The sequence below is a fragment of the Mobula hypostoma genome, chromosome 2 (genome assembly GCF_963921235.1).
Source record: "Mobula hypostoma chromosome 2, sMobHyp1.1, whole genome shotgun sequence".
Lineage (NCBI taxonomy): Eukaryota > Metazoa > Chordata > Chondrichthyes > Myliobatiformes > Myliobatidae > Mobula > Mobula hypostoma.
This window is the reverse complement of record NC_086098.1, coordinates 37480767-37624945: the sequence shown is the minus strand read 5'-3', so window position 1 is coordinate 37624945 and position 144179 is coordinate 37480767. Positions and strand designations below refer to the sequence as shown.

General features: G+C 42.3%; 1 protein-coding gene, 1 long non-coding RNA gene and 1 other non-coding gene across 5 annotated transcripts in view; 2 read left to right on the top strand and 1 right to left on the bottom strand.

Moving 5' to 3' along the window:
• msraa (methionine sulfoxide reductase Aa) overlaps positions 1-5703 on the top strand; it is a 358153-nt gene extending 352450 nt beyond the window's left edge. Inside the window, exon 5 of one of the 3 annotated variants that reach the window (XM_063035622.1) lies at positions 3267-5703. In XM_063035622.1, coding sequence (XP_062891692.1) covers positions 3267-3425 — 159 coding nt within the window. In that variant the 3' untranslated portion in view covers positions 3426-5703. The remainder of the gene's footprint in view (positions 1-3266) is intronic. The other 2 variants (XM_063035623.1, XM_063035614.1) reach the window with 2 other exon arrangements.
• A 57343-nt stretch (positions 5704-63046) lies between these two features.
• On the top strand, positions 63047-125446 carry LOC134358561 (uncharacterized). The gene is made up of 4 exons (XR_010020897.1): positions 63047-63174; positions 63302-63400; positions 86580-86706; positions 125137-125446. It is a non-coding gene; the product is annotated as an uncharacterized LOC134358561 (long non-coding RNA).
• LOC134343165 (U7 small nuclear RNA) lies at positions 122738-122799 on the bottom strand. Its single transcript, XR_010017205.1, has one exon. It is a non-coding gene; the product is annotated as a U7 small nuclear RNA (small nuclear RNA).
• Positions 125447-144179: the final 18733 nt, after the last annotated feature.

Sequence of the window (144179 nt, the reverse complement as noted above, 5' to 3'; positions counted from 1 at the left end):
GTCATCTAAATTAATTACAAGTATAAAACACAAATTAATTGATTGCATACCTATTCACCCCCTTTAAGTATTTAGTAGATGCAGTTACAGACTTGAGTCTGTGTGGATAGGTCTGGATCAGCTTTGCACGTATGGACACTGCAATTTTTCCCTATTCTGCTTTACAATACTGCTCAAACTCTGTCAGATTGCATGGGGATCGTGAGTAAACAGACCTTTTCAAGTCCAGCCACAAATTCTCAATTGGATTGAGGTCTGGACTCTGATTTGGCCACTCTAGGACATTAACTTTGTTATTTTCAAGCCATTCCTGTGTAAGTTTGCCTTTATGCTTGGGGTCATTGCCATAGAAACATAGAAAACCTACAGCACAATACAGCCCCTTCGGCCCACAAAGCTGTGCCGAACATGTCTTTACCTTAGAACTACCTAGGCTTACCCATAGCTCTCCAATTTTCTAAGCTCCATGTATCCATCCAGGAGTCTCTTAAAAGACCCTATCGTTTCCGCCTCCACCACCGCTGCCGGCAGCCCATTCCATGCACTCACCACACTGTGTAAAAAAAAAAACTTACCCCTGACATCTCCTCCGTACCTACTTCCAGGCACCTTAAAACTGTGCCCTCTCATGCTAGCCATTTCAGCCCTGGGAAAAAGCCTCTGACCATCCACACGATCAATTCCTCTCATCATCTTGTACACCTCTATCAGGTCACCTCTCATCCTCCGTCACTCCAAGGAGAAAAGGCCAAGTTCACTCAACCTATTCATAAGGCATGCTTCCCAATCCAGGCAACATCCTTGTAAATCTCCTCTGCACCCTTTCTGTGGTTTCCACGTCCTTCCTGTGGTGAGGCAACCAGAATTGAGCACAGTATTCCAAGTGGGGTCTGACCAAGGTCCTATATAGCTGCAACATTACCTCCTGGCTCTTAAACTCAATCCCACGGTTGATAAAGGCCAATGCACTGTATGCCTTCTTAACCACAGAGTCAACCTGCATAGCAGCTTTGAGTGGCCTGTGGTCTCAGACCCCAAAATCCCTCTGATCCTCCACACTGCCAAGCGTCTTACCATTGGTACTATATTCTGCCATCATATTTGACCTACCAAAATGAACACCTCACACTGATCTGGGTTGAACTCCATCTGCCACTTCTCAACCCAGTTTTACATCCTATCAATGTGCCACTGTAACCACTGACAGCCCTCCACACTGTCCACAACACCCCCAACCTTTGTGTCATCAGCAAATTTACTAACCCATCCCTCCACTTCCTCATCCAGGTCATTTATAAAAATCACGAAGAGTAGGGGTCCCAGAACAGATCCCTGAGGCACCCCACTGGTGACCGACCTCCATGCAGAATATGACCCATCTACAACCACTCTTTGCCTTCTGTGGGCAAGCCAGTTCTGGATCCACAAAGCAAGGTCCCCTTGCATCCCATGCCTCCTTACTTTCTCAATAAGCCTTGCATGGGGTTACCTTATCAAATGCCTTGCTAAAATCCATATACACTACATCTACTGTTTTACCTTCATCAATGTGTTTAGCCACATCCTCAAAAAATTCAATCAGGCTCGTAAGGCATGACCTGCCTTTGTCCAAGCTATGCTGGCTATTCCTAATCATATTATGCCTCTCCAAAATGTTTATAAATCCTGCCTCTCAGGATCTTCTTGTCAATTTACCAACCACTGAAGTAAGATTCACTGGTTTATAATTTCCTGGGCTATCTCTACTCCCTTTCTTGAATAAGGGAACAACATCTGCAACCCTCCAATCCTCCGGAACCTCTTCCGTCCTCATTGATGCAAAGATCATCGCCAGAGACTCATTAATCTCCTCCCTTGCTTTCCACATTAGCCTGGGGTGCATCTCATCCGGTCCCGGCGACTTATCCAACTTGATGCTTTCCAAAAGCTCCAGCACATCCTCTTCCACATGCTCAAGCTTTTCAGTCTGCTATAAGTTGTTCCTGCAATACAAGGTCCTACTGGAAAACAAATCTTCTCCCAAGTCACAGTTCTCATGCAGACTACATCAGGTATTCCTCCAGGATTTCTCTGTATTTCCCCACAACATGGTGCAGTCACCACCATGCTTCACATGGGAATGGGAATTGGGATGATTGGGAAGTTTTTAAAATCCAACCAAAGACAACTAAAAAATCTATAAGAAGGGAAAAGATTAAATATGAGGGCAAAATAGCCAATAATATAAAGCAGGATATTGGAAGATTTTTCAGTTATATAAAGAATAAAAGAGAGGTAAAAGAGTTGGTGGGTTTTTGATGATGTGCAGTGTTTGGCTTATACCTAACATAGCGTTCAATCTAATGGCCAAAAAGCTCATTTTTGATTTCATTAGTCCATAGAACCATCTCCCAACTGACCCTCCCAGAGTCTCCTATATGCCTTCTGGCAAACTCTAGTCGAGCTTTCAAGAGTTTTTTTTCCCCTAACAGTGGCTTTCTCTTTGCTACTATCCCATAAAGCTGCAGTAGGTGAAGCACCTGGGCAACTGTTGTTGTGTATGCAGTCTCTCCCATCTCAGCCACTGAAGCTTGTAACTCCTCTAGAGTTGTCATATGTCTCTTAGTGGCCTCCCTCCCTTGTCCCCTTCTTGCACGGTCACTCAGTTTGAGGACGGCCTGTTCTCGGTAGATTTACAGCTGTGCCATATTCTTTCCATTTCTTGATGATTGAATATTCCTTGGAGTATAGATAAGTCAATGACTTGGAAATTTTCTTGTATCTATCTCCTGACTTGTGCTTTTCAATAACCTTTTAGCGAGTTGCTTGAAGTGGTTTTTGTCTTCATGAGGCCAGCAGTTGGAACTTCCAGATACAGGTATATTTTTACTACAATCAATTAAAACACCTCGACTGCACACAGGTCTTCAGAAACAGATCTCCTTTTAACTAATTATGTGACTTCTAAAAGCTTTTGGTTGCACCAGTGGTGATTTGGTGTGTCATATTAAAGGGGGTGAATACTTATGCAATTATTTTGTGTTTTAAATTTGTAATTAATTCAGATCACTTTGTAGAGATCTGTTTTCACTTTGATCAACAGAAAAACTCTGTCATTTTCAAAAAAGCCAAATTAAATCCACTGTGATTCAATGTTGTAAGACAATAAAATATGAAAACTTGCAAGGGGGGGTGAATACTTTTTACAGACAATGTCTACTGTAGTTAGCATATGTGATAATTTCTATGTGAATCTAACAAGCCCTGACTGTTGCATGTCATTGCAGGAGTTAAATAAAAAAGGATATGCCGAAATCACAACTGAGATCCGGGACGGTCAGACTTTCTACTTGGCTGAAGAATACCACCAGCAGTACCTGAAGAAGAATCCAGGTGGATATTGTGGCCTCCGTGGCACTGGGGTATCGTGTCCAGTGGGAATTTAGACCATAATAAAATGGAGCAGAATTGGGCCAGTCTGCTCCACCATTTCATCATAGCAGATTCATTTATCACTCAACCCCATTCTCCTGCCTTCGCCCCATAACGTTTCATGCCCTGATTTATCAAGAATCTAATCAACCTTCACCTTAAATACACCCAATGACTTGGCCTTCACAACTGCCTATGGCAAGAAATTTCAGCTATTTTGGGGTTCACTGCCCTCTGTTGAAATAAATTTCTTATTATCTCAGTCTAAGTGGACGCCCCTCCATTTTGATGTTGTGCTCTCGTCCAGAACTTCCCCACTACAGGAACCATCCTCTCCACATCCACTCTATCAAAATTCAATAGGTTTCAATGAAATACCCCCTCATTCTTCTAAATTCCAGTGAGTACAAGCCCCAAGCCATCAAAATCTCCTCACATGATAAGCCTTTAAGTCCCATAATCATTTTCATGAAACTTCTCTGAACCCTCTCCAATGTCAGCACATTCTTTCTTAGATAAGGGGCCCAAAACTCTCTCAGTACCCAAGTGAGGCCTCACCAGTGCCTTATAATACCTCAGCATTACATCCTTGTTTTCGTATTCTAGTCCTGTCTAAATGAATGCTAACATTTCAGTTGTCTTCCTCACCACTGATTCAATCTGCAAGTTAACCTTTAGGGATTCCTGCACGAAGACTCCCAAGTGCCTTTGCACATTGGATTTTTGAATTTAATCCCCATTTAGAAAATAGTCTACATTTTTATTTCTTCTACCAAGGTGCATGACCACACACTTCCCAACACTGTATTGCATCAACCACTTCTTTTCCCATCTTCCTAATTTGGCTAAGTCCTGTAGCCTCTCTGCATCCTCAAAACAACCTGCCCCTCCACCTATCTTCGTATTGTCCACAAGCCTGGCCACAAAGGCATCAATTCCGTCTGCCAAATCGTTGACATACAGTGTAAAAAGAGGCAGTCCCAATACTGGCCACCATGGAACACCCCTAGTCACCAGCAGCCAGTCAGAAAAGGCTCACTTTTTGCCTTCTGCCAATCAGCCAATGCTCAATCCTTGCTATCATCTTTCCTGTAATACTATGGAAGCTTATTTTGCTAAGCAGCTTATGTACGGCATCTTGTCAAAGGCCTTCTGAAAATCCAAGTACACAACATTCACCCATTCTCCTTTGTCTCTCCTGCTTGTTATTTCCTCAGACTTCATCTTAGAGGCAAGATGAAGTCCCAAAATAAACACCATACTTTACTGCAGATTACCTATTTCCTAGATATTTGCTTTCAAAAGGGAGGGGATGTGAAAATGCTGATCAAGACAAATCTGCTGCCGGCTATACATTTGTTTCCCAAACTAGCTGAAATGATGAACATGTACCACACTATGTGGAAATTTATAACTAGTAGTTCCTGTTACGTACCCCGTAACTGGGTTGCCAAACCAGCAGAAATGGATCACTCAGTTGGAGTCTGGAGTACTAGAACTAAGAAAGTTTTATTAAAGAAACAAGCAACACAGTAATCGAAAGGATAATAAATGCAACAGTTCAGTGATGATAAACACACATGTGCACAGCATTAAGATAACAGCATCAATCAAGCTCTATCGTTGTCTAGGGGTAAATGACCAATTTCAAAATGACTCAAAGTTCAGTCCAGTTCAGTTCGCAGTAATCGTTGCCATGGCGATGGACAAGGTGGGGGAAGAGAGACATAGAATGGGAACAACTGATCATTCAGAACGGCTTCACTCACAGACCAGCGGGATGGCTCGCAAACAGCATTTGGGTGGGTCCTTGGTGATGTCACCTGAGGTCACCGACTGTGACCCCTCCTCCAGATGCGGTCGATCCTCTGCAGTGAACCCGGCACCCAGGCAAGGGCAGACACACACCGGGTTCCCGCTGATCGTACCTTTCCACCCTTGTCGTTGTCTGGCATTTCTCACCCACTCGTGAGAGGCGCACCGCTTCCAGGGTCTTGTTACCTCGGGTGGCGTGTGTGTCTGTCTTAGCGAACCTGTCCCTTTTTATCCCCCTGCTGGGGCATCGCCTGTCCATCACTTCAAACAGTTCAGGGTTCAAAGGGGGGAGCCGCTCCAGACAGCTCTCTCTCCCACATCCCTTCATTACACATCTCCAGACGCTGCTCCATTGTTCCTTATCTCTCCTTCCCCTGAGGGCAGGTGGCAGACCAACTGCTGATGCCACTGATGCTAGCCCAGGCCAGCAAACATCTTAATTTTATGTGTATTCTCGTAACACTTCCCCCCTTTAAGGATTTTTACCGGGAGGTAAAAATTACAAACATGACTACATTATCTGATACATACACAATATACATCTTTAACAGTTATTTAGCTAATACAGAGAATTTGAAGCTGTCAACACCTTGACAGACAGTCATCACATTTTCTGTTCCTTTTACACGTGTTATTAATAATCCCTTAGACCAGGCTCCAACTCAGCAAACTTCATAGTGGCCAAAAACACTGATGAATTGCGACCAATGTAACCTCTCATTTGGTTTTGTCCCGGACCACAATAACAAGGGTCGTCCCATTCCGACTCAATTTTCTCTCGCAAGGGCTTAGTAGGAGGGGGACGGGTATTGACCGCAGAGTTATTGCAAAACTTCCTGCAGTACCCCACCATCTCCAAGAGCCTTCTGAGGGCCCTCTTGTCTGTCGGGGTTGGGAGGTCAGCGATAGCCTGCACTGCAGCTTGCTTCACTGCCAGCTGCCCCTGTGTCACCACAATTCCCAGGTAGGTGACCCTCGTGTGGCCAAATTCATTTTTTTCAAGGTTCACTATCAAACTGGCTTCAGACAGCGTATTAAATTGCCAATACACACCTCTGTGTTCATCAGCCCTTTAGTCACTGAATTACTCAAAAAATATGGGTGTTGTTTACTTGGCTGCCCTATTGTAACCACAATCGCCCAACGTCCCAGTTCTTTGCATTTCCTCGGGACAATCAAACACATGGGTGCGAGTCGTTTAATTACTCCTTCGGGGATTAAGGGAGAGACCTTATCAGTAGACCTGGCCAAAACAATAGCCTTCTCCCATCTGACCGATCCCATCCTAATCTTTTCAAAGTGGTTTTTTCCTCTTAGCAGGGGGCCCCTAGCTTCATTGATTTCCACGCTAACACCGACTAGGTTTGTTAGCATATCAAAAGCCGGTGACCGTCTCAGTTCGCGTCGGTCATGATCAATAACATTTTTCCCCCTGGGCAGCCGGTAACTCTCTTTCATGATTCCACCAACTGTTTCCTCCAGCACCGCAAAATGTCCACCGGGGGGTACCTCGTGGGCCATTTTAAAAACCTCATCCCCATAACTCTTTTGCACCACCCCCCACTCCTCATCTGCGGATACTGTACTTGATTTCCCTTTCTTCCTTAGCACTTCCTCATCCGCACAATAGCTTGTCAAGGCTGTGTCAGAGAGAGCGGTCTCGGCAAAAACCATCAGCCCCTCGTCTCGCTCCTGCGTCTGCACAAATTCTTTCCTGGCTACTGCTACGTCCGTCCCAGCTCCCTCACTACCTCTTATCTCACTACACCCTGTCTCATACAAGGTTGGCAGAAATGTTTCAGCCAAATTCACCATCGCGGGCGGGGCCTCCATGCTGGCAGGCTGACCCGTCAATCTCACGACTGGGAACACGATTCCTCCGGCGATGTCATTACCGAGCAAGACTTCCACGTCTTTCATCGGTAATTCGGACCTCACCCCAATCGTGACTAGTCCAGAGACCAGGTTGCTCTGTAAGTGTATCTGGTGCAAAGGGACTGACTCTGTCCCTTCCCCAACACCTTTGACCTCTACCTCCCCAGTCTGGGTCTCTGAGCTAAACTCTAATACACTCTTCAATATCAATGACTGACACGCTCCTGTGTCTCTCCAGATCCGCACTGGAACTGGTTTTAACCTCTTTTTCACTGACACCAGTCCGGCCGAGATAAACCTCTCGCGCCCTTCCTGGACTTTTTCAGACCTGTCCTTCCCTAGCGGTTCGCTTAACAGCTCAATACAGCCATTCAAAATTTCCGCTTTTCCTTTCCCCGTCTCCTTCCTTGGGGCAAAGCACCTGGACGCAAAGTGTCCGACTTTCCCACAATTATAACAGACGACCCCAGGAGACTTCCTACCAGACTGCTCCCGGTCTACCTTATCCTTTTCACTAGTCCCCGGCTTACTTTCTGACTTTTCCGGCGGACTCTCCCCGCCGTCCTGACTACCCTTCTGGTAGCCTTTACTCGGGGCAACCTTCATTTTATGCGTCAACGCATACTCATCCGCTAACTTAGCAGTTGCGGCTAACGTGGCTGCCTCTTTCTCATCGAGGTAGGGTCTCATACCCTCAGGGACACAACCTTTAAACTGCTCAATCAGAATCAGCTGCAGCAGTCTGTCATAATCCCCCTCTACCCCCTTCGAGGCGCACCAACGCTCACAATATGTTTGCATCTCGCGAGCAAACTCCAAATACGTGCGGTCCCACTGCTTCCTCGCATTCCGGAACCTCTGCCGGTATGCCTCCGGGACCAACTCATAAATCCTGAGGATGGCCTCCTTCACCACCTCATACTTCTGGGCATCTTCCGCGGATAAAGCGGAGTAAGCTTGTTGGGCTTTCCCTTTCAGTACACTCTGAAGTAAAACAACCCACTTATCCCTCGGCCAGTCCTGACTTATAGCCACTTTTTCGAAGTGGAGGAAGTACCGATCCACATCGGTATCGTCAAATGGGGGAACCAGCCTAACCTCCTGGGTCGCCCGGAACCCTCCACCTTGGTTCGGCACGAGCCCCTGCTCGGCCCTTATCCTTAACTTTTCCAACTCGAATTCCCTTTCCCTCTGTTTCTCCTCTCTCTCCAACTGTCTGTCCCTCTCTCTCTCTTCTCTCTCCAACTGTCTTTCTCTCTCTTGCCTTTCTACCTCTCTCTCTTTCTCTTCGTGTTCTAACTGCCGTACCCGGAACTCGTGCTCGAGTCTCAGTTTTTCAAGCTGTACCTGTACTGCGTCTCCAGCAGGTTTTTCAACAGACACCTCCCCCAGCTCACCTTGGGGAAACACACCTTTAGATACATAGTGCTCTACAATAGCTCTGTGTATCTCCTCTCTCCTCATTGTCGACTTCACCTTAGAAAGATTCAACCGTTTGGCCACAGCTAACAATTCCGATTTCCTGGCATCCTCTAATGCCTCCAAGGTCGGCGCCTTTATAAATTCCTCAACCTCCATTTCTGCTGTTTGTCTTTTCTTTCTTTCGGGAATTTTAACCCAATCAATTTACTCCGTCCCAAATTTAGCGTTCAAAATCGCGGACGAGAACCCCACTTATGTTACGTACCCCGTAACTGGGTTGCCAAACCAGCAGAAATGGATCACTCAGTTGGAGTCTGGAGTACTAGAACTAAGAAAGTTTTATTAAAGAAACAAGCAACACAGTAATCGAAAGGATAATAAATGCAACAGTTCAGTGATGATAAACACACATGTGCACAGCATTAAGATAACAGCATCAATCAAGCTCTATCGTTGTCTAGGGGTAAATGACCAATTTCAAAATGACTCAAAGTTCAGTCCAGTTCAGTTCGCAGTAATCGTTGCCATGGCGATGGACAAGGTGGGGGAAGAGAGACATAGAATGGGAACAACTGATCATTCAGAACAGCTTCACTCACAGACCAGCGGGATGGCTCGCAAACAGCATTTGGGCGGGTCCTTGGTGATGTCACCTGAGGTCACCGACTGTGACCCCTCCTCCAGATGCGGTCGATCCTCTGCAGTGAACCCGGCACCCAGGCAAGGGCAGACACACACCGGGTTCCCGCTGATCGTACCTTTCCACCCTTGTCGTTGTCTGGCACTTCTCACCCACTCGTGAGAGGCGCACCGCTTCCAGGGTCTTGTTACCTCGGGTGGCGTGTGTGTCTGTCTTAGCGAACCTGTCCCTTTTTATCCCCCTGCTGGGGCATCGCCTGTCCATCACTTCAAACAGTTCAGGGTTCAAAGGGGGGAGCCGCTCCAGACAGCTCTCTCTCCCACATCCCTTCATTACACATCTCCAGACGCTGCTCCATTGTTCCTTATCTCTCCTTCCCCTGAGGGCAGGTGGCAGACCAACTGCTGATGCCACTGATGCTAGCCCAGGCCAGCAAACATCTTAATTTTATGTGTATTCTCGTAACATTCCAAAAAGAATAAGATTTCAGTGAACAGAGTGGTAAGTTACTACTTTCTCGCAGTTATGATACTTCCACCCAAGCATATCTGCAGATCAGTTCATCAGGGCAAGATTCAAAAATATATTTTCATAAAAATGTATGCCCTTTTAGTGTCTCTTTCCCCTCCTCATCATTCCTGGCATTGCTGCAAAATGAACTCTGGTCACTATCAAACAAGGCAAAAAAAAACACAAGCTGTAATGATGAAATTTCTTTCAATGTCCCATCTCAAATAAAATCATAAATATGATTATGAATATGTTAGAAGTATAGTGAAAAGTAATAATTAGGATAAAATGCAATTATTCCAGGTTTTCTGTAATGAGTTTTTGGAATGTGAATTATTGTATATTATTCCTAAGTACAAAGTGACATCTTTATGATAAAAATCTTACAAAAATAAAAACATCAGCAATTAAATGGTATGAAAAATACTGCTCCAAAGATAATTTTAAATACCTTTTTGCACTGACAATGCTTAAATGATTGAAATTCATGCAGCATTTGATCACTAAAATATTTTCTGCACAGACACTTATACTCCCCAGACAGGATGAGTTATACTGTCAGTACCTCTCAAATCAATCCAATCCTTCATTAAAAGATGCCATGAAGCAAAAACAAGAGCAGTACTGGATGCAGGAGTAACAAATGTCATTGTACTATGCGAGTGCCATTAAAGTGCACAAGTGCTTTGAACATTGGGCCTTGGACAGTTTCATGTCAGCATGCTGTTTTGTGCAGCATTATCTTTAATCAATACATGTAACATGCTTACTGCTATGTAGTTTTGTTACCAACGTGAAGCTTTCTTCAACTTTTCTTTCTGATAGCATTGCCAATCATTGTAGACTTCTAACAGGCACAATGAACATTTTTACTACAGAAATACTTTGCATGAGATTATTTGCTGCCAACCCAATCTTTGGGACATTCTTGAAGTTGTCATTCTAAAAGATGCCTGTATCCAGCTATCCCAGGACATCAAACAAATTTGCAGAGAAGCTTCACATTTCCAATTTATGACCAACCTTCAGTCTGGTAACTGCACAGTTCTGACAGCTATGAAAACATAATCACCTTGAAGTTTGAAGAACGTTAACCCTGTCCTTCAAAAAAAAAGAACAAATCACAATCCAACTGTGGGTGTTTTACATTCCTGGCTCAGATGAGTTGCAGTCTCAGTTAATCAAGGTCATGCAGCTTGAATGAGAATGACACATTTTTGGAATACATTTTGTTATCTTGTTCTTGATCACTAGCAAGGCTGCACAGCACAGAAATACAAAATTGTTGAACAGGAGCTTGTGAAATCTGTCCAGATATTTTAACTTTATTCTAATACATTTAATAGTGATAACACTCTTGAAAATGTTTACATACTTTTATTTGACTGTGAATGTTCAGTGTTGAGAACACCACTGGTAACTATAATTGATAACCTTTGCACCCTTGTTAGCAATGGAAAACCTGCCTCAAATGTACACTGGTTTTGTCTTTTGCCATTGGTTATGGAGTACACCAGTTGACAGCAAGCTGGCTACTGTAGTTTTGCGGCCAAAGCCTTGTTTTGCGTTTACCAGGTGAGCAAATAGCAGTCTTACAACAGTTTGCAGTCTCTGACTTCAGGAATGACAACTCCTGCTTTCTTTGCCAAGTCCTCTGAGGATTCCAGAGGTATGGAAAGTGTTTTATCACTGGCCTTTGTTTTAGGGGCCTTGAGCAATGATGTGCAGCTGGACAGACTGGTAAAGGATTTTTGCATTCAGAAAATTCAGTACAAGGCCAATCCTCTCATATGCTTTCGCAAAGGTGTACTTGATAACTTCTGGCACTGCCTCAAAATGGCAGAAAGGCACATAGAAATTATGAAGACCACTTGGTCCCTTGAGGTCACAGTCAATTGGATTGGAACCTCAATTCTACATTTTCAATTCCTTTAGCAAATTTTAACCCCTTGGCAATCAATAAGCTTTTACTTTGTTTTAAGAATATTCAAAGATTCTGCTTCCACCGTCTTAAAGGAGAAGAGTTCCAAAGGCACCAAGGGAAAATTTCCAAGTTATTTCTCTAAATTGGGTTATGTTAATTTCAAAACAATAATTCCCTAGTTCAAGATGCACCTGCAAGATGAAATATCATCTCCAAATCTACTGTGTCAAGATCTCTTACGATCATCTAGCTTTCAACCAAGTACCCTTTCCTCCTCCTTTACTCCAAGAGGCACCAGCTTAGCTTGAACAATAGCACATTAAAGGTACAAATTTGTGTCATCTCGGTACTGTGAGTCGAGAGTGAGTTTGGGGTAATGTGGTTTTAGAGTAGACATACACAAGGGTAACAAAGTTTTGAGTACAACTAAATCTGAGCAGGATTCTATATAAATCTCAGTCTTTTAAAGCCTCTTTGAGGTCAAGAAACACAAAATTAGTTTGCTTCATCCACTGGAAATAATAGATATGGTGCATTCAAGCAAAACAATCCAATTGCTTAATTTAAGGATAATATGTTTCATCTCTTAATGATTCCCTGCGATAACCTGAATATTCAGTACATTGTGATGTTGCTGTCACAATTAAAGCTTTACTAGAGGTGGAAATAGAACATACGTATCAATTTTGCACCAATACACAAAATCAGTTTGGAAAAGAAAAACAGAAAATACTGGAAGGACATAACACACATCAGATAGCATTTTCCAACATTCTGCTTTTGATTTTAGGTATCCACAATAGGTCTGAATAGCAATTCAGTTTTAACATGTACCTTTGCTTATTTCTCCCACTCCATCTTCCTTTATTAAATTATGAATCCGATACTGTAGCTCTGTAAATATTACGATCACTTTGTCGATTCTGACCTCAGAGACATCTTGCCTTTGATCGATCTACCCCTCCCCATTCCTCTCTGCAACTTATTTTCTGCTTTTGATAATTTTGGTAAAGAGGTCTATAACCTGAAATATTAACTCTTTGTTTCTTTTGATGCAGTTTGACATACTGAGTGTTTCCAGCATTAACTGTTTTTATTTCAGAGTTATAGTATTTGTTTTTTTAAAACATTGTTCCTTAATTATTAGTGTAAAAATTAACTTAAAAGTCTCGGGTGTAAGATTGCTCTAATTCTGTTGGAGAAAACTCAGCCGTACAAAATTAAGGGTATTTTAAACAATGTACCTTCTGCATTTATCATGATCATAAATGGCCTTGAACATAGGCTTTTTGAAAACTACGTTTCTGCTTAAAGATACATCTAATTACATTGCAATCTTCCTAACAGACAAATCTGTTTTAAAGTCTCTTTGGTGTTCTCATATTATATATTTCTTACAAGGTAGAAAGAGGCCAATCAACCCATCGTGTCCATACTGGCTCTCAGATGGTTTAGTGCTTGTAACCTATTCTCATTCCAGATGCCCAAAATCTCTAACCCAATTCTTCCACCTTCCACATGCACTAGGGATGATTTGCTGTTTGGAAATTACCTTACCAACTAGTACATCTTGAGGTATGGATTAGGAAATGGAAGCACTCAAAAGATAAGTGGGAACTCCAAACAGACGCCACCAGAGAACTGGGTCATACCTGGGTCCCCGGAATTGTTACGAAGGGACATTATAAATTCATTCATTCTGATGATTCATTCTACTGTAAGCTAGTGATTGTACGCAAGGTGCTGAGGACATAACCTATCACAAACATATTTTTACAGTTTAGATTGAGAAATGAATGTCAAATAAACCATCGACTACTTAGTCCTGCTCAACTTTCTAGAATTTCTATTTGTCTCCTTTGAAGAGGTTCCCAAACACATTTTGCTGAACACTATAAGGGTTTGTGCTTTCTGGGCTCACCAAATAATTTTATAAACAATATTTCACCTAGTACTTCTTTTCTAATGTTATGGTACCTTAGGATATCACCTGGATTGAAAACCAATGGCCTGGTACATAAAAGTGTCCTGAAATGGGGACGTCAGAGAATTCCCATCATACAGTTCTACATATTAGGGCAAGATGCAACAAAAGTCTGTTGCCAGGTCTCTCATGGCATTTAGCAAGTGAATAAAATTTTGTATAAAGTTTAGAAAATCACCCACGTTTTTTTGCTGATTTCTTCATCTTAGAAACCAACTTCTTGCAAGTATGGAAACCTTCATTGCTGAGTTCTGTGTGATTGCAAGGAGTTCCATTTAGTAGTGTGCATTGTTCTGGTCTCTGACAATCATATCGTGTCATAATAGTCCAGTCATTCTTTCTGATACTGTCCCTGAAGTCCCTTTTTATTTGAAGATGTATAATCATTCTAAGCTATATGATAAAAGAATCTCACATTGATTTTAGTATTGTTGCCTATTCCTCTTCATATGAGTGTTGTGGAGGAAGTCATAGTTCTGTGGTCTGTAGAGCAAGCTGAGAACTGCTTTAGAAACAGATCTAAGATAACAAGGTCACGCCACGTAATTCTAAGAAAATGACAATTCCAGGGAGACAAAATGGAACAAAACAACTAAGCAACAAGCAGGAGAAAAGCATGCAGAGGTACCAGTAAAATAGCTACGTATTTTAAAGAGGTAATTGAATTCCAACCATTAATTGGTGGATCCATTTTCTCATTATTGCTTTTCAGACTTCCAATATGGGCAAATAAATGTGAAGGATTTTAATTTGGAAATTGGGAGGATTCTTTCATTTTCAAATTTAGAAGTGCAATATTTTCCTTATGAATCAACTCATCAACTTGTTTATATAAATTTATCTTTTATATCTACCCTTGCTGTTGACACACTTTACTCAATGTTTCCAATCTACGAGTTTCCTTTAAATGTCAAACCTGGGATACGGTGGCCTTGCCAGAAAGAACTTCCAATTAGCAATGAGGAATAGCCATTGATTGACAGAAGAAAGCATCTCTAATTCCCAGTCTCCATGTGGGGAATTTGAAAACTAGGACCTTTTGAGCTCAAAATGGAACTGCTGATCTATGGGCTTCAATATTTACTCACCACAATTCAAAAGGTATGAGGAGATGCATGAAAGGTTACCTGCAGATTTTAACAGAAGAGACTGACCCATGTAGCAGATTACAACTTAAAAACACTTTTCAAAAGATTTTTCAGGGCTCTTTAAGGATCACTGTAATGCCATGATATTTTAGACTTTTTTTAAAGAAGAGTTTAAAAGTGTTTTTCATTCAGTTCTTAAAATGTTACAGTTCTTTATGCTTCAAAATTTTTAGAATGTTTCTGAATGCTCTAGAAGGTTTATAGTCATGACAATTCTGAATGAAACCTGGTTCTTGTTCTAGCATCCTGTTGTACTTATCCAAATTCTGTGTGTAGAGTTGTACTTGACAGCACTGTCTAATATCTCTTTAGTGTCCTTGTAACACAGCAGTGTTGACTGGATAAATCCTTAACACTTTTAAAATTTGTTGTGATAAATGAGCAGCAATCCCTGTTCGAGCTAATAGTGTAGGGCAAGCACTCAGAAGCCCAATTATGGTCTTAAATTAGTGATTGAGGATGGTACAGTAATAGAAGATGATGTCTTTAATTAAACAAGATTAAAAATTTCCTTGGGAAAGGCCATAAGAAAAGCTCTCAGAATATCAAAAAATGTCACAATCACAACAAAAAAGTTCAGGGATGCTGCATTCATTAATCCAAATCCGGGCACCCATAAAGATGAGAAATGGAAATTGCCTAGAAATTCATCCTAGGTCATTAGTCATGGTTTGTGTGCTCTGCCTTAGAAATTCATTCCATTGCCTTCAATAGATTGAAATTCAGAAGCGGAGTATGATCCTCTAACAGGCTATATAGTGTGTTTAACGCCGCTGACTGAGAATGAACTCCTAGCACTACTACCTTTCTACAGAAAGAGTTCTTCCTGATGCCAATGAGTAAAAGTACTGACGACCTATTTTGGTTCCTGGAAGCAAAGCAGATTCTTCTACTTAAAATGTCACCAATTTTTGTAATAATTCAGAGGACAATACTGTTATGTGATAAGCATCCATAAACCTATCCACACCCACAGAATAAACTTGTGAAATTCCCCTATCTATGCTGTTACGAGATATCTCTTCATGACTTGCTCATTTTCTTTGATGAGCAGGAAAGAACAGCTCCAACATGAGGAATTCTGCAGATGCTGGAAATTCAAGCAACACACATAAAAGTTGCTGGTGAACACAGCAGGCCAGGCAGCATCTCTAGGAAGAGTTACAGTCGACATTTCAGGCCGAGACTCTTCTTCAGGACTAACTGAAAGAAGAGCTAGTAAGAGATTCAACTGAAAGAAGAGCTAGTAAGAGAAAGAGCAGCTAATGTTTAATATTTCCCAGGGTAGAAATTAATTAACCACCAATGAAAGAAAAGCCTAAAATAGGTCGATAAAACTATTAAATTGTTTAGCATTGTTTTGTTTGTTACTTACATTGATTTTAAAGTGGAGTTCACCAAAGCAAAATAAAGTTTAAAATGCTAATGTTTTGTGACCAATCCATTTTCAGCTGCATGATATCTGCTGCCAGGTATCCTTCAGCAATAAGTCGAATATTTCTACATGCAAGGATTGAAGGTGCCATTTTTCTATTATATTCCCCAGTTTTTCCTCATTCCTGGAAGATTTGATATGTCATTGAGCAACTGAGTTTTAAAGGAAACTTGAACCGTAACCTGACGGCCCTTCAAGATATTCTGGAGGCAACTTCCTGTTTACAGTTAAAGTGGAAACTCTACCTCAGTTCCTTCCTCGCCATATATTTGGCAGGGCAACATATGAAATTATACAGCTCACCAAAGTCAAATCTGAACTTTCAAGGGTCACTTAAATATTAAAGTAAATGCAATTCCAAATTCAACAAGTCACTGATTTTATAGTTTTATTTTAAAATAGTTTCTTAGAAGTAATCTAGCATTTGTCTCTTCAGTATGTCCTATTGTTACTTAAAATTTCCTTTGAAGTTTAGAATGCTCTTGCTTTCTTGTGTTATTTCGAACCACGAAATATCTTCAAAACAGTTGAACAGTTGGGTCTTTCTTTGACATGGTTCTCTTATCCCAAAGATAGCATCGCACTAGACGCTACACTGTGATAGCGTGTGGCTTTCGGTGTACAATTCCAGCACTGTCTAAGGAGTCTGTATGTTCTCCATGTGACTGTGGGTTTCCTCCAGGTGCTCCAGTTTCATTCCACTGTCCAAAAACAAACCCAATAGCAGGTTAATTAGTCATTGTAAATTATCCTGTACTATGTAGATTGCTGGGTCAGCAGCTCAATGGGCCAGAAGGGCCTGTTGGAACTGTCTCTCTCAATAAACAAATTGATTGGAATTGTGACAAGTTCACCATTTTATAACTGCTGAGCTACTTTTAAAAAAAAAAGGATTCTTCTTCTGTTTTCTTCTCCATTGAACAGTTGAATTAGATGGGCTTGAATAGAGGCACTGAGATTACTAGTGTAGGACAGCCCAAGGATTGAAAAGAGCAGAGAGAATTGAAAACAAGAGAAAATTTGCAGATGCTGGAAATCCAAGCAACACACACAAAATACTGGAGGAACACAGCAGGGCAGGCAGTATCTATGGGAAAGAGTACATTCGATTTTTCAGGTCAAGACTTTTTGGAAAGAATTGAATTAACTATTGTAAATGATGTTTACTTTAAAAACTTGAGCAGCACCGGAGGGTGACCAGGAACGGTAACAGACTCAAAGTTGTCAGGTGGGAGGAAAGTTGGCGGGCTGCTGCTCCTCTGCCGAATTTGTACAATAATAGTCATGTGATTGGTTACATTTGGAATGTCATGGCACACAGGGAATAAAGTGCAAGGAACTCAGTAGACTTCAAGCAATAACAGAAGGGCTCGTAGGTGGTTGTAAGATGCTGCTTTTTAAAAAATATATATTATTTTGAGAATCTTTGTATTAAGAGACTGAGTGTATCCATGAATAATGCATGGCCCCATCAGGCAGAGAGGACAGATACACATATTTTTGCTGTGCTTTCTCTGAAGGAAGGATGTTCAGGCTTTGTGTTATTAACACAGAATCTAAAAGTCACATTATTACCTTAAACTTGTTTAAATAGGAGGCTGTGGGAAGTTGCTCCAGCACATTCACACATACTGTATTCAACCAATGTTATGTTGTTACTATTTATTTCCCCTTGAACGACAATGCATTTTTGTTATTATTAATGTATATTTGCCAGTACCATTATGTTAGCAATTGCTTTCGCTGGCCTTTCCGGAGTTCACAGTGACAGGTGGGAGAGGCCCTTACCAACAGAGATCAGGTTTTCCTCAGGGATGTTACCAATTCAAAATTCAAAGTACATTTGTTATCCCAGTATGTATACTATATACAGCTTGGAGATTTGTCTTCTTGCAGGCAGCCACAAAACAAAGAAACACACACAAAAAAAAGAACAAATCATATAAACAATTTAAAAAAGTAAACAAATAACACACAGAACATGAACTGCAGAGTCCCAGAAAGAGAGGCCACAGCCACGGAGCCAGGCCAGGAGCCCGATGGCTGCAGGCCATAGCTGTGGAGTTAGTTCAGTGCTGAGGCAGGTAAAGCCTCACAGAGCAGTAAACTGAACTGGTTTATCCACTGTCATTAGCCCCGATGCCTTTACCATTTTAATTTAGCTCTGCATTTAAATCAGCAAAACAGTGGTTCATTTTCCAGTCTTGGGTCTGAGCCAATCTGGTCCAATGTTTCAGTCAGGCCTCAAGTCTGCTCCGCGATGGCCACCTACCTTCTGCAGAGTCAAGTTTGCCAAATTCTTCAGTGCAGTGATCGTAGTCTAGTATTAGAATAGTTAGTAGTTTTGTTTGCTGCCCACAAAACGTTGCTGTGTTCATTGTCTGATTATAAATTGACCTTAACATATCCCAGAAAGATTAAATGAACTTTGACAGAAACAAGCTACCTTGAGTTGCCCAGTTCCTCCTACCATTGATTCATGTGCACATTTTCTAATAAAGAAAAACACACTTCACTGGAAAACTTTTCTTCAAATCAATAGAGGTGGCATAGGGTCAGCCAAAAGTCAACCAAATGTGGCAAGAAAGATGGGACAGGGAGGGGAAAGGGAGGCATTTATATCAAATACAAAAGGGTGTTGCAGGTACTAGGGTAGGTAGTGGAAACAGAAGAGAGGAAACTGTGTGGACTACGTTAAGGCTGGGACATTGTGCATTAAACAAAACATTGAAAATGATAGGGAAACACCAGACTGGATTGTGTGAGGAATGTCAGGAAGAGGAGTCAGTAGAACATGTAGTTTTGTGTTGCAGGAAGTATGGGATACAGAGAGAGATGATGAGAATTAAACTAAGGGAGTTGGGGGTGCAGGAATTCACATTAAAAGGGTTACTAGGCATGGGTGACAGAGCACAGGTCCAGGTATTTTTAGCGTTCTTAAGGGGTACAGGGTTTTTTTTTTAATATAGCATATGACGGATAAACAGGAATGGGGTACTAGGATGGTCAAAGATGGGAGGGTAAAGTGTAGGTGTGTGTGTGTGTGTGTGTGTGTGCACACGCGATTGGGTGAAGGGATTTAGAATATATAGTGCACATTCCAGAGCAGAAGGTGGCGGTAATGCACCATTAAGCTGGATGCCAACCGCCGTAAAACAAGATACAGACAGACAGACATAGGGTCAGGAGGTGTTGAATCATTATGCTAAGGAATTGCAAGGATTTAAAAAAAAAATCGTGGTGGGAGTTGTATATAGAGCCCCAAAGCGTAGTAAGGATGTGGTCAACAAATTACAAAGAGAGATAGAAAATGCACGCCAAATGGGCAGTGTTGCAATGGTCATTTGGGGGGTGGGGGTGGGGGGGTGGAAGTTGGACTTTAATATGCAGGTAGATTGGGAAAATCAGATTGTCCTGGAGTCCAGGACAGAATTTCTAGAATGCCTATGAGCTGGCTTTTAAGAGCAGCTCATGATTGAGCCCACTAGGGAATTAGCTATTCTGGATTGGATGTTGTACAATGAAGCAGAATTGATTAGAGAGCTTAAGGTAAAAGAACCTTTAAGGGCAAATGATCATAATATGATTGAATTCACCGTCAAATTTGAGATGGAGAAGCTAAAGTCAGATGTACCAGTGTTACAGTGGAGTAAAGGGAATTACAGAGGCATGGGAGAGGAATTGGCCAGAATTAATAGGAAAAGAACACTGGCAGGAATGATGGCAGCAATGGCTGGAATTTCCGGAAGTAACTCAGAAGGCACAGGAATGCTCTGCCACAGACTGGGGTGGAGGCCAAGTCCATGGGTATATTTAAGGTGAAAGTTGATAGTTTTCTGATTGGACAGAACATCAAAGGAAATGGCAAGAAGGCAGGTGTATGGGCTTGAGTGGGATCCGGGATCAGCCATGATGGAATGGTGGAGCAGACTCGATGGGCGGAGTGGCCTAATTCTGCTCCGATGTCTTATGGTCTTAAGAGATCATGGAGGCATTAGTAATGATCTTTCAAGAATCATTAGATTCTGGAATGGTTCCGGAAGACTGGAAAATTGTAGATGTCACTCCAAGAAGGGAGAGAAGCAGAAGAAAGGAAACTATGGGCCAGTTGGTCAGACCTCAGTGGTTGGGAAGATCTTGGAGTCAATTATTAAGCATGAGGTCTCAGGGTACTTACTTGAAAAAATAATCAGCATGCTTTCCTGACAAATCTGTTGGAATTCTTTAAGGAAATAACAAGCAGGATAGACAAAGGAGAATTGTTTGATGTTGTGTTCTTGGAATTTTGGAAGGCCTTTGGCAAGGTGCCACACAGGAGGCGGCTTAACTGGCTACAAACCCATGGTATTACAGGAAAGATTCTAGCATAGATAAAGCAGTAGCTGATTGGCAGGAAGCAAAGAATGGGAATAAAGGGAACTTTTTCTGACTGGTTGCCGGTGACCAGTGGTGTTCCACAGGGTCTGTGTTGAGACTGATTCTTTGTACGTTATATGTCAATGATTTAGATGATGGAATTTATGGCTTTTTCATAACATTTGCAGACAGTATGATGATAGATGGTGGGCCAGGTGTTCTGAAGAAGCAGGGGGGCTACAGCAGGACTTAGATTAAAAGAATGGGCAAAAAAAAGGCAAATGAAATACAATGTCAGAAATTGTATGGTCATGCACTTTGGAGAAGAAATGAAAGGGATGACTATTTTCTAAATAGAGAGAAAATGCAAAAACTGAGGCTCTAAAGGACTTGGGAGTCCTAAAGGTTAATTTTGCAGGTTGAGTCTGTGGTGAAGGTGGCAAATGCCACTTTAGCATTCATTTCAAGAGGAGTATAAAAGCAAAGATGTAATGCAGAGACTTTTCAAAGCACTGGTGAGGCCTCACTTGGAGTATTGTGAGCAGTTTGGGCCCCTTATCTTAGAAAGAATGTGTTGAAACTGGAGAGAGTTCAAAGGAGATTCGTTAGAATCTAAGAAATAGGAGCAGAAGTAGGCCATCCGGCCCATAGAGCCTGCTCCACCTTTCAATAAGATCATGGCTGATCTGTTTGTAAACTCAGCTCCATCTACCTGCCTTTTCCCCATAACCCTTAATTCCCTTACTAAGTAAAAATCTAACTGTATCTTAAATATATTTAGTAAAGAAGCTTCAACTGCTTCCCTGGGCAGAGAATTTGACAGATTCACCACTCTCTGGGAAAAACAGTTTCGCTTCATCTCCGTCCTAAATCATCTCCCCTGAATCTTGAGGCAATGTCTCCTAGTTCTAGTCTCACCTACCAATGGAAACAACTTTCCTACTTCTATCTTATCTATCCCTTTCAAAATTCTGTATGTTTCTATAAGATCCCCTCTCATTCTTCTGAACTCCAGAGAGTATAGTCCCAGGCGACTCAATCTCTCCTCATAGGTTAATCCCTTCATCCCTGGAATCAACCTGGTGAACCACCTCTACACTGCCTCCAAACCCAGTATATCCTTCCTAAAGTATGGAGACCAGAACTGCACATAGTACTCCAGGTGTGTTCTCACAAGTACCCTGTATAGTTGCAGCATGACCTCCCTGCTCTTGAATTCAATCCCTCTCGCAATGAAAGCCAACATTCCTTTTGCCTTCTTTATAACCTGTTGTACCTGCAAGCCAACTTTTTGTGATTCATGAACAAGCACCCCCAAGTTCCTCTGCACAACAGCATGCTTCAATCTTTCACCACTTAAATAATAATCTGCTTTCTATTATTCCTTCCAAAGTGGATGATGTCATATTTACCACCATTGTATTCCATCTGCCAGACCTTGGCCCAATCACTTAACCTACCTATATCCCTCTGCAGACTCTCCACCTCCTCTGTACAATTTACTTTTCCACTCAGTTTAGTGTCATCAGCAAATGATAATGATTCCAGGATTGAATGGTTTGTCATATGAAGAGCTCATCTGATGGCTCTGGGCCTGTATTTGCTGGAATTATGAAGAATGAGGGGTGACCTCATTAAAACCTATCGAATGGTGAAAGACCTTGATAGTGTAGATGTGGAGAGGGCATGTCCTATGAGTGGAAGAATCTAAGACCAGAGGACACAGTCTTAGAATACAGGGGTGCCCTTTTAGAACAGAGATGCTAAAGAATTTCTTTAGCCAGAGAGTGGTGAATCTGTGGAATTCTTTGCCATAGGCAGCAGTGGATACCAAGTCTTTATGTGTATTTAAGGCAGAGGTTGATTGATTCCTGATTAGTCAGGGCATGACTGGGTATGGGGAGAAGGCAGGAGATTGGGGCTGAGAGCCATGATGAAATGGCAGAGACTCAATGGGCTGAATAGCCCAATTCTGGTCTTATACAGCTTATAGAGTGAGAGTGCCATCCGTCCCAGTCATCTCTCTGTTCCTCGTCATCATCAACTTAGTCCTGGTCATTCTGTGGTTAATGTCTGAAGAACATTACCCTCCCTGACAGCCTTTTTCCAGATCATAATTCTTACTCTTAATTTTCCTTATCCTTTATCTTTCATCTCACTCTCTACTTCCTGATTGAGCTATGCAAACTGGAGTGTGGCCCGAGATCCCGCAGGAGTTTGGGAGGCGTCACCGAGGCTGCAGGGGAGAGTGAATGTTAAGGCCCAGAGGAGGAAATGTAAACCTTCTGTCCCAGTGATCATCGTGGGAAACTTGAGGTCCTTAGGAAATAAGATGGACAAGCTTGGTGTACAGTTTAAGAGCCAGGAGGGAATACTGAGAGTGCAGTGTTTGTGTTTAACTGAGATCTGGCTACACGTGCATTTCCCAGACCTCAGTGGTACCACACCCGGCTTCAAGACTGTCCAAGAAGACAGAGACATTATTATTCTGTACATAATTATTAGTTAAGTCTGCACACCAGTAAGCGTGTTTTTAAATGTTGCTGCTGTAACGAAAGAATTTCCCACTCAGGATTAATAAAACACTATTATTATACATTCCTCATTCTGTGCTTCCTCCTTTTGTTTCTGATTCCTACAGCCAGCTCTAATATGCTGCTCCACCCGCCCCCATACAGTTTTACTGTTTCTGTCCATCCTTCAGGGTTTCAGCTCGTGCTTCTATCCTATCCCATTTAAAGGTTACCTTCACAGGAAGGGGCTGTCCATTATCTTTTGTCCACTTGACTTATCTTCTGACAGAGTAAACCTGCTGAACCATAATACAAGTACATTTAGCCTACCCAGTGTTCTCTTAGTGAGTCCACTATTCTCTGATCCTCCCATATTTCCTTTGCATCAACCCCCCATTATGCTGTGGATTCTAATCCTAAATATGAATTCTTTGTTTCCTTAGCAGGTGGATCCTCAGATGTCTAAGGCAAGTCAACCTTAACGGTATTAACAGTTGGGTAGTGGCAGAGGCCTGCTGTTCACAGCAAGGACCTGTGTGTACAAAGTGCAAAAATACTGCTAAAAGGCAAACCCCTACTTTTATTTACGTGCTGGCTGAGTCCTCTGCTGAAGGGGCACTGCGACACAATCTCAGTCAGGCAGAAAGGCATGCCATGTTGGGACCTCCAAAAAAAACTGCTGCAAATAATGTGAGCATGGCAACTGTTAACAGTGACATCTTCCTTTTATTGTCTTACTAGCAAGGGAGCAGTTAAAGGAAAGCAACAAGCTCTCATTCAATTTGCCTCAGCACTTTATTAGTATTCCCTCCTATTCAGTTTCTCCTTGTTCAGTAACTTTCCACAATCTTTGCCTGGTTACATAGAGGTCAGTTGTGTCATTGCTAATAATAAAATAACATAACTGGACCCAGAATGCAATCACTCTTACAACTCAAACACACTTTATTTTACTGTGTACAATGGGAACAGCGTGGCCCCTGTCACCACCCCGTTCTATAGCCAGGACAGAAAAATGCAGCTTTTTTTCTTTTAAATACAGAATTGGCTTATCCATTGTGGATATTGACCATTCGGTAAATTATTCATGTTTGAATTCCATACTTGCAAGACCAATCATCATTTGCAATAGAGATGTTAAAAATCAATAGAAACTACAACCAGTGACACTTTGAAGTTAGTAATGTAATTGGCCCTTAGTTACGTGTGTTTCACATCCTTCCACTATTCTTATCTCATATGTCTCTGACACACAGTACTGCGTAAAGGAGAGCTATGTTCTTCAAAGATCTTTGCAGAAAGGTCTCACTTCAGAGGCCCCCTCTCATCAAGTTTGATTACACAGTGCTGCAGTCACCTCACCTGCCTTGTCTGTAGTGAGCAGGGTCTCACTTCAATAGTCTCCCTTGTCTATTGCTCACTTGATGTTGTCTTTAACCCTTCCCTACCTTACTACAACTTCCACAGTTGCAGAGAGGCAAAGGCAATGACAAGAAACAGGCTCAACACTAAGTGCACAAGGCTCAGCTCATTCAAGTAGTTCAGGTTCTTGATAGATTTGGTGGTGCTGTTGCATGGGTGTAGTTAATTGTTAGCAAACATATTGTTCATATTTTTTCACATCTGTTCTACGACCAGCTAATGAAGGCAGGTATCTCACATGCTCCCTTAGCCCACCTCAGCTACTGGCACTGCTGTCCTTAGGGATGCTTAGACTTGTGCACCAAGAATTCTCTGTTCCTCATTACTTCCTAGAGAACTACCATTCACTGTGCATCTACTAGCCACCTTACTCCTGCCAAAATGCAATCTCATGTTTTTGGGATTAAAATTCACCTGCCCATCATGCCATCTCGATGTTATCCTGCAGCCAAAGACCACCTTTCTCAGTAGTAAGAACGTCATCAATTTTCATGCCTTCTGTGAATTTATTAAGTTACTCATACCTCCCACATTCACATCTAAATGATTAACTTATGCAAGAAGAATCTGAGCATTAAACCTTGTTGTGCACAAATGATCCCAGGCTTCCAAATGCAAAAAAAAAAAATCCTTGACCCCATCACCTCCCATCACCAAGCCAATGAAACATCAAAACTGCATGTCTTCCCATTTCTGAAATGCAATCAGGTATTGCAGGTCTGGTTTACTGGTAAAGGAAGCCATTGAAATAAAATTAGAGGAAAAGAATTTTAACAAAGCCAAGGTCTCCCTCTAAGTAAGAACTGGAATTCGACTGTAAACAAGGTGGGAGAGAGGAAACCTGATTGGATGAGGACTAACCAATCAGGAGGGATGGACGCAAACATGAGGAAATCTACAGATGCTACAATTTCAAGCAACACATAAAAGTTGCTAGTGAACGCAGCAGGCCAGGAAGAATCTCTAGGAAGAGGTACAGTCGACGTTTCGGGCCGAGACCCTTCATCAGGACTAACTGAAAGAAGAGCTAGTAAGAGATTTGAAAGTGGGAGGGGGAGGGTGAGATCCAAAATGATAGAAGACAGGAGGGGGAGGGATAGAGCCGAGAGCTGGACAGTTGATTGGCAAAAGGGATATGAGAGGATCATGGGACAGGAGGCCCAGGGAGAAAGAAAAGCCGGGGCGGGGGAGAAGCTCAGAGGATGGGCAAGGGGTATAGTGAGAGGGACAGAAGGAGAAAAAGGAGAGAGAGTGTGTATATGAATAAATAAATACCAGATGGGGTACAAGGGGGAGGAAGTTAGAGAAGTCAATGTTCATGCCATCAGGTTGGAGGCTACCCAGATGGAATACAAGGTGCTGTTCCTCCAACCTGAGTGTGGTTTCATCTCGACAGTAGAGGAGGCCATGGATAGACATATCAGAATGGGAATGGGACGTGGAATTAAAATGTGTGGCCACTGGGATGGACTACAGGGGTACAAATACCACTGAACTAGACTAGACATGCCCAGGCATCATCCCTGATGAAAATGGTGGAATTTGTCAGCGAAACATCAGTTATAATTGATATCTGTACCTGGCTGGAAGCCCAAGAAGAGTTTATTCATCATATACTCTGGCAAAGCACTAGATCCTTTTTCACTGTGTCAATTTTCTCAATTGCATACTCTATTTGCAACTATAAATCATAGGATCCCATTGAAAAAGTCAGGCTTTCAAATACACTGTTCTTGGATGAACCACCTACCGTCATCAGCATATTTAATATACCTATTGGTTCAGTGATAGACCACAAGTTGTTTGTTTTTTTTTAAAAAGGTTACTTGCTCAGGTAGATGTATAATTCTGCATTTGCTGCTCTGTTAATGGCATTGCCTCTATTAAAAAATAGATAATCTACCAAATGAATTCTAAATTTGGTTATCAAGTAATTCATGACTACCATCAATGGATTCTGGGACGCATCCAGGCTTAGCTGATAGCAAGCAGTAACACTTAATTTATAGGACTAAGTAATAAAAAAAAGTCCAACCTTCAGGGTAATGATTACAGTTATTAAATTGGACTTTATTAGGCCAATAAACCAGATATGGATACACACCAATGTTAATGATACTGAGAACATCAAGAAGCCACGTTGGATATTTGTTGCCAACTTTGGCTGTTTTCTCGGGTCATCTGCCTGCCCCCAAGAATGACAGGTCTGCAAAGCATGGAGTTGCTTTGTGGTTGAGTGAACATACAACTCTGATTTGCTCTGCTAGTTGTGTTTAACGTGATGATATCTTTTAAAATATGACCTCATCCCAAGATATTCTTATGCTCCCTGATGAACTGGTCTTCCTAATCTATGGGGGGAAAAAAAAAATCAGGAATACAACAGACCATGAAGTTAACTGTAAAAAATACAAGAAACACTCAGCAGAGTAGGCAGCATATGAAACAGAGACAGTTTGAACTGTGAAAGAAAGATTTTTTTTTAAAAAAGGGCAATTTTAAGTTGGAAGAAAGGTGCAGGAAGGTTGAAAAGAACAAAGGAAATAACACAAGAGTTATATCACAATTTGCACATTGTGAACTCAGCCAGAAGAGAACACTGCAGATGGAACCAGATATTAAACTTTTAAATGCCCTTCAGCACACTTCACAACATATGACTCTATACAAAGTCCAAGGTATTGTTCTTTATTGTAAGGTCCATAAGCTATTGGAAACCCCCAGAGATCCTAAATGAGGGAGTCATGGGAGACAGGGGCCATAGTTAACCAGGAACATGGGCAACCACGTACATGAAGCAGTGTTGATGGAGCACCATAAGGAGAGAGATCAGGTGTATGGAGGGGAGCTGAAGGCCAAAGCATGATTTGGGTCAGCTGCCAGCTGCCAGCTGCCAGAGCATGATTGGGATCAGGAGTTGGAAATGGGAAGGTGGCTGTGATTGGGAGATGGAAATGGAGACCAGAGAGTGACTAGGTTTGGGAGCTGGGGAGAGAGGTGAGTGAGAGAGAGTGTGGCTGGATTAAGAGCTGTAGACCAGAACTTTGTTGGAAACATGGACAGCTGTGCATGGAGACAGACTGGATCTACGAGGTGGGAGATTGGAGGGCTAATGTGTAATTTGGAAAGGAACTTCTTCAAATAGTCATGGAGTACCACAGGGCAGAAGCAGGCACTTCGGCCCATCTAGTCCATGCCAAGCTATTATTCTGAATAGTCCTGTCAATCTGCACCCAAACCATAGCCCTCCAGACCCCTCCCATTCATGTACTTATCCAAACTTCTCTTAAATGCTGAAATAGAACCGCCTCCCATTGAAGAAACCAAGAAACTTAGATAATAGATTTACATTGAATACAAACCTGTATTCCTGAAGATTCATTTTCTCAGACATTTACAGGGAAAAAAAAAACAGATTTTAACAAAAAACTATTCATACAGTAAAAATAGGATGACAGTCAACACTGTGCAAGTAAAATAATACTGAAAATGTCATAAAGTCAAAGCAAGTGAGCTTCCCGGTGGCTGAATCAGTTCAGAGGAGTGGTGAATAAAGTTATTCACACCAGTTCACAAATGCGATGTAGGGTAATAACTGTTTCTGAGCCTGGTGGTGAGGGACGCAAGGCTTATATATCTCCTCGCTACAACCATCGAGCAGAAGAGGGCGTAGCCTGGATGATGGAGGTCTCTGATGATGGAGACTGCTTTCCTGTGGCAGCACTCCTTGTAGATGAGCTCCCTGGTGGGAAGGGCCCTTCCAGTGATGGACTGGGCTGGATCCACCACTGTGTGTCACAGGGTGAGACAGGAAAGGTTGTGACTGGAGCAAAGGGTGACCTTGAAAAGGTTTACAGGATCATGATGGGCATAGATAAGATGGGTGGGCACACTCACTTTCTCAGGGTGAGACGTTTAAAAATAGAGTATGTACATAGGTTTAAGGTGAGGGGTGGGAGGGGAAGATTTCAAAGGGATCCAAGGGGCAAGTTTTTTAGACAAAGGGTGCTGGGTAAATGGAGCAAGGTGCCTGAAGCAGCTCTGGAGCACGTACAATTGCAGCACTTAAAGACATTTGGACAACTATATCAATAGGAAAGGTAAAGGGACATAAACCAAACAAGCAAGGAAATAGGACTAGATCAGGGTCTCTTGCAGAATTGTATAATACGACTCTATAGTGTGTTTTGCCAGAAGGTTAATAAAACCCTAAGATATACCATACACAGTACTGATTCACTCATTCCAAAAATACTCAGGTGTTAACGTTATTTAGAAATTACCATGTAGAAACGTACCTCATTCAGAATTACAATATGTTTGGAGGTGGTTCCAATTAACAAAGCTACCAGGTCTATTTAGGAGTTTCTTCCACTCATTAGATAGATAACTGGCTGGTCACACTTTTTCCTTCAGCCCATTATTATTTACCATTTCCTATCTACCAACAAGCATTTCAACTAAAAGTCTGTTGTATGGTTCAAAACAAAGTACAATTATGCAGTCCTACTCTAATCAGAACAGTTGGCAATCTGAAGAGATAAGATCACACTTTTAAAAATCAGAGTGAATCGCTGATCACAGAGGCTGCAGGGAAGCACTGTTTGAATGATATAAATTAAAGAATGTTGCAGCTTCAAGTTTCCACTCGCAAAAATCTAGGCAATTATACTGGTGGTTTATTGAGAGATGTACAATCATCAATGATGTTTTTTTTAAACCCCCAGTTGGAGATGTCAAGCTCAATGTGACATGTTTCTCTTTCAGGCAGATGAAAATGTTTCCTTGCCATTATTTACAAGAACAGCAAAAGAATTATCTGCTGCGTCCTTGCAAATATTTGTCATTCATCAGCACAAAAGCAGATGATCTGATTATTATTACACTGATACTTCTGTAACATTTTCTGCATTTCAGAAGTACTTCAATGTCTATTAAATAGTTTAGATATGTTTTAGGATTGAGAAGGTGTTTTAATCAATGTAAAGCTTTTGTTTCTATGCCGAGAATGCAAATTTATCCAATACTTCCAAGTGGGGAAAAGACAGTAACAGTGCTCTGAAAGGTTATTTCCAATACAATTAATTTGGAGGTCACTAGCAATAGTAAGCCAAGGCAGTCTTGTTCTAATATTTTACAGAGTGTACAAAAATGCAAGAGCTACTGTATTCTTTAAAACTTAAGTTCCTTTCTTTCCTGGTTTTGCCAGGATCTTCAATCTGGAACACCAAATCTGAATTTGTCTTTGGAAAGCATTTATCTTTATACAGATGCTGCCTGACTTGCTGAGCATTTCCATCATTTATTGTTTTTATTTTATGTTGTCAGCATCTGCTGCTTTTAATCTTTCCCCACCCTGCCCATTTACTATATTCATTGACTGTCAAAGCACTTGTTATTTGTGTACAAATAAGTTGTTATTTTTGTGACGTACTTTAGTGAATGACACATTCTTAATTCAGAGGCACATCACATTCAATGATGTAACAAGTGATTTGGGAATGTTACCCACCCCGATCAAGTGACACGCAAAGGATTGAAGGAAGGTCTTATTTTTAAAATGGAGGCTCTGATTCCCATTTCAAAGTCCCACTGCCTGGTTCACCCCCATTTAAAATACCTGCAGCAGTAGAGTGCTTCATTTCATAGCAGTTGTCACTTTTCTTAATATTACATAAAGTCATAGCCATAGAGCGCTACTGAACTGCAGGCCCTGTGGCCTACCTGGTTTGTGCAATGACTTGCTTTTCTACCTGGTATCATCGACCCATTCCGGACCATGGCCCTCAAAACCTCTCTCATCCACGTATCCATCCAAAGTTAAAATGAACTCACATACAAAACTTCCGCTGGCAGCTAATTCCGCACTCACACCATTCTCTGAGTGAAGCTTCCCCTCACGTTCACCTGAAATATTCCACTGTTCACCCTAAACCTGTGATCTCTAGCTCTGGTCTCACCCAACCTCAGGAGAAAAGCCTGCACATATTCACCCCATCTATACCCTCGTAATTTTGTACACCGCTACAAAATCTTCCTTCATTTTCCTGCCCTCCAGGGCATAAACTCCAGTTTGAGAACAATCTGCTTCTACTCCAGTAGAGACTTCCTGGATGGTTGATTACAGACCCACAGATGGCACTGCAGATGAGGCAGGAGTTACGTGACTGGTTGAGCAGGTGTGCTGCTGCTCCATTTTGACCAGACACGGGCATCAGATTCCCAAAGGACATTATAAATGGGCGCAGAATGAGGCCATTCATCACATTGAGAATGCTTTTCCATTCAGTCATGGCTGATTTATTTACCCTCTCAATCCCATTCTCCTGCCATTTCCTTGTAACCTTTGATGCACTTACTAATCAAGAATCCTTCAACCTCAGCTTTAAGTATACCAATGACTTGACCTCCACAGCTGTCTGTGGCAATGAGTTTCACAGATTTACTACTCTCTGGGTAAAGTAATTCCTCATCTTTGTTCTAAAGGAGCATCCTTCAATTCTGAGGCTGTCCCTTCCGGTCCTAGACTCTCTCACTGTTGGAAACATCCTTTGCATGTCCATTGTCTAGGCCTTTCTATATTTGGTAGGTAATGAGTCAATGGGAATGTACATGTATTTCAAGAAATTTTGAGAACGTTGCTAAATGGGGAGAAGTAATTAAACAATCTTTTTCATGACAGTGCATGTTTCAGTTGGATTACGTTGAGTATGCATGCATTGGCTGAGTGTTATTAAGCCTCACTGAAGAGAGAAGACAGATACTGAATCACTTTTGTTGAAGGATTTTATCAAGACAGGGCTGGTGATATCTCTGGTGTTTTCAGGTGCTAGAAGGAAGTAGTGCACAGAAATGCAAATATCCCTGCTGCATGGTAGACCATAAGGTTTATGGTCAGGTCAGCTATGTCATAGGACTGCTTTAAATTACAGAAGGTAACCCAAATTAGCACAACTCTCGTTCTGTCAGGAAGGGGAACAAAAGGCAAGTCATGTTGTCAACTGGTATGCAGTGACTGCTTGCCAATACTGTGTAAAAGCCATTGCAGGAAAAATGATGCATTTTCTAATAAGCAATGTTCTTGCCAAAATAAAGTAGCAGCAAACCTCTGTTGCAAACTTTTGGTGGTATTTATTGATCATATTATCCCACTAATAGCCATGAACGTTACCACAGGCCTCAACCATTGATGTCCTCCACTACGCGTGATGGAGATTGTCTAAATCTGCTGGCTTACTGTAGATTTGTGTCATTGGGAAAGACTGGATGCCTTGACAGAATCACCAATTCTTCTAAAAAAAACCCTTTGATTTCTCCTTATCGATAACATCATGCCATTTAATCTGTATAAATAATCCCATCCCATCTTTGGCACTTTGAGAATAGAAGATAGCAGGCTGGTGAATTAGCTGTATGCCACATTTTATAGTCTTAAGACTCCATACAGACAGAATTAGAGCTTAATATTAACAATGAGGGCCTTAGTGTGAGGCACAATATTGAACTCTGCAGGTAATGTTCTTGATGCCTGGATGTTCAACTCTCATTGAGGGAATCACACAGGATAATTGTTGGAGAAACATATTGCAGCTGGACATCTCCCAGTGCAGAAGAGACAGATGCACATCAAACCTGTGGTAAACCATATGTATGTTGTAACTGGGTTACCTGTCTGGACACACCCCTCTGCTGACTGCTCCTGTGGCTCCTCCCATAGACCCCTGAATAAAGACGATTGTGTCACAGCTCCTCCCTCAGTCCAAGGCAGATACTCAGCATGGTGGAGGTCACACTTTACTGCTAATAAAAGCCTTTCAGTATTTACTCCACTTCCAGTCTTTTGGAGTAATTGATAGTGCATCATAACCTATCTCAGCTTCTTCTCAGTCCCAAATATTATCACTGCAGCAAATTGAACAGTTGATTTAAAAAAGCCATCTTTCTTAACTGCATGGTTTCTCACATTCTGTGCCAAAACTATCAATAACAATACAGAAAACTGCATCTAATTACAATGTCTTTTTACTTTAGCAACTGTGTCATGTAAATTGGCCTACCTTGTGTCAGTTTTCAGAAACCATTTCGATTTTATAACCCACTGCCATTTTGTAGTTCCTAAATAAAAGGATTAAATGCAGTTCTTTGCTAAAAGATTATCAGGCCACTTCAGGAATTTGTCCTTGTAACTGGGAGAGATAGTCATTAAAACAAAATGGTGTAAGTTTAAGAACCCAGTTGTATTTATTTGAGATACAGCACAGATGAGGCTTGTCTGGCCCTTTGAGCTATGAAACCCAGCTACCTCCGATTTAATCCTAGCCTAATTCCAGGACAATTTACAATGCCAAATTAACCTACTAACCAATACATTTTGGACTGTGGGAGGAAACTGGAGCACCCTGAGGAAACCCACATGGTCACAGGGAGAACATACAAACTCTTTATAGGAAGTGCAGGAAAAGAACCTGGGTTGCTACCCACTAAACGACTGTACCATTATTACATTGTGTGGTGTTTGAGTCATACCTGGTGCCATATTTGTTTGGATTGCTATGGGGTTACCCCCCCCCCCCGCCCCCGAGGTCTATTGAATGTTGTTAACAATGGGTCCAATCCTGGTGTTTCTGTAGAATCAACTCCCAGTGGTGGGCAGGCTGTCTCTGCTACCTGTAATAATGGGGAGACAGAGATTGATGCCAACTGAGACGCGGGAGATAAGCTCTTTAATGGCAGCTGGTTCTTTGGAGAAAGTCCAAATCGAGGGAGAACCAGAAAAGGATGAAAGAAAACAACAACAGACTGGAATTGAAAGATGCAGAGGACAGCATGTATTAGGACTCTTTAAAAAAAAAAGTAAAGGAGAATACTGGGAAAGCAAAGCAGGGCAGGCAGCATACATGGAGAGAAAACCCAAGTTTCAAAACCCAAAAGCAAACTGAGATGTAATTGAAGAGCAAAATATGGCAGATGCTGATGTGAAGCACTCAGATCAGGTAGCTCATAGAGAAACAGTCTGGGCCAATCAAGCCAAACTCACATGAAATGTTAGCAACCTGAAACATCAGTCATATTTAATTATATACCATAACCATTATTATATCCATAATGTATATAGAAATGAGACATTTCTCCGAACAGTAGTACACATAACATCCTAACTTATGAAGGCAAACACAAAATCTACAGATGAGTCACATATAAATAACAAACAATAGTGCATTAACATTAAATATTGTAAGATATGGAACAGATTAACCAGTGACACTTCAAATATGATGCAGCTGGAAATTCAGAAGCCTAATGGCCTGGGGGAAGAAACTGTTTCTCATGCATCGTAGCTTCCTGCTTGATGGTCAAAGATGATGCTGGATGCATGAGTGGGATACTCAATAATATTAAGGGCCCTGCGTATAAAGTGCTTCTGATAAATGCCCCTGATCGATGGTGGAGAGACCCCCATGACCCTCTCAGCTGTTCTCACAGATCTGTCTGGGGACTTCTGGTCCGATGTTCGGCTGTTCCCATATCAGATGGGGATGCAACTTGTCAGGATGCTCTCAACGGTGCTCCTGCAAAACACAGTTAAGATGGTGGGTGTTGGGGTGGGAGCTTTGTTTGCCCCAATCTTCTTAGGAAGTGGAGGTGCTGCTGTGCCTTCTTATTCAGGGGTGTGATATTAAAGGACCAGGTGAGGTCATGCATGACATGAACTCCCAGGAACTTGGTGCACTTAACCCTCTCTATGGAGGAGTCATGTATTCGCAGAGGGGGATGGTTCATCTGCACCTTCCTGAAGTCCACAGTGGTTTCCTTTGCCTTCTCCACATTCAGGTTCAGGTTGTTCTTCTCACACCAATCCACCAGCATCTCCACTTCCTCTCTACACTCGGTCACATCATCATTCTTGACAAGGCCAACCACCATTGCGTTATCCGCAAACTTTGATGACACGGTTTGAGCTGAACCCTGCGACACAGTCATGCGTCAGCAGTGTGAACAGCAGTGGGCTGAGCTCACAGCCTTGGGGAGCATTAGTGCTCAGCGAAAATGGGACGAGACACGTTGCTGCCACACTGACTGTGGCCTTACCGTTAAGAAGTCCAGTATGCAATTGCAGAGGGAGGTGTTGAGACCCAGTGAGGACGGTTTCCCCACCAGTTTCTGGGGTATGATGGTGTTGAATGCTGAACTGAAGTCTATAAACAGCAGTCTAGCATATGAGACCCCATTTTCCAGGTGGGACAGGACAGAGTGGAGGGGAGAGGTTACTGCATCATCAGTGGATCAATTTGGGCAACAAGACCATAAGATATAGGAGCAGTATTAGGCTATTCAGCCCATTGAGTCTGCTCCACCATTCCATCATGGCTGATCCCGGAACCCACTCAACCCCATACACCTGCCTTCTCGCCATATCCTTTGATGCCCTGACCGATCAGGAAACTATCAACTTCTGTTTTGAATATACCCACGGACTTAGCCTCCACCAGTCTGTGGCAGAGCATTCCACAGATTCACTACTCTCTGGCTAAAAAAATTCCTTCTTACCCAAGCAATCTGGAATGGGTTCAGCGTAGCTGGGAGAAAGACTTTAAATGTGCTCCATGACCAGCCACTCAAAGAATTTCATCATGGTCCTGTCTGCAGCAGCAGAAAACAGCCCAACCCATCAACCACCCCCAGCATTCACTGCCCCTAGGCCAGAAATGGTCAGTCCTGACAAAATCTGGTTGCATCACATTACGGAATTTGACAATGGGCCCCAAGTACAGCAGCATACCCCGAAAGATGAGTTGTTGTTCCTCAAGCCCATGTACAAGCCAGAAGGAGAGTTGAGCATGTGTGGCAGACAACTGGATTATCCCTGTGGGTCAAATAGGTGTGATTTGCAAAGCCAGCACCCAGTCTGGTTTCTCCGGCAGATGAAACCACATCTCAAGCTACCAAACTGGAAGAAGCGTTGTTACATTTGCAGAGACTGGTGCAGCCAATCGATGCACCTATAATCTTTAAGGTGATTCAGCCCTTCGGTGACTGACATTCAGACAGAAAAGGGGAGGTGACATATTCACAAGACAAAGGAGAAGTAGGCCATTCAGCCCATTGAGTCTGCTCCGCAGCTCCCCCATGAGCTATACTATTCTCCCATCTAGTTCCAATTTCTGGCTTTTTCCCCCCATATCCCTTGATACCCTGACTAATTAGATACCTGTCAATCTCCTCCTTAAACACCCTCAATGATCGGGCCTCCACAGCTGTATGTGGCAACAAATTCCACAAATCCACGACCCTCTGGCTAAAAATATTTCTCATCTGTTTTAACTGGGTACCCTCTAATTCTAAGACTGTGGCCTCTTGTCCTGGACTCATCCACCAAGGGAAACAGCCTTCCCACATCTACCCTGTCCAACCCTTTCAACATTCGAAATGTTTCTTTGAGATCTCCTCTCATTCTTCTATACTGTAATGAATACAGTCCACGAGCCGACAAATGCTCCTCATATGTTAACCCCTGCATTCCAGGAATCATCCTCATAAATCTTCTCTGAACTCTCTCCAACATCAGTTCATCCCTTCTAAGATGGGGGGACCAAAACTGGACACAGTATTCCAAATGAGGTCTCACTTATGCCCCATAGAGCCTCATCAACACCTCCTTACTCTTAGACACTATTCCTCTTGAAATGAATGCCAACATAGCATTTGCTTTCCTTACTGCCAATCTAACTTGGTGGTTAACCTTTAGGGTATCCTGCATGAGGACTCCCAAGTCCCTTTGCACTTCCGATTTTTGAATTTTCTCCCCATCTAAATAATCTGCCTGATTATTTCTTCCAAAATGTACAACTGTACATTTCTCAACATTGTATCTCATCTGCCATTTTTTTGCCCACTCTCCTAAACTGACCAAGTCTCTCTGCAACCTTTCCACTTCTTCAACACTTCCTGCTCCTCCACCTATCTTGGTGTCATCCGCAAATTTAGCCACAAAACCATTTAATCCATAATCTAAATCATCGATATACATTGTAAAAAGAAGTGGCCCCAACACCAACCCTTGCGGAACACCACTAGTAACCAATCAGAATAGGATACCTTTATTCCCACCCTTTGCTTTCTGTCTATCCGCCAATGCTCCACCCATTCCAATATCTTTCTTGGAACTCCATGGGCTCTCATCTTATTAAGAAGCCTCTTATGTGGCACCTTATCGAAGGCCATCCACAACCTCTCCCTTGTCGATCTTATTTGAGATTACCTCAAAAAATTCCAATAGGCTGGTGAGGGAGGATCTTTCCTTCATGAAACCATGCTGGCTTCGGCCTATCTTGTCATGCACCTCGAGGTATTTCATAACCTCGTCCTTGAGGATTGACTCCAATAACTTTCCAACTACCGATGTCAGACTAATAGGTCTGTAATTTTCTTCTTGCTGCCTCCCTCCTTTCTTAAACAGCGAAACTACATTTATGACTTTCCAGTCCTCCGGAACCATACCAGAGTCTATTGATTCCTGGAAGATCATTTCCAATGCCTCTACAATCTCCAAAACCACCTCCTTCAGAACCCGTGGGTGCACCTCATCTGGTCTGGGAGACTTATCTATTCTTAGTCCATTTAGCTTCCCAATTAATATTAATCTCTGCATTAAGTACAATCTTATTTATTTTACAATTAGTTTTAATTCTCTCACCTATCCTTTTGGATTACTTCTGTAGAATTTGTATCTTCACTCGGTACCAATGATCACTTTGTATTTTAGAATTTGTTCCCACTTATTTTTGTATCTTATCTTTTAGTATTAAGAAATTTACATTGTGTTTTACCTTTATGTCTGTGTGTTTGATTGAAGGGATATTTCTGAGAGTCATTAAGCACTACAGCATGGAAACAAGCCCTTTGGCCCAGCTAGTATGTGCCAACCCATTTCTCTGCCTAGACCCATCTATCCGCAACCGGACCATAACCCCTCTCATTCATGTACCTACGCAAGCTTCCCTTAAATGTTGCTATTGAACCCGCATCCACTTCTGCTGGCAGCTTGTTACAATCACTGAGAGCTCTTATAAGACTAACCAGAAGATTGCAAATGTCACTCCGCTATTTAAGAAGAGGGCAAAGAAGCAAAAAGGAAATTATAGACCTGTTAGCTTGACATCAGTGGTTGGGAAGTTGTTGGAGTCGATTGTCAAGGATGAGGTTACAGAGTACCTGGAGGCATATGACAAGATAGACAGAACTCAGCATGGTTTCCTTAAAGGAAAATCCTGCCTGACAAACCTATTACGATTTTGTTTTGAGGAAATTACCAGTAGGCTGGACAAGGGAGATGCAGTGGATGTTGTATATTTGGATTTTCAGAAGGCCTTTGACAAGGTGCCACACATGAGGCTGTTTAACAAGATAAGAGCCCATGGGAAAGTTACATACGTGGATAGAGTGTTGGCTGATTGGCAGGAAACAGAGTGGGAATAAAGGGATCCTATTCTGGTTGGCTGCCGGTTACCAGTGGTGTTCCACAGGGGTCTGTGGTGGGGCCGCTTCTTTTTACGTTGTACATCAATGATTTGGATTATAGAATAGATGGCTTTGTGGCTATGTTTGCTGATGATACAAAGTTAGGTGGAGGGGCCAGTAGTGCAGAGAAATTTGGATAGATTGGAAGAATGGGCAAAGAAGTAGCAAATGAAATACAATGTTGGAAAGTGTATAGTTATGCACTTTGGCAGAAGAAATAAACGGGCAGACTATTATTTAAATGGGGAGAGAATTCAAAGTTCTGAGATGCAATGGGATTTGGGAGTCCTCGAGCAGGATACCCTTAAGGTTAACCTCCAGGTTGAGTCAGTGGTGAAGAAGGTGAATGCAATGTTGGCATTCATTTCTAGAGGAATAGAGTATAGGAGCAGGGATGTGATGTTGAGGCTTTATAAGGCACTGGTATAAGGCACTCACTTGGAGTATTGTGGGCAGTTTTGGGCTCCTTATTTAAGAAAAGATGTGCTGACATTGGAGAGAGTTCAGAGAAGATTCACTAGAATGATTCCGGGAATGAGAGGGTTAACATATGAGGAACGTTTGTCCGCTCTTGGACTGTATTCCTTGGAGTTTAGAAGAATGAGGGGAGACCTCATAGAAACATTTCGAATGTTGAAAGGCATGGACAGAGTGGATGTGGCAAAGTTGTTTCCCCATGGTGGGGGAGTCTAGTACTAGAGGGCATGACTGAAGGATTGAAGGTCGCCCATTCAGAACAGAGATGCGAAGAAATTTACTTAGCCAGAGAGTGGTGAATCTATGGAATTTGTTGTCAGGGGCGGCAGTGGAGGCCAAGTCATTGGGTGTATTTAAGGCAGAGATTGATAGATATCTGAGTAGCCAGGGCATCAAAGGTTATGGTAGGAAGGTGGGGGAGTGGGACTAAGTGGGAGAATGGATCAGTTCATGATAAAATGGTGGAGCAGACTCGATGGGCTGAATGGCCGACTTCTGCTCCTTTGTCTTATGGTCTTATTCAGACCTTTTCTACCCATTGAATGTGTACCTCAGAGTCCAAAATAACCCAAAAAGCTTATGGTCCTTAATTATACACTATGCATCATATACCATAAAAATTAGCATTCTCCAAAAACAAAAAACTAGTAAGATCTGTCATTTGAAACTTATTTGGATTACAAATTAAATATGTAAACCCAGAATTAATAGGCAACCAAGTGTACTGGAACTAAACATTAATTTTCAGAAGACAAAAATTTAATTTCACATACAGCTGGTAAATAATTAAACTGCGTTCTGCACCAAATATCTATCGCAGGATACAGACAGAACATCAGTCCAAGGTTGGTTACAATGATGTTGTTTATTTTACAACCCTTTGATAATTATTCAGTGTAATTATGATATATAATCAGAGACTCATTTATGACTAAATGAGAGCTATCCCTTTGTAGCAGGCAATATGAGTGCCCAAAGCAATGAAACATTTTATTATTCTTTTGATTCTGTACTCATTAGCTTTTAAATGAATTGTCTGTTTCAGTAAAGTTCCAGAGACATCAGCTGTATGCTTCAGGTGACAACAATTAATTCTCTCTGTAGAGAAGTACTGCATTGCAGAGGTGTTTACGATCCAGGATAGCCATTTGGTTCTCCCTGGAGTTGAGTCAGCAACATCACTAACTCATCAAAACAAACCCTTCAACCAGGGAACACTTCAAGAAATTGAAATCACTATCTCACTGTAAGAGCACTGTAAAAAAAGCCAATGTTATATATTTTTTGCTGTTCCCAGTGAAAGCCAAGGGTTTATATTGTTCAGACTCAAACGCGACTGCAAAGCCCCTAATGAGTGTCACCTGAAGTTCTTGACACCGGTGGTGAAAGTAAAAGATTTCTGCTTTTGAAGGATGACTTCTCATTAATGCTATTGTTTGCTTGAAGATATGCAGTTTCTGCGATACTGAAATAACAATCTGGTGACATTCAAGATAATTTTGAAGCATTCTGGCATATACTACAAATTAAATTTTGTTGGCTCCTGCAGCATTCACGATTACAGTGCATAAATGGCAATAAAAATAACTGATGTTCAACTTGCAACAAATCTTAGCATAATGTTCATTCTATCCATTTACTGGCATTTGATCTTCCACTGAGCTGGGGCACAGGGAATGTCAGTATGCTAGTAACTCCAAAGTGAAAGTGAAACTATTTATAGACGACTAGCAGAAGTCATGTGGCCTTTGCAGTATGATGTCAGCAGAAACAGGGACAGACAAAAATAGCAAGTCCAGGCTTCTTTTAAAGTGTTTTTAAAGACATGTTTAAAGGAACATACTGTTGTTTTAAAAAGTAAGAGAACAGTAATCTTTAGAAGACATTTCAAAATAATAAAATATGCATATCAATAAACCAGGCTGCTTTTTTTTTTATTATTCAGGATTACTATTTAGACAGCTACTGGGGCAACAGGTGATATTCAGCCAGAATATACCTTTCTCCTGAAATCCGATCCAACCACCAGTAGCCAGCAGTGATACTCCAGTCAGTTTCTGGCTGTAGCCTTGAATGAGGGCAGGGTTTGCAGCAGCACTGGGCTACAGGCTCGCCATCTACCCAGTGATCACTTTGGATAAAATCTATTCTGTCCATGTAAAATAATTACCAGCCCTATAACAGAAATTTCTCCACGAGTCATTAATCTACTCTATTTATTCACCTTCTTCTTTCCCATTTCTCTTCCTAATTTCCTTTTAAAATTTCTGAATTCTGCTTCAACTGTTTGTGATCAAAAAAATTGTACTCATCAACAATTTTCTTCACATCTTTTTTTCATTCTTTTGTGAAATTCTTAACTCCTTTCTCATCAGTCCGTGGAAATAACTGTTCATCTTATGATAACTTTGAGATTAATTTCAAGACAGATGCTCTGGACGCTGTACACGATTTCAATCCTGCTCCGAATCTTTTGTTAATCTCTGTTCTTCACTTTGAGTTTCCAACCACTTCCTAGTGGCAGTAATCATTGACATTTATAACACTTATCTCTAATACTAAGCAGTTATACTTGTGAACAGCAGACTCAGCTTTTACTTCATTTCTGAAATGATCTGTGTTTGAATTTCCAACGGCAAATAGCTGACTCTTTATCCTTGTGCTGGAACATAATGTCGATTCTGATTTGGCAACAGTCGCAAGCAGAGTCAGGGTTTGGGAGACGTGCCAAAGGATGAGTCATTCTGCTGTCGGGCTGCCAGAGACCATCTTGCAGAGGTAATCTCAAAAGACAATACGCAGAGCTTCTAACTTAGTTATTCCTTCTGGTTAACCAAAGGGCCCTTGGCATTATGTTCCTGCTTTCAGAAATCCCAAAATGTGATGCTGCGCTAACAGAGGTGGTCCTGTTGATTCACGTTCATTTGAATAGAAATGAGGATATTTAAAACATACTGTAATTTCGTAAATAGTTTACTTCAATACAAGATGAATAAAATGGTGGAGCAATTATTGGCCTAATAAATCTGCACTTTTAATCCTCTGGTCTTCCCCGCACCCCCCCCCCCCACTGGTATTGCATCCCAAAAACACATACAATTGGTCAGTGGTCTGGGTGAGTATTTTAAAAAGCCATGTGAAGTTCTTAAAGTAAAGTGAATGAATACATACATTCTGCAAGATCCAAAATTGTGCGAGAATCAATTTGAATTGATCTTAAAATATTTTTAATCGCCAAAATTTAATATCTGCTTAACTTTATGTCCCCTTGGTGTTTGTGTTTTGTATGACTGAATATTCTGTTGCATTTTCCTGTTCCTACACAGAAACCATGCTGACTTACCATACAAAAAAAGTTTTCAAAAGGATTTTTAATATACAGGAAGCATTGGATGCTGAATCACAAGCCTAGAATAGTCTTAACACACCTCACAAATGTCAAATCAACTATTTATGGAAAGTGATTAAATAACCAACTATATTTTTCTCAGAATTTTGTATACTCACAAATTATATGTTTGATATGCCATAGCAGAAACAGCATGGGACAGTGATGAAGGAGTCAACCACATTGCATTTCTCATTGCGTTTCTCATTGCATAATTTGTTTTTCAACTTTAAAATATTTCCAAATGCACTTGAATGGAACTAGGAAAATAGGTCAGTATTTAGGATTAAAGCATGCCGGAAATGATTTAGGAAAACAGTTAATTTCTTGCAATATTCATTTTCCTAGAAACTTTCTGCTTTATTTTGATGACTTGTCTAAAAATAAGTATTGTTTGGATCACACTTGAATCACCATGCCCATTTCTGTCCCCTATATTACGGAGATATTGCCAAGGGCACATTCTCAAGGGTGAAAGCAGAACTGATGAAGTTAGAAACAGTATTAAAACTATTCATGCTTGAGAAAGGATGGCCTGATTGAGGTCTTCAAGTGTACAACATTTTAGTATGGGAGTTAGTGTGCTAAATATAAGGAACAGTTTCTACTTTGGGGTTAAACTGAAACTAGATATTATAATTCTAAGGAAGGGAGTAGAAAATTCAAAAGAAATTTACTACCCAAAGAGTAGAAAGAATGTGGAGGGAGCCATAAAGGAATGCAAGCACTGGTATCAACTCGTTCTGCTAACTGCTCTGATTCTTGGTAATTTGTTTATTTATTGATTGAGATACAGTGTGAATTAGGCCCTTCACGCCACGTGAAGCAATCCCCCAGTTTAATCCCAGCCTAATCACAGGACAATTTACAATGACAAATTTACCTACCAACCCGTCAAGTATACGCAGTTGAAATCTTGCTAATCTCTCGAAGAGTATGAAAAGATTTAGGAGTACAGTTAGGAGGGAAACCCAGAGGGCAAAAGAGCACACAAGATACAACATAGAAACAGGATGATTTGGCAGATAAATGCGTGGCTGAGAAGCTGGACCAGAGGGCAGGGCTTCAGGTTCTTGGATCATTGGGATCTCTTCTGGGGGGAGGTATCTTAAGCAGGCAAGATAAATTAGAATCTAAGCGATTCTATAAGTATATTAAGAACAAAAGGGTAGCTAGAGAGAGAAGAGGCCCTTAAGGATCATCATGGGTATATACAGTATGTGTGAAAGTACAGGAAATGAGTCTCAAATGATCATTTCTCATTTATGTTTACTATGGAGAAGGTCATGGAAGCAAGGGAATTCAGTGAAGAGAACAGATGTCTTCAAACATACAGATTTCAAAAGAGTTGCTGGCAGTCTACAAGTGCATACAGGTGGATATATCAAGTGTATGCTTGGATATTGTGGGAAGGCGTTGAAGAAATCGCTGTGTCTCTGACACACATTTGTAGCCATGGGTGAAGTACTAAAAGACTGGAGGGAAGCTAATGTTATGCCTTTTGTTACATGCCTCAAGGAGATCTGTTTTTTTTTGTGAGATTGATGTAATGGTCTTTTGGAGGTCACCTGATGTAATTTTCCCGCCGATGTGAGGTCACGATATGACATGTGTACCACAGGTATATCAGGGTAGACCCCAGATGACGCAGTTGGTTTTTAGATTTCCAGCTAGCACAGGCTGTGTCTCCGTTTCTGTTGCGTATTTGTTTTTATGACAGAGTTTCATTTTTTAAACAGTTGTTACGTTCTGTTGCAAGATACAATATTACTGGACTGGAAATTTTTGGCTGGATGTGCTGATTTACCCTATTCCAGTAGTAGAAGGGACAGTGAAGACTTTATCGAAGTACAGGACTGAAGGATTAGATCAGTGGGTCACGGTTAGGAGGGGGAAGGGGAAGAGTCAGGTAATAGAGAGTACCCCAATGGCGGTGCCCCTTGACAATAGGTACTCCTGTTTGAGTACTGTTGGGGGGGAGGAGACAGCTTACCTGGGGGGAAGCAACAGTGGCCGTGCCTCCGGCACAGAGTCCGGCCCTGTAGCTCAGAAGGGTAGGGAAAGGAAGAGGAGGGCAGTTGTAATAGGGGACTCGATAGTAAGGGGGTCAGATAGGCGATTCTGTGGACGCAGTCCAGAGACCCGGATGGTAGTTTGCCTCCCTGGTGCCAGGGTCCGGGATATTTCTGATCGTGTCCAAGATATCCTGAAGTGGGAGGGTGAGGAGCCAGAGGTCGTGGTACATATAGGTACTAATGACATAGGTAGGAAAAGGGAAGAGGTCCTGAAAGGAGAATATAGGGAGCTAGGAAGGGAGTTAAGAAAAAGGACCGCAAAGGTAGTAATCTCAGGATTACTGCCTGTGCCATGCGACAGTGAGAGTAGAAATGCAATGAGATGTAGGATAAATGCGTGGCTGAGGGATTGGAGCAGGGGGCAGGGATTCAAGTTTTTGGATCATTGGGACCTCTTTTGGCGCAGGCGTGACCTGTACAAAAAGGACGGGTTACACTTGAATCCTAGGGGGACCAATATCCTGGCAGGGAGATTAGCGAGGGCTACTGAGGTGACTTTAAACTAGAATGGTTGGGGGGGTGGGAATCAAATTAAAGAGGCTAGGCGAGAGGAGGTTAGTTCGCAACAGGGGGATGGGAACCAGTGCAGAGAGACAGAGGGGTGTAAAATGAGGGTAGAAGCAAAAAGTAGTGAGGTGAAAAGTAAAAGTGGCAGGCCGACAAATCCAGGGCAAGTATCAAAAAGGGCCACTTTTCAACATAATTGTATAAGGGCTAAGAGAGTTGTAAAAGCGCGCCTGAAGGCTTTGTGTGTCAATGCAAGGAGCATTCGTAACAAGGTGGATAAATTAAAAGCGCAGATTGTTATTAATGAATATGACATAGTTGGGATCACAGAGACATGGCTCCAGGGTGACCAAGGATGGGAGCTCAACATTCAGGGATATTCAATATTCAGGAGGGATAGACATGAAAGAAAAAGAGGTGGGGTGGCGTTGCTGGTTAGAGAGGAGATTAACACAATAGAAAGGAAGCACATAAACCGGGAAGATGTGGAATCGATATGGGTAGAGCTGCATAACACTAAGGGGCAGAAAACGCTGGTGGGAGTTGTGTACAGGCCACCTAACAGTAGTAGTGAGGTTGGGGATGGTATTAAACAGGAAATTAGAAATGTGTGCAATAAAGGAACAGCAGTTATAATGGGTGACTTCAATCTACATGTAGATTGGGTGAACCAAATTGGTAAGGGTGCTGAGGAAGAGGATTTCTTGGAATGTATGCAGGATGGTTTTTTGAACCAACATGTTGAGGAACCAACTAGAGAGCAGGTTATTCTGGACTGGGTTTTGAGCAATGAGGAAGGGTTAGTTAGCAATCTTGTCGTGAGAGGCCCCTTGGGTAAGAGTGACCATAATATGGTGGAATTCTTCATTAAAATGGAGAGTGACATAGTTAATTCAGAAACAAAGGTTCTGAACTTAAAGAGGGGTAACTTTGAAGGTATGAGACGTGAACTAGCTAAGATAGACTGGCAAATGACACTTAAAGGGTTGACGGTGGATATGCAGTGGCAAGCATTTAAAGATCGCATGGATGAACTACAACAATTGTTCATCCCAGTTTGACAAAAGAATAAATCAAGGAAGGTAGTGCACCCGTGGCTGACAAGGGAAATTAGGGATAGTATCAATTCAAAAGAAGATGCATACAAATTAGCCAGAAAAAGTGGCTCACTTGAGGACTGGGAGAAATTCAGAGTCCAGCAGAGGGGGGACAAAGGGCTTAATTAGGAAAGGGAAAAGAGATTATGAGAGAAAACTGGCAGGGAACATAAAAACTGACTGTAAAAGCTTTTATAGATATGTGAAAAGAAAAAGATTGGTTAAGACAAATGTAGATCCCCTACAGACAGAAACAGGTGAATTGATTATGGGGAGCAAGGACATGACAGACCAATTGAATAATTACTTTGTTTCTGTCTTCACTAAGGAGGACATAAATAATCTTCCGGAAATAGTAGGGGACAGAAGGTCCAGTGAGATGGAGGAACTGAGGGAAATACATGTTAGTAGGGAAGTGGTGTTAGGTAAATTGAAGGGATTAAAGGCAGATAAATCCCCAGGGCCAGATGGTCTGCATCTCAGAGTGCTTAAGGAAGTAGCCCAAGAAATAGTGGATGCATTAGTGATAATTTTTCAAAACTCTTTAGATTCTGGACTAGTTCCTGAGGATTGGAGGGTGGCTAATGTAACCCCACTTTTTAAAAAAGAGGGAGAGAGAAACCAGGGAATTATAGACCCGGTTAGCCTAACATCGGTGGTGGGGAAACTGCTAGTCAGTTATCAAAGATGTGATAACAGCACATTTGGAAAGCGGTGAAATCATCGGACAAAGTCAGCATGGATTTGTGAAAGGAAAATCATGTCTGACGAATCTCATAGAATTTTTTGAGGATGTAACTAGTAGAGTGGATAGGGGAGAACCGGCGGATGTGGTATATTTGGATTTTCAAAAGGCTTTTGACAAGGTCCCACACAGGAGATTAGTGTGCAAACTTAAAGCACACGGTATTGGGGGTAAGGTATTGGTGTGGATAGAGAATTGGTTGGCAGACAGGAAGCAAAGAGTGGAAATAAACGGGACCTTTTCAGAATGGCAGGCAGTGACTAGTGGGATACCGCAAGGCTCAGTGCTGGGACCCCAGTTGTTTACAATATATATTAATGACTTGGATGAGGGAATTAAATGTAGCATCTCCAAGTTTGTGGATGACACAAAGCTGGGCAGCAGTGTTAGCTGTGAGGAGGATGCAGGGCGACTTGGATAGGTTAGGTGAGTGGGCAAATTCATGGCAGATGCAATTTAATGTGGATAAATGTGAAGTTATCCACTTTGGTGGCAAAAACAGGAAAACAGATTATTATCTGAATGGTGGCCAATTAGGAAAAGGGGAGGTGCAACGAGACCTGGGTGTCATTATACACCAGTCATTGAAAGTGGGCATGCAGGTACAGCAGGCAGTGAAAAAGGCGAATGGTATGCTGGCATTTATAGCGAGAGGATTCGAATACAGGAGCAGGGAAGTACTACTGCAGTTGTACAAGGCCTTGGTGAGACCACACCTGGAGTATTGTGTGCAGTTTTGGTCCCCTAATCTGAGGAAAGACATCCTTGCCATAGAGGGAGTACAAAGAAGGTTCACCAGATTGATTCCTGGGATGGCAGGACTTTCATATGATGAAAGACTAGATGAACTAGGCTTATACTCGTTGGAATTTAGAAGATTGAGGGGGGATCTTATTGAAACATATAAAATCCTAAAGGGATTGGACAGGCTAGATGCAGGAAGATTGTTCCCAATGTTGGGGAAGTCCAGAACGAGGCGTCACAGTTTGAGGATAAAAGGGAAGCCTTTTAGGACCGAGATTAGGAAAAACTTCACACAGAGAGTGGTGAATCTGTGGAATTCTCTGCCACAGGAAACAGTTGAGGCCAGTTCATTGGCTATATTTAAGAGGGAGTTAGATATGGCCCTTGTGGCTAAAGGGATCAGGGGGTATGGAGGGAAGGCTGGTACAGGGTTCTGAGTTGGATGATCAGCCATGATCATACTGAATGGCGGTGCAGACTTGAAGGGCCGAATGGCCTACTCCTGCACCTATTTTCTATGTTTCTATGTAGAGGAGTCGACATCGTTTAGCAGTTTAACAAAGGATCGACCTTATTGAGTCTTCGTTGAAGGAGTAGCGACCTGCATCGAAGATAACTCTTGCCAAAAGAGTAAAGAGTTAATGCAAAGGTTTGCTCTCTCTAGAAACTAAGATCAGTTGTTTTAAACTGTTTATTTACTGCATCTTGAATCCTCTGGACAGAACCAGCAGAAAAGTCACGTCTATGAAGAAATCCTTCTCCAGAGAAGTCTCTCCCAGTTGAACATATAAATCTGTTGGACTTTCAAATTTACCATTTTAAGAACTACATCTGACTATCGCTTTAAGAATTGTTTTCGCATTTAAAGCTTTAAGTACCAGTGCCGAGTGACAATCTGTTGAACAGCTGCATGGTGGTTAACTTCTGGTTAAATTTTTTGTTTGTTTATTTTAATCATTTATCTATGTTTAATAAATGTTTGGTTGTTTTTATATAACCTGTCTCGATTGATATTCATTTTTGTCCATTACGTAACACTTTATTTTAAAGGGCAGTAAGAACAAACCAAGCCTCCACAATTGCCTGTGGCAAAATAAATTCCACAGATTCACCACTCTCTGGGTAAAGAAATCCTCAACATCGCCATTCTAAAAAGGATACCCCTCTATTCTGAAGCTGTCCTCTGGTGTCCCACCATAAGAAACATCCTCTCCACATCCACTCTATTAAGGCCTATCACCATTTGATAGGTTTCAATGGGGCCACCCTCATTCTTCTGAATTCCAGGCCCACAGACATCAAACGCTATTCATATGGCAAGCAGTTCAAACCTCCTTTGAAACCTCTCCAGTTTCAGCACATCCTTTCTAAGATAAGAGGCCCAAAAACTGCTCACAATACTCCAAGTGAGGCCTCACCAGTACTTTATTAAGTCTCAACATTACATCCTTGCTTTTATATTCTAGGCCTCTTGAAATGAATGCTAACATTGCATTTGTCTTCTATACCAGAGACTCAAACTGCAAATTAACCTTCAGGGAATCCTGACAGGGACACCCAAGTCCCTTTGTGCCTCAGTTTTCCGGATTTTCCCTCCATTTAGAGAATAGTTAACCCTTTCATTTCTTCTACAAAAGCAAAGACACATACACTTCCCAACACTATATTCCATCTGCCAATTATTTGTCTATTCTTTTAATCTGTCTAACTCCTTCTGTAGCCTCTCTGCTTCCTCAAAACTACCTGCCCCTCCACCTATCTTGGTATTGTCTCAAACTTCGTAACAAAGCCATCAATTCCATCATCCAAATCATTAACATATAATGTGAAAAGAATTGGTTCCAACACAGACCCCTGTGGAACATCACTAGTCACCAGTAGTCAACCAGAAAAGGCTCCTTTTATTCCCACATTTTGCCTCCTGCCAATCAGTCACTGCTTTATCCATGCCAGAATCTTTACTGTAATATCCTGAGTTTGTAACCTGTTAAGCAGCCTCATGTGTGGCACCTTGTCAAAGGCCTTCTGAAAATCCAAGTACACAACATCAACTGATTCCTTCCTTTGACTATCCTGTTTGTTATTTCTTCTGAGATTTGTCAGCCAAGATTTTCCCTTCAGGAAACCACGCTGACTACAGCTTAATTTTTCATGTGCCTCCAAGTACCGAGACCTCATTCTGAATAATCTTCCCAACTACTGAGGTCAGACTCACTGGCCTATAATTTTCAGTCTTCTGCCTCTCTCCCTTCTTGAAGAGTGGAGTGACATTTGCAATTTTCCAGTCTTCTGGAACCATTCTAGAAATTAGTGATTCCGAAAGATCATTACTAATGCCTACACGATCTCTTCAGCACCCTCTTTCAGAACCCTGGGGTGTCCACCATCTGGTCCAGTTGACTTATCTAGTTCAGACCCTTCTGTTTCCCTAGTAAAGGTAACCACGCACTTCATGACTCTTGACACCCGAAACTTCTACCATAGTGCTAGTGTCTACTACAGGGAAGACTGATGCAAAATACTTATTCAGTTCATCTGCCATTTCCTTGTCCCCCGTTACTTTATCTTCAGCATAATTTTCCAGTGATCCAATATCCACTTTCACTTCTCTTTTACAGTATTGTATCTGAAGAAACTTTTAGTAGCTTCTTTAATATTATTGGCTAGCTTACTTTCTAATTCCATTCTAAACGTCATTCTTAGTTGCCTTCTGTTGAAATTTGAAAGGTTCCTAGTCATAGTCATACTTTATTGATCCCGAGGGAAATTGGTTTTCGTTACAGATGCACCATAATTAAATAGTAATAAAACCATAAATAATTAAATAGTGATATATAAATTATGCCAGGAAATAAGTCCAGGACCAGCCTATTGGCTCAGGGTGTCTGACCCTCCAAGGGAGGAGTTGTAAAGTTTGATGGCCACAGACAGGAATGTCTCTAACTTCTGACTAATTTTTGCTCTATGATATGCCCTCTTTGGCTTTGGCTTCTCTTGTTAGCCACGGCTGTATCATCTTGCTTTTAGAGTACATCTTCCCCTTTGGCATGTATATATCCTGTGCCTACTGAATTGCTTCCAGAAATTCCAGCCATTGCTACTCTACCATCATCCCTGCCAGTGCTCTTTTCCAATCAATTCTGTCCAACTCCTCTAATGTCTCTGTAACTCCACTATAATACTGATATATCTGCCTTCAGCTTCTCCTTCTCACTCCTTCTCAAAATTCCAGGTGAATTCAATCATACTATGATTACATTCCCTAAGAGGTTTTTTTTTTACCTTAAGCTCTCTAAGCAATTCTGGTTCATTGCACAGCACTCAATCCAGAATAGCTAATCCCCTAGTGGGCTCAACCATGAACTGCTCCAGAAAGCCTTCTTGTAAGCATTCTAGAAATTACCCTCATGGAATCCAGCACCAACTTGGTTTTCCCAATCTACCTGCATATTGAAATCCCCCACGACTATTGTAACATTGCCCTTTTGGCATGCATTTTCTATCTCCCATTGTAATTTGTAGACCACATCCTTACTACTGTTTCGGGAATAAATCCTGTAAAGAGACAAATTGTGCCAAATTTCTTGATTGGACATTGCAGATGTCAATGAAATTTTAGGATTCTTCAGACCACGTTACTCCTATTTGGCAGCACCATCAAAAGTACCGAGAAGGCCCACCAGCACCTTTACTTCCTGAGGAAGCTAAGGAAATTTGGCCTGTCCCTTAAAACCCTCACTAATTTTTATAGATGCACCGTAGAAAGCATTCTTCTGGGGTGCATCACAACCTGGTATGGAAGTTGTCCTGTCCAAGACCGAAAGAAGCTGCAGAAGATCGTGAACACGGCACAGCACATCACACAAACCAATCTTCCGTCCGTGGACTCACTTTACACCGCACGCAGTCGGAGCAGTTCTGCCAGGATAATCAAGGACACGACCCACCCAGCCAACGCACTTTTCGTCCCTCTTCCCTCCGGTAGAAGGCTCAGGAGCTTGAAGACTCGTACGGCCAGATTTGGGAACAGCTTCTTTCCAACTGTGATAAGACTGCTGAACGGATCCTGACCCGGATCTGGGCCGTACCCTCCAAATATCCGGTCCTGCCTCTCGGTTTTTTTTTGCACTGCCGTACTTTCCCTTTTCTATTTTCTATTTATGATTTAAACTTTTAATATTTACTATTGATTTGTAATCCAGGGAGCACGAAGAGCAGAATCAAATATCACTGTGATGATTGTACGTTCTAGTATCAATTGTTTGGCGACAATTTTGCGACAATAAAGTATAAAGTATAGTATCCTCCAAATATTTTCCGGTTATAGAGACTGTGCTGTGGTTCTGGAGGTGCTGTAGCTGTTTAACATCTACAATACTCTAGATTCAGTCCCGACCCAGAGTACTCGCCACATGTTCTCCCTGTGAAGGCTTTGTTGCAAAGTTTGCAGATGATATGAAGATGGGTGCAGGGTCAGGTAGTTTTGAGGGTTACAGAAGGACTTAGACAGATTAGGAGAATGGGCAAAGTAGTGGCAGATGGAATACAGTCAGGAAGTGGACAGTCATGCACATGGCAAATGAAAGGGTTGACCATTTTCTAAATGGAGAGAAAATACAAAAAAAAATCTGAGTTGCAAAGGGACTCGGGAGCCCTTGTACAGGATTCCCTGAAGGTCAATTTGCAGGTTGAATCTGTGGTGAGGAAGGCAAATGCAATGTTAGCATCATTTCAATAAGACTAAAATACAAGTGCAAGGGTGTAACATTGAGACTCTAAACCACTGGTGGGTGCTCAGTTGGAGCATTGAGAGCAGTTTTGGGACTGTCTTAGAAAGGGTGTGCTGAAACTGGAGAGGGTTCAACGGAGATTCACAAAAATGATTCCAGGATTGAACGGCTTCTCATATGAAAAGCATTTGATGGTTCTGGGCCTGTATTCGCAGGAATTCAGAAGAATGAGGGGTGACATCACTGAAACCTATCGAAGGTGAAAGGCCTTGATAGAGCAGATGTGGGGAGAATGTTTCCCATACTGGGAGAGTCTAAGACCAGAGGACACAGCCTCAAAATGAAGGGCATCCTTTTAGAATGGAGATGTTGAGGAATTTCTTTAGTCAGAGTGTGTTGAATCTGTGGAATTCTTTGTCAAAGGCAGCCATGGAGGCCAAGTCTTTATGTATATTTAAGGCAGAGGTTGATAGATTCTTGATTGGTCAGGGCATGAAGGGATACGGGGAGAAGGCAGGAGATTGGTGCTGAGAGGAATATTGGATCAGCCTTGATGAAATGGCAGAGCAGACTCAATGGGCCAAATGGTTTAATTCTGCTCCTATATCTTATGGCAATGCAGATGGAATGAAAAAAAAGCATAGATGTAGTTCCCAGTGGGCTGAGCAATGAAGTTTTATGGGGATATGACATAAATTAGCAGTAAATCTGGAGTAGTTTGGGAACCTGGTCGTGCAGAGATTGGCAATACAGAGTAGGCCATCTCCTGGGTAATTGGTGCTGTTCAATAGTTTAACCTTGGCAGCTTTTGCAAGGTTGTTGGTCATGCTTCACACTGACTCTGGCTGCCACCTCCTGTCCATTATGTGGTACTGCAAAGGGTACAAGAACAATGTTTTATTTTAATATTAAATACAGCCAGTTTCCAAGTTAATCTGTTGCCCTGGCCTCTAAACATTTTAATTGTTAACATCTGTAAACATTTACGGCTAGTTACTAGCACTTGCATCTCAGTGATGAAGTTTCATTTTTGGGAAGAGCCAAGGCAGTTAAGATGTTTCATTAAAACTGTGGAATTAACTTCCTCCTCACCCAATCTGTTAACCTGAAATATCTTCAGTTATTAATAGGGTGGGGTGAGGTGTCGTGTGGTGTGTGGGGGGGGGGGGAGGTTGGAATCTCCTTCCAGCCATGTATTGAAGATCCCACTATTTGTTAATTAAATCAGGAAAAGTACAGAGTCTCTTGCACATATAAACTGTTACAAAAGAGAAAAAAAAAGGGTAGTTTGTTTAGGATTAGCAAACTCACTTCTGTTTTACATGGGGTGAGGCGCAACAGAAAGACCTTAATGATACTGGTCTTCACTCCAACATGTTTACAGCCAGAGACACATCTTAGAACATTGATATTGAAGATTGAAATGTAGGTTCTGCATTTGCTTGTAACTCACTTAGACTGTGTCTGTTAAGGAAACATAACCACCCACTGTAGCAGCCAACTCTCAACTGAAGCATGGTGCACACCAAATTGTGATAGTTAACCATCTGACAATTTGTTGACACAAGTGACCCTGCCAATCTAAAAGTAAAACTCAACTTAAATAGCTTATAAATGTGAGAAAAAATGTAGCAGTTTTAAAAATCAATGCAGCCATTCCCAGCTTTGTGGCTGTTAGGGAAGTGGAGGTTCATCACTCACAGAAATCACTCATACACAACAAATAGCAGCTTCAAGAATTTCAACTATTCTTTTCTTGAAACAACCAGCAAAACACAAATCATTACACTTTAGCAACACTGTGACCCACTTTGCACTCAAATAGATTTTGTTTTCTTGTTCCAATTGGTTTTTGTTTGTAAAATTGTATTTATGAACACAAGTTATGCACAAGATATTCTGCAGATGCTGGAAACTGCCCCCCTCCACTGCCCCACCGCTTTCCACTCCTAATGAAGGGTCTCAGCCCAAAATATCAACTGTTTATTCTTTTCCATGGATGCTGCCTGACCTGCTGAGTTCCTCCAGCACTTTGTGTGTGTTGCATAATGTGTTTCTTGTGAATGCCGTTCACGTGATGCTATGTGTTCATGACATTGCTGCAAGTTTTCACTGTATACTGGTACATATGTATACGAGAGTAAACTCAACTTTGGAATAAAGTTCACTGTCATTGTTTCTTTACTTTTTTCCTCAAAAATTCAATGTTTTATCAACTTGTATTTTTGACACATGCAGACAACGCAACTTCATAATATAGAGAATTGAAAAAGAGAACATTTTGTAGAATTGCAAACTGCCCCCTGCTCCCCACAATGCAGGGTCACCTGTATGCATGTACCAGACTACTGCAGGAAAAGTAGCAGACAATTTGCACAAAATAAAAAAACAGACAATCTACTGGAGGAACTCAGCAAGCCAACCACCATTTGTGGAAGAAAGGATTTGTCAAGATTCAATGTTTTGGGTCAAAACTCTACATCAGGACATGTCAGCAGGTGCTGCTCGACCTGCTGGGTGTCTCCAGCAAGTTTATTTCTTGCTCCAGGTTCCGGTATCTGCAGGCTCGTGTCGGGGGGGGGGGGTGAAAATTGGTTCCAGAAATAACTGCCTGATGTGTAGCAGTTTTTATTTCTATATAAAAAAGGATCAGCTTTATTTGTCCCAGGTACATCAAAACATACGGTGAAATGCATCATTTGTGTCAAGGACCAATATAGTCCAAGGTTGTGGCTGGGGTCTGCCTGCAAGTGTTGCCATTTCACATTTCCACCAACTGCACTTTTTTTTTTGCTTTTTGATCTTGCCCAGGTCATCCAATGATTCAAAAGGTTATTGAACCAAAATGTTAAACCTGTTTCATTCCTTTCAGATCTGGTTAGCCTGCTGATTCTGTTTTCTTTCCAGCATTCTATTTTCATTTATACGATCTGTTTTGCACGAGTGAAGAATGATGGTCAGGACCAGTCTGGAAGCTTCTTTCCTTCCTGCTACCAAGATCTTTATGTTCAGCTGAGGATTCTTCTTTAAATGGATGTTGCGTAAGAGGAGGCACAAACTGATTCGAAGAACGAAGTGCGTGTAGTGAGAGATAGGATCTGGAATCGGGTTGTTGGGTAATGCGTGAAGATTAAAGTGGTTTTGCTGTAAATGGGTGCTTGGTATCGGCACTAACTTGGTGGCTGTAGGTTTGGTTCTTGTGTTGCAAGACTCTTAAAACTTTACAGTGCCTTTTGATTACAGGCTATGCTGAAAGCACTTTGTCTGATGGGGAATTCATTCACATATTCTCCAAGGGGAAAATAAGTCTTTGTGGTAGCAAGGTGGTTAAATTAGTGGGCATTAGTTCAGTGGCTTGGACTAATCCAGAGATAAGAGTTCAAATCACACCAGGGAGGCTGTCCCAGCAGGGAAATTTAAATTCAATTTAGTTAAATACATTAGCTAATGTCTGCAATAACAATATACTGAAACACTTGGATTGTCCTAAATATCTGTCTATTTCACTAAAAGAAATCTCTCCTTACCCACTTACATGATTCCCAAACCACAGTAACATGGTTGACTGATGGCTATTGATTTGTCAGCAGCAATTAATGATAAAAGTCAACATCCCATTATTTTAAAAGATGTAAAGATGCAAGAAAAAAAAACACCTTCACTGTTGCCTGCAGTGTTTTTGCAAGGGCTCTCTGATGAGCTGCAGTAAGCAAATCTAATCACTAGATGGCAGGGCAGTGGGCAGTCCTGCTCTTGACAGCAGGCTTCACCATCAAGTGTGTGTAACATCTTTTGTTAAAAAAAAATCAGTGTGGTTGGCTCAAATGATTCAAAATATAACACTTTATTTATATCATAGAAAATAGTCTGTGGATTATAAATTCAGTTGTGGAGCCATAGAATTATATTAAGAGCGTTCAACTAACATCTGTGCCAGCTGCTAGAGCTACCTAGTCAAATTCCACCTTCCAGTACCTGATACATTGAGCTGATGTACACATCCAAATGTTATTTAAGTGTGATGAGTGTTCCTGCTTCTACCAGACACTTACCCCAGCCTGCTCTGTTGGGAACTTCCTTCTCTTCTCCTCTGGGTCTTTTATTGTGGTATTATGCCAATCATTGGACATAGAGCAATAAAAGTCCCTTTTGAACAAATGCTCTGGGTGACTGCAGAAAGTTATCATTTGATAACTTTCAAGATGATATCAGATCTGGTAACTTTAAATGATCTAATTTCTGTATCTCAGGTATTAAGCTCAGTTTTCCAAAAAAATTAACAGTTTTATCAGCCTTTATTTCCGTCTGACATTTCTAAATGCCGTATTAATCCTTGTTTCTTTATATCACAGTTTAGTGGTCATCTCTTAGCTCAAACCTACTGTCAGAAACCAATAGAGAAAAGCTACTACGCTAATAGAATCTAATTGGCTGCAGAAAAAAAAATGTAATTCACAGTCAAAAAAAGTTAAAACAGCTCAGAGATCCTCCAATTTAGAAAATGCCCATTCCACCCAATAATATCTCTTGTTACCCAACTTGAAACAATCCAGTAATTGTCTGCCAGGTGTCCTTGTACTGAGACACTAGAGAAGGGGCTCCCATCCCATGGTTCATGGACCCCTCAGTTAATGGCAAGGCCCCATGGCGTTAAACAGGTTGGTAAACCCTGTCTCAGGGGCTGAACCAACAGCAATGAGCAATTCTGGAATATCTTTTAAGTACAAAAATGTTCCAATTCACTGCATAGAGATTGAAAGAATGGGAAGGTTTCCAGTGGTCTTGTTTTTCACAGCCCTTTCTGGATGTCAGACTCTGATTTATTATCACAATATACAGTACGTCCTCTAATTAACAACATACATCAAAGTTGCTGGTGAACGCAGCAGGCCAGGCAGCATCTCTAGGAAGAGGTGCAGTCGACGTTTCAGGCAGAGACCCTTCGTCAGGAATTTCCAGCATCTGCAGAATTCCTGTTGTTTACGTCCTGTAATTTCTTGTTTTTGTGCCAGTCAGAATGTTCTCCACTGTACATCTGTAGAAATTTGCTAGATTTTTTTGGTGACATAGCAAACCTCCTCAAACTTCTAAATGTGTGCCTTCCTCATGTTTGCATCAACTTGTGCCCAAGATTGATCTTCCGAGATTCGATGCCCAGGGACTTGAAGCTGCTCACTCTTTTCACTACTGACTGTTGGATGAGGACTGGTGCATGTTCTTCCAACCTACCTTCCCCTCCTGAGGCCCACAATCAGTTCCAATCAGGTCTTACTGATGTTGAATTCCAGGTTGTTGGTGCGACACCACTCAGCCAGCTGATCTGTCTCGTCCCTCTACGCCCCCTCGATACAATCCGAGATTCTGCTAACGACCGAAGTGTCACCAGTGAACGTAGAGAGCACTGGTGCTGTGCCTAGCCACACAGTCATGGGTGTAGTCAGGCTTGGAAACTTGTTGACTAGTACTGAAGGTAAGATGGTGTTGAACGCCGAGCTGTACTGAATGTGCAGCAGCCTGACAAGGTGACTGCTGTTGTCCAGATGGTCCAAGGCCAAGTGGAGAGGCAGTGAGATTGTATCTGCTATAGGCCTGTAGTGGCGGTAAGCAAATTGGAAAGAGCCTGGATCTTTCTTCGGCAGGGGCTAATTCTGGCCATAACCAACCTCTTAAAACGTTTCATCAGAGTAGGTGCAAGTGCTATCGGGTGACAGCCACTGAGGAAGCTCTCCCTGCTCTTTTTTGGGCATCAGTACGATTAATGTCCTTTCAAAGCATGTGGGAAGCTCCAAATTCAGCAGTCCTTAAACTCTGCAGCCAGTTAGCTGGCACAGATGTTCAGTACCCTACCAGGTACACCATCAGGGCTTGATGCCTTGTCAGATTCACCCTCCTGAAAGTTGCTGTGACTTCAGCCTCCAATCGGAAATCAAGGGGTCAAGGGTCACCAAATGCGGTGTAGATCCGCACAGGTGTAATTTTATTCTCCCTTTTGGAGAGTGAAGCATCACATTCATCTATAATATTAGGTTTTGCCTTATAGGAAATAATGGCATATCATCCCTACCACAGATGTTATGCATCCGACTGTGGCCCTAACTTCATATGGGATTGCCTTTATGCTGGCCTTCTGTCGGTTGTCCCTGGACTTCTTGCAGGGTTCTGGATTGCCGGCATTGAACGCCGCAGATCTAGTCCCAGCAGACTGTGAATCTCTGTGGTGCTCTGGGGTATCTCTGGTTTTCCAATTGGTTGAGGGGGGGAGGTATACAAAACGTGCCTCCCACACAGATTCCCTCCTGGGAATGAAGAAGTAGGTGAATCTCCTGGTCTGGATATGGTTGGCATGTTCCTGAAGGCACACACTCATTCACATAGGTCTCAATGAAGTCGGTGATGACTGTGGCATAATTCATTCAGATTCGAAGGTGAATCCTTGAATACATCCCAAAGAATTTAGTGAGGCACCAATTTGCCAACTCCTTTAAGCCGCTGTTATGAGCAGTGGACTGAAAAATGAAGATAACCCCCAATGATTTATTGTTGCTATTTATTATATTTGCCTAGTTCACTTAATCTTGATGTATTATGAGATGAACTTTTTGAAATATTGGTCGTGATGCAAAAACCCAGGTTGAGTAAGATGTTCTCCAAAGGGGCTGTTGGTTGGTGGGTCCTCGGGATCTATAGAAGAGGCCGATCTGGGCTCCACATATTCTGGTGTAGTGTGGGCACTAGTAAAAGTGGAGACTGTGGTTCGTGGTTGGGTCATCTGGTTGTTCATTCACTCCTTCTCACTGTGCTGCACATTCTCTGCGGCACAGCAAAGATCCCTCATGTAGCGCACCTCCCTCTTGGACAGATTTCCTCCAGAAATACATGCTGATGATCGATTGGGCAAAGAAAATAACACATCTTGGATCTATATGAAACTAGAAAATATCCTATACATTTCATAACTCTAGAGATTCTGCAGATGATGGAAATCCAGAAATGCAGGAGGCCAAGATTCTGGCATTCTCCCGCTTTCTTTCCAGTCCTGATGAAGAGTATCAGCCTGTAAAGCCAACTCTTCATTCCTCACCTGCTGAGTTCCTCCAGCATTTTGTACGCGTTTCTCCTATACATTTCCTGTCTTCATCTAATATGTTTTTATTTATCTGAAGTTAGCAGCATGGGGACCAAGAAGGACGGGACCGTAGGGCAAGACAATTTAATGAGGTTCACAATTATATGCGGCATTTTAAAACATCAAGAGAATGAGTCATGAAAAACAGTTGACTCCCTGCTGGAGATAAGTAATTTTCAGTACCAGAGAGATTTGTCGGCAAAAATTAGAATAAGGCACTAGTTTGACAGATCAAATTAAGTAGGCATCGACTTTAAATGACCCCAAAGCAAGCCCCATTTGCCATACCAGTCTTGCTCCCACTTTCTCAGGTAAGCTCATAGTGTATCCCCTCTGTAAATACAGCAATTGCTACTGTAAGATGCATTTCCTGACAGTACTGTATGGTTTCTCATGAAAATACTGGCAGAGTGATGCATCTCCAACATCTTCAGATATTTGTGGTTAGCTGCCATTGACTTTCCTATGAAGATGGTGCAGTTAAACAGTAGAGCCCAGTGAGTGGAGGACCATTAGGACAGAAGTTATGTTTAGGTTTGTTCATTGAGGAGGAGCAACGGAAGAATTTTAGGGAGGGAAATTTCAAATGTAACCTGGGCAGATGAAGGCATAGTCTCAAATGCTCATCCTGTAAAGACAAAGTTAAAAGTCCAGAGTTTATTAGAGAGGTTGGAGAAGTAGAGTTTATAGGATACAGGAGGTTATGAGAAGGTCTCTTCAAGGATGAGGATTGTCTAAGGTAGCAGGTTAATCGGGGATCAGGATTTAGTGCAGGTTAGGATACAATATACAGTTTTAAATGATCGGAGGATGGAAGGCAGCATTGGAATTATGAAGCACAAAGTTGAGGAGAGTACTGGGGAGGTTTACAACAGGGACTAAAACTAAATGTTGTTGAGAAGGAAGGAGGTGTTGGTGATGGAAAAACTATGGAAGCATCGGCCAAGGTCAGATGAGGCAACGTGGTTGTGAATCGTCTCAGACATCAGGCAGGCAGGGTGTTAGGACCAATGAATAGGAACAGAGTTTGTAATGGTACAGATGATACCCTGCCAAAATAACTGCCCTTTGTGTGAAAAACATATTTTCCTTCTTACTCCTTGAAACGATAATTTTAAACAAGGTTTGGGCAATAATTTGAGGGCAGGAATGGACTCCAAATGCAAACTTGGCTCACTACTCTCAGGCACTGAAGCTTTTGCCAGTTCCTACAGTTTCAGACAATTAAAAGTCAATGGAAGAGAATTATATTTAAAAAACTGCACTCAAATATTGCAGAATTGGGAGCAGACAGCAGAGGCACAGATCCCTGTTGACAAGGAGCATTGTACTGAATTGATATTTCATTGCTGCATGATAGTAGTACATTATTGCTCAAATATATCAAATCAGCACTGAGCTACTGCTGAGTCTTTGCCTCTTGCAGCACCTGTGGAGCTGTCACTGGCTCACGCCCACCGAGTGGAAGTTCTCATAGAGAGCAGCTTCGGTGTGGGCTGGTAATAAACTTTATGATCATTTCTGGACATTACCAAGTGATGAATAACGCAGCAACGGACGAGAGGTGTGTACAATTAACAGTGCAGCACGAGGTGAATCAGATAGTAGCTGTCAACAGTTGGAAAGTCATGGGCTCACGGTCCACTTGAACACTTGAGCAGAGAGCTACGCTGACGCTTCAGTGCTGTAGTCAGGGGATGGCTCACTGCTGAAGGCAGAGGGTGCGAAACTGAGGCCTCATCTTCCCTCAGGTGGATCCTAAAGCATGATACCACCTAAAGGGTCCTTGACAGTATTTATTTCTCGTCTACTGTTACCAAATCCAATGATCACACTGCTGCTTGTAGGAGTCTGCTGTGTAGAAACTGGCTTCCAAGTTTCCTTCATTGCAACAATTACTGTCATTTTAGAAAAATGGACTATCCTGAGAACAGTGTGAAAGATACCACATACATTTTCCACCTTAATGTGTTAGAATTTATCTGAGCTCCAAACTACACTTGGACTGAAGAGCCAAATCTGGGCTGAAGGAAGTTCCCTGTGCCCAAACTGTGTAAAGCACAGAAACAGGGAATATCCTGCAGTATTTGTTAGAAATACTAATTCACAAATGGCATTCTTTCTTGTGCCTAAAGCAAACACTGACAACAAAACATTGTATTATAATTGGCACAGCGGTCTCCCTCATCCCTAGACAGCCCGTCCCTCAAGTGCCTGCAGCCGTTTCCTCAGCCTGTGTCTATGGTTGTGGAGACCCCGTTTCCTTCGAAGTGTGGGAACCTCAACTGACAGGTCACCAGCTGTACCACTAAACTGCTTTCTCATATTTGTCAAAAGTGTCTAACTGGACCTACAATAAAATGGTATTGAACAATAAACCAGGCTGAGTCTCAGGGGTAAGCTGAGAGAATACAAATATTGTGCTCACCTGCCTGCCCCTTTCCTATTCACACAAATCCTCCAATCCATTGTAAATGGAATTCCCTCTCTCAGTATAGAAAGGACTTCCTTAAGGACAATATCACAACAATTATTTACTTATTCCTTTGGAAGCACGTACTGGCACACAGGAAAAGTCAGGTTCCTTTGAAGCCCAATGGCAGCATTTATAATATTCATTAATAAATAAAATCTGGCAAGGTTTTGTCTTCAGCTGACTAACATATTAACCTCTTAAGGAAACTCTTGTTTTTTTCCTGTCCGCAATATAATTTATTTTCCCCACTACAACAGCAATTCCAAAGCACAGATTCTGAAAATGTCAGTTGAATTTAATCACTTTTCTCCCCCCCCCCACACCTCTGTTAGTGTTCAGAAACACATTCTCTGCAGCACCTGCTTTGGCCCAGATACATAGCACAGGGGCACAATCATCATGGGCGTGTCCTGCCCTTACAGGGATTAGTGTGTGGAAGAGGGGGAAAAGTGGCTCTCGGGGCTTCTCAATCAGAAAGTAGCAGTAGCGAAGATAAGTGTACTCTCACAATCAGATTTTGATCAGCTTGCCTTCTCCACAGAGTTACGACGTCAGGTTGGTGTGTGAAGGCAGAAAGGGGACTTCCTCGATGACTGGAGGCCTGTTACTCGTGGTACGCCATAGGGATTGGTGCAAGGTCAGTTGTAGTTTGACATCTATATCAATGACCTGGATGATAATGTGGTAAACTGGATCAGCAAATTTGTGGATGACACCAAGAATGGGGTTGTAGTGGACAGCGAGGAAGAATATCAAGGCTTGCAGTGGGATCTGGACCAGCTGGAAAAATAGGCTAAAAATGGCAGATGGAGTTTAATGCAGACAAGTGTGAGGTGCTGCATTTCAATTGCACCACCCAGACAGGTCTTACAGTGAGTGGTAGGGAACTGAGTGCCGTAAAACAAAGGGATTTGGGAATACAGGTCTACAATTCCTTGAAAATGATATCCCAGGTAAATAGAGTCATAAAGATTTGGCATTTTTGGCCTTCATAAATCAATTTATGAGTACAGGAGTTGGTATGTTATGTTGACATTGTATAAGACGTAGGTGGGGCCTAATTTGGAGCAGTGTGGCAGTTTTGGTCACCTACCCACAGGAAATAAGTAAATAAGATTAAAAAAGTGCAGAGAAAATTTACAAAGATGTTGCTGGAACTGGAGCAACTGAGTTATAGGGAAAGGTTGAACAGGTTAGGAATTTATTCCCTGGGACATAGAAAATTGAGGGGAGATTTGATAGGGGTACAGGATACAAAATTATGTGGGATAAAGATAGGGTAAATGCAAGCAAGCTTTTTCCACTGAGGATGGGTGGGACTACAACTAGAGGTCATGGGTCAAAGGTGAAAGGTGAAATGTTTAAGGGGCACTTCTCCACTCAGAAAGTGGTGAGAGTGTGGAATGAGTTGCCAGTGCAAGTTTAAGAAAAAAATTGTGATAGATACATGAATGGGAGGAGTATGGAAGCTATGGTTTGGGTGTAGGTTAATGGGACTATGTAGTTCCATGGGTCAGCACAGACTAGATGGGCTGAAGGGCCAGTTTCTTTGCTGTAGTTTCTATGATTCAAGATCAGAGGGATGTCATTTTTATGGTTTAAGGAGTGGTATGGCAGATTTTTAACTCCGGCAGCCATACAAAGCTAAACATGTCCAATATTGTCCATCTTAATCTAAATGTATTGTGTGATATTGTGCACAGATTTCAAAAAATTTAATTAAGGACCCACAAGACTAGGATGAGTTCCATAACAATGGGCACCTGGAATGATTCTTCTGGATGTTGTCCGCTGGATGGAAAAGAGAACGTGTCTATGCTCATCACCCCAGCAAAAGTGAGACTTACTTCTATCAAATCCATGACTTTGCTACCTCCATATTCATAGACAATATAGAAGGTGGCCATTCTGTCCATCATACTTGTGTTGCAAAACTAATATAATCCTTTCTCTTCCTTTCCAGTAGGCTACAAGTTACAGTCCTAGGAGGGAATTGAGGTGGGAAGCACCTTTAAATTCCTCTGCCCTCAACCAAGTGGAATACCAGAGGACCACAGAGCAGGTAAATGTGATACACTATCTCCTCCATTCTTCCCCTCTGTTCTCCTGTGATAGGAGTACATAACTTAGGAAGTAGGACTATTTATATTGTCAGGTACAAATAACCCATATTTGAGTGCTGGCTGAATCTATAATGTAAGGAGCCATTTTATGTCAGCATGTGATAACAAAACTCCAGCCATTTGGTATAGAGCAATTTATTATGACTGTTTGAAAACAATGTAATAAAAGAGTACGAGTTTCTTCTCTTTGGGAGGGGTAAAGGAATCTTTGTGCTGAGACTCTCCAGAAACAGGTGGGAGGGATCTTTGAGAGTTGGTGCAGTTCAAAGTCCACTACATCACTTCAACTCTAACTGTTATTTAACCTGAGCCCAAGCTGAGATGCCAAGGACCGACCCACCAGCTTACAGAGGAGCCACCATCCTCCCCAATGGCTATCGTCTCCTGGGGAGAGTCGCTGTGCTCTGACTACACGTGTAGATAAACTATAGATGGAAAAAGAAACAGTTAATGTTTCAGATCAGAGATCCTTCAATGGAGAGATGAAAGTGAGGTTTAAGCTGTGCAGAGAGTAGAAGAGTGTTGGATGGGACGGAGAGAATTTCTGTGATAGAGTGAGGCTAGCATTGCCAAGAGGATTCCATTGTTTATTGGTTGACAAAGTAATGAGGACAGCAAGGGAGAAATAAAACATGATAAAGCTGCAGAATTCAGGTCAGAGTTGTTGCGGAAACCTGAAGCCAGAAGGAGAACGGTAGAAATGCCCAGGAGTATAGGAAGGTTAAATAGGCTGGCTGGTTGGTGTTGCAGCACAGCCTCGCATTTAATGTCGGTAAGACCAAGGAATTGGTTGTGGACTTCAAGGGGAGGTCAGGAGAACACTCACCATTCCTCCTTGAGGGGTCAGCAGTGCAAAGGACGAGCAGCGTTAAATTCCTTGGTGTCAACAACTCAGGGGATCCATTCTGGGCTCAGGATCCTGACGCAATCACAACGAAGGCAGGCCAAAGCCTCTGCTTCATTAGGAGTTTGAGGAGATTTGGTATGTCACCAAGGACTCTTGCAAATTTCTGGAGATGTATGCTGGAGAGCATTCTGATTGGAGACACTATAACATTCTGTGATGCAACCAATGTAAGAGGCTGCAGATTAGTTGCATCATTTCAGGTACAAATAACCCCCAGTAATATAACCAAGTGAAGGCTGAGTTGATAATGTAAGGAACCATTTTATGTCAGCATTTGATAACTAAACTCCAGCCATTTGTAGATTCAGCCAGTTGGATCACAGTCACTACCCTGCTCACCATTGAGGACATCTCTAAGAGGTGGTGCCCCAAGCATATGGTATCCATCATTAAAGACCCTCACCATCTGATACATGCTTTCTTCATGTTACTACCAGCCTGATGACCCACAATCAGTATTTCAAGAACACTGTTCCCGCTGTCATCTGATTTCTGAATGCTCCGTGAACAGTATCTCACCTCTTGTCTTTTGCACTATTTATTTTGCAGCTTATAATAATTTTTATGTCTTGCACTGTATTGCTGCCACAAAGCATCAAATCTCTTAATATGTTTCAGTGATAATAAACCTGGATTCTCTTTTTGAAAATAGATCAGGCACAGTGTGTGGACAGAGAAGGCCCAGGTTAATGCATTTGTAGCTCAGTGCATAGGATGTGTTCTAGTGGAAACAACGATGAAAGGGGTTATTAAAGGTTGTAGATGCACGACTGACAGTTTAACAGTGCAGGGTACTTGGTGCAAATCCAGCAATGGGTCACCCACGGCTCAGAGTGGAGCGGCTGTCTGCGAGGGCGAGTGTTGGGCAGGCTGGGGCTAGCGTGTTTTTGCGCATTCTGAGTTGTGGGGTTCAGCGCTGTGACCCACATTGAAAGGGCCTGGCAAAGATGCTCCAGGTGCTGATAGTCTACCCAGATCCTATCTCTTCCTCTTCACCCACCCCTGCTGGACATGGTCTTTCCCATCTCCGTTCAGCTGCTCAGTTCTTTCCAGCCCAGGCCAACAAGCCCAATAGCTTAAACACGAGGAATTCTGCAGATGCTGGAAATTCAAGCAACACACATCAAAGTTGCTGGTGAACGCAGCAGGCCAGGCAGCATCTCTGGGAAGAGGTACAGTCGACGTTTCGGGCCGAGACCCTTCGTCAGGACTAACTGAAGGAAGCAATTCAGTTTCACCTTCAGTTAGTCCTGACGAAGGGTCTCGGCCCGAAACGTCGACTGTACCTCTTCCCAGAGATGCTGCCTGGCCTGCTGCGTTCACCAGCAACTTTGATGTGTGAAGCCCAATAGCTGACAACCACCACCAAGCTTTGTCCCAGTGGAGAGGTTTCTGGCGTGGAGGAAACCAGCGTAGGCAGCAGCTTCTATCAGACGACGAGAGAGACGCTCACCATGTGGGTCGGGCTGAAGCCACTCACTCTGAATCGGGGTGAATGAGTGCAGCTGTTGCACAGGGGTCAGGGAACTGAACCAGACTCCCAGCTCAGCAGCGTGTGGTGTGAGCAGGGGGTTACATTGCTGTGAGTGTTCAAACTGGAGAACCACCAAGACAACAAGTGGGATACCATAAACACAAGAGTTTCTGCAAATTGCTGGAAATCCATCTTGGAAACAGCTTACTGATTTATTTGCTTTTTATATCATTCTCTGTAAACTATAGCAAATGTTGTGTGTGGAAAAAAAATATCACAGGAGATCAGCAGTTTCTGAGACACTAAAGCCACCCCATTTGGTACCAACAATCATTCCACAGTCAAAGTCACTTAGATTACATTTCTTCCACAATCTTATCTGAACGTCTCATCCACGTCGGCATGCCTTTATGCATTGAGTTACTGTCTCACAATTGGGGGATTAGATATTTGCTTTATTTCAGCTATGATTGAATGGTAGAGCAGACTCGATGGGGCAAATGGCCTAATTCTGCTCCTGTGTCTTATGGTCTTAATGAGCAGGTGTACAGGAATAGCTAATAAAATGGCCACTGAGTGTTTATTATCTATATTGATGACAAAAAATGAAAAGCATGTTGTGTATTTAATATTTCAGTAATATTTGAGTAATCTTGTAAATATATTGTTTAAGTATTCTTGTTCATTTCAATAATTAGGGGTTTATGTACAAATACCTGAATTACATACATCATCACACTTCCACATGATACATACATATCTCACAAATAAATACAGTTAGACTCACATTGTGGACTCCTGTGCCTTCCTTTGAATTAGTTTAATGTTTTGAAGTTACAAAACATTGCAGATGGGAACCTTACAGAGACTGATTACTGTTCCAACATGGGAGGCACAGGAATTATTGGAGAACGATCTGAAATCGATATACTGCCAACGCTCCCCTCTCTTACCCTGGGAGGGAGAGGAGGTCAGTGTGAGAGTCGATGTGTGAGAGACCATTGTGGGCTGAGATCGGCAAATTCAATACAAGCCCAAAGTCGAACCTGAGACTTTCGCAATCCACATGACTCATTCATTCACTTCACAAAGTTACCAATCATCTGCAGAATTCATCAGAACACGTGCTCTGGAAAGGCTACTACAAAATTGCCTCTGGGACCAAGTCATCAACTTTTTTTTAAAAAAGTTCCTGAAAAAAAGCATATTTTATTTATTTACTTACCCTTTTAGCCCTGAACCAAACAGACAGAAAGCATTTCATAACTTGACCTTTACTTCCCAATTGTATTTGAAAGAGAGAGAGAACTATGAAACTACCAAAGCTACTATCTCAAAATATTAACTTGGCTGAGATACATAACAAACTTGGTTGTTATTATGATTGCTTTCCGGCAAATGATATTTATTTGACAATGATATTGAATATACTTATAAAAAATAAGATCCGACACTTACCTCTATCGAATCTGCTATCAGAGCCTCACTCTGTATAGTCTTCTGAATTGGATCAGTACCACAATGGCTTTAATGACTAAACCATCCAAATTGATAAACAGGGGATTAATTGCTCAAGTTTCTGTTACAGCATTCTTTGCTGCATTTCATCTTCTCCACCGATATCTGTTACATTTACTTAACTTTATTTAAATATTTTTCTTACACTTTTCCTCTCTTTCCATCATTCTGGAATAATAATAATAATCTCTGATTTCCACAGCAGTATTTGGAGGGTGAAAGAGAGAGAGAGAGGGTTTATAAACTAGGGCTATTAACTACACTCCAAGGTAGAGGGATAATTAAAGTAAGTTACTCACGTCAGAAACCAGCTGTGGGTCCTTGGAATCTGCTATCTGGATTTCTACAATGGCTTGATTACTTTCAGAGTACAATTGTGAGAGCCTGGTAATCTTGAATAAGGATTAGAAAAGTCTGTGGTTTAATTAAGACCTTAAGAGTAGCCTTCTATTGATCTCAAATATGTTTTGCAGCTGATTAGAAGTAGTTTCCCTTCTTAAGTGCAAAACTAGCTATTCTTATTGAAGAGGCTGACATTCGCAGCATCCTTGTGATTTTTACAGCAACCAGTCATAAGCTATCACAGAAGTTGTGAAGATAATGTAAACATTTTTTATCTAATAATGTTTTAGATAAAAATAAAACTTTAATTGTACTGAGAGAATATTAATTTTATTTTATAATTTTCAATTATTTATTCATGAGATGTGGGCAATTTCTGGCAAGCTACGTTTATTATATCTACATGCTGAGCTAAATGGTTTGCTGGGTCATTTGAGAGGCCAATTAAGAGTTCATTATATTGCTAGGAGTGGCTAATTTTTTGGTAGTTGACGACCAAGCCAGAAGTCAGAGACAAGTTAGACTGAATTAGGGCAACAAATGTCCGTCCCTGAAGAATAGTAGTGAATTAAATTGCCTTTTAAAACATCCTAGCTGTTTGTTCTCACTGATACTGAGTGAGCTGTTTGATTTCATCACTACTTAAGTGCTTCATTTCCTTGGTGGGAATTGAACTCGTGGCTCCTGCTTTGAACTGATATTGGAATGTATGACCTAAGCCTGGTATACCAAGTATTACCCAGCAGATAATGTAACAGCTTTGATTGCTGTGTAGTTTTATCCCATATCTGCCTATCCTCATTACAGATCAAATTCTAAAGAGAATAGCAGGAAACGACAGTTAAGTGAGGGGGTTTACATTGTTAACAGAAAATCATGGAGTGTTCAAACTGCCTGTTATGCACTATTTTTTCTTTTTTCCATTACGTACCAAACTAAGACATTTGTAAAGGACAGAAACTCATCTAGGCCAGAGTGATATGGGCATGGATGGCAAACACTGAGATCAGACAGTGAGGTACAAGGCCTGTGACCACTTCTGATTACTTGAGGCAAACTAATCTGGCCCCAACGTACTTTTGAAAGTTTGGTGGAACTAGGGCAGACATAGGAAACATTACAGGAGTAGGCCATTTAGCCCCGCAAGCTTGCTCTGCCTTTTAACAGATCATGGCTTAACCTATCACAAAGAGATCTTGAAGAATTTTGTATCCTTCAATGAAATCAGTTCTTATTCTTTTGAAGTAGAAAATAGGAATCTGGCCTTGCATTTTCAGGAACCTGTCTGGTGAATCTTCTCTGAATTCCCTCTTTTTAACTGGCTATTACGACTATCATGGACATAGTCATAGTTTAAAGAGGATTCCTGGAAGAAGTATCCTCTTTAAATGTTAATATGTTTATGATAGTTGAAGTTCAAGTTCAGTTTTAATGTCATCTGACTGTAAATACATATGACCAAATGAAACAATGTTCCTCAGCCATAAGATATATAACTCACGCAGCACATAAAACCATATTACCACAAATAAATCAATAAGATTAAAAGTGCATGTAGTGTGCAGCGTGGGTTAACAGTACAGTAAACAGCTCACTGTCCTAGTAACGAGACCTCATCGGTGGCAGGGTATTCATTAGCTTCACAGCCTGATGGAAGAAATTGTTACCAAGTCTGGCAGTCCTAGTCCTGATGCTCCTGTATCTCCTTCCTGATAGTAGTGAGTCAAAGAGGTTGTAGGATGGGTGGTAGGAATTCTCAACAATACTCCAAGTAAATGTCACAGATGGGGGGGAGGAAACCCCTGTGGTCCTCTCGGTGGTTTTTACGATCCTCTGTCGGTCTTACAGTCCAATGGCGTGCAGCTTCTGTACCACACAATAAGCCAGCCAGACAAGACACCCTTGATAGTCCTGTCTTGCTGCATCACTGATAGTCTTAACATCTACAGTAGTTACAATAACAGAAGGATCAACACAGCACTGGGAGTACATCTCGATGGCTTTAAGCAAATCCCTGTCTTTCAGCAGATCATGGCTTAATCAATTTTGGAGCAATATTTCATGAGGCATTTGCAGGAGAAACTTGGCCTCAATACCTCCTCGTGAACTTGAATCCTCAATTTCCACACTTGCAGACCCCAGTCATTTCAGACTGGGAACAACATCACCACCACAATCTCCATCAGCACAGGTGCACCACAGGGCTGTGTGCGTAGCCCCCTGTTCTGCTCACTTTACACTTACGACTGTGAGGCTAATGCCATACATAAGTTTGCTGACAACACCACTGTTGCTGGCTGGATCAGCATATAGGAGGGAAATTAAAAATCTGGGTGAGTGGTGCCGCAGTAACAAGCTCTCAGTCAGTGTCAGCAAGACCAAGGAGCTGATTGTTGACTTCAGGAGAAGGAAACCAGAGGGCCACGAGCCAGTCCTCATCAGAGGGTCAGAGGTGGAGAGGGTCAGCGACTTGAAATTCATCAGAGAATCGGTCCTGTTTATTAAAATGTTACTCTTGTATCCGAAACCAGCTATATTGTGCAGGCAGTGAGGAGGAGTGCATGAGGGCCTGAATTATATGTTTTAAACAGAAAACATACATGTTGATAATTGTGGATAATTACACAAGCGCAGGTTGTGGTGAAGGATTATATGGATATTGAGAGGCAGTATTCTTCATGACTTTGCACCAGTTATTTCTTTTTATATAATTTGCTATAAGATGATTTAGGATAAAGTTCAGTATTATCTTTTTTATCTTCCTTTGGCGGTTTAAAAGCTATCAATGTATCGTGCTCTGTTGTGGATTTTTTTTATTGTGATGGTGTCTGTTTTGCAGTATAATCAACACTACAATAATTAACTGTACTGAGATGTCGAGTATCAATGTTAAATTGGGTCAAATATGATTTGGATTCTTTTACTCAGCAGTCATTAGTATATATATAAAGAACTGAGTGTTTATAGACGTGAATAGTATGCAAAAGGTTAAAAGTGGATCGAATTCTGTTTGATTGATAATGTATTAAGTGCACTTATATTTCCGGGGTCAGTTCATCTGAGTCTTTATTCATGAATTCAGGTGCAGATGTTGGCAGGCTTAAAGGGCAAACCAGCAATAAAAGAGGAAATTCATGTCTAAATTAAATCTAAAGCAACAGGGACAATTACAGGGGAATGTCACAAAGGGAAACAATAATTCTGCTAAGATCCATTGACATGAAGTCCAGACAATTACTGCAGCAGCACTAAGTACAGCTCCCCGAAGGTGGGGGGGGGGGGGAATAGGATTTCCACATGTGACTTGGAAGTGGACAATATTTCATAAAGCCATAACATTTTCAGGTTTGTACTCAGGGGATATGTTCATTCATGCTTAAATTCAGTTCTTATTCCAGTATAAATTATCGATAATCAAACTGGATCAGCAAGACCGTTTCATGAGGGATACCTTCAAGACTGAAGACATCACAGAACTTTACTTGCAGTAATATCCAAGGACCTGCTGTTATTTTTCCTGCTATTCTTATTATAATTATATTTGAAGATAAAACAGTGTTTACCTTTCACAAGAGAATGTGTCACATCAAGCTGATGTGTATAGGTAGTGTAGTGGTTAGCACAACGCTTTATAGTACCAGCGACCTGAGTTCATGGAGTTTGAACTTTATCCCTGTGACTGCGTGAGTTTCCTTCGGGTGCTCTGGTTCCCTCCCACTGTCCAAAGATGTACCGGAGCAGGAGTCAGCCATCTGGCCTGTCGAGCCTGCTCTGCCGTTCAATAAGATCATGGCTGATCTGGCCATGGACTCATCTCCACTGTCTGCCTTTTCCCCATAACCCTTAATTCCCCTCCTATACAAAAATCTATCCAACCTTGTCTTAAGTATATTTACTGAGGTAGCCTCCACTGCTTCAGTAGGCAGAGAATTCCACAGATTCACCACCCTCTGGGAAAAGCAGTTCTTCCTCATCTCAGTCCTAAATCTACTCCCCCGAATCTCGAGGCTATGTCCCCTAGTTCTAGTCTCACCTACCAGTGAAAACAACTTTCCTGCCTCTATCTTATCTATCCCTTTTTTATGTCTTTTTATGTTTCTATAAGATCTCCTCTCATTCTTCTGAGTACCAGTGAGTACAGTCCCAGGTGACTCAATCTCCCCTCATAGTTTACCCCCTTATCTCTGGAATCAACCTGGTGAACCTCCTCTGCACCATCTCCAAAGCCTGTATATCCTTCCTCAAGTAAGGGGACCAGAACTGCATGTAGTACTCCAGGTGTGGCCTCACCAGTAACCTGTACAGTTGCAGCAAAGCCTCTTTCGGTGGGTTAATTGGTCATTGTAAATTGTCCCTTGATTAGGCTAGGATTAAACTGAGGGGTACTGGACAACCTGAAGGTCGTGGGTTCGAGTCCCGGCCAAGGCAGCAGGTTGTGTCTTTGAGCAAGGCACTTAACCACACACTGCTCCAGTCCACCCAGCTGAAAATGGGTACTGGTAAATGTTGGGGGTTAACCTCACAATAGACTGGCGTCCTATCCAGTGGGGAGTCTCATAGTCTCAGTTGCTTCACGCTACAGAAACCGGCGTAAGCACCAGCCTGATGGGCCACAAAGGCTCGGGACAGACTTTGACTTTTGATCTAGCAATAAGGTAAGTTGCACTTCTAAGTTACTTGGTCATTGAGCCTTTCAAAACTAAAAGCGGCATCTGCCCGAAAAGCTGATCTGTAAGTTATTCTTGAAAGGAGTCTTGACTGTTGCTATGTATTATCTCTTATTCAGTCTCTTATTCAGTCAGCCATGGCCAAACAGGTCGCACACTTTCCTCAGTCAGAGTGTTGAGAGTTCAAGTCCCAGTTCCGTGACTTGAGCTCAAAAAGCCGCACTGAATCCCTACAGCTAAGGAGACTTGTTTCTGAATGATGGGCAACTTTCCGATTGATGCACAACTGTGTCCTCTTGCCTCTCGGACCACATGGCAATGTTTCAAAGAAAAGCATGGGAGTTATTTCTTTCTGGTGTGGTCAACACTTACTCCTTTATAAATATCACTTAAAAAGTTTGTGGCAGAAGTTCAACTTCTGTCGCTCTAATGATGTAATTTGGTTCCTCTGCCTAATTAATGCACAGCAGAGAGGACTCTTTCTATCTCATCATGGTGTTGGTGCAAGTGAGGTCTTGCAGCATGTAAATTTCCTGTCACTTTCCTACTTCATGACGATACGTATTTTAAACCTTTTTCATTGGCTGTAACCCATAAGACCCTAAGGAATAGCAGAATTAGACCATTCAGCTCATCAAGTTTGTTCTGCCATTTGATCATAGTTGATTTATTTTCTATCTCAACTCCACTCTGCCTTCTCCTGGTAACCTGTGACGCCCTTACTAAGAATCTATCAGCCTCTGCTTTGGATATGCCCAATGACTTGGCCTCCACAGCTCTCTGTGGCAATGAGCTCTACAGGTTCACCACCCTCTGGCTAGAGAAATTCCTCCTCATCTCCATTCCAAAGGGAAGTCCTTGTGTTCTGAGTTTGGGCCCCCTGGTGCTATGTGCTCCCACTATTTGAAGCATCCTCTCATTGTCCACTCTATCTGAGCCTTTCAATAAGGTGCTTTGAGATGTCCAGAGATCTCCTGAATTAGTAAAAAGCATTGTCTAAGTTCATATTGTCCTTTAATTTTCAGTAGTAAGGGAAGATGCATTAGAAGATATCAGATGGCAGTTCTATGTGCATTGAACATTGAGCCGATATAACCACTTGGATTTAACACTAATCCTTATTGTATGTTGATAGGAAATTTTATCCTACTACTTTTACAGGCACCTGCACATTATTGTTCATAATTTTGGGAACAGATATCTTGATTTTCTGCTGCAGTCCATGTTCTGATAGGGCAGGCTTCAAGGAACGAATCCGAACAGTGCATCCTAAAGCCTTCGCCATCGTTTTGGGAGATTTTAACCAGGCTAGTTTGAAAATATCACTAAGCAACTACCATCAACACATCACTTGCAATACCAGAGGAAGCAACACAATGGACCATTGCTATACCACCATCAGGAATGCCTACCATGCTATTCCATACCCTCACTTCGGGAAGTCTGATCACCTGGCTGTACTTCTACTCCCTGAGTATAGGCAGAGACTGAAGTCTGCAGCACCAGTAGTGAGGACCAAGAAGGTTTGGACACGGGAAGCACAGGAGCGCCTACAGGACTGCTTTGAATTGGTGGACTGGACTGTATTCAGGGATTCATCTTCGAATCTGGATGAGTATGCTGCAGTTGTTAGCAACTTCATTAAAACCTGTGTGGATGCGTGTGTGCCCACAAAGACTTACTGCACATTCCCAAACTAAAAGCTGTGGATGAACCAGGAGGTACGTCATCTGCTGAAGGCCAGATCTGTGGCATTCAAGTCTAGTGACCCAGGCCCGTACCAGAAAACCAGGTATGATTTGTGGAGGGCTATTTCAAGGGTGAAGAGACAATTTCCAAGGTTGGAGGTGACATCGGATGCACAGCAACTCTGGCAGGGTCTGCAAGACATTACTTCCTACAAAGCGAAACCCAACAGCATGAATGGCAGCGATGCTTCACTACCAGATGAACTCAATGTCTTCTATGCCCGCTTTGAAAGGGAGAACACAACTACAGCTGTGAAGATCCCTGCTGCACCTGATGACCCTGTGATCTCTGTTTCTTAGGCCGATGTCAGGCTGTCTTTAAAGAGAGTGAACCCTCGCAAGGCAAAAGGTCTTGATGGAGTAAGGCTCTGAAAACCTGTGCCAACCAATTGGCAGGAGTATTCAAGGACACTTTCAACCTCTCACTGCTACGAGCGGAAGTTCTCACTTGCTTCAAAAAGGCAGCAATTATACCAGTACCTAAGAAGAATAATGTGAGCTGCCTTAATGACTATCGCCCGGTAGCATTCACATCTATTGTGATGAAATGTCTTGAGAGGTTGGTCATGGCTAAACTGAACTCCTGCCTCAGCAAGGACCTGGACCCATTGCAATTTGCCTATCGCCACAATAGGTCAACGGCAAACGTGGCTCTCCACACGGCTTTAGATGTGATAAGTGTGAACCCAGATAAGTCTCAACTCAGATAAGTGTGAAGTGGTTAATTTTGGTAGGTCAAATATGATGGCAGAATATAGTACCTGTATTAATGGTAAGACTCTTGGCAGTGTGGAGGACCAGAAGGATCTTGGGGTCTGAGTGCATAGGACACTCAAAGCAGCTACACAGGTTGGCTCTGTGGTTAAGAAGGCATACGGTGTATTGGCCATCATCAATCGTGGAATTGAATTTAGGAGCCGAGAGGTAATGTTATAGCTTTATAGGACCCTGGTCAGACCCCACTTGGAGTACTGTGCTCAGTTCTGGTCGCCTCACTACAGGAATGATGTGGAAACCATAGAAAGGGTGCAGAGGAGATTTACAAGGATGTTGCCTGGATTGGGGAGCATGCCTTATGAAAACAGGTTGAGTGAACTCAGCCTTTTCTCCTTGGAGCGATGGAGGATGAGAGGTGACCTGACAGAGGTGTATAAGATGATGAGAGGCATTGATCATGTGGATAGTCAGAGGCTTTTTCCCAGGGCTGAAATGGCTGCCACAAGAGGGCACAGTTTTAAGGTACAGAGGAGATGTAAGTTTTTTACGCAGAAAGTGGTGAGTGCGTGGAATGGGCTGTCAGCAATGGTGGTGGAGGCGGATACCTTAAGAGGCTCCTGGATAGGTACATGGAGCTTAGAAAAATAGAGGGCTATAGGTAAGCCTTAGTAATTTCTAAGGTAGGGACATGTTTGGCACAACTCTGTGGGCCGAAGGGACTGTACTGTGCTGTAGGTTTTCTATGTTTCTATGTTTCTAGACCACCTGGACAACACAAATACCTATGTCAGGATGCAGTTCATCGACTATAGCTCAGCATTTAATATCATTCCCACAATCCTGATTGAGAAGTTGCAGAACCTGGGCCTCTGTACCTCCCTCTGCATTGGATCCTCGACTTCCTAACCAGAAGACCACATTCTGTGCGGGTTAGTGATAAATTCTCCTCCTCGCTGACGATCAACACTGGTGCACCACAGGGGTGTGTACTTAGCCCACTGCTCTACTCTCAATGTACACATGACTCTGTGGCTAGACATAGCTCAAATACCATCTATAAATTTGCTGACGATACAACCATTGTTGGTAGAATCTCAGGTAGTGACGAGAGGACATACAGGAGTGAGATATGCAGCACAACCTGGCACTCAACGTCAGTAAGACAAAAGAGCTGATTGTGGACTTCCAGAAGGGTAAGATGAAGGATCACATACCAATCCTCATAGAGGGATCAGAAGTGGAGAGAGTGAGCAGCTTCAAGTTCCTGGGTGTCAAGATCTCTGAGGATCTAATCTGGTCCCAAATATCGATGCAGTTATAAAGAAGGCAAGACAGCAGCTATACTTCATTAGGTGTTTGAAGAGTTTGAAATACACTCAAAAACTTCTATAGATGTACCGTGGAGAGTATTCTGACAGGCTGCATCACTGTCTGGTATGGGGGGGGGGGCTACTACACAGGACAGAAAGAAGCTGCAGAGGGTTGTAAATTTAGTCGGCTCCATCTTGGGTACTATCCTACAAAGTACCCAGGACATCTTCAGGGAGCAGTGTCTCAGAAAGGCAGTGTCCATTATTAAGGACCTCCAGCACCCAGGGTATGCCCTTTTCTCACCGTTACCATCAGGTAGGAGGTACAGAAGCCTGAAGGCACACACTCAGTGATTCAGGAACAGCTTCTTTCACTCTGCCATCTGATTCCTAAATGGACATTGAACCCTTGGACACTACCTCACTTTTTTTAATATATAGTATTTCTGTTCTTTTGCACGATTTTTAATCTATTCAATATACGTATACCGTAATTGATTTAGTTGTTGTTATTATTTTATTTTGTTTTTTTCCCCTTCTGTATTATGTATTGCATTGAACAGCTGCTGCTAAGTTAATAAATTTCACGTCACATGCCAGTGATAATAAAGCTGATTCTGATTTTGAACCCACGGTCCTCGTGAGACACAGGTAATATCAGAGTAGCAGACTGGAAATACCTTGCGAGTTAAGGCACCACCTGAGTTACCGTGCAGCACAGCATGGGCACGGGGAAGCGGTCATTTCATGGCTTTGGGGCAGTGCCACTCTGGAGTTAATCATTGCCTGCCTCAGTGGCATGACCTTTCCATGCAAAGGGTAGGGAGGATGTAGCAGGCTATTACTGAGGCCTACGGCTAGGCAGTCTGACTGGACATGAGCGAGGTTGTGGTGGTAGAAAGGGAAGGTGATGGGCGGAACTACAGCACTGTAGGTAAATTGATGTGCTGACTAAATTCCCAGTTGTCCTGCCTCTGTAACTTGGCCACTTATAGCAATTTTTTCACCAAAATGGTGTTGGTGATTCCAGGAAGAAGTTAAATCCCGCTGCTTTCCAGTATCGTTCTCATAATGAGTAAGCATACTTTGCTGCTTCAGAAAGAGAGTGCCTGTTCCTTACACTCAAGCTGCCAAATTCCACTGAGCACAGCGTCCACCTCTCCTCAACCAGGCTCAGAATGGGAGTGTAAAATTCTTCCTTCTTTGTTTAAAACGAAGCTGTGCCTAGTGCATCTCCTTGGTGTCCACTTAATATATGTCTGTCATGTTGATCAATCTGTGTTATTCTCCTCAAGGAGTGGAATGCCACTCACAGGGATATCTAGGTTTAGGGACTTCGTTTCTGAATACTGTAATGAAGAGGATTTTTTCTCTGGGAGTGTCAAGGGTTGCTGCCTTCAGATTGGGGGTAAGATGACTCTAAGGTCAGTAAGAGTCGTACTCACCTGTACCATCGGGAAGGCAAAGCGAGAGTACTCACAGAATATTCAGACACCTTTGTGACACCAGGGACACATGCCATACGTGGCAAGATATACAAACCATAACAGATTACAAGCCCACCCTGCGCATCAGTGACAGCGACGGCTGCAACTGAATGCCTTCTACGCCCGATTTGATGCAATGAATGATATGACATCAATGAAAGCCCCTTCTCTGTCATGGTCCGGATCGGGGTCCCTTTAATTTTACCTTGTTTATGTTACGATCCGGACTGTTGATTCCCTGTTTTCCTGTGTCCCTCAACTTTGGTGATTAGAGGCAATTAACGCTCGGCTGAACTGGTAGTTTATAGTCTCCGGCTTTCAGCCGTTCAGCGCGGGAGCGTCTGCAAAGTCACGGCGTGCCGATGTCATCCAGCCGGAGCAAGCCTAGTCTCTGCCGAAGCGAGTGCCGGTAATTCGCCCTTCGTCACCGGAGCAACCCTGTCCCGTTACCTTGCCGAAGCGAGCCTGCAGAGTTTCCTCATCAAGGTGGGTCCATCAGTTAACCCGCTGGAGGGAATCAAGAACCGCTGTCTGCTGTTCCCAGGCCGAGTCGAGAGCTCGCCACTACCCGGAGGCTCCAAGTCAAGTCCTGGCCCTGGCGGCATTCTAGCACCAAGTCAAGTCCTGGCCCTGGCGGCTTCCCAGTTCTAAGTCAAGTCCTGGCCCTGGCGGTCTGTGATTCCTGTCCTACCCCTTTGTCTGAAACCCTTCTCTGCCCCTCTCGCCTCTAGCCCTCATCTGCAGCCCTCGCCTGCACTTCGGTCTAGTTCTATCACTGGAGCTAGATAGGTACTGTCTGGTGTTTATTCGTGTTGGTCTTGTCTTGTCTTGTCCTCGCCTCCGTGGGGTAAGTCAGGCTGTCTTGCCGTTGCCCCGCAGGGGGTCATGTCTTGTCTCGTCTTGTCCTCGCCTCCGTGGGGTAAGTCTGGCCGACTTGCCGTTGCCCCGCGAAGGGTCATGAGTCCCGGCCCTATGTCCTGTACCCAAGGAGGGGTCCCGGATCTCTGTTCTGTGTATGTGTCCATGGTTCCATGCACCTGCTCCCCGAGACTGAGGCTCTGTGTTCCTATGTTTCTCCTCTCCCTAGCCCATGTCATGTCCATGCCTGGTTCTGGGGTCCAAGCCTGAGGCAAGACCCAGGTACTGGGTCCTTGCCCAGTCTCGGGCTTGGAGTCCATACCCTAGCCTCTTTATGTCTCCTCTAGTTCTGGGAGCCGATTCCGAGTCCTGGCCCAGGCCCTTGGTCCCAGCCTAGTCGTAGTCCTGAGTCCCTGTACAGTTCGCTATTTCCTGCTCCTGCCTTGCTCTCCTGGTATCGATCAATAAACTAAATCTAAGTAACCTCACAAGATGTGTCTTGCATTTGGGTCCACCCTTGCTCCCTATGCCCCTGCCATTGTGACACTCTCCCCCAATGAAGAACAGGGAGCCTGTCTGGCCACAGCTGAAGTGAGGAGAATCCTAGCCAGGGTAAACCCATTCAGAGCTGCGGAGCCACACAACATAGCTGGCCGGGTGCAGACGGATTGTGTGGCCCAGCTAACAGAGATTTTAATGGACAACTTTAACAACTCCTTGCTCCAGCCACTGCCCACTGTCCCTACAGGCATCAGGGCAGCCACCATCAATCTGCTGCCTAACAGAGCACTAGTGCTGCCCAATCAAAACTGATTTGGACGATTACCGTAAGACCATAAGGCCATAAGACATAGGAGCAGAATTAGGCCATTTGGCCCCTTCAAGTCTGCTCCACCATTCAATTGTGGCTGATCCTTTCTTTCCCCTCCTCAGCCCCACTCCCCGGCCTTCTCCCCGTAACCTTTGATGCCGTGTCCAATCAAGAACCTATCAAGCTCTGTGTTAAATACACCCAACGACCTGGCCTCCACAGCTGCCTGTGGTAATAAATTCCACGAATTCACCACCCTCCGGCTAAAGAAATTTCTGTTTTAAATGGATATTCCTCTTTCCTCTTTCTCAACATTCAAACGATTTCAATGAGATCTCCCCTCATCCTTCTGAATTACAGCAAGGACAGACCCAGAGCCATCAAACGTTCCTTCGTATGAAGGGATTAAAGGCAGATAAATCCCCAGGGCCAGATGGTCTGCATCCCAGAGTGCTTAAGGAAGTAGCCCAAGAAATAGTGGATGCATTAGTGATAATTTTTTAAAACTCGTTCGATTCTGGACTAGTTCCTGAGGATTGGAGGGTGGCTAATGTAACCCCACTTTTTAAAAACGGAGGGAGAGAGAAACCGGGGAATTATAGACCGGTTAGCCTAACGTCGGTGGTGGGGAAACTGCTGGAGTCAGTTATCAAAGATGTGATAACAGCACATTTGGAAAGCGGTGAAATCATCGGACAAAGTCAGCATGGATTTGTGAAAGGAAAATCATGTCTGACGAATTTCATAGAATTTTTTGAGGATGTAACTAGTAGAGTGGATAGGGGAGAACCAGTGGATGTGGTATATTTGGATTTTCAAAAGGCTTTTGACAAGGTCCCACACAGGAGATTAGTGTGCAAACTTAAAGCACACGGTATTGGGGGTAAGGTATTGATGTGGATAGAGAATTGGTTAGCAGACAGGAAGCAAAGAGTGGGAATAAACGGGACCTTTTCAGAATGGCAGGCAGTGACTAGTGGGGTACTGCAAGGCTCAGTGCTGGGACCCCAGTTGTTTACAATATATATTAATGACGTGGATGAGGGAATTAAATGCAGCATCTCCAAGTTTGCGGATGACACGAAGCTGGGCAGCAGTGTTAGCTGTGAGGAGGATGCTAAGAGGATGCAGGGTGACTTGGATAGGTTGGGTGAGTGGGCAAATTCATGGCAGATGCAATTTAATGTGGATCAATGTGAAGTTATCCACTTTGGTGGCAAAAATAGGAAAACAGATTATTATCTGAATGTTGGCCGATTAGGAAAAGGGGAGGTGCAACGAGACCTGGGTGTCATTATACACCAGTCATTGAAAGTGGGCATGCAGGTACAGCAGGCGGTGAAAAAGGCGAATGGTATGCTGGCATTTATAGCGAGAGGATTCGAGTACAGGAGCAGGGAGGTACTACTGCGGTTGTACAAGGCCTTGGTGAGACCACACCTGGAGTATTGTGTGCAGTTTTGGTCCCCTAATCTGAGGAAAGACATCCTTGCCATAGAGGGAGTACAAAGAAGGTTCACCAGATTGATTCTTGGGATGGCAGGACTTTCATATGAAGAAAGACTGGATGAACTAGGCTTGTACTCGTTGGAATTTAGAAGATTGAGGGGGGATCTGATTGAAACGTATAAAATCCTAAAGGGATTGGACAGGCTAGATGCAGGAAGATTGTTCCCGATGTTGGGGAAGTCCAGAACGAGGGGTCACAGTTTGAGGATAAAGGGGAAGCCTTTTAGGACTGAGATTAGGAAAAACTTCTTCACACAGAGAGTGGTGAATCTGTGGAATTCTCTGCCACAGGAAACAGTTGAGGCCAGTTCATTGGCTATATTTAAGAGGGAGTTAGATATGGCCCTTGTGGCTACGGGGATCAGAGAGTATGGAGGGAAGGCTGGTGCAGGTTTCTGAGTTGGATGATCAGCCATGATCACAATAAATGGTGGTGCAGGCTCGAAGGGCCGAATGGCCTACTTCTGCACCTATTTTCTATGTTTCTATGTTTCTATCCCTTTCATTCCTAGAATCATCCTTGTGAACCTCCTCTGAACCCTCTCCAATGCCAGCACATCTCTTCTTAAATGAGGAGCCCAAAACTGTTCACAATACTCAAGGTGAGGCCTCACCAGTGTTTATAACTCCTCAGCATTGCATCTCTGCTCTTGTATTCTAGACCTCTGAAATGAATGCTAACATGGCATTTGCCTTCCTCACCACCGACTCAACCTGTAAGTTAACCTTTTGGGGTGTTGTGCACAAGGACTCCCAAGTCCCTTTGCATCTCAGATTTTTGGATTTTCTCCCCGTTTAGAAGATAGTCTGCACATTTATTTCTACCATCAAAATGCATGACCATGCATTTTCCAACATTGTATTTCACTTGTCACTTTTCTAATCTGTCTGAATCCTGCAGCCTACCTGTTAACTCAACACTACCTATCCCCACCCCACACACACACCAATCTTCGTATCATCTGTAAATTTGGCAACAAAGCCATCTATTCCATCATCTAAATCATTGATATACAACATTAAAAAAGTGGTCCCAACAATGACCCCCGCGGAACACTACCAGTCACTGGCAGCCAAGCAGAAAAGGATCCTTTATATTCCCACTCGCTCTATGCTCTAACCATGTTAGTAACTTTCCTGTAATACCATGGGCTCTTAACTTGGAAAGCAGCCTCATATGTAACACCTTGTCAAAGGCCTTCTGAAAATCCAAATATACAACATCCACTGCATCCCCTTTATATATCCTACATATAATCTCCTCAAAGAGTTCCAACAGATTCATCGGGCAAAATTTTCTTTTAAGGAAACCATGCTGACTTTGTCCTATCTTGTCCTGTGTCACCAAGTACTCCATCACCTCATCCTTAAGAATTGACTCCAACATCTTCCCAACCACTGAGGTCAGGCTAACTGGTCTATAATTTCCTTTCTGCTGCCTTTCCCCATTCTTAAGGAGTGGAATAACATTTGCAATTTTCCAGTCCTCTGGCACCATGCCAGAGTCCAATGATTTTTGAAAGATCATTATTAATGCCTCCACAATCTCTACCACTACCTCTTTCAGAACCCTCGGGTGCAGTTCATCTGGCCCAGGTGACTAATGTATCCTTAGGTCTTTCAGCTCTTTGAACATTTATCCCCTTGTTACAGTAACAGTGCTCACTTCTCTTCTTTCACACCCTTCAACATCTGCCACACTGCCAGTGTCTTCCAAAGTGAAGACTGATGCAAAATACTCATTTAGGTCACCTGCCATCTCCTTGGCCCCTGTTATTATTTCTCCTGCCTCATTTTCTAGTGGTCCTATATCCACACTCGACTCTCTTTTATTTCTTACATACCTGAAAAAGTTTTTAACATCCACTTGGATATTGTTTGCTAGCTTGCTTTCATATTTCATCTTTTACCTCCTAATGATTCTTTTAGATGCACTTTGTAGGGTTTTCAAAGCTTCTCAATCCTCTCTGTTTCTGCTAATTTTTGCTTTGTCGTATGCCCTCTCTTTTGCTTTTACATTAGCTTTGACTCCCCTTGTCAGCCACAGTTGTATTATTTTGCCATTTGAGTATTTCTTTGTTTTTGGAGTACATCTGTCCTGCACCTTCCTCATTTTTCCCCAGAAACGCACACCATTGCTGCTCTGCTGACATCCCTGCCAGCATCTCCTTCCAATTTACTTTGGCCAACTACTCTCTCATATCACTGTAATTTCTTTTACTCCACTGAAATACTACTACACCAGACTTCACTTTTTCCCTATCAAATTTCAAGCTGAACTCAATTATATTGTAATCACTGCCTCCTCAGAGTTCTTTTACCTTAAGCTCCCTAATCACCTCCGGTTCATTATGTAACACCCAATCCTGTATAGCTGATCCCTAGTAGGCTCAATGACAAACTGCTCTAAAAAGCCATCTCGTGGGCATTCAACAAACTCACTCTCTTGAGATCCATTTCCAACCTGATTTTCCCAATCGACCTGCATGTTGAAATCTCCCATGACTATCATAACATTGCCCTTTTGACACGCCTTTTCTATTTCCTGTTGTAATCTGTGGTCCACCTCCCAGCCACTGTATATAACTGCCATCAGGGTCCTTCTACCCTTGCAGGTTCTTAACTCAACCCACAAGGATTCAACATCTTACTCCCCAGTGGCACTGACCTCAACAATCATGAAGTTCTTTGAGAGGCTGTTAATGGATCCTACAAAATTCCACCTTCATTGGACCCTTTCCAGTTCACCTATTTCTCAAACTGGTACTGTACACTGACATTGCCATAGCCTCACCCCTCTATTCTGTCCTTTCTCACCTCGAAAACGATGCCTTATATGCCGGAATGTTGTTCAACAATTTCAGCTCGGCGTTTAACATGATCATCCCTCAGAGGCTTGGTGGGGAGGGTGGTGGGTGAAATGTCCTTGTTGGGACTCTACACCCCTCTCTGTAACTAGATGCTGGGCATCTTGCTGGAAAGTGCCCAGTCAGTCTGAGTTGGCAGCAACACCCGCTGCTATTCACGCTGCTGACTCTGGGCTGCACTGCTGGAACCAGCTCAAACCACATCTGGTTTGCTGGTGATGCAACAGTGGTTGGCCTCATCGGCAACAATGATGAGCCATCAGACAGTGAGAAGGTGGAGAGGCTTGTCAAATGGTGCAAGAAGAACCCAAGCCTCAACGTGGACAAGACACAAGAGGTGACTGTGGACTTCAGGAAGGTTCAGGTTGACCACCCTCCATTGCACATCAATGGCTCTGCCATGAAGAGCACAAAGTTCCTGGGTGTGCACGTAATGAATGATTTAGCCTGGACTCACACTGCCTCCTCATTAGTCAAAAAGTCACAGCGAGTCTACACTTTCTGCGGAGATTGAGGCATGAAGACTCCGGGCCCCATTTTAACAAGGGGCTGCAGGAGCCGGCCTCAGACTGGGCAGCAGCTTCTTCCCCCAGACTGTGAGACTGATGAATACCCTGCCACCACCAAGATCTCAGCACCAGGACAGCAAGCTGTTCACTCTTCACGGCTTACCTGTGCTGCAAACGACACATGAATTTTGAATTACATTTTATGAACTTATTTGTGCTGATATATTGTTTTATGTGGTGTGTGTGGTATATGTTTTGTGGGTGCACCGAGGTCTGAACGACGTAGCTTCATTTGGCTGTATGTATGTACAGTCAGATGACAATAAACTCGAAATGGGCAATTTTTTTTAGAGCAGTACATAGTACAAGGACCTCTTAACCAAGATCAAACTAAACCCTCTGTTTATCTTTCATCTATTTGCCCATCTAAGAGTATCTTAAATGTCCCTAATGTATCTGCCTCTCCCACCATCCCTGGCAGTGCATTCTATGCTCTTACCACTCTCTGTATAAAAAACACCTACTTTCAAATCTCTTACTGTCTCTTCTTTCAGTTAGTCCTGACGAAGGGTCTCGGCCCGAAATGTCGACTGTACCTCTTCCTATAGATGCTGCCTGGCCTGCTGCGTTCACCAGCAATTTTTATGTGTGTTGCCTTTGACATCCACCCTATATTTTCCTCCAAGCGCCTGAAATTCAGGCCCTTTCAAGTTAGTCATTGCTGTTCTGGGAGAAAAGGCACTGGCTGCCCTCTCCATCTGTGCCTCTCATCAATACACCTTTATTTTTGGATTCAAAGGGAAATAAAGTTTTCAGGCAGGGAGTAGGAAAGAAAAGCTGAGGCCAAGATTAGATCGGAATAACGCTATTGAAATATGGAGGAGTTGCAAAAGGCTTTTAGGGCTACCCCGCCTCCACTCCCCCCCACTTTCTCTGGTCTTAAACCCAGTGTTGGTTTATGTGGGAATGCTGGGTGGGTGTGACTTCCAATTACTCAATGCCAAGACATCTGATATCCCTGAACAGTCACAAGCAGCTGTACCCAGTGGCTTCCGGTGCTGTTCCGCATCCCAGTCCTTTGAGAGATGTGGGGTGGGGCTGAGTCGAGGCCTTGGAAGGATAGTCACCTTCCTCAGACTGTTCTTAAGCCACTTCCCCATGGCTTGACGGCCCAGCTGGCAGTCCAGCTGGGTAAACCCTTTCACCTGATGAGGTATAGACAAAATGCAAGAGTTCTGCCGCTGAACTGTTATGAAGAAAAGCTCTAAAAAGCCCATGAAGAACCTTACAATTTCAGATAGGCTCATTGTTCAAACATCTGCAGATGCTGAAAATCCAAAGCAAGACACACAAAATGCTGGAGGATCTCAGCAGACCAGACAGCATCTATGGAAAAGAGTAAACAGTTAATGTTTCAGGCCGAGACCCTTTATCAGAATGAAGGATCTTGAGGAAGGGTCTCAGAAGAAATGTCAACTTTTTACTCTTTTCCACACATGCTGCCTGGCCTGCTGAGTTCCTCCAGCATTGTGTGTGTTATCATGCTCAAATGCTCTTTTTTTAAAAAAAAAGTAGATTAAATCAATTGCTCTGACACTTCTCTTTGTTACAAGTTTTTTTTCTGCACTGCCTTGGGGGGGGGGGGAGGAACTACCTCTTTAAATTCAGATCCATATCCCCCGTCCCTCAAAGCAGCTGCTTCCTATTCTACTTCCTTGTATTTATTAAATATAAAAACATTTGTAGAAAGATTAATAATTCTCAAGAGATCAGTCTGAAAAATCATATGGGCCAAAAGATTATTTTCTATTGTAAACATTTTCAAGACTATTCATAACATGACATCATGGATTGTCAGGTTTAATCATGTGACCACTTTTGGGCCTTCTTATTCAAGAATGAAGGGATCTGGAATCATTTCCACCAAGAGATTAATGGTTTTGCTAGCCCATTCCAAAGACAAGCCAGCATGATAGGGAGCCCTAAGGGCTCTTCCTTTCTTTGGTTCTGAGAATATCACTTTCAGGCTTAAAATTTGTTGAAGGTTTTCCTCATAACTTAGAGCCATGATGTGGGTATCTATAATCTGTACCCAGTTCTTCAGGTCTCTTACAGTAGCTTTGGGAGAGGAGTCACACAAATAGCTGATTATGCTAAATCTGCAAGAATTCAACCAATTTTATGCCGCTATTATAACGGGAGACCACAGGAGAATGCCACAAAAATTATTCTCCCAGGCATTAATTTTGTGGCATGTTTTCTTTGGTACTTTAATGTCCCCCTGCCCCCACCCCCCCCCCCCCCGGATCCTGACAGCTATTCTAATTATACATAAAATGATGTTTAAGAGGAACACCGTACAGGTTAATTTTTTTTTTACCTCGTTCCTCACAGAACAAAAAGCCTATTTCAAAGAGTCATCCTGTCCCATGCTAACGTCGGATTCGAAGAAATCTCGAGGAAAAGGTTGTCATTATTTCAAGGATCTCATATTTCGCAATAGCCACACACACAGTGACAGGTAGGACAATATTTCATGATAAGCCACATATAAACCGAAGATTTATGTGGTGATAAGGCTAAGTTTTTTTTTAAAGATGACAACAAAGTTTTGGAGTATTTCCTGCAAAGACTGTTTATATGACAGTGAGGAATGGGTCTTACAGGATTTGGAATTAAAAGTTACGGGGATCTCTGAGGAGTTTAGACTTTTCTTAAACCACGCAGGAAGCTGGTGCAAGGAAAGTGATGTATGATTGACCCAGACTCTCGAGCAATAGCACTCTGTGTGCCAGTGAATACAGGCTGAATCACAACAACGCGGAAGTTGCAACGACACCCGCTGCCAGTTTTCTCCATCATCTCACACTCTATCTTCCAGCTCTGAGATTGCATCCGCCCTATGCCTTTCCAGAAAAGCCTCTATACTCTCTTTAAAAGAAACAGGTGGTTGTGTGGAGAAGCCACAGACCATAATCTTTACTCCTCCAGCCGCTGTGTGAGAATGAAGGGAGCATGATAGGGCTGTGGGCGGGGGTCTGTGATTTCAGCTGCTACCACCCAATTGACTGAAGAATAAGTGAGAGTCTGGGGAGGAGGAGGAGAAGACAGTGCAATGGGCTCTGCCGTACAGACTGAAGTGTAGCTTCAAGGATGGGAATTGTGCTTCCTGGCAATCCTCTGATTCAAAAAGATGGGGAAGGCCAGCAACATTCAGAAACAATTTCAGTAATCTTCCAACTTAAGCGTGAGATCGTTGGAACTTTGCAGGATTGCAGCCGTGTCCTTACTGTAACACTCTTGACATTCTCACGTGCTCCGCAATATTTTCCTGTTGTCAGTAAAAGAGATGCCTTCCTGCCCCATGGAGAACTGGGGAAAGAGGATGTCCTTCCTGCTGTCCACCCTTAGCCCAAGGTCTCTGGTACAACATCAGAAAAAGCTCTCCACTTCCTCCTTTGGCCAGCTTTTCCTTATTCGGTGCAGAGGGACTGTGCTTCCCCTTTCATAGGTGCTGCTGGTAAGCTGCTTTGCACAATAGACCCGTGGTTCCGGGAGCACCTATTGTGTGTCCTGTAGATCGACAGGCAGGACACATGGATGCACATTTACTACACACACCCCAGGCCTGTGATTTCAGTACCTATTTCACTCCAGTATGAAAATAGCACTTGCAAGTCATCAGAACATCTGAGGCACGCTTGCTATGTGATTGGCACAGTGGCATAGCGGTCGGCAGAATGCTGTTCCAGCATCAGTGACCCATGTTCAATTTTCACTGCTGTCTGCAAAGAGTTTTTACGTTCTCCTGCATGGATTTCCCCCGAGTGCTCCGGGTTCCTCCCGCATTCCAAAGACGTTTGGGTTAATGAGTTGTGGGTGAGCTATGTTGGCACCGGACGCACAGTGGCTCTTGCAGGCTGCCCCCAGCACGTGCTCGGACCGTGCTGGTTGTTGACCCAGTTCGCTGTATGTTTCAGTGTTTCGATACACAAGAGACAAATAAAGTGAATCTCTGGTATACTCCCTGCTTGCAGAATGGAATGCTTTCTGTGGGCCGGGTGTGGGTGGTGCCAACAGGTTCAGTGGCATCCGGGGTAAAGCAGACATCTTGACTGGCGCGCTGTCGACCACCACAGACTTCCACTCAATCGGACACCAACATGCCATATCTGGGCTCCTTATCTAAGAAAGGGTGTGCTGGCATTGGAGAGGGACCAGAGGAGGTTCACGAGAGTGAACCCAGGAATGAGATGGTTAACAACAAGACATGTTTAGAGTCATGGAACACTACAGTATAGAAACAGGCCCTTCAACCCATCTAGTCCGCGCCAAGTTATTATTCTGCCTACTCCCGTGGACTTGCACCTGGACCATAACTCTCCATACCCCTCCCATCCATGGGCCTATCCAAATCTATATTAAATATTCAAATTGACCCCACATGCAACACTTGTGCTGGCAAATCCTTCCACACTCTCACCATCTTCTGAGTGAAGAAGATTCCCCCTCATATTCCCCTTAAACATTTCAACTTTCACCCTTAACCCACGATCTCTATTTCTAGTCTCACTCAACCTCAGTGGAAAAAGCCTGCTTGCATTTACCGTCTCTATACTCCTCATAATTTTGTATACTGTACCTCTATCAAATCTCCCCTCAATCTTCTACGTTCTAGGGAATAAAGTTCTAACCTTTTCAACCTTTCCCTATAACTCTGGTCCTCAAGTCCTGGCAACATCCTTGTAAATTTTCTCTGCACTTTTTCAATCGTTTTGACATGTTTCCTGTACGTAGTTGACCAAAACTGCACACACTACTGCAAATTTGGCCTCACTAACTTCTTATATAATTTCAACAAAAATCCTAACTCCTGTTCTCAATATTTTGATTTATGAGGTCCAATGTGCCAAATTTTTCTTTACAACCTTGCCTACCTGTGACACCACTTTCGAGGAACAATGGACCTGTGTTCACAGATCCTTCTGTTCTACTACACTCCTCAGTGTCCTACCTCTCGCCACCCAAGTCCCTGATTTGTCCTCTCAAAGTCCAACACCTCACACTTGTCTGCATTAAACTCTATCTGCCATTTCTCAGCCCATTTATCCAGCTGGTCCGGATCCCACTGCAAGTTTTGATAATCTTCCTCGCTGTCCGCTACAACCCCAATCTTGGTGTCATCTTCAAATTTGCTGATCCAGATTACGATATTATATTCCACGTCATTGATACAGATGACAAACAACAAATGGACCCAGCACCGATCCCTGCAGCACACTACTAGACACAGGCAACCATCTACCACCACTCTCTGGCTTCTCCCGCAAAGCCAATGTCTAACACAATTTTCTACTCCACCTTGAATGCCAAGCGACTGAACCATCCTGTCAAACTCTCATGCGGGACCTTGTCAAAGGCATTGCTAAAGTCCATGTAGACAACATCCACTGCCCTGCCTTCATCAACTTTCCTGGTAACTTCCTCGAAAAACTCTATAAGATTGGTTAGACACAACCTACCACACACAAGGCCGTGTTGACTATCCCTAATCAGTTAATCCAGTCGTTTAGGATACTTCCAATAACTTTCCTACTACTGATGTCAGGCTTACCGGCCTATAAGTTCCTGGCTTGTTCTTAGAGCATTCTTTAAATAATGGGGACAATATTAGCTATCCTCCAATCCTCTGGCACTTCACCCGTGGCTAAGGATGGTTTACATATCTCAGCTAGGGCCCCTGCAATTTCTGCACTGGCCTCCCACAGGGTCTAAGGGAACACTGTGTCAGGCCCTGGAGATTTATCCATCCTAACTTGTTTCAAGACAGCTAACACATCCTCCTCTGTAACCCGTATACAGAACACGACCTCACTGCAGCTCTGTCTTACTTCTATCGACTCTCTGTCTGTCTCCTGAGTAAATAGAATTTTACGGCTCTGGGCACCTACTTGCTGGAGTTTAGAAGAATGATGAGGGATTTCAGTGAAAGCTATCAAATATTGAGAGGCATCGATGGAGTGGATGTGGAGAAGATGTTTCCTAGAGTGGGGAAGCCTAGGACCAGAGGGCACAGCCTCAGAATACAGGGACATCCCCTTAGAACAAAGATGAGGTGGAATTGTTTGAGCCAGAGGGTGTTGAATCTGTGGAATTGATTGCCACAGACTTGTGTGAAGGCCATGTTATTAGGTACACGAGTACATTTAAGGCAGAGGCTGATAGATTCTTGATTAGTAAGAACATTGAGGTTACAGGCAGAAGGTAGGAAAGTGGGGTTAAGAGAGATATTAAATCAGCCATGATGGAATAGCAGAGCAGACTTGATGGGCCGAATGGCCTAATTCTGCTTCTATGTTTTATGGTCCCATGCAGTGTATTATCTACAAAGTGCACTGCAGTTACTCGCCTGGATAGCTCCACATTCCTAACGTCCAATCTCAACCAAGAAGAACGACAAACATAGCAGGTGTGTCAGAATCTCACGTGCTCCGTTCTGACAGACAAATATTTGTTGTAGTCCTTAATCATCTAAACCCTGGAAAACTCTCCCTGACAGCGATCTGCGAGTACTGTCATCAGAAGGACTGGAACGTTTTGCCAAATTCGTAAGTGCAGTTAGAGATGGGAGATGAAGGCTGCCTTTCCCAGCAAAGCCCAGATCCTAAAAATGAAAAGATAAAGTCTGAGTGTCAGGAAGTTGGGCTGTGAACCTCAGATTTTCTCGACAGTTCCTATGGTGTGCTGCTGGGCACTGAATAACAGCCCAGCAGAATTAGTGTCAGAGATTAATCACTCTGGTTTTTGCTAATGCTCTGCTTTCGGCCATGCTGAGACGGGTGAGGACTGACAGATTGGCCTTCTGAATGAGAGGTGAGTTGCTGAAACTTAGACATGCTGTAAAAAAACCCTCAAAGTCCCTCGTTAACATACCTTCCTCTGCATTTCTCATAATTATAGAGCACAGAAAGCCCCAGAGGCCCACTGTGATCATGTCAGACTCCTTTATTCTTTTAAAATCTAACTTCCTGACCAAGCTTTTGGCTAGCTACCTTAACTTCTGCTTACATGGTTCAATATTAAATTCTATAATAGAACAGATCATTAGGAGAAAGAGGAGATAATACTGAAAAATAGATATAAGCGTAAAAGATTCTGAGTGTACAGAACAGGTTGTTCAACTGGCTGCTTCACTGCCTGGTGTAGGGCTGGGAGCTACTGCACAGGATCAAAATAAACAGCAGAGGGTTGTAAACTTAGTCAGCTCCATCATGGGCACTAGCCTCCGTAATATCCAGGACATCTTCAAGGAGCGATGCCTCAAAAAGTCGGTGTCGGTTATTATGGGCCGCCATTACCCAGGACGTTCCACCCTCTTCTCATTGCTACCATCAGGAAGGAGGTACAGAAGCCTGAAGGCACCCACTCCGTGATTCAGGAACAGCTTCTTCCCCTCTGCCATCCGATTTCTGAATGGACTTTGAACCCATGAACACTACCCCCCTACTTTTCGTATTTCTATTTTTGCACTACTTATTGAATTTAACTACTTAATATATGTAATTACTGTATTTCATGTTTTTTTCTCTATTATCAGCTATTGCACTGTACTGTTGCCACAAAGGCAACAAATCTCACAACATATACCGATGATATTAAACCTGATTCTGATTCTGATAATGGTGGTCACTTGCAGTATTAAAGATATCCGTCACTCACAATATTTCATTTCGCCTTTAAAATTGCTTTAGATTTTGCAGCTTGTTCAATGTTAAATCAGTGCCTGTTTTTCATCTCCAGAGCGGACCATTAACTAAGTGTTGTGTGCTGTTATCTGCATTTCCTACTTAAACCACTATTCATTGAAGCAACCCAGAAGTGACATTCAAAAGGAAGTAGCAGTTAAAAATAATCCTCAATGGTTAATTTTTCTTTCCCATGGTCCTTTTTGTGGATTACTTTAGTGCTTGAGAAATGGGGATGAAACAAAAATATGTGTTGTGTGCTCATTTTGGATCCCAGATGTTCTCTTTATGGAAGTAAAGAGGGAGACTTCCTTCCTTTTTCCTTTTACAGAACAATGATCACCTGCTGTTGTTTTCTTAATATTATCTGCTTCAACAGCTTGTTTTCACACGAGACTTGTAAAAACAATTAAGGACAGAAGGACTTGTAGTTATGTAGCACCTTTCGAGACCTCAGGACATCCCAAAGCGCTTTGCAGCCCACAAAGTCCTTTTGAAGTTGTCCTAAGGGAATATGTGCTAATTAAACTGTTCCATTGTTGCTGAGACACTGGCAAAAATCAAGTCTAACTCAAACTAATTATGGTCCCGGCAGTTTGCTCTCAACCATCAGCAAGCTATTGGTTAGCAAGTGCTGCTGGATAGCACTAACAGTTTGGCCCAGTGGTATTCACTCATCAATATCCCTGCAGGGTCTCACTCCGCAACGTCAACAATTCCTTCGCCACTCTCACAGATTTTGCTCGACCTGCTGAACTCCTCCAGGAGATTGTTTGTTGCTCCAGATTCCAGCAGTCTCCACCTAGGTTCTTGATTGGTCAAGGAATGAAGGGGTACAGGGAGAAGGCAGGAGATTGGGACTGAGAGGAAAATTGGGTCAGCCATGATGAAATGGTGGAGCAGATGCAATGGGCCAAATGGCCTAATTCTGCTCCTGTATCTTATGGTCTTGAGGCCTTTTGCTCATTCTTGCTTAATTTAAGGCTCGCTACCACCATTTAGCTCCAGCCTTCATAAGCAATTGTTGTATTTCAGAAGTGAAGAATCACTGACCTTGACTTTGGACAGCATTTGACTAAATGTGGCATCGGGGAGGCCTGGTAAAATTGGTGAGTGAACATCAAGGGGGAATTGCTCTACCATCTAGACTCATACCTCACCCAATGGCAGGTCACCCCACTTCCAGGACATCACTGCACCAGTTACTCTGAGCCGCTCCAATCGTCTCCATCTGCTACACCAAACAACTTCATTCTGTCACAAAATTCAGAACTGGTGATGTTTGATGATGACCGTAGATTATACAATTCCATTTCCAATTCCTCAAAAGGTGAAGCACTCGTTCTGGAGAATATTCAGCCATGGGCTAATAAATAGCAAGCAAGAATCATGCCACAAAGCTGCCATACAATGACTTCTCCAGGAGGAGAAACCCTTCTTACATATTCAGTGGCATTGCTATCATTGAGACCTCACCAATAGCATCCTCGGGGTCACTATAGGCCAGAACCTCAACTAGAATGGACTGTCACATAAATAAAGATTGGAGGCTGAATATACACGTGACTCACTCCTGACGCTCCAAAACTTTTCCATCGTCTGAAATTACAAGCCAGGAGGGTGATGGAATGCTGCTGACTTGCCCAGAGGAATGCATCTCCAGCTAGGCTGAAGATATTTGGTGGCATCCCAGAAAAAGCACCTTGCTTTCCACTATTGACACTCATCGGCTGCTGCACACGCCACCCATTTCTACCTCCCCTCCTAACTCAAACACCATCGCGACCTAAAGATATACAGCAGATGTTGCATCTAAATCAGGAACTGCTTATCCGCTAGCAGAAAAGCTGAAGCCGTTCAAGAAAATGGCTCAATAAGCTAGTTTTTCCCACTCAAAATAATTAAAATATATAATGTAATTGTAATAAAATATCTGCCCAAATGGTGCTTTGCACAGAAATGTGAAAATCATTTTTTTATTCACTTTAATTGCGCAGAATGTGATCAGCTTGAATGACCAGTAGGTGGAGCCCTAGGTCCCTGTTGCTTTGCCTGAGTCCGTTGCTGATACTTAAAACAGCCTGATTTTATATTTGCTAACAGCACTGTGTTTTTATAGCTTAATGTCAATCAGTGATCAATTCAATTTCCTTCTATAAATTAATTCTTCTAATTGAGGTGCCACATATCTTTACAAATTAGATATCCAAAGTTTTTTAAATTATGCTTTAACTCAGCACTTACAAATTTGTGGTGAAATTACAATCGTACTTCAAGGTTCCCTTGTAACCTTTCGTGTGTTATTCCCTTTAAAAATCACTTCACAAGTTTTGAGTTAAGTTTCCCATAAATATGTCATATTTGTACCTTAGTAAACCTGAGATTCATTTTCTTGTGGGCATACTCAACAAATCTACAGAATAGTAACTGTAACAGCATCAATGAAAGATCAACCAGAGTGCAGAAGAGAAGAAGCTGAGCAAATGCAAATTTAAATAAATAACGAGAACATGAGATGAAGAGTCCTTGAAAGCGAGAACATCAGTTGTCAGAACATTTCAATGATGGGGCAAGTGAAGTTGAGTGTAGTTATCCACTTTCGTTCGCGAGCCTGATGGTTGAGGTGCAGTACCTGGTGCTGCAAGTCCAGAGGCTCTTGTAGCTTCTGCCTGATGGCAGCAGCGAGAAGAGAGCATGTCCTGGGTGATGGGGGTCCCTGATGATGGATGCTGCTTTCCTATGACAGTGTTTCATGTAGATGTGCTCACTGGTTGGGAGGGCTTTACCTGTGACGTCCACCGTAAATTAAATGTTTGCTTCTTGCAATTAGTGAGAAGTTTTAGTTTGTAGACTCTACATAATTTAGAGAATTGCTCCTAATCTAGTTGTGTAAGTTTATTTTTAAAAGTAAGAACAGATTTTGTCAACTCATGATGTTTTTCATTTATAAAATTATGTTGTGTAAAGCAATTTTTTAGATATATTTCAACAGTTGATAAGGTACCACATAAAAGACTTAACCATAAGATAAGGATGCCTAGAGTTGGGAGTAATGTATTAGCAGGGATAGAGGATTGGTTAACTAATAGAAAGCAGAGAGTTGGGATACATGGGTGTTACTCAGGTTGGCAATCAGTGGTGACTGGTGTGCTGCAGGGGTCGGTGCTGGGCCTGCAACTGTTCACGATATACATTAACGATCTGGAAGGGGGAACCGAGTTTAGTGTATCTAAGTTTGCTGATGACACTAAATTGAGTGGAAAAGCAAATTGTGCAGAAGATACGGAGGGCCTGCAGAGAGGTATAGATGGGTTAAGTGAGTGGGCAGGGATCTGGCATATGGAGTACAATGTTGATTAATGTGAGCTCGTCCACTTTGGAAGGAAAAATGGAATATCAGATCATTATTTAACTGGTACTAGATTGCAGCATGCTGCTGTGCAGAGGGCTTGGGAGTGCTTGTGCATGAATCACAAAAGGTTAGTTTGCAAGTGCAGCAGGCTATCAATAAGGCAAATGGAGGGATTGAATTTAAGAGCAGGGAGGTTATGCTGCAACTGTACAGGGTACTGGTGAGGCTGCACCTGGAGTACTGCATGCAGTTCTGGTCTCGAGTCAGCTATGTAACCCAGAAGCTGTCAGCAGAAAATTCTTAGGCAGTTGTTAGTAATAATTGGTATTTGATATTTATAAAAAGCACTTCTTCATTATCCTTCTGAATTCTTCTTCACAGAAAACAAGAAAACCAAATCCTCATTTACTTTAGCACATCTCTTTTTGTGCTTTCAGGTTTTTAACTGATCTTCTGACTCCTGCAATCAGCCTACCAGGGGATCAGGTGAAAATACTCATTGTACAATGGTGATTCAATAATGTGGTAACTTGTCGGTACTGAACTCCTTGACTGAGATTTGGTTCCGTTGAAGCTATGGGAGGAGTTCAATGAGCATATTTTCTTACGTTGTCCATAAATTAGTGAGCAAATTTCTACCTTGACACTTATAAGACATTGTTCGTTTTGATGACAGTGATAATCAGATATAGACTGAAATGAATCGTGCTGTCTGTGGCTGTGGCCAGGTGTCTTGACATTATGATGACTTCTGAATCAAATGATGGAGCCTCAATTTGCTGGGATTCCTCAACATCATATTGGAGAATTTGTCTCTCCAATCCTGTGTCTAGCAGACCTGATAAGATCAATTTTGCTTTTTTTAAAAAAGTAATTTGTTTGGCTTCAAAACTGTTTTAATGGTTCTGTGTTTAATAACTCTTCTTAAATTATTTACCACAAACTTGGTATTTGAAGTCTGTAAAACAGCCACATAGACTTAGATTGAAAGCAAGTCGATACCTTCATCCTTACCTCTTATCAAAGGTTGTTCAGATGTTCTAGGTAGGGGCTGAAGTCTGTATTGCTCATTGCTCGGGCCTCCATATGCCTCGTTGAATGGTCTCTGGGAGAGTAGGGTCAGCTCAGTGACTCTGAATGTCCCAGGCCAGGTAAGTGTGGGTGAATGAAGATGACAAGCTCTGAATCCAGGACCAAATCCAACACCATTCAGCCAAGTATTCTGGACCACATCAGAGCAGCCCTGATCTTATTAAAAAGCAATACAGGTTTCAAGGGTCATAGCCTTCTCTTGTTGCTAATTTTTACATTCATAGCTTTGTACAATCATATTACAAATGTCTGAATGTGCAATAACAATTAGCTGTCTTAAATTAAGAAACCTCTCAGTGATCTGTGCTTTTTATACATTCTGGATAGGTGGCTATTGGGCAGTCTCTATGGTTCAGTTAGATAGCGTTCTTGCTTTATGTTGAAACAATATGGGTTCATCCCACTTTACAGATGCAGTTTGTTACTGAATGAGTGCAGCACTTTCGGAATGCAGAGACTGGGTCTGCTCTCCGTGTTGGACCTTACAGATTCCACAGTACAGCTTCAAAGGAGTTCAGGAGAGTTCTAAATAACCTTGGCCTGTGACCAGCATCACTAAAACGGATAATGAAAGAGTGGCTTGGGAGAGCTTTCAGCAAGGTCAATCCTAAATTTTTACGTTACAAAATTGATTACATAAGAAACACTACTCAAGATTTTTTTAGGCTTGCTGACAAATAAGGAGGTGCTACAGAAATGCAAGACTTTTTATTACTGGAGGGGTTATCTCCCTGTCTGTATGTTTGAGAACAGTAATCACTGAAAGAAATCTGATTGTAGGACAAAAGCAAACCGATGTTGAAAATATTTCTGTTTATTAATCCCAAAGATAATAACATTGCTTTGATTTTGAACCAGGTTTTATTACCTTGGCTATGCTAGCCAGTGAATAATGAGATGTATAAAGTGAACCATTTAGAGGAACAATTTGTAGATTAACATTTTCATGGAATATAAAGTCATCCCATTAACCAAGCTGGTGCCTAAATGTGAAGTATGAGTAAGTGGTTTAAAACCGTACATAGAGAAGTAAAGACAGTTCATACCACACAGGGAAGATGAACGTCTTCATGAATAACATTTATTTGAATTTAACTCAGGCTTTTGACAACATCCAACACGTATGAATTGTACTGGGGTAACATTTAATAATAATAACAACTGATTTATAGAGCACTTTCCATACAGACAATGTAGTTCCTAGTGCTTTACAAAGGGATAAAATGCAAACATAGAAACAAAATAAAAGAAAATAAAAATGAGCATGAAAATAAAAGGCTGCTCTGTGGCACTTGCAAGAAACGTGATGATGATAGAGCTGAGAGGCTTTCTGCTAATTCTCTCATTAAAGGCAGTAGTGATCCTGAATATTCACTCATCTGCAATGTGAACCTATGTAACCAGTGGAGAACTCAGAGGAGCCCATCAAGATGAATTCGAACATTTTAGAGAGGAGTATTAGATTCTCTGCACAAGGATGGTTACACTGCCATTTACCTTTTCAAAGAACAAATTTATACAAACAGTTCTCAGAAGCCCAGATGGCCTCATATGTGGGCTAACCTTCAGGTGTCGCACTGCCCTTGGGTCCTCTGAGAGTTAGGGTTATGAAATACTTTCTGGTAGGAATCAGAAATGACTTGTACCTTAATTTAAAGCCCCAATTTCTGTCATTTCCTCTGGTTCTGCACTCTCTCAAAATGGTGGCCACAGAAGATGCAGAGAGAGGTCATTCTTTACAGCATCCTGGAGAAACAGCAACCAGTACACCCAGACATGACATTTCTGGATTCGGCCCTAATTACCAGCCCTTCCATGTGGTGTACCAAGATAACCAAGGATATTTCATCCCAAAGTATCTGCGGATGAATGGAAATGTCATAATTGAGCGTGGCTTTAATGTGTATCCTTTTCTCTAGAAGCACATTTGAAGTGCCCTCGTACTCCCTTTGTGCAGAAAATGTCACAATTATATTTTTAACTTCCATCTTTCTTCATGAGAACTGTAACAAACCACAGGTGGGGCATTCTTGCATCTCAGTGGGCAGTTACTGAAGATATTCAGCCACTAGAACATTGCCAGGTTTGATGCTGGTCTTTCAAAATGCCTGGCATTTACTCTTTTCATTATTTCAGTACTATTATAACAGAAGCAAACAAGATTGTTTAAAAATACACTCCTCCCTTGGCACAGTAACAATGATCAGAAGGAGAACATTCAAACAAGTGAGGATAAATCATTGAGGAAACTGCTGGAGAATGAGAATGCTTCTGAAGCTAGGGAAGAACTGTTGGTTCTTCTCATTCCCCGAGACCATCCGACGGCATTATTAAAAGTAATTGAATTTTTAATGCCCATTATAGGATGGAACAGTCAAAGTATTGGCTATTTACACAGTGAAATGCTTCATTTGTGTTAACAACTAACACACGCGGAGCTGTGCTGGGGGCATTATTTTTCTCACGTCTATCCACCAAAGCCATGCATCTTTTCTTGTGCATGCAAAAGGGTATTGGCTTGTTCTGTGAATGGTGACAGTGTGGTTGTCTGTCAGGGAAGTTCAGAGGGTTGCACTGTGGCCCCAGCACCTCAGGAGGCACTATCCTTCAGGCCATGACCTCGCAGTCTCAGTTCCTCACAGAAAATATCCCACAGCATTCATTTGAAAAAATAGGAGATCCTTCCTTCCAAACATTTATTCCTCAACCAGTGACAGCAAAAGCTGTAAGTTATCTGCATAATTTAGCTCATAGCTCTTTGCAGCACCATTTCTTTGTAGTAATTGTCCACCATATTTCCCATAAATACAATATAAATTTATCTCAGTTTTCATCTAAGGCTTTGCCTTACACCGAGATTTCTTCAGCCTCATCTCCTCCCACTTCTCTCAGCCATGTCCAGACATCCTCCCCCTTCATGATTACCTACCTGTGCCTCCATGATCCTAGACTCCTTGCGCTTGTCATTGAGGCTCAAAAAACACTGTAAAAGCAACCTTACTTACCCTTCTCACCCCATCAATACCAGGGTCTATGGATGTGAACAGGCTGACAACGTTAATCCTTCAGTAACAAGGAAGTACAAACCCTAGAAAATGTCCCTTCATGCTTTACTGCATTCAGCCACTTGCAGCAGAAGGTAAAGTTGGTCGAGATCTTTACTTCAGTGAAACAATATTAAGAAGTGTTTTGTCAGCTTTTGGCTGTGCCAGCATTTGGCACTTGATCAATAGAAGTGACACCAATTATTTGTGCCATGTGTCGGCTGGAAGTTGGAGATATATGAAACATCAGTGGGAGACCATCAATCACAGGACCACTGGGGCTCCGAGCTTATCAAGCTGACGGAATATTGAGCGTACGGGAGGACCCCTGAGGCCCAAGTGCTTCCCTGAACAGTAGATCATCGAAGTCCATACTTCCAAAATCAAAAAGTAAGATGGAAATAAAGTCTGTGACATAAAAGCTTTCAAAATTATCCGCAGTAAAAAAAACACACACACAATAATAGCTTGGCATGAAAGTCATATAATGAAACAAATATACATTGCAACCTTCAGATTCAACGTAACTTAGATTTGCACTTGATACTACCTTGTTTCAGGTTGATGTATGGTCCCTTAGTTATTATTAATGATTTAGTGAATTTACCTTTAAAATTTTGGGTAGATTATTTATTATGTCAGCAATATGTAGGCATGATCAATGAAAGGCAGCAATAATCTTTGTTCTTGGCCTCACCAATTTAATGCACTCTGGCTATTAATTATAGTGATCAAAAAGGAGAGGGAAACACTGTAACAGGGAGATAGGTGAAACTCATTTGTATTGTTTTATGATATCTAGTGAAATTATATATTATTAAAGCAAAATAATATGATATCGGTAAATAATTTTAAACAGCCGAGGCTGAAGCTGTTCTTCGCACTGCACTTTTCCGAGACTTATTTGAAAGTGTTTGTTAGTTTCGCTGCCAGAGACTAAAATCCCTGCAGTCTGTATTTACAATTGTGCTTTATGTTTTTCTCTCGGCATTTTCATTGCATAAAACAGAAGAAAATAGTTTTCAGCCTCCCCTTTTGGGAGGTAAACTTAAGGGATCAGCTGTCCATGACAGAACTTGCTCTATGCTCATTTCCTCTGCTGTGAATGGAAGAGACAAGCACCGTAAAGGACAGGACACCCTCTCCATTCCAACCGTTTGGTTGCTCAGATGTAGAATGAATATTTTAAATGACCACGGGTATTAAAATTTTAAAACAAAATCCTTTATTTCACCCTTATGGATTTTTGTCACACTGGCTTTTCTTTCCCTCTTCCTGCTCTATTCCTGCACCAGAGTCTTGTCCCCAGGGAAGCGCAGGATAATGTGGGCCTCCGTGAGTCTCTGACTGTAACCTGAAATATGTGTTCCACTGGATGAAGCATTACATTAGCAACTCAAACTCTACTTGTGTGTTTTCAGGGAAATTAAATTTACAAATAGGAAATTAGTCATGGATTATTGACATTTTCATTATTGAAATTTATTCCTTGTAAAGTTAAAATGATAATCAAAACATATCTATCATTTTAGTGACATTACCATCTGAGAAAAGTTCACTAACCCATGTCTGGAGATGAGCAATGAGATATTCATTGTTTTTGTGTTATAGAACCATGTGGTGCAATAATCTGCCTATTTTGTTTATTAATCCTATCCAACCTTAAAGGGATTGTCTGTTTTGGCCTGGAAATTATATCACACAGCACAATGCTTTTAGTTGAGTCCATAATTATATTTTAATCGGAATTCAATTCTTTGGGTATTCAGTGTACAGCTAGTACGCTTCCAGGAACATGTTCAGAGGATGCACAATGACATCGAGCTTTCTGAAACACAGAATTGTCTGTCACTTGTGCAAAATCCCTGTGTGCATACAAGGCCGTCAAATGGCACAGGTCGCTCCCTCTAGAACTGTTGTCATGTGGCAGGTTGAGGCCTGATTTAATGTTTGTTAAATGGGATTCAACCCTGTCTGGTCTACTGCTGGGGAGGCCGACAAGTTCATTCTCTTCTCGAGAGGTGCTTCCATTGAGTAGTTTGCCCAGTTTTGGCAGCATGCCAACTTGAGACAGAAGGCAATTCCACATGGATTAATATGCTGATGGTCTAATGTTTGTGTTCTCTCTCTCTCTCCCTCTCCCCCCTCCCCTCCCCTCCTCTCCCCCCCCCACCCCTCTTGTTTGATGTTCCCAGAGGATGGTGCCAGAGTCTTAGGTCCTGGGCAAGATTTAACAGACAAGGCTGGTGGATTGGACTTTGCAGTTCATGTTATGATGTGTATCTGGTTTCTGGTTACTCCTTTTTTTGTTGCTATTTGGTGCAATTTTGATTGGGTGTACAGGCTGTGCCGACTGCAGTCAACAAACAACACAGCGCTAAATTCAACTGAACTAAATTGAACTGAGCATTCCTAGACTGTGTCAATAACTGCGGTTTGTTATTCTATATTCTGTGTTTCTTCCTTTCTATTTAGCTGTATGTGCGATTTGTTCTTTTTTTTGCACAATGGGTTTTTGATGTTTTTGAATGGGTTCCATGGTGTTTCTTTGTTTTGTGGTTGCCTGTGGGAAGGCGAATCTCAGGGTTGTACTTTGATAGCACATGTACTTTGAATCTTTGAGTACTTTAATGTCTTGACTGCTCAGGTTCAATCCAGAGGTACAGTGCTGTCTGTGTGGAGTTTGTACGTGACTGCAGTGGGTTTCCTCTGGGTGCTCGCTTTCCTCCCACAAATGAACCACAGGATGATAGGCCATTGTAAGTTGCTCCTGGTGGAGGTGTGGGGGACGGGCAGAGCGATCAAGAGGGAGTTGAGCATTTGAGACCGAAGTGGTTACCAGGAAATAAGTGAGGAAAGAGGATGGATGGGATCGTTCTGCAAACAGGCATTGACCTAATGTTTAGACGCCTTCGTCTATGTTGTGAGAACCATGAAAGTAAACTTTAAAATAAGGAAAGTGAAAGGAGAAGTGTAAATAGCATCATACATAGGCTGATAGACTGGATGACTAGTGAAAGGTAGAGAAAGGGTGAGAAATAAGGAGATTAATTTTACAGCCAATGATAAGTAAATAGAGCATCAAATAAGTTTGTATGCTAGTGGGAGACTGCTGATAAGGTTATAAGAAAAAAAAAGATGAGTAATTCTGGATTTCTCTAAACAAGGATGCTGAATGCACAATAGAAGAGGTTATACTAAATTACAGAAATCTCAGATTAGGCAGAAATTAGAGGTTTTTTTCCAGCCAGAACTGGATGTTTCAGGTGGAGAAGTACAAAAGTTACCACTAATGTGATGTTGGAAATAAGAAGCTTAGTTATGAAAAGATAAACAGAACAATGTCAGTATGAAAATCTTTTGCAGCTGTTCAAAATGATTAGAAGTTTGTTGAAGTGGCTGAGAAATTACCACCAACTCTGGAAATGTATTAACTCTGCTTAATAGAGTTTTAAAAAGTCTTACATCAGGCTGCTAAATGGCAAAAGATTTGTAGGAACATAAAGGTTTAAGATGTTGAGATAATAGATGTCAGCTATTTTCTCCATGTGCTTAATCCCCAGGATAAGTGTAAGTACATCCGATCAGAAATAGAGAAGATTATTTGGACAGTTAACTGATGCAATGTATACTTCCACTGACCTGACAACTCCTAACCATCAGAACTATTCAGGAGTTAAAACACATTACCTAATATTGGTTTGCATTATAGTCTTTCATTCCTCCTCAATACCCAGTGGTCTCTGCGACCACAATGCATCTTTGAACCAATTGAGGTTGGATAATTCAGTATGGTTCATATTGAATGAAAATGATTCCTGGTCTTGTTGACTGAAAAGCTGATTGTACTTAAATAGAAAACTCCCTGATCAAGGAGCTTCAGTCCTCATTTTTTAGCAGATTATGCATTGAGAGAGGAAATTAATGTAATATTATTTACTATTTCAATTCTTGGAACCATTGTTTGCATCCGAAGAAAATGATCAAAGCACAGAGATCAGTACTAACTTTACTAATCCACATCACAGAGCTCGACTCTCTCCAGCTGACAGGTACGTACAAATCTCACCAATGCAGCTGTAGGAACTGGTGGGCAATATCTGGTCGGACATCAAATGCAATTTATTATCTGGACACAAAATATAAGAAGTCACACAGATTATATGTTCCAGCTTCATGACTGGTGAAATCAAGAATATGATTTAATTTCAGTGCAAGTTGCTCCCGATATTTATCTTAACATTTGCAAGTTCATTAAGCCATCTTCCATCTTTTGACTATCTTCCTCAGCAGTCATTCTCCAAATTAATTTGCTACTTTTGTACTAAATTAATTCACATATTTGTAAATCTGAGATATGGGCCTCTGTCCAATATAAGGTGAACTGGAAGTTACAACTTGATTTAGTGTGTTAGTTAAGGGATAAACTCTCTATCCTATTAGTCAAAGTCAAGGCGATAGCTCGTGGTGTAGGCATCAGTACTCTATACATAGGAATGAATACTCTATACGGTGTTCAGTTTTTGAGTTAGTACAAGCTAGCCTCAAAGTTACCAAAGCAAAGGAATGTGCTTTGTGGCTTACCACCAGGCACCAGAGAACATCAACATTTTATTTACAACAAGAGAAAATCTGCAGATGCTGGAGATCCAAGCAACACACACAAAATGCCTGAAACATTGACTGTACTCTTTTCCTAGATGCTGCCTGGCCTGTTGACTTCCTCCAGCATTTTGTGTGTGTTGCAATGTTTTATTTACATTCTCCAAGTAGCCTGAACAGAAGCCAACACCAATGGCCTGGCTCTTCTAAGCTTTACTGGAAGAAGCTATAGCGGGAGGAGAAGATGGCGGCGTGACGCAGTGCGCGCAGCTCTCCGGTGAAATGATATCGTATTTGTAAGTAGGATGCCGTGCACAATTCTGATTTGATGGAGACAGACGTGGGAAGCACAGAGAAACATCTGGAGAAACTTCTGAAATGCCCGGTTTACTGTGCAATTGAGAATCTCTGGAGGGAAGGACCCAAAATCCCTGGCTTTGCTGCTGGCGACCGAGGCTGGGGTTGAAGCGTTCGGCAAAGATGGTGCTCGGTACTCTGTGTCGGAGGGCTGATCGGAGGCTCGAAGTTTTCGGATGACTCAGAGTCGGACTGTGGTCGGGCATGGCAGGGAGAGTTTTCTTCCTTCTCCTGTCTGCGTGAAATGTGGGACTTTCAAGAGACTGAACTTTTTTACTGTGCCCATGGCCTGTTCTTCATCAAGTTATGGTATTGTTGCACTGTTGTAACTATATGTTATAATTATGTGGTTTTTGTTAGTTTTTCGGTCTTGGTCTGTCCTGTGTTTCTGTGATATCACACCGGAGGAATATTATGTCATTTCTTAATGCATGCATTACTAAATGCGTGTCTTAATAATCTAATAATCTAAGCTTGGGGAAGTATAGCTCTTTTTAGTGGCCTGAATAATATAAATGAAATCATTTACCTCAAACCTAAATATCAGAGGAATAGTAATCACCCTTTGACTGGGCATAGTCCACTCTCTTTAAATATTATCTGGCCAGCATTTTGTTTTCTTCCTATAGTCGCCACATGCCAAAGATTGAATTTTCTCTGCCGTATTTCAGCATCATATCAACGTAAGAAAAAGAAACACAGAAGTGCCTTTCAGCTTCTTGTGCCCACTCCACCATTCAATAAAGTCAACGAAATTAGTCCACGTTCCATATTCATTAATTTCCTTAAAATCTAAACATCAATCCATTTCTGTCTTGAATATACTCAGCGACATGGTCCCAATAGCCTATGGGTGAAGAATTTCAAAATCTTTAGGTGATGTGTTTTCCTGCATCTGTTTCCTGATGCTCTATTTTGAGACTGTGATGCCTGGTTCTAAAAACCTCATCCAGGAAAAGTGTTATTCCTGCACTTACCCCATCGACCACAGTGCGAAGGGGATGGGACCTGTAAGCAATATTGCCAAAGGGCTGAAACAAGATAACTCCAGTCAGGACATTCAAACTCTTGCATTCAGGTTCTCAATTGCTTCCTCTACCTCACGATTCAAGGCTCAAGGTGGTTTAATGTAATTTCCAGTACACAAGTGTAAAGGAAAACTAAATTATTGTTACTCCAGATCCAATGCAGCCCAAAACAAAACACAGTAAGATAAAGAACACAATGATAATAAATATAGGCATCCGTTAGTCTCATGAGACCATGGATTTGCGTCTTGGAAGGTTTCCAGGGTGCAGGTCTGGGCAAGGTTATATGGAAGACCAGCAGTTGCCCATGCTGCAAGTCTCCCCTCTCCACGCCACCGATGTTGTCCAAGGGAAGGGCATTAGGACCCATACAACTTGGCACCGGTGTCATCGCAGAGCAATGTGTGATTAAGTGCCTTGCTCAAGGACACAACACGTTCCCTCGGCTGGGGCTCGAACTAGCGACCTTCAGATCACTAGATGAATGCCTTAACCACTTGGCCACGCGACAACACTAATAAAACAAGACACAATGAATATAGAGGTCCTCCACTGTCCGGGGTCGACCATGGAGGTCGTGTCCCAGTTGCCAACATGATACACAAGCCAGGACAGTACAATTTGGAGAGCAAACTCTTGCCCATTTAGTAGATTCCCCTTCTCCGTGCAGTGATGAATCCACAGAAATAGCAGAGACTGATATATGAATATATATGATAGCTTATATACATAGATCGATTGTATGTACGTAAAGTGACACTGGACACAGGAATGTCTCTGCGTAAGGTGACTGATAAAATTATGGTGGTTGGGGGTGTGAGGGGGCGGGTTAGAGGGTGGAAAGTAACTGTTTTTGAGTCTTCTGGTCGTGACGTGGGTGTCTTGCAGCCACCTCCCTGACGGGAGAGGGACAAACAATCCGAGGGTAGGGTGGGTGAAAAAAAAGCAGCAGATTTCGGAGTCGGACTGAGCCCAGTCGGTGAGCAGGAGCAAGAGAAGGAGTGGAGATTTCACAGAGGTTCATACTGAGGGTTTAGAAAAGCAGTGCTTCAATAGTTCAATTGTTCCATTTAACATCAGAGTGGGTACAATACGCAACCTGAAATTCTTGCTCTTCACAGACATCCATGGAAACAGAATGGTGCCCCAAAAATGAGTGACAATAAAAAGTTGGAACCCCAAAAGCCCCCCCATTCCCCCCCCACGCATAAGCAGCAACAAAGCATCAACCCTCCCCCTCCCCCACTTACTACAGCAAAAAGCTTCAGCACCCCCCACTTACCAAGCAAGCAATAGCGAAGCAACCAGGAAAGACTGTGATCTGTAGTACAGCAAAACGAATCGTTCAACTGATAATTCGACATGCCACAGGCTCTCTCTCTCTCTCTCTCTCTCTCTCTCTCCCTCCCTCTCTCCCTCTCCCTAATCAAGTGCAGAGCAGTGTCACACAGTGAGCGAGGAGACAATAGACAATAGGTGCAGAAGGCCATTCAGCCCTTCGAGCCAGCACCACCATTCAGACTAATAAAACAAAAAAAACTCACTGATTGCAATGTTATAGCCTGCCACAACACTTTTTTTCCGCAAGTTCTTCGGCTCGAGAGTCTACAGCAAACTCTCCCCCACCATCGAGAGAGAGAGAGAGAGAGAGAAAGCGATCTGAGTACAGAAACTGCCAACAGCCGATCCGTTGTTCACACTATTCCATTTTCTCTCTTCGCGGCAGTTTTCAAAGTTGGACTGCACCCAATCAGTGAACGGGATTCATTAGAAAGGGTGAATAAAAATAAGGCAGGGGCAAGGGGAACGGCCATTGTGTGAGTGGGCCAGATTTGGAGTGGATTTGGCTTATCAGGCCTGAGCGAAATCAAGTTTGAGCAAGATAAACACCTGGCAGGATGCTGTTCATTAACTAATGCTTGGCGTTTAACACCATCATTCCCAGAGTTACAGAACCTGGGCCTCTGTACCTCCCTCTGCAACAGGATCCTCAGCCCTCTAACCGGAAGACCACAGTCTGTGCAGGTTGGAAATAACATCTCCACCTCACTGACAATCAACACTGATGCACCTCAGGGATGTGTGCTTAGCCCACTGCTCTACTCTCTCTACACCCATGGCTGTGTGGCAAGGCTTAAAGGCCATCTATAAATTTGCAGATGATACAACCATTGTCAGCAGAATCTCATATGGTGACAAGAGAGCGTACAGGAGCGAGATATACCAACTAGTGGAGTGGTGTCGCGGCAACAACCTGGTGCTCAACGTCAGTAAGACCACAGAACTGATTGTGGACTTCAGGATGGCTGAGATAAGGGAACAAAAACCAATCCTCATAGAGGGATCAGAAGTGGAGAGAGTGAGCAGTTTCTAGTTCCTGGGTGTCAAGATCTTCGAGGATCTAATCTGGTCCCAACATATTGATACAGCTGTAAGAAAGGCAAGACTCCAGCTATATTTCATTAGGAGTTTGAGGAGATTTGGTTTGTCACCTAAAACAGGCGGTTACTTCTATAGATGTACCATTGAGAGTATTCTGATGTGGCCTTCTATATATTGGCAAGACCCGATGCAGACTGGGAGACTGCTTTGCTGAACACCTACACTCTGTCCGCCAGAGAAAGCAGGATCTCCCAGTGGCCACACATTTTAATTCCACGTCCCATTCCCATTCTGACATGTCTATCCACGGCCTCCTCGACTGTAAAGATGAAGCCACACTCAGGTTGGAGGAACAACACCTTATATTCCATCTGGGTAGCCTCCAACCTGATGACATGAACATCAACTTCTCTAACTTCCGCTAATGCCCCACCTCCCCCTCATACCCCATCCGTTATTTATTTTTATACACACATTCTTTCTCTCACTCTCCTTTTTTTCCCTCTGTCCCTCTGACTATACCCCTTGCCCATCCTCTGGGTTCCTCCCCCTTGTCTTCCTCACCGGACCTCCTCTCATATCCCCTTTGCCAATCACCTGTCCAGCTCTTGGCTCCATCCCTTCCCCTCCTGTCTTCTATCATTTTGGATCTCCCCCTCCCCCTCCCACTTTCAAATCTCTTACTGGCTCTTCCTTCAGTTAGTCCTGACGAAGGGTCTCGGCCTGAAACGTCGACTGTACCTCTTCCTAGAGATGCTGCCTGGCCTGCTGCGTTCACCAGCAACTTTGATGTGTGTTGCTTGAATTTCCAGCATCTGCAAAATTCCTGTTGTTTGCGTCTACAGATTACAATGGGATATAGAAAATGCATGAAAAAAGAGCAATTTATGGTAGTCATGGGGGTTTTCAATATGCAGGTAGATTGGTACTGGATCCCAAGAGGAGGAATTTGATGGCTTTTTTGAGCAGCTCATGGTAGAGATCCCTAGGGGATCAGCTATTCTGGACTGGGTGTTGTGCCATGAACCAAAATTGATTAGAGAACTTAAGGTAAAGGAACTCTTGAAGTATATTTTAGGCAGAGGTTGACAGATTCCTGATTAGTCAGGGCATGAAAGGATATGGGGAGAAGGCAGGAGGTTTGGGGCTGAGAGGAAAATGGATCAGCCACGGTGAAATGGCAGAGCAGACTCGATGGGCCAAATGGCCTACTTATGCTCCTATATCTTATGATTTTATGGGTGGGATCCTTCATGATGTTACTGGCCCTTTTCTGGTACTCTTTCATATACTTTTCCTTGATGGCGGGTAGGCTTGTGTCAGTGATGCGTTCGGCAGTTTTGATCTCCTGTCTGCTGCCGTGCAGTTTCTGTACCAAGCAGCGATGCAGCTTGTAACGATGCTCCGTACCGTGTATCTGTAGAATGATGCGCCTACAGATGTGCATGGATCAGCTCTCTTCAACCTCCTCAGAAATTAGAGGTGTTGGTGAGCTCTCCTGATTGTGTGCAATGTGTTCTGGGACCATGAGATGTTGCGCGAGATGTGCCCCCCCCCCCAGGAGATTGAAACCACTCACAGTTTCTACTCTTGTGCCACCAATGTAAAGAGGAATGTGAGTGGTGTGTGTTCTCCTGGAGTTGACAACCATCTCCTTTATCTTGTTGACATTGAGGAAAAGGTTATTCCCTGGCACGGGGCCTTGAGCTCTCCCACCCCCTCTCTGTAGGCTGTCTCATTGTTGTTGGTGATAAGCCCCACCACCGTCGTGTCATCGGTGAACTTGCCCATCAACTTGATTCATGTACAAAAATACTCAGGTCCCCATCCTTCCACACCTTCCCCTTTTAACACTTTCTACTTCTCACCATTAAAAACAACACCCTGCTTGTCCATTCCTCTTCTCATCTGCTGCCATCAGGGAGGAGGTACAGGAGCCTGAAGATGCACTCTCAGTGTTGCAGGAATGGCTTCTTCCGTTCTGCAGTCAGATTTCTGAATGGATGATGAAGAAACCCATGAACGTCCCCTCATGATATTTGCGCCCTTTCTACACTACTCAGTTAATTTAATTTTTAATATAGAATTCTTTCTGTAATTTATAGTGTTTTTATATTTCGCACTGCCAAAATTCATGGAAAGAACTTTCGACATATGTCTTTGATATCAAACCTGATTCTGATTCTGATCCTATTTATTCCAACATTCTATCTTTCAGTCATTTAATCAATTATCTCTCCATACCAGTGTATTGCCCCAATACCGTATACTCAAATTTTGTTTAGTAAACTCATGTGACATCAAAAGCCTTTTAAAAGTTCGATTCACCCAGCCCCTGATTCCTCTTCCTGTTCGTTGCAACCTTCAGTTAAATAATCAACAGTGAGGTTGCAAACACGAGGCAATCTGCAGATGCCAGAATTTCAAGCAACACACATAAAAGTTGCTGGTGAACGCAACAGTGAGGTTGTCCTTGATTCATTTCAATCCATAAGAAATGTCCTCTGTATAGAATTTTGGAGGACCACCACCATTATCTTCGTAGACACTTCTTTTGAAATGTTGTGATGCAGGACTTTAGTTCTGCCAATGTGAGTTGCAGCACTGCTGAATAAAAAACAGCTTTGTCTTTTAGGTTGTTCCAATAACATGAACAATATTGGAATAGATCCTAGAGCAGTGCTGGGTGCATCGAGCACACCAAATCATCTGTTTATGAAATTCAAGGGGCCTCTTTTCCTTAGGGCTTCATGAAACACATTGCATTTTCCTCCCTAAAGCAATGGACCGCTTGTCTTATGAAGGTTGGGGAGAAAGATATCCTACCATCAATCTACATGAAGCATTACAATCAACATCCAATTAATTTAAAAAAACATTGATTGGCCACACACCATCTGCCTTCAGTACCCCAGCCTTGGGTCTTTTCAATGCTACTTTCATCTTTGGCCAGTCATTCAGCAGAGGTCCAAATGTTGGCAGGCCTGAAGAGAGTAAGGCCATTGAAATAATAAGACTGTCTCCAGGACTTGTGCCAGTGCATGGGATGTGCCCAAATCTGTTGGAGACAACTCTAGTCAGCAAGGGAAGTTGCTGAAATTAAAAATTGCCATGGTTTCCCACTGCCAGGCCCATATTTTACCAGCTGTAGATATTCCTGGATTGTCACTTCTTTTCCTCTAAATGTGTTCAGGTCCTGCTTTAAGATGGAAACAGAATTGTTCCTTGGAATCGGAGAGTGTCTGGCTGAATCCATTAGGGTTGCCTTGAACTCAGGTAGGCTGGCTATAGGAGGTTGCAGGGTGTGGAGAAAGGCACTGGGCCTTTCATCCCCATAAAATATTTGCAGTGCCGGTTAAGGGGGTGGAAATTCAATAAATCAAATTCCTCTGGCAACACGTATTAGGAACTGAGGAAAATAACATCAACCAGAAGCCAAATACCTACATGAGACAGTTTTCATTAAAAATATTCTACTCGGAACTTATAATGGAAATACTTAAGAAGTGTATTGAAGGGTTAGTTTTACCTTATTAAGATAAGCTTTCCATCTCGTTCAACAAACTAAATGACAGCAGTAAAAACACATTAAATAACATTCCAACTTCATTTCAATAGCCTCTGAAATCACAGAAGACATATCTATTCTGATTTACCAGTGTTTCCATAGCTCTTCTAATTAGTGGGAGAATCATGGGGTTATTTCCTCCCTTTTGTATTAAATCAATATTAAATATTATTTAAAAATCAATAATATTAAAGTATATGCCCTTTAAAAATAATGGATACTAGGTTCAGCTCATCTATTTCTTCTAAATACACTTCTGTAATTTATTCTCTAATATGAAGTAGTCACAATGCAGCTAATCAGGCCAGATAATGGTACAGGGATAATTGACCTTCCCTCGTCACAGGGAAGGATATCTGAGGTTAATCTTCTAATCCTAATTCCAAAACAAATATGCACAATTAGCCCAGAAGATGTCAGGCTCTCATACCTCTTTAGAAGCTCTGGAATGGTCTGAAGATCTCTGCAGTGTTAGTCGGACAATATTTGAAGGAAAGTTAAATTCTGTTTCTCTTAACACTCTACATGTGTTCTTTCCTCATAAGTTTCACCTTTAATAAGACAGCACATTTAGAATTATTATTAGTTTATCTGACAATGGAGTTAGGAGGGAGGGGAGGATGGAAATGGTAAGGCAGAAATTTCCAACCCCAATCCTGTCATGACATCATATTAGAAAAATGTGGAAGAGCTCACTTAATATAGTGGTCCCCACCGTTTTTCTGTTCGTGTGTTAGGTTCCCAGTTCTTGAAGGAATCACCTCCAAAAAAATGGAGTCAAAATGAATGCCTCAGAGACAGGAAGAAATAATATTTTGTGTGAAGTTAAAAACGCAAACACGAGAAAATCTGCAGATGCTGGAAATTCAAGCAACACACACACACAAAATGCTGGTGGAACGCAGCAGACCAGGCAGCATCTATAGGAAGAAGTACAGTTGACGTTTTGGGTCAGGACTAACGGAAAGAAGAGATAGTAAGAGATTTGAAAGTGGGAGGGGGAGGGGGGAGATCCGAAATGATAGGAAAAGACAGGAGGGGTAGGGATGGAGCCAAGAGCTGGAAAGTTGATTGGCAAAAGGGATACAGAGTTGGAGAAGGGGGAGGATCATGGGACAGGAAGCCTAGGGAGAAAGAAAGAGGGAGGGGAGCCCAGCGGAAGATGGAGAGCAGGCACGGAGTGATTGTGAGAGGGACAGAGAGAGAGAGAGAAAAAAGAGGGGGGATAAAAATAAATAAGGGATGGGGTAAGAAGGGGAGGAATATAAGGTGTTGTTCCTCCAACCTGAGTGTGGCTTCATCTTTACAGCAGAGGAGGCCATAGATTGACATATTAGAATGGGAATGGGACATGGAATTAAAATGTGTGGCCACTGGGAGATCCTGCTTTCTCTGGCGGACAGTATGTAGGTGTTCAGTGAAATGGTCTCCCAGTCTGCGTCAGGGCTCACCAATATATAGAAGGCCACACCAGGAGCACCGGACGCAGTATATCACCCCAGCCGACTCACAGGTGAAGTGTCACCTCACCTGGAAGGACTGTCTGGGGCCCTGAATGGTGGTGAGGGAGGAAGTGTAAGGGCATGTGTAGCACTTGTTCCGCTTACACGGATAAGTGCCAGGAGGGAGATCGGTGGGAAGGGGTGGGGGGGGATGAATGGACAAGGGAATTGCATAGGGAGCGATCCCTGCGGAAAGCAGAAAGAGCGGGGGGAGGGAAAGATGTGCTTGGTGGTGGGATCCCGTTTGTGTGAAGTGATGTTTCTGCAGAACTTCTGAATGTGATTTAATTACACTGTAACACAGTTACCAGGTTTTTAAAATAGTTGCTGTCCTCTACAAAAAAAAATGTATTCTAAGAATAATTTGGTAAGGAAATGTTGACATCCCTGAGGAACATAGTGGTCAGACCAGGCTGGTCAAGAGGAGAGAAGCCAAAACTAAATATACTGTACCATCCACATCTGGATCAAAAAGCTGAAAAGCTGCAGATGCTGAATTAACAACAAAAAATGCTGGAAATACTTTGCAGGTTAGTCGGTGTCAATGGAGTTAGTGTTTCAAGCTGATAACCTTTTATACCTGAACTGGAAAATGCTCTGAAAAGTTTTCCTAGTTCAAATAAAAGGTTATTAATCTGAAATGTGTACTTTGTTTGTCTCTCCATATCCTGACTCGGATATTTCCAGCATTTCCTGTTTTAATGCACGCAATCCCACAGTTGAGAATCAGTAAGTGAGTTGCATGAATTCTCTGCACAACCAGTGACAGTGATGGACGTGGTTTCCTTCATCGGCAGCCAAGATGTTTTCTTTGGGGATGCAGCAATGATTGTGGCTGTAAAGCTGACAGCAATTCTGAATGTTACTGAGATCAGGCAGTTTGGGATGACATAGATCACCGAGGTCAGTGGGCGACACGACATGGGTCTTCACCATCTGCCCCGTAAAACTCCAAAGCCAGGATACTGACTGGTGAAATTCCTGCATCCAGAATTTATTGGTGCAGGTTTGGTGGCACCTCACATAATCGCAACAGATGGTTGCTGCAAATATGCTGGAACTGCCCGCATGGTGCAATCATTAGTGTCACCTTGTGAAGGTGAGTTTTGCAACATTGGATTTTAATTTATAGTATATTCCTGATAAAAACTGAACAGACGAGAAAGAAAGAAAGTGAGATTAACTTTATTTGTCGCACATCCATCAACACATACAGTGAAATAGTTTGTTTGTGTCAAATCAAATCAGTGACACGTGCCAGGCAGCTCGATGGGCTGGATGGCCTACTCCTGCTCTTATTTCTTATGTTCTTATGTAGGCTGCAGTGCACTGTGCACTAGGCTACTGCACCACCCCAATTTTAACTCCTCTGATTAGCGCAGGAGTAACAGGGCTGACCACAACCCCCTCCGTTCCTCAGTTAAGTGTTCCTGATCTGACAGCAGACACATTGGACCCTCATCAATATTGAGGATTGCAACAGAGCAACCCAATCTAGGACAGGAAGGTCCATATCTAAGGTAACCAAGGGATGCCCACAGGTACTCAAGTGGAGAAGGGGATATTCTAGGTCATGGAAGATATACCAGCACTGCCTGACACGGAAAGAAAGTTTAAAGTCTGCTTCCAGTCAGCCTCTGACTGACAGAAAGAGCACAGTGACTTCCTGCCGAGGTTGGAATTAAAATTCAGGGTGCAATAATGCCACAGGATGTTTGAAAGAGGTTGTTACCTCTTGGGTGCATGGCTTAGCTGCTCAACCAGCATCTAATTATATTATCAAGGCAGAACATGAGCCAGTAAACCACCTGATGGATTACTGAGCTGGGGCCGGGGTTAGAATCCAACCAATTCAAACACAGGGTGTACACTGTACGTTTTCATTGACAATACTGGCAATGGACTACAAGTATCCTAATCTACTTTAGTGTCAATATTCTACTGTTTAAAGCAGGACACAGCAGAAGCTGGATCGAAAATGGGCCGTTACTGATTTGACTTATTGGATTTAAGGAGAATGTGAACATCTGTAATACCAGTAGTTTATTGGGAGATCCTCCTCCCTGGCTCTTTGAACGGAATAAGCTGTCAAATGCTATGAATACTTTCTAGGCTATTCTGAAATGCTTAAGCTGAATGGTGAGGCTAAAGCAGGAGCAAACGAGGACAGGTCGTGTCTCAAATGAATGTTGAAAACTGCTTTGCAAAGTGTGGAGTTCATGAATCGCAGTCTCCTCTTGATAAAGTTACATCGTGCTGAAGTTTTCTGACAAAGTACCAATGTACATTATGCAATTAATATCATGCAAATAAATCAGCAATGAGTGGTGAGGAAAAGCTAACCTTAAAATTAATTACAATTTGCAGTTTAATTACCACTGTTAACTCTGTTAAAACATTCCATTCTTAACCATATTGTGAGTGGATATTTACCTACTAATTGCAAATTAAACTCACTACAGAAAATCGTTCAGTAATTACCAGCTGAAAGTGAAGAACTCATAATAGGAAGCTCCATTCCTTTAGACCTGATCAAGAGATTTTTTAAAACATCAGAATGTTCTTTGTACATACACATTTCTTTAGAGGTTTGATTGGGGCTCAACTGCACAAGCGTGTGGACATCAGCCAGTGAGGACAGTGAGAAGAGTTTAAAAGGAGACACCTTATAGAGTGGGCGACAGAGTAGAAAGGCTTTGGCGCAACGGGGCTTCAGCTAGAGAGAGTACAGAGAAGATTTACTAGAATGTTACCTGGGTTTCATCACCTAAGTTACAGAGAAAGGTTGAACAAGTTGGGTCTTTATTCTTTGGAGCGTAGAAGGTTGAGAGGGGACTTGACAGAGGTTTTTAAAATTATGAGGGGGATAGATGGAGTTGACGTGGATAGGCTTTTTCCATTGAGAGTGGGGGAGATTCAAACAAGAGGACATGAGTTGAGAGTTAAAGGGCAAAAGTTTAGGGGTAACATGAGGGGGAACTTCTTTACTCAGAGAGTGGTAGCTGTGTGGAACGAGCTTCCAGCAGAAGTGGTTGAGGCAGTTTCAATGTTGTCATTTAAAGTTAAATTGGATAGATATATGGACAGGGAAGGAATGGAGGGTTATGGGCTGAGTGCAGGTCGGTGGGACTACTTTATACTTTATTGTCGCCAAACAATTGATACTAGAACGTACAATCATCACAGTGATATTTGATTCTGCGCTTCCCACTCCCTGGAGTACAAATCGATAGTAAATATTAAAAATTTAAATTATAAATCATAAATAGAAGATAGAAAATGGAAAGTAAGGTCATGCAAAAAAACTGAGAAGCAAGTCCGGATATTTGGAGGGTATGGTCCAGATCCGGGTCAGGATTCGTTCAGCAGTCTTATCAGAGTTGGAAAGAAGCTGTTCCCAAATCTGGCCGTACGAGTCTTCAAGCTCCTGAGCCTTCTCCCGGAGGGAAGAGGGATGAAAAGTATGTTGGCTGGGAGGGTCATGTTCTTGATTATCTTGGCAGCACTGCTCCGACAGCGTGCGGTGTAAAGTGAGTCCAAGGATGGAAGATTGGTTTGTGTGATGTGCTTCGCTGTGTTCACGATCTTCTGCAGCTTCTTCCGGTCTTGGACAGGACAACTTCCATACCAGGTTGTGATGCACCCTAAAAGAATGCTTTCTACGGTGCATCTATAAAAATTAGTGAGGGTTTTAGGGGACAGGCCAAATTTCTTTAGCTTTCTCTGGAACTAAAGGTGCTGGTGGACCTTCTTGGCAGTGGACTCTGCTTGGTTGGTCCCAGTCAGGTCATTTGTGACATTGACTCCGAGGAACATAGAGCTTTTGACCTGTTCCACTTGCGCACCACCGATGTAAATTGAGTCGTGTGGTCTGCTACTCCTTCTGAAGTCAACAACCAATTCCTTCGTCTTGCTGACGTTGAGGGATAGGTTATTGTCTTCGCACCATGCCACCAGGTTCTTAATTTCCTCTCTGTACTCAAATTCATCATTACCCGAGATACGGCCTACAATTGTTGTGTCATCAGCAAACTTATATATTGAGTTTGATGGAAACTTGGCTACACAATCATGGGTGTACAGTGAGTACAGCAGAGGGCTGAGTACACAGCCTTGCAGGGCACCAGTGCTCAGAGTGACTGTAGAGGAGAGCTTGTCCCCTGTTGTCCCCTTCTAGGTGAGAGTAAGAGTTCGGCACGGACTAGAAGGGCCGAGATGGCCTGTTTCTGTGCTATAATTGTTATATGGTTATATGGTGATAATGGGTCGAGGCGAGGTAGGTTGTCTGTGCAGAATACAGACTGGAAGTACGTGTGTGAGGCCGGTGTTCTGTGCTAAGTGTCAGATGTGGGAAGTCCTGGAGACTCCCAGCCTCCCAGACGGACACATCTGCACCAGGTGCGTTGAGCTGCAGCTCCTTAGGGACCTTGTTAGGGAACTGGAGATGCAGCTCGATGACCTTTGTCTGGTCAGGGAAAGTGAGGAGGTGATAGAGAGGAGCTATAGGCAGGTAGTCACATCGGGGCCTCAGGAGACAGATGAGTGGGTAACAGTCAGGAGAGTGAAGGGCAGGAGTCAGATGCTACAGAGTACCCTATGGTTGTTCCCCTTAACAATGTTTGAGTACTGTTGTGGGGGGTGGGGGGGAGGAACAGCCTTCCTGGGGGAAGCAACAGTGGCCGTGCCTCTGGCACAGAGTCTGACCCCGTGGCTCAGAAGGGTAGGGAAAGGAAGAGGATGGCAGCAGTGATAGGGGACTGTATAGTTAGGGGGTCAAATAGGCAATCCTGTGGATGCAGGAAAGAAACACAGATGGTAGTTTGCCTCCCAGGTGCCAGGGTCCGGGATGTTTCTGATCGCGTCCATGATATCCCGAAGTGGGAAGGAGAACAGCCAGAGGTCATGATACATATTGATACTAATGACATAGGCAGGAAAAAGGAGGAGGAAAACTAGACTACGTGGAGTTAGGAAGGAAGTTGAAAGGCAGGACCACAAAGGTAGTCATCTTGGGATTACTGCCTGTGCCACGTGACAGTGAGTGTCGGAATAGAGTGAGTGGAGGATAAATGCGTGGCTGAGGGATTGGAGCAGGTGTCAGGGATTCAGATTTCTGGATCATTGGGACCTCTTTTGGGTCAGGAGTGACCTGTACGAAAAGGATGGGTTGCACTTGAATCCTGGGAGACCAATATCCTGGCGGGGAGGTTTGCTAAGGCTACTGGGGAGAGTTTAAACTGGAATTGTTGGGGGGTGGGAACTGAACTGAAGAGACGGAGGAAGAGGCGGTTGGCTCACAAATAGAGAAAGCTTGGAGACAGTGCGAGAGGGAGGATAGGCAGGTGATAGAGAAGAGATGTGCTCAGATGGATGGTTTGAGATGTGTCTATTTTTATGCAAGGAGTATTATAAACAAAGTGGATGAGCCTAGATCGTGGATCAGTACCTGGAGCTATGATGTTGTGGCCATTACAGAGACTTGGATGGTTCAGGGGCAGGAATGGTTACTTCAAATGCCAGGCTTTAGATGTTTCAGAAAGGACAGGGAGGGAGGCAAAAGAGGTGGGGGTGTGGCACTGTTGATCAGAGATAGTGTCACAGCTGCAGAAAAGGAGGAAGACATGGAGGGATTGTCTATGGAGTCTCTGTGAGTGGAAGTTAGGAACAGGAAGGGGTCAATAACTCTACTGGGTGTTTTTTATAGACCACTCAATAGTAACAGGGACATTGAGGAGCAGATAAGGAGACAGATTGTGGAAAGGTGTAATAATGATAGGGTTGTTGTGGTGGGAGATTTTAATTTCCCAAATATTGATTGGCATGTCCCTAGAGCGAGGGGTTTAGATGGGGTGGAGTTTGTTAGGTGTGTTCAAGAAGGTTTCTCGACACAATATGTCGATAAGCCTACAAGAGGAGAGGCTGTACTTGATCTGGTATTGGGAAATGAACCTGGTCAGGTGTCAGGTCTCTCAGTGGGAGAGCATTTTGATCACTTTACCATAGCATTGGAGAGGGAGAGGAACAGACAAATTAGGAAAGTGTTTAATTAGAGTAAGGGGAAATATGAGGCTATCAGGCAAGAAATTAGAAGCATAAATTGGGAAAAGATGTTCTCAGGGAAATGTATAGAAGAAATGTGGCAAATTTTCAGGGGGTATTTGCGTGGAGTTCTGCAGAGGTACATTCTAATGGGACAGGGAAAGGATGATAGGGTACAGGAACCATGGTGTACAAAGCTGTTGTAAATCTAGTCAAGAAGAAAAGAAGAGCTTATGAAAGGTTCAAAACTGGGTAATGATGGAGATCTAGAAGATTATCAGGCTAGCAGGAAGGAGCTTAAGAAAGAAATTAGGAGAGCCAGAAGGGGCCATGAGAAGGTGTTGGCAGACAAGATTAAGGAAAACCCCAAGGCATTCTACAAGTATGTGAAGAGCAGGTGGATAAGACATGAGAGAATTGGATCAATCAAGTGTAACAGAGGAAAAGTGTGTATGGAAGCAGAAGAGATAGCTGAGGTACCTAATGAATACTTTGCTTCAGTATTCATGGAAAAGGATCTTGGTGATTGTAGGGATGACTTACAGCGCACTGAAAAGCTTGAGCATGTAGATATTAAGAAAGAGGATGTGCTGGAGCTTTTGGAAGGCATGAAGTTGGATAAGTCACCGAGACCGGATGAGATGTACCCCAGGCTACTGCAGGAGGCGAGGGAGGAGATTGCAGAGCCTCTGACGATGATCTTTGCATCATCAATGGGGATGGGAGAAGTTCCGGAGGATTGGAGGGTTGCAGATGTTGTTCCCTTATTCAAGAAAGGGAGTAGAGGTAGCCCAGGAAATTATAGACCAGTGAGTCTTACTTCAGTAGTTGGTAAGTTAATGGAGAAGATCCTGAGAGGCAGGATTTATGAACATTTGGAGGGGCATGAGAGGCATAATATGATTAGGAATAGTCAGCATGGCTTTGTGAAAGACAGGTCATGCCTTACAAACTTGATTGAATTTTTTTTTGAAAGTAGAGCAGTAGATGTAGTGTATACGGATTTCAGCAAGGCATTTGACAAGGTACTCCATGCAAGGCTTATTGAGAAAGTAAGGAGGCATGGGATCCAAGAGGACGTTGCTTTGTGGATCCAGAACTGGCTTGCCCACAGAAGGCAAAGAGTGGTTGCAGATGGGCCATATTCTGCATGGAGACCGGTGACCAGTGGTGTGCCTCAGGGATCTGTTCTGGGACTTCTACTCTTCGTGATTTTTATAAATGACCTGGATGAGGAAGTGGAGGGATGGGTTAGTAAATTTTCTGATGACACAAAGGTTGGGGGTGTTGTGGATAGTGTGGAGGGCTGTCAGAGGTTACAGCGGGACGTTGATTGATTGCAAAACTGGGCTGAGAAGTGGCAGATGGAATTCAACTCAGATAAGTGTGAAGTGGTTCATTTTGGTAGGTCAAATATGATGACAAAATATAGTATTAATGGTCAGACTCTTGGCAGTGTGGAGGATCAAAGGGATCTTGGGGTCTGAGTCCATAGGACACTCAAAGCAGCTACGCAGGTTGACTCTGTGGTTAAGAAAGCATACACCTTGGCCTGCATCAATCATGGGATTGAGTTTAAGAGCCAAGGGATAATGTTGCAGCTATATGGGACCCTGGTCAGTCCCCGCTTGGAGTACTGTGCTCTATTCTGATCACCTCACTATAGGAAGGATGTGGAAACCATAGAAAGGGTGCAGAGGAGATTTACAAGGATGTTGCCCGGATTGGGGAGCATGTCTGATGAGAATAGGTTTAGTGAACTCAGCCTTTTTTCCTTGGAGTGACAAAGGATGAGAGGTGACCTGATAGAGGTGTATAAGATAATGAGAGGCATTGATTATGTGGATAGTCAGAGGCTTTTCCCCAGGGCTGAAATGGCTAACACGAGTGGGCACAGTTTTAAGGTGCTTGGAAGTAGGTACAGAGGAGATGTCAGGGGTATATTTTTTACAAAGAGAGTGGTGAGTGCGTGGAATGGGCTGTTGGTGACAGTAGTGGAGGCGGATATGATAGGGCCTTTTAAGAGACTCTTGGACAGGTACATGGCTCTCAGAAAAATAGTGGGCTATGGATAACCTTAGGTAATTTCTAAGGTAAGGACATGTTCGGCACATCTTTGTGGGCTGAAGGGCCTGTATTGTGCTGTAGGTTTTCTATGTTTCTATTTCCCTTTATTTTTTCATTTAATGTTATCTTTCTTGTCATACATTTTTCCTTCTGCAACTTATAATTTGTCCTCTTGGTTCAAGCTGTATCAAGGTGTAAGTTCCCATTATTTGCCAAGGTCTCCATGGCTCTGGCACCCTCAGCTCACTTTTATCATTCACTTCCAACAAATTGCTAAAATAAGCGTACTTGGAGCTGACGGGTACAAGAGCAGGGCCAACCATCTGAGGCACTACAAGATGCCTTGCACTGCCAAAGCTGGCCTTCTATGCTTATCAATCTCTTCAAAAGAAAATAAGTAGTGTCTGATAGAAGATTATAGATATAAAATAAGAAAACTGCAAGGCCAATATGGTGGTGGAGCAGTTAATGCTTCTGGCTAAGTTCTGCAGAGACCCAGATCTGATCCTGATCTTGGCTGTGGTCTGTGACCACGTGGATTTTCATCAGCTACTTTGGTTCCACCTTGTACCTAATAAAGTGGCCACTGGGGGTACGTTGGTTGTAGCCCATCCACTTCAAGGTTTGATGTGTTGTGCGCTCAGAGATGCTTTTGTGCACACCACTGTTGTAACATGGTCACCTGAGTCACAGTCGCCTTCCTGTCAGTTTAAACCAGCCTGGCCATTCTCCTCTGATCTTTCATTTGCCCACAGAACCGCTGCTCACTGCATTTTTTTTTGTTGTTTCTCACGCCATTCTATGTAAATTCTAGAGACTGGTGTGCATGAAAATCGCAGGAGATCAGCAGTTTCAGATGTACTCAAACTTCTCTATCTGGCACCAACAATTATTCCACGGTCAAAGTCACTTAGATCACATTTCTTCCCCATTCTTATAGTTGGTGTGAGCTACAACTGAACCTCTTGACTATGTCGGCATGCTTTTATGCATTGAGTTGCTGTCACATGATTGGCTGATTAGATATTTGCAAGCAGGTGTTCTGGTGTACCTAATAAAGTGGCCACTGAGTGCATATGGAAATATTAGTGTAATCCCCCCGTTCACATCTTTACTGTTATGCTGTAGCTATTTCATTTACCTGCTTTGCAAGAGCAGTCTGTTCTGCTTTCTGACTGTTTGGATTATTGTTGAAGATAAGGGATGATGTGGGATGTGGGCCATCCGATTAGCGGAAGGGACAATAAGGTTGGTCTTGGGTTTTTGGTTCGGTGGGAGATGAAGAGAGAAGATGCTGGGGAGAACCGGTCATAGCATACAATCCGGTGTGAGACTCGTTTGTTCGAGACGGATTGCGAGCGATGTTTGGAAGGTGGTATGGGCGTTCACGCCGACTGAGGGCCCAGAGCGTGAGTGACAGAGAAGTTCACGATGAGCTCCAACTTGTGCAGATTTGACTGTTTAATTAGAATCTTTTTGTTATTCTTTACTAGCCCTTTAGTTAAGATTCACAAATGTAATTCCTTTAATTGTATGAACTGTACTGTGGGTTATTTTGTGACAGGGTAGCAAATTACACAGCATCCACACAAACTGGGATTTGGGGTGGGATGAGCGGCCTCAATCTCACGAGTTTGGCTGGACTTGAGAGTGTCTTCCCTAGACTTGTGCAGCCAAGGAAACTAAGCTGTTTCTTACGTATATCGTAAGGCAGTGGCAGTCATAGTCATAGTCATACTTTATTGATCCCGAGGGAAATTGGTTTAAAATAGGGGGCGGTTCCTGCCTCAGCAGGCCGGAACCTTCTGGACAAGTAGGAAAAGAGCTATAACGGTTTAAAATAACAATGTTTACCGTGACAATGACAGTGACAATGTTTAAAAAAATCAAGAGCTGCAAGTACACGTTGCAACCTGGCAGCAATGCAATTTAAACTTGGTTAATAACCTGGAGTGTGAAAAATAGTCCTAGCAATGTTGAGCACGGGTCTAGAAATGCTGACGTTAAAAACCTATCTGGTACACTACGGTTCTCCCTTGGAGGGACTCAGCCATCCTTAGCCTGGCCTGGTGAGTGACCCAGCGCAGAGTGGTCACTGCCTTCTGCAGTGGCTTAGCAAGCCATTCAGTGATAACATTACGTTAAAACAGAGAAAGGGACAACTGTGTGGAGGTAGTAGCTACAGCAGAACGACTGCAGTAGTTCAAGCCGAGGACTCAACACCACCTCCTTATTAGTCTAGAACCAGAGGGCATGTTGAGCCTAGGACCAGTGGGCACAGTCCAGCCCCAGAATAGGTGGATGCCCCTTCAGAACAGAGATGAGAAGGAATTTCTTTAATGAGGTTGAGAGGGAAAATAAATCAGCCATGATGGAATGCCATAGCAGACTCGATGGGCTGAATGGCCAATTCTGCTCCCGTATTTTTATGTTGTCTTGCTCTTATGAGGAAATACTGACTGTCCCTGCACAAAAAAAATGAACAAATGATCTAAAAATAATGATGTTTCTAGTATGAGTTAAAATAAAACAGATCTTGATTGACTAACTTGCAGTACAACAATTTTTATGAAAAAAATACAGTTCCATGTATTAACTAGAAAATGTATCGATTGATTCTAATAGCACAGCCAAGAAGGGCCAAAAGGCCTGTTTCTGTGCTGTAGTTTTTCTATGGTTTCTATGGTTTCTTAATTACAAATTTATTCTTAGGCTTTGTTTAGGCATATTGTTAATTTTGTAAGAATGTTATACAGTTCATTTTCTATGCAATAATGAAAACTTTCATGGTGTTAATAACCAAGAAAAATGTGATTCAGGTTCCAAAAACTGCTACCTTTCTTCATTTTGAGTAACACTGAGTTCAAAGTCTTTGTGATCATACATTCTTTGTTCTAAACTGCCTACATCCAAAGAGAAGCTTATTCAAAAGAAATATTGAGACGAATTCTTTATTTATGAATATAATTTCAAGAATTCCAATTTGGCATTTTATGCAAACTAAGACAGCATTGTGCACTTTTGACAACAGATATACAGTAGTAAATGCAACATTAGCATGTCATATTCTTTCCTTAATTTAGATTAGATTAGATTATGAGGATACTCAGTCCTCGTTTACTGTCATTTAGAAATGCTTGCATTAAAAATGATGCAACGTTCCTCCAGAATGATATTTCAAGAAAACACAGGACAAACCAAGACTAAAACTGACAAAACCACATAATTATAACGTATAGTTTCAACAGTGCAAAGCAATACCATAATTTGATAAAGAGCAGACAATGGGCACAGTAAACAAAAAAGTCTCAAAGTCCCGATAGACCCATCATCTCACGCAGGTGGCAGAAGGGAGGAACTCTCCCTGCCATGAACCTCCAAGTGCCGCCAACTTGCCGATGCAGCACCATTGGAAGCACCCGACCACAGCGGACTCTGAGTCCGTTTGAAAACGTTGAGCCTCTGTCCAGCCCCTCCGACACAGCCTCTCCCAGCACCATCCTCTGCCGAGCGCTTCGACCCCGCCCCAGCTGCTGAGCAACAAGCAAAGCCGAGAACCTGGGGCCTTCTCCTCCGGAGATTCTGGACCACACAGTAGCAGCAGCAGCGAAGCAGGCATTTCAGAAGTTTCACCAGATGTTCCTCCGTGCTCTCACGTCCGTCTCCATCAAATCAGGATTGTGCACGGCACCCTACTTGATATATAACAGACATCACTACCAGAGTGGCCGCTGCGAGCTGCGTCGCGCTGCCATTTTCTATTAAATATGACTGGTTAACCTAATAAATAAACCATTTTGCCGTTTTGTTTCATTTTTAAATTTACCCCATTTGTATCAGGCAAATTGCCGATAAAATGACAGCAGAAGCCTTCAAAGATTGCTCTTCATAAGAAGCAGTTCAAGTATAGTTTGTTTCATATTGCCTGCATGTTGGCCTTGGAGATTATGGTTACAAAGACCACTGCTAGGGCTTAAACATTAAGAGGATGAAATTCTGTGAGGCTCTCCAGTTCCACTCTTACAATTCTGTCTCTTCCACCCAAACTAACACAACAGTTGGGAAAAGACCTACCAGCAACTCAGCCTTGTAATGAATCACTATCATGCAGTCCTGATATAATGTGACAACTATAAAATACGTTAATTGAGAGTTTCCATATTTCTGTTCCAGGTATTCAAGAAAGAATCAAAAGCTTTGGGAGAAAAGTCAACTCTTCGAACACTGGCCAGGACAGCTCCCTCAAAACAACAACATCAAAAGCAGAATCATTGAGAATTTTATTTGCCCTTTGTGGAACCTTGCTATAAGCAAATTGGTTTAGATTCTAACCTGCGTAATTCAGTAGCATAAACAACAGGAATTCTGCAGATGCTGGAAATTCAAGCAAATTCAGTAGCATTGTTTGTTAAATTACCTTTTGATTGTAATGGCTTACTATGGCCGCATATCAAAGAACATGAAATGAAATGTTTAAGCTGTATTTCACAACCACAAAATATATGTGCTAATGTTAATTAAATTTATGTCCTTTGATGGAAAACTTTACTCATATCGTGAAATATAACTGTTGGGATTAGGTATTTACTCAAGATATAAACCAAACATCTACCAGGGCCAACCATGAAAATTCAAAACATCAGACAATTGAATAGAGACTGATAAACAGAAGTATATGTTTCAGTTTTCAATAACCTTTCCACAGAGTTTAAAATGGAATCCAAAAGCCAAAGAAAATATGAAAATAAAGCAAAGCTCCTAATTTTTTTTGTCATTTAAAATGGTGTTGCACGTACTTTTGTAGAGTATTTAGTTATGCAATAGTTATGGGGAAATTAATATCCAGTTGAATGGATTTCTTTTGGCTACACAGGAAGGTGTCCACAACCAAGTTCAATGCCATGAGGTCATATACAATTACCTAATGCAACAACCATTATATCAACAACTGATATAATTACATTTTTAAAAAGGTATGATTGTCCCAAGGTGTAGAATGTTAATTTTCTTGTGAACATGAGAATGATTTATAAATATTTGAGATTTTTGATTGAAGGTAGTGACCATTTATCCTATGGTGAATAAGCCACACGACTTTTGGACCTCAATAATATCTACTTCCTCTACACCCATAACTGTGTGGCTAGGCACAGCTCAAATGCCATCTATACATTGGCTGACGATACAACCATTGTTGACAGAATTTTGGATGGTGACGAGAGGGCGTACAGAAGCGAGATGTATCAGCTAGTTGAGTGGGGTTGCAGCAACAATCTTGCACTCTCAACAGTAAGACTAAAGAACTCATTGTGGGCTTCAGAAAGGGTAAGATGAGGGAACACACACCAGTCCTCATGGAAGTGGAAAGGTGAACAATTTCAAGATTCTGGATGTCAATATCTCTGAGGATCTAATCTGGACCCAACATATCAATGCAACTACAAAGAAAGCACAACAGTGGCTGTATTTCATTAGGAGTTTTAGAAAATTTGGTATGCCTCCAAAAATACTCAAATTTCTATAGATGTACCACGCAGAGCATTCTAACTGGCTGCATCACCATTAGGTATGGAGAGGGCAGCTACTACACAATATTGAAGTAAGCTGTGAAGAGTTGTAAACTTAGTCAGCTTCACCATGAGCACTGGCCTCTATAGTATCCAGGACACCTTCAAGGAGTGATGCCTCAAAAACGCGCTGTCCAAGATTAAGGACCCCATCACCCAGATTATGCCATCAGGAAGGAGGTACAAATGCATAAAGGCACACACTCAACAATTCAGGAACAGCTTCTTCCCCTCTGCTGTCTGATTTCCGAATGGACATTGAACCCATGAACACTACTTTTTTATTTCTAGTTTTGCACAACTTATTTAAATTAACTATTTTATATATATATACACACACACTTACTGTAACTCAGTTGTTTCTCTATAATTATGTATTGTATTGTACTGCTGATGTAAAGCCAACAGTAAGTAAATTTCACAACAGATGCAGTGATAATAAACCAGATTCTGAATCTGATTCTGATTCTGAAATCCACAATGCCACCTAGGGAGAGCTCTGTCAATCCTTCCAATGTCCTTACTAAGGTCATGAAAAGAATCCCTGGAACTTGGAGTCATGGAGGATACAGTACATCTGAGACCCTGGCCTGTCTCAAGCTGACAAATCCAATAAGATACATAGAGTGTGAGTTAGGGTTAATGTAGGGATTATTCTCTGAAAGGCCAGAGACCTCCTGGATATCTAAAACCAAAAATATTCACACAGACTTATGATTTCATAGATCTTTGGCCTTTTTAATGAGTTTAGACATATATTATTTGGACCTCAGCTGGGACTTGCATTCACTAATCAGGGCGTAGAGAGTCAAATGCTGCCCAGTCATGTGCATTCCTGCTTGATGCATGTATACCTGTGTTTCTGAGAAGCCAGAGTCACAGAAGCAATCATTGTTCGTGATCATGATCAGCGTACAATTTTCTAAAGGTAGCAAATTAAGATTTCTTTTATCCAAAGAAAGAAATAGTTTAGATGTGAAAGTAAATTGTCAGTGATGCATTTTAATACAACCAGACCTCCCTATTTCCAGTTGCTGGTTGCAGACAGAGGTAGTTCTGCTCTAACATGTACTCCAATAACATGTATTAGTTATAACGCGATAGGTGAATGAAAGAACACTATTTGTATGCAGGTCACATTAGTTATGGAATGATTGTGATGAGGAAAACCTGTTTATATTTGTGCTTTGAAGACAACTACAGCCTGTTCTGTTATAAGACAAGGTTTATCAGGAACATAACTATCACATTATAATAGGGCTACCTGTACCTCCAAATGTTTTGGGAACTGCTGAAATTTGAAGCTTTCTGAAATGCCGACTGCTTTTGGATAGAATGATAAACATCAGCAGAGATGGGCAGTTTCAAATAGGTATGAAGATTTGGTACATATCAGAATTGAAATGAAAAGGTGCAGCACATCAGGTATGCCATTAGATTTTCTATTAACTGGAACCATTTGATTGTTTATGATTGCTGAGTGCACTCACATTGCCTTCTATTTATTTGGTGACCTAGACTGTGCTCAGCAGCAGGGAGGTTGATGTCTTGACAAATAAAATCCATACTAAGTATGCAAAGTATTTACCTTCTGGGGCTGAGGGAATGGGAGAGGGACAAGAACATTTAAGAAAATGTTACAACCTCATCCATTGGGTACTTTCTTGTAAATAAACTGAATATGACTGTATTGTCCGTGTAGCCTTACATTCGACCAATATCCTACTGCTCCCTTAAATTACACAAAATTTGAATTAACTGGTTTTTCTTTGCAACACACATTTATTTTTCTACATGGAGAAATTGATTGTTTAATATATAATTTGAAGTAGTTTAACTTAACATAACCATGTTGATCAGAATAATGATCAGCCACATCTCTGAATGCTTAAAAATCCAGGTCAAACTCATTTAACTCACTGCAACTGGGTTTCTTTGTTTGGTTCCTTGTGGAAACTGACTGATCTGGATCTGGATCTGAATTACACTTTGTGTCTTTCTCATCTTCAGATACTTCAGGGCTTGTGCCTAGACTTCCTCTGTCTTCATCCGATGAGCTTTCTGGGTACATCTGAGTAGTTTTGTTTCCTGAACTATTTGAGCCGCTGCTTGTAGCCTCTTTAGTGCTACTTTGAATATTATCAGCAGTGTGCGCATTAGTGGAATCATCCGATGTTTCCTTTCCAGAAAGCTGTGGGCGGTTGATGAGACTCTCATTTGCAACTAATTCTGCATTCACGTCCTGTACCTCTTCATTTAGTCCATTTGCAACATCAGATATTATAGGCTCATCAGAGCATTCTGAAGCATTGATATCTAAATTTTGAATCTCTTCCCTTCTAACAACTTTCTCCCCAGTCTCACTTGTGTTTTCTTCCAATTGACTGTCAGAGTCTGGTTCTTCCAATTTGCGATAATTCCTAGTGTCTGGATCTGTATTATTGGGCATTAAATTATCTTCTTCATTTTGCCCATTGCATCTCTTAGTAATAGGGCATGCTTCTTCATCATTGTGTTCATTGTTACCTGCTTCATTCTTAGCATCCTCAGCTTCACACTGAGGATCCACTTTGTCATGTTGTTGTAGATTTTCTCTATTATAAATCCCATCTCCTTGATCTTCACTGTTTTTTTGCCTGTCAATTGATATTACTTTTGGTAATTCTCCTCCTTCACTTTTATTTTCTTCATCATTATTGCATGTATCTACTTGTTTAATCTTCTCACCAATATCCTCCAAGCTCTCTCCTAATTCATGGTTGCTGTTTGGTGGTACTTCCTCTCTTTGATCCATTATTGTCTCTAATTTTTGATTTTCAGGTGTATTATTCACATTGGCATTTTCTTGCTTCTCATTGTTTGTATTATTTTGAACAGCTTCTAAGGTTTCTCCCTCATTACAACCATTTTTCTCAATTTCTTGGTTCAACAATTCATCAGCTCTGTCTGTGATGGTCTGTTTTGTTATTTGCCCATTAGGGTTATTCATTTTCATAATAAGGATTTCCTTCAGATCAAAGTTTTTGAAAATGGAAGTATTTTTCTGTATTGGATTTGCTACAGGCTTTGGGGTCTTATACTTCTTTTTGCAGGTATCACAAGTACAGAATTTATGAAATCGACATTGACCTTGAATATTAACTTTGTCACCTGCTGTTGGATGAAGATTCAAATCTTCATCACTTACCAAAGATGAATTCTCACTGGTGCTCTGCCCATGGTCAGGATCGTTTGAATGCGGAGAAAATGTTTGCATTTTGTACATGGCTTTTAGCCGTCTCCGTCTTTGTTCTGTTTGCTCTGATGGCTCACATCTCCGAGGTTCCTGAGGAGGCACTGGCTTCTTCTTGCCCGCTCTACCTTGGACTTTTCTAAGCTCTCTTTCGATGCTGCTTTGGATTCTTCGACTGACATCTTCTCTTAAATCTTCAATCATGTGATCTAATCTTCGATCATCTTGTAAATTCCACCTAACCTTGAAGTCATTCATTGCGTCTGTATAATGTGCAATAAACTGCTTTTCTAGTTTTTTCAGTAGATTGAGTAACCAGACTGGGTCTGGATCAGATGATTTCCTTTCTATTGCTTTGAACTTTTGCTCCGCTTTGACTACTTGCACTGCATGGTCTGATGTTATTTCCTGTGATGCCTTTATTTGAACAGTACTATCAACATTTTCTGTGGTTTTATCTTCTGCAATATTCATCCCTTCGAGATTACCTACACTGATGGCCTCATTGTGGTCTTTTGCTTTGTTCTGATGAATTGTTTCTTCTGTGTCAAAGCAGTTCTTAACAGAAGGCTTCATTACTTCTGCTCCTGGAGTATGTGGTTCTTGTGCACTTTGGGTTGTGTCCTGTGTGCCTGTGGCTATGTTTTCTACATTTCTAACTAAATCCTCATCACTACTTGGCTCTACACTATTCCATTGGACGCGGCAAGCTATGTCTGGAGTAGCTGGACTAGACGGTGCAATATCAGACTGTGATAATTTTGAGCTTCTTGAAAGAGACCATATCTCCATGTCATTATTGTCTTCTGACTGGTTCTTTGCATTCCTGTGGTTTCTTAACCTTGGTTTCCTTTGGGAAGCATTAGTCATTGCTGAATCTATGGATGATACTGAGTTTTCTTTCTTTTTCTTGTTTGGTTCAGTACAAATCTCAAAGCCCTCTTCAAATGAGTTTGTCATTAAAAAAGGTTTATTTTGCTTTGATGTGTCCTCTGCCTTGCTTGCACAGCTTTGTAGTTTTAAGTGTTGTTTCTTCTCTGCTACTGGAGAGACATCCATTGCTCCACTGACACAACTATCTCCTGAACCTCCGGTTCCACTATTGACATCTACTCCAGAGGAAGAGACGGGTGTTACGTTATCATCAGCTGAATTATGGCCTTTAGATGTTTTTGAATCTTTTACAGTTCGAGAGACCCCTCCTTCATCTTCCTTAGTAATATCAGTGTACCAGAGTGACTTCAGAATATGTAGAAGCTCTCTCTGTGGAGAATTATCTACATTGTTGAACTTGCTTGCAGAATCTGAGGAATCTTTGTCAAAAAACTGCAGACCAACAAGACACATCAATAATGCTTTAGCTGAATGGCTCAGTTTTTTCTCATGTGCAAGATTTAAATCAGGCAGACTATTTGACCTATCTAATTTTACCCTCTGTCTCGAAGAAAGAAATCCCTTTATAACTTCAGCTGGGGAATGCACACCACTGGCTAAAATATTGTCTTGCTGCTGCTTAGTAATGGAAGAGCAAGAATTAACTGGCTTAGATTGCAATATATCCACATCTTTGACATTAGGTTGGACTGAAATTTTATCTTCTGTTTTTGGATTACTGCTGCATTCCAATCTTATCACCTCAGATCTGTTTTCCTCTTTAAGTTCGAAATTGCTAACAGTAGATTCTTCTTCATGTGATTTCTCTTCCAATGTTCCTGTGGTCTCTTCAGCTTGTCCTCCTCCTGTCACACATGTTGCTGATCTTTCACACTTATCTTGAAACTCCTTGGAGCTATCATATTTTAAAAGCATGTTGTCTGAAGGAATATTTCTCAGCCATTCATTTACAACCTCTTCAAGAGATGGGCTCGGCAGTATACCGGGTATAGGATCATTCCTTCCACATGAATCTCTAACAGTATGAGTAGATTTTTTATTTTTATTTTTCTCAGTGTTATTGTTATGCTTACATTTTTGTTTGCAGCTGCCTTTTTCACTCTTCCTGTTATTGTCACTTCTAATGCTGTTTTCCTTCTGTGGGTTTTCACTGGCACTCCCTTCAGTTAGAATCGATCCAGCTCCTGTGGATAGCCTGGATGCAGAACCTGTTTTAATTGTTACTTTATCGGGAGTCAAGCTCCTTTTGGACTTCTGACTGGGTTCAGTCAATGAATGTGGGGTGCTTTTACCACAAGCCTTTCCCTTTGATTCTGAAGACCGAGGCACACTCTGAACTGAAGCGTTCTCTGCACCTGTGTGTACTTCAGTTGCTGTTTCTTCATTTGCCTCACCACACAAAGCTTCTACCGTCGAAACAGTTGGACATTTTGAAATACATTTTTGTTCTGGTTCTTGCTGTAGTTCTTGGCTTTCTTCTGCAGCTTTAATACCAGATGCCTTCGAATTACCAGAACAAATGCTGCTGGCTGACTTACTTCTCTCTTGCTCCATTCGTATATTGGTTTCTATTTGGAAATCTGGTGTAGAAGGGAGTGTGTTATCCTCATTATTCATTTTTCCATCTTCAACAGCTTCTAAATTTGGTTTTGGATGGTCACATACACATAAGGACGAACTCCTATCGTCCTCTGGGACGGCCTTTTCAGCTCTACTTCCGCTGTCACTTAACGATTCGGAGGATCTTTGACATTTGTCATTGGAATTCATCACAACAGGTTTTGCATGTTTGCTTACTGATGCAGAATGAGTGGAAGTAGTACTTTTTCCACTTAAGCCTTCTGAACATGAAACGTTATTGTCTTTACCATCAGTTAATGATCCAAGCGATGTAGTTGAACTACGAGGAATCGAATCATCTTCTGCATCCATATTTGTTAGCTGTTCATTTTTGGAAGATGAGCAAGTTCTGTTGCTTACTGGTCTTCCATGAGAGTCATAATTAATGCTGTGGACTTCAGGAATGGAACGGCTTTCCAATTCATTTAGATCTGTCTCACTATGGCTGCCTGGTTTGGATTTTGCTGAAGATGATGAACTGTCACTTGCTGGCCTATTGTCCTCATTTATTTCCCTATCTGAAATGTTATCACTGTGAATCGAGCAACTGGATACAACTGAACCTACTTTGCCTCCTTCAGTATCTCCAATACTAATTGTTCCATTTATTTTACCATTGAATTGGACGGGGCTGCTTGACTTGCTGCTTGAGTGTTCATGGTTCAATGCAATTGATTCTTTGTAGTCTTTAATTGAACATTTTGACCCATTCGAAGATGCATTTTGAGATTTTTCTTCTGAGCCGTCTTCCTGTTTAATTTTGTTCTTGCATTTTGCACAATGAAGTAATTCAGAGCTGTTATTTTCTTGTTTATCATCACCTTCTTTAACGTCAGTGTCTTTTAAATTAACTGGAGCTTCTGCCAAACCGGTGAATGAAGTTGCAAGCTTGCCGTTTTCTGCTGAGTCTGTTAATTTGACCGCAGATCTTCCCTTTGAAGAACAAACGGAGTTGCATGCTGAGACACAGGAGGTGTCTTCATCACATAAGTGTTGGTGACTGTTGTTTGTAGAACAATACGAGATGTAACCAACTGCGCTTTGACTCCTAGAAACAGATGTTCTACTCTCATGATGTCCTACACTTTTAGAAGTAGGTGTATAGCCACCAGTGCGGCTACTACAGTGACTCAGAGAACAATATTCTCCTCCCTCATCTCCATTTTCAAAAGTCTCTGAATGCCTTTCTATCCGCTGTACAAAATGTGTATGTTCCTCACTTGACATTGTTTGCACGCTTTCTACAGATTCCCTTTTATACGCAACATGTCGACCTGATGGTGCACTTGAATAAGAGGAATGAGTATATCTGCTGTTTCTGGAGTTCACTTCAGTATTATTCTCAGAATATGATGGATTTTTCCAAATATCATACCCCTGACAACTGTTGCAGCAATTCTCACAGTGGTGTTCGTCAGGCTCTGTGCCATTGTGGTTTGAAACATAGATGTCATCCCTGTGGCATGGATGAAATGATTGATCAAAGTAATTCTTTTGATCAGTCTCTTCTGTGGCACAGTCTTCCACTGAACACAAACGTGCATTCGTGTTTTTTCCTGCCAGGCTGGATCTTCTGATCTGCGTGGACCACTGGAGGGTTTCACGATTAAGCAAACGAAATCGAACCTTCATCTCCACAGAAAGGCTGCCATCCTTGTTCATGTGGACCCTTTTCTCAATGTTGTCATCTATCATAGAATCTGTAAGCTTGGGATTATTCTCACGTGGCTGTGAGTCTATAAATGAAGCATGGCCATTGTTACCTGACGACAGGTTCAAGGCGTTATGATAGAATTTTTCAGATGATAATGAGTATCTGGATGAATGAGGTGGTGATCTGGGATGAATTATACTTTTCTTGGTTTCTAGTCCAAAGTTATCTGTCAAATACAGAATGGCATTTCATCAAGATATTCCAAAACTCCCAGAAATACCTCAGAGGAAAGATATTTGTCACACAGAGTTGGGGCAAAGGGAGGGAAGAAAGACAAGAGAAAGGAAGAGAAATTTAATTTAAAGACAATTAACTCATTATCGGCTTTTACAAAAGTTCAGACATTCAAAGTAGAATAATCTGTTGTATAAACTCAAGCAAGGACAAACACAGCAGATAACATGTTAAGAATAAGAAAATTACCAATTTACATTATAACAGTTAAGATCACCTCATTGCTGACAAAGAAAAATTAGTTTCTGTGCATGTAGCCTTGCATTAAAATAAATAGATAAAATGATTAAAACACGCATATTAAGATGAATTTACATTTCTCAGCAATCTTAAAGGAACTTTATTTTGGTATGTAAAATGGTTTTGAATAGTGCACAATAAATATGAACACACAAAGCAGCTATAAAGCATGAAAGTCTCCCATGAGATCAAGCCAAGGAGATATTGTGCCCAGTAGTGTACTTTCAATATTAAAAAAAAAGTCATTGCCGTTATTTGTCAAGGCCTGCTCTAAGGAACACTGAGACTCCAAAATCTCTGTTTGAAATTGCTCTCTTCCCTATTTCAGCATAAACCACATACAGGTATTTTAACATTTCAACAATTAAATATGAGAAGGCTGTACCCAAATCAGATAAGAAAACCAAAATACAATTAAAGTGGCATCAAATTCTTAATTCGTAATTATTTGATAATTTCATAACCTTATGTACTGAGGTTTATTCTAGTACGTGTTTTTCAAAGAAGCATAGAAACATTAGATAAGAAAGTCATTCAGTTATAAGGGAGAGTGGGTAGACTGGGTTTATCCCCACTGAAGACTGAGGAGTGTCCTTCTGGAGGGTTATAAAATTATGAGGAGCATAGAAAGATAGGTGGTTAGGGTCTTCATGTCCAAGGACAGGGTAGAACTAGAGGGCAAATGTCAAAGGGAAGAGGAGAGATATTCAGTGGAGATCTGAAAAGTAAGCTTATCTACACTGAGTGTGATCACCTGGAGCAAACCGCCAAAGGAGGAGGGGGGAGGCTGATACAATAACAGATAAGAGACATTTGGGCTGGGACGTGGTACCAGGAGGGTATAGGCATAATACAAGCAAATAAGAGTAGTGGGATAGGCATGGATGAGGTGGGCAGAAAGCATTCATTTCTGTGCTGTATGATTCTATGAGTTCAATACCCAGCACCACATTTCTATACATGCAATATTTTCTGCCTTGTTCCCCAGTTCTTTCCCCATTGCCCTGGAATCTCATCTCTCACAAAGCATTCATCAAAATGCCCTTTTAAAGCTCTTATTGAATATGCTTCCACTGATTTTTTTTTATTTCAAAGATAAATTCTTTCATAATAAAATGTCTATTAAAAAAGTGGAAACATCTTGTTCCAGGTACTTAATTTCAATGACAATTGTATGCCTGAGAAAGGTGTTCATCATTTCACCCTTTCTTCTTTCAGATTCTTCTGCAGTCATGTACCATCAGGTTCATAACCATCCATCAATCAGAACATTACGTTTGTCCATTCTTGTTCAGAATGAACTTAGATTTCAACCATGGAGAATAATCCTAAATTCACAGGTCCATCCACATTGCTGAAGACCCATAAACCATTCTGCAATCTTTTTTTGCTCTGTCTCCATGAATGAACATGAAGGTCTTGGTGAAGCCTTTCAGCCCTGACCATTCTCCCCATTTAATATGATCATAGCTGGTTTGATTATAACTTTAGTGCCACATTTCCATTTACCTGTGATAACCTGATACCCTTTTCCTATCAATTGTCCGACAACCTTTGCCTTAAAAGTTTTTAGATTCTAGTAGTGAAATTTGATATAAACTCATCTTTTTTAAACTCTATTCTTTTTCAAAGTTCAAAGTAAACTTATATTAAAGTACATTTCTGATGTCATATACAACCATAAGACTGTACGTTGTAGGAGCAGAATTAGGCCATTTGGCCCATTGAGTCCACTCCACCATTTCATCATGGCTGATTCAATTTTCCTCTCAGCCCCGATCTCCTGCCTTCTCCCCATATCCCTTCATGCTCTGGCCAATCAAGCATCTAGCAACCTCTGCCTTAAATATACATACAGACTTAGCCTCTACAGCTGCCTGTGGAGATTCGCTTTCTTGTGGGCATACCCGGTAAATCTAAGACACAATGGAATCAAGGAAAGACTACATGCAACAGGACGGATAAATAACCAATTGCATAGGACAACAACTGTGCAAATACGAAAAAAAGGTATGTAATAAATAAGCAATAAATATCGAGAACATGAGACGAAAAGTCCTTGAAAATGAGTCCATAGGTTGTGGGAACAGTTCAGTGATGGAGTGAGTGAAATTACCCCCTCTAGTTCAAAAGCCTGATAGCTGAGGGGTAATAACTGTTCATGATCCTAGTGGTGTGAGTCCTGAGGCTCCTGTACTTTCTTACTGATAGCGGCAGTGAGAAGAGAGCATGAAGATGAGAAAATCTGCGGATGCTGAAAATTATTTGGTAATTGCACCCCCTTCACCATTCCCATTCCCGTTTCCCTCTCTCATCACATCTCCTTACCTGCTGTCACCTCCCTCTGGTGCTTCGCCCCCTTCCCTTTCTTCTGTGGTCTTCTACCCTCTCCTATTAGATTCCCCCTTCTCCAGCCCTTTATCTCTTTTACCTATCAGCTTCCCAGCCTTTCACTTCACCCAACCCCCTCTCCCGGTTTCACCTATCACCTACCGCCTTGTACTTCTTCACCTTCCCTACTTCTTGCTCTAACTTCTCATCTTTTTTTCCAGTCCTGATGAAGGGTCTCAGCCCAAAACGCCGACTGTTCACTCCTTTTCATAGGTGCTGCCTGGCTACTGAACTCCTCCAGCATTTTGTGTGTGTTGTTGAGAAGAGAGCATGGCCTGGATGGTGTGGGTTCTTGATGATGGAGATTGCTTTCCTGTGGCAGCACTCCGTGTAGATGAGCTCAATAGTGTGGGGAGGACTTTACCTGTGATGCAGTGGGCCGTATCCACTAACTTTTGTAGAATTTTCCATTCAAGGGTGTTGGTGTTTCCATACCAGGCCATGATGCACCAGTCAATGCTCCACTACACACCTATAGAAGTTTGTCAAAGTCTTAGATGTCATGTTGAATCTTTGCTAACTTCTAAGAAGTAGAGATGCTACCTGTGCCTTCTTTGTAATCGCACTTAATTACTGGTCCCAGAACAGATCCTCTGAAATTATAATACCAAGGAATTTAAAGTTGCTGACCCTCTCCACCTCTGATCCCCCAATGAAGATTGGCTCATGGACCTCCAGTTTCCTCCTGATCAATAATTAGCTCCTTGCTGACACTGAGTGAGAGGTTATTGTTGTGGCACCACTCAGCCAGTTTTTCATTCTCCCTCTTATACGCTGATTCATCACTACCTTCAATTTGGCCAACAACAGTGGTGGCATTAGCAAACTTAAATATGGCATTGGAGCTGTACTTAGCCACACAGTCACAAGTATGAAGTGAGTAGAGCAGGAGAGTGAACACACAGCCTTGTGGTGCCCCTGTACTGATGGAGATTGTGGAGGAGATGTTGTTGCCAATCTGAACTGACTGAGGAAGTTGAGGATCATGTTGCACAAGAAGGATTTGAGGCCTAGGTCTTGAAACTTGTTGATAGTATTTAAAGCCAAGCTCTCGTCAATGAAGACCATACTGATGCATGCACCTTCGCTGTCCAGATGCCCCAGGGTTGAGTTAAGAGCCAATGAAATGGCATCTGCTGTTGACCTATTGTGACGGTAGGCACATTAGAGCAGATCCAAGTCACTTCTCAGGCAGGAGTTAATATGTTTCACCACCAACCCCTCAAAGCACTTCATCACAGTGAAGATAAGTTCTACTGAACAATAATCATTGCGGCCGGTTACCACATTCTTCTTAGACACTGGTATAATTGGAGCCTGCTTGAAGCAGGTGGGTACCTGCCAAAATGAGAGGTTAAAGGTTTCAGTGAAAACTCCAGCCAGGTGTTTAGAACTCGGCCAGGTACCCCACCTGGACTGGATGCATTTTGTGGCTTCACTGTCCTGAAGGATGCTCTCACGTCAGCCCCAGAGGTTGATCACAGGGTCATCAGTGGCTGTGGGAGTTCCTGAAGGTTCCTCCATGTTTTAGTCTAAATGAGCATAGAAGGCATTGAGCTCATCTGGGAGCAAAGCCTTGTCTTGTCTTGTTTTGTCTTGTCCATACTGCACCAACCGCCGCTGCTGGGCTATAAAAGTGCAGGAGCAATGTGTGGTTAAGTGCCTTGCTCAAGGACACAACACGTTGCCTCAGCTGAGGCTCGAACTGGTGACCTTCATATCACTATCCAACACCTTATCCACTTGGCCACACACCAACGCCTTGTTGTCATCTATGTCGTTGGTTTCACTTTGAAGGGAAAAATAGCATTCATGCCCTGCCACAGCTATCGAGCATCCCCCAGTGACTCAAGTTTGGTCCAGAACTGCCATATCATACATGAACCTCTTGTAGCTTACTTGGTCACAGGAATGCCACTGATCTGGTCCTCAGCAGATTGCGAATCTCATGGTTTGTCGGGGCTTGTAGCTGGGGAAGATGCTGAATGATTTTGTGGAGACTTGCTCATCCATGACTGTTTTTAAAAAGTGCCTGACAACAGTGGTGTATTCATTTAGATCCTCTGATGAATCCTTGAACACTGCCCAATCCACCAACTCAAAGCAATCCTATAGCTGCTGCTCAACCTCCCGCAACCACCTCTTTATTATCCTTCCTTCTGCAGTCTTCATCTTTGGCCTCTGGCTGTATACAGGTAGGAGGAGTGATCATATTTCCCAAAGTGCAATCCCGAAACTCTCTTGGTAATTAGAGCTGTCAGTATTTAATCGTTTAATGTTACAGGTCAAGGGATCAAGAATGCAATAAGACCAAGACCACTGCATCTGAGCACCACAAAGAGTATATCATGAAACACAGATCCCCTCCTTCTGCCCTTTCCGAATCAGCAGTCTGATCCATCCTGTGTATCAAGAAGCCCTCAGGTCTCATCTCTGAATCCAACATGTTCAGAGTGAGCCATGTCTCCGTGAAACACAGAATGTAGCAATTCCTCATTTCCCTCCAATACAGCAATCTTGCCCTTAGGTCCTCAATTTTGTTCTCCAGTGATTGTATGTTTGCTAACAGGATAGTGGGTAGAGGAACTTTAATTCTTTGGCTTTTCAGTCTGGTTTTGAAAGTTAGGAAGCCTGTCATGCCATTTTCAAGGATTTGTGCATGAATACTGGTAGGTCTGCATTTATGTATCTACCTTAGAATGTACCCTGTATAGCTTTTTAATGATTTTCTTGTACTTTCCACTGCAGCAAATCACTTCCTATTTTTCTACATTACATCTTATTTTCCCTGTCTACCTATCCCATTACCTAGCTCTATTCTTAAATTTTCTAACTTTTTGAACACAATTCCAGTTTCTGTGTCATCTGCAAATTTTGAAATGCTGCTCTGTTCTACCAAGTCCAAGGCATTAATATATGCATAGAAAAGCTATACAGTAGTCCTGGTACTAAACCTTAATCAACACCTATCTCTGCCACGGGAGGTTCCTTACTTCTAGTCCTCTGACACTATCCTATTATTTAATGAGGATTAGAAGGTTATGACTATCAGCACTTGCCTCCTTGAGCAAAGTAGGATGCAAACATTCTGAACCTGTTTACTTATCCATCTTAAGGATAGCCAGTCTTTCTAATCTCCTCATTATCAGTTTTTAACTTAGTATCTCAATTACCACCTTCTTTGCAATGATGTTAGCACAACCTTCTTTCTAAGTAAAAATAGATTAAATATTCTCATTTAATGTCTCTGCCATACCCTTGTGTGGATTTCTTTTTGGTCTCCATGTGTAGGTTTCATTGTTGGCTGCTAATCTGCACACTGGAGACATGGGAATGTGCAAAGTCCGTTGAATCTAACGGCAGGGTTTTGGTTATATGATCCACTACAGATTCTCCTTCTCCAAAATGGCAGCCTGGACAAGGAATGGGAGTAGAAGCTAGTGGTAGAATACAATCGAGGGCTTGCTGGGGCAGCTGTCGGCTTTCTTGAGGAATGTGGGCTACACTCAAGACTTGGAGATCATGAATCAAGACAAAGAGACCATGTCATGGAGAGGGGAAAGAGAAAACTAGGATCTGGCTGTGGGTTGGAGGAAGTAGTTATTAATCAGTAATTATTGGGTCCATCAAGTACAATCTGTTTACATCCGTCTGGTTAGGCCTCGCACTGATCGCCTCTCAATCTCCTTTACACCAAATGCAGAATAAAGTCCAGACAGGACCACTCCTTCATTCTCATCACTGCAGCTACAACTTGTGACATGGTAATTATAATCTTCCACCTTCCACCTTATAGAGGCAATTTCCTCACAAAGATGACAAGGACTGTTTATGAGCTATTAGCTTTTCAAAAATAGTATCTTTCCATTTGGTCTGCTGGTGCACAATTTCCACATGCAGGGGTTTTATCAAAATGAAATATACACTGTATTGTGAAATTCAGTTTGGTTACAATAAAGGCAAGGGTATACATGACTTTTCTGGGTATTTACAATCAAGGCTATCGTTTGAACGGTTTCGACATTAAGTGCAGATGAGCTTGATTGCTACTGCTTCAATCCTTATATTTTGTTAGCGGATGTATTCTATCCTCAGGCCCTTTAAAAATTAATAGAGCAAAAAAAAAGTCTAACCGTTTATCTTGGTATCAGCTGAATCATTATTGCTGTTGGTCTGTGATCTCCTTGACAGACCCGGCCATTTTTCTGCTGGTCTTTTGATATCATCATAAACAATTGGTGTGAACGCTTCATGTCCAACACACACCAGCACATTAGGGCTTTGGAGAAGAGCCTGCAACGTGCCAACCTGCAAAACACAAGCGTTGTCTTTCTCTGGTTAGAGAATGCTTCCTTCTATATAATATACTGACATTTTATTGCAGCTTCTTTTTTTATTGTTTCTTAACAGCACGTTAACCTGAAATGAATGAAGCTCTATTGCTAAATCAGTTCTCCTCCTCCACCATTCAAAGCTGCAGGTCCTAACAACTGGCTCCAGAATACTGGAAGAAGCTGCTGATGGACCACCGCCAAATGATATGGTCACAGTGTGGAGCCTTTCAAAAGGGCTGAGCCACAATGATGCAAGAATTCTACTCATGGAGTGAGCCTATCCAAAATACAAAGGTTAAAGTGGGTGCCAAACTTACCGTGGTAAAACAGGGATGGCCAACATGTTAAGGTGGTGGAAAGCAAATTGTCACCTTGACACCCTGCTAAAGGCTATCACGTGCAGCAAACAAGGGTCTAAAGTATTTACCTTCGAGGGTGCTGGTGAAGTGGTTGCTTTCTTCGGGGAATAATTATCTTATTTAGCTGCAACAATGGGATGTACTTTTCTGATGGTTTTATCAGATATTACCATTGGACATAAGGGGTAGGTAGAACTCTTGTCCAGTGGAACATTGGCACAGTTCTACTTCTCTGTGCACTAATTTTCAAGCCCTTTCCTACTGCTCCTTGCTTTTCATGTAAAATACGCCTCATTTCCACAGACTGCCTCCCATAGTTTGCAGCTGGGATGTCCTTAGATGCTTACATGCCAATGTGAAGCATTACTCTCTGTTCTGGATTTTTAAGTAACTCAGATCATGATCTCCACATAATTCTATATAAACAAGGCATAGCAATATTGCATGCTGTTCAGTGTATTTCTCACTCCAACGTGGTTATCCGATCACAAAAGAAAATACATGGAACACAGCAACTCAATCATCAGAGAAGAGAATAGAAACAGAAAACGCTGGAGATTCTCAGAAAGTCGGGCAGCATCTGTGAAGAGAAAAGCAAGAGTCATCGTTTCTAGTTGATGACCTTCCCTCACGACATTTCACTTCAGTACTTTCAATGCAAGCCTATTAAAATGGATGTCTAGAATGCAATTTGCATTTAAAGTATGCTAAGAGTTTACTTGGTGAAATTTGACAGAATTCTCAAAATATAAGGTTTTAGTGGAAAAATGTACAGTACACTCATCTGATGGAAGGGGAACAAACTAAAAATATGGGTAAAATTTAAAAGCACATAAGAAATAAAAACAGGTCTAAAAATCTTTGAAGAGACTGAAAATCCATACTTGGCCCACTAGGAACTGATTCAACACGATGTTATAATGGAAGGGAAATAATATTTGTGAAGGAAAAATCTGCAGCAACATGGGCATGTGTCTTTGTCCTGAATTAGCTCCAAGGCACCAGAGGTATTTAAAATAATGAAAGACTTTGATAGAATTATGACAGTAAAACAATTGCCTCTGGCTGGGAGTCAGTCGTCAGGGATCACCAATGTAAAATTGTAAGTGAGAAGAGAGATTGGAAGATGTTCTACCTTAGAGAGAGTTGCTAGAAGATGGAATGTTTTGCACGGGGAATGACTGAGAAAGGAGTATTGATTCTTTTAAAGTAAAATTGAATAAATACTTGAGGCAAAAAAACATACACTGGAGTATAAGGATTGCCTGAAGTATTCATTTGCTATTCAGCAGTTCGTCAATTAACAGATCCTGATGGATGTTTGCTTCTCTTGTTCTGTGTAAGTTAAGTACAGTCTTTTTTATTGTAGGGGGTTGACTCCAGTGTTCAACTTCTAGAGAGTTGAGGGCTGTACATTTCGAGTACCTGAAAGATTTTACAAAATCATTTTACATTCCATCTTAGGGTAGGAAATTCATTTATGCCCTGCAATGTTTTTGTGAAGCATTCTAATCTGAAAACAATCAAATGATCTTTATTAAAATCAAAGGGAAGGTGGGGGAGTGGGGAACCAATGTGTTAGGATATTCAGAAGCAAGATGCCCTCTAATATTTTTTACAGCTGTATGGACCAACCATTGCTCTGAGCAGGAAATGTTTACGGCCTGAAAACTGCACGGCACTTTAAATGTTTAAAAGTTCAGGAAATTTCAGCTGCGTGGCAACAAAGGCTATGTGGCTGTGTGCGAGAGCATTTCAGTTACTGCACAGCTGCACACCTGTGCCGCTTGAAGGGAAGGTGTTCAGAAGGCATTCAATAAGGTTCCACACAACCTTAGAATCACAGAACCATGTGGCATGGAAAGGAGCCCTTTCGGCCTACCTCATCCATGCCAATTGTGAAGCCTATCTGTGCTGCTCATATTTGCCCACATCTGGCCCTTCTCCCTCAATGCCTTTCCTATCTCTGTACCTGTCCAAATGATTTATTAAACATTGTAACTGTATGTACTTCCACCGCCTCCTCTGGCAGTCAATTCCAGGTATTCATCACCATTTGTGTTAAACAATACTCTTTAGATCTCCTTTCAGTCTCTCCCCTTGATCTCCCATCTTAAACCTGCGCCCTCTAGCTTTGCCCACTCTCCCAGGGAAAAATTATTCTGTCTTTGCCCCTCATTACACTTATCTAAGATGCACAAAAATGTGGTAATATATCCTCATGGACAAAAAACAGAAAAGGAATGAATTATGGAGACGTAAGAGACTGTAGATGCTGGAATCTGAAGCAACAAACAATCTGCTGGAGGAATTCAGTGGATTGATCTGCAGCTTGGGCGGTGGGGCGGTGGGCAAGAAGTGTCGACATTTTGGATCAAATTCCTGCATCAGGCCTGGATTGATATCGCTTGGTTTATAATTAGTAGCGTCACTTAAAATCAGAGCTGCTTGTCAGATAATTACAACCTAAACTAATAGCTTATCAAGGGGAAACAAACACAAAGGTCTAGACCCTACAGATAAATATCAAGAATTTCCCATGTGTCTAATGACTGCTCCTAATGTAACTAATTGAGACTTCAGGAGTTCTGTGTAAATGCAGAAGTCTTAAAATTGAAGGTGGCACTTAGC